Below are 144,179 nucleotides of genomic sequence, written 5' to 3' on the forward strand. Positions count from 1 at the left end.
AGGAAATCCCTCACATTTGTATTATACTGTATGGTTTACACCTGTTTCTTACAACTCTAGAGGTAGTATATTAATTAGGATTATATTGGTTTCGCGTGACAAACTCAATTAAATCTATCTTAAGCAAGAAGGAGCATTTGGTAGAACAGTATTTCTTAAAATGATTAATGTTCATTCTACCTTTTGATTTTATTCATCCTGTTTTACACAGAAGAAAACCTCCTCCTCAATGTTGACATGTTATTTTTATCAGAAGTTCAATGCATACATTATTTATAAGCTTCTTATATATGCTTATAGTGCTTTAAAAACAAAATCAGAATAAACTTCTAAATTAAATAACCATATATTCAAAACAGTTCACATTACTGAATGATGTTTGCTGAACTATAATCACCAATGTTGGAGAAAAGTAGAAAAATATGGCCTGGTTTAGGCTCTTTATTTAATCTTCTTGTGTGTGATTTAGTTTCAATAGTATTAACATATGCAGGGAGTGCCTGTTCATATAAGCTTACCACACCAAAAATACAAAATGATATTAATAGTTTCAAGGTTTTGTTTATTTGTTTGGGATGAGACTTAATACTTGACAAATCTTTGCCAGAGAGCATTCTCCTGAAGTCAATTTAATGAGATGTCACTTGGGCGCCTGGGTGGCGCAGTCGGTTAAGCCTCCGACTTCAGCTCAGGTCACGATCTCGCAGTCCGTGAGTTCGAGCCCCGCGTCGGGCTCTGGGCTGATGGCTCGGAGCCTGGAGCCTGCTTCCGATTCTGTGTCTCCTTCTCTCTCTGCCCCTCCCCCCTTCATGCTCTGTTTCTCTCTGTCTCAAAAATAAATAAACGTTAAAAAAAAAAAAAAATGAGATGTCACTTAATATCTTCATAAAATTATCTTGTTCCTTTGCAGTTAAGTTAGTGTCACTTAAATCTGAATCAAATGAATATGTAAAACAATTATTACTGGAATTGGTAACAGTAAATCCTATCTGGACTTCAAGTTCAATATTTCAGATGTTGAAAAAACCGTCCAGGGGCACTGGGCTGGCTCATTCAGAAGAGTGTGCCACTCTTGATCTCAGGGTCATGAGTTTGAGTCCCACGTAGGGTATAGAGATTATTTAAATAAATAAATAACTTACAAAAAAAAAAGTCTGGTTTTAGCCCAGAACTTTCTATTAGATTACCGAAGTAAATAAGTAAATATCCAAATGACTCTACACATAACTTTAAAAACAATTGACCATTATTCAGTTTTCTGTAGAAACTTACATTTCTTATTGGACTTGGAACATTAGGAGCACTGTGAAACTCGCTTTTGGATTGCTTTCTGTGATGGCATGCAACCTTCAAATATACCATGAGCGTATTTTTTCATGTTATATGGCAGTCCTTGTCGCCTTCTCATTAGCCTGCAACAGCTAAAGTAATATGTTACTGCATCTCATTATGTCATTTTTCTGATGTCAAGTGTAAAAGTAAATTTATCAAAAGACAATAAACTAGTTTAATTCTGTTTCAGTCTTTCAGTTATAAAGCACCGCTACAAGAGTGTTATTTTTTTTTAGGTTTATTTATTTATTTCTACTTTTTTTTTTTTTTTAGTTTATTTATTTTGAGAGGGAGAGAGAAAGTGCATGAATGAGTGGTGGAGGCAGAGAGAGGGAGAGAGAGAATTCTAAGCAGGCTCCATGTGCTATGAAGCACAAAGCCCGATGTGAGGCTCGAACCCATGAACCATGAGATCATGACCTGAGCTGAAATCAGGAGTCCGATGCTTAACCCACTGAACCATCCAGGCGCTCCAAATGTTTTTTTTTTTTTTAATGTTTGTTTACTTTTGAGAGAGGGAGAGAGGGAGAGGGAGGGAGGGAGACAGAGGATACAAAGCAGGCTCTGTGCTGACAGCAGAGAGCCTGATGTGGAGCTTGAACTCACAAACTGTGAGATCATGACCTGAGCTGATGTTTAACTGACTGAGCCTCCCAGGCACTCCTATTTATACTTTTTAATGTACAGGTTCCAATGTAGAACTTGAACTCACGACCCCAAGATCAAGAGTTTACTGAGGTAGCCAGGTGCAAGAGCATTGTCTTTATAATTGATGATTGATTATAAGACTACATGGCTTAGTGCTAGAGCAATATTGCATTTAAGTCATAGCCTAAACAAGTATTCCAATCTTTTGTGATACTGCTCAAAAATATGCATGTGAGAATAGATTTTTTTTTTTAAGTTTATTTATTTTGAGAGAGAGCACAAGCAAGGGAAGGGCAGAGAGAGAGGGAGAGAGAAAATCCCAAGCAGTCTCCGCACTGTCAGTGCAGAGCCCCACTTGGGGCAAGGCCCCGGTTCCATGAACCGTGAGATCATGACCTGAGCCAAAATCCAGAGTTGGACGCTTAATGGACTGAGCCACCCTGGTGCCCCAACATGATAGATCCTTAGTGTGGCCAGGAGAAGATATTTGGGAGCAGAGGTCTTTTCCCTGAGGGTGCTGCCTATAGGCAGGTTCACCCACGGCAATGGACAGCCTCCCATATAAATCCTCAACCCAGTTCTCTGGAGTGATCTTTGAAAACTAATCTGATCATGTCACCTCTTTTCTTAAAGACTTCAATGACTCCTCACTCCATTGGGATTCAGCCTAAGCTCCTTAATGAGATTTGTCTTTCCGGTGTCATCTTAAGCAGAACTGTTTAATACCTTCCCTATCCAAAATGAAATCTTGGTTTTACCTTTACAAAGTCCAAGGCCTTTTTTCCACCTATCAAAGGCAAACTCAGGCTTTTATGTTTAAAGCTACTCAAAGAAACATGGAAGCTTTGAAACAGTGGGATATTTGTGTGTGTGTGTGTGTGTGTGTGTGTGTGTGTGTGTGTGTGTGTGTTTTAAGTGGGGGTGGGATAAGGGCAAAGAGTTGCATTCAAAATTTCCATATAAGTTTTTTAGACAGGGCTGAAGTTACTGGGCTTCTGGGAACCTAAAACTTTGGTAAACACATTGGTTGCTTACCCTTTTGCTGATCAAATGCCTGCCTAAACATTGTGAGAGGGGAGCTTAAGGTTTCTATAACCCTTCAGAGGAGGCCCTTCCAACTTGAATACCTAGAGGCAAGGTGTTTCAAGACCTTCCTGAACCACTTTGTCCCCCCACCCCTTTATTTTCTTGCACTCTTACAGTTTCATTCTTCTTTTTAGGAAATACTGGTCATGTTCCATTGAATTGATTTCATGACTTAATGTTTCAAGAATGCTATGGTAGGTAATCTGCCTATTAAAAAACATAATATACATAAAAGTGCCTAGTTCACAACAGGTGAATCAATAAATGTGAGCCTTCTTCCTTCTTTTCTCTGGGCAGCCAGACCTAACCTTAGCTACAATTTATACTTTGCGTTTTGACGACATCTGTATGTGTGATGCTTATGTGTGTAATGTTTATGAGTAGATGGTTATAATTTTTGTAATTAAGTAAACTACAGACTCATTAGTTTGGGCTTCTCAGTATCAATGCTGATTTGATCTGGGCTGATGACAAACAGTTAGTCACCTTTGACTATTCACCAAGGAATTTGTAGGATTCTGGGTCATGTTTAATCTATGACAAACTAACCAACAATCCAAGAAGTAAACGTTTTTATTTTTTCTTTAAAAAAATTTTTTTTAATGTTTATTTATTTTTGAGACAGAGAGAGACAGAGCATGAACGGGGGAGGGCCAGAGAGAGAGGGAGACACAGAACCGGAAGCAGGCTCCAGGCTCTGAGCCATCAGCCCAGAGCCCGATGCGGGGCTGGAACTCATGGACCGCGAGATCGTGACCTGAGCTGAAGTCGGATGCTTAACCGACTGAGCCACCCAGGCGCCCCTATTTTTAAAGGATTGCTATACATTGATTGATTGCTAACATGAGAATATGACCTTACATTTATATAAAACATACTTTTCCATGTACTTTCACATGTACTGTTTTTTATATCCTGTAAACGGATAGAGTTACACGTTTGACTTTATTCAGATTCAGTTTTTTGGCAAGAATAGTTAATCATAGGGGCCACTGGGTGGCTCAGTCGGTTGAGCATCCGACTTGAGCTCAGGCCATGACCTCATGGCTCATGGGTTCATGCCTCACGTCAGGCTCTGTGCTGACAGCTCAGAGCCTGGAGCCTGCTTCGGATTCTGTGTCTCCCCCTCTCTCTGCCCCTCCTGTGCTCATGCTCATGCTCTCTCTCAATAATAAATAAACGTTAAAAAAATTTTTTTTAAAAAGAATAGTTCACCATCAATGATTATACTTTTGTTAGCACACACGTAATGTCTGCTTGTTCCTTTTTGTTATGCTAGCAGCCATTGATTGTCATTGCCTACCTCTATTATTTCGTTAGGGGTCACCACCTTCCCATTTTGTTTTTGTGTTATTTCATTTTGTTTTTCATTACATTGACTTATTGATGAAACCAGGCTAGATATAGTGAAGATTGTCTCTTTGGATTTAGTTGTTTCACATGTTATTTAACTTGTTCCTTTGTGCCCTGAAAGTTTCTGTAAACTGGATGTTAGAGGTTAAATCTTGAATAGATTCAAGTGAATATTTTTGATATGATGACTTCGTAGGTGGTATCATGTACTTCATGTTATGTTATGTTAGCAGGTACATATTGTCTGCATGCACTTAACTTTATTAACTTTTTAAGTAATCTCTACATTTAACATGAGGTTCAAACTCATGGCCCAAAGATCGAGAGTTGCATGAGTACTGACTGAGCCAGCCATGTGCCTCTGCATGCACTTCTTTTGAAGGCCCCTGTCCAAATCATGTCAATGCCCATCAAAGTGTACCTATATTCCACATTAAAAAGTTTTGATGGCAACCTAATTTTTAGAAGGTTTTCAAAATAATTTAATAATTTTGGGGCACCTGGGTGGCTCAGTTGGTTGAATGTCCGACTTTGGCTCAGGTCACCATCTCAGGGTGTGAGAGTTTGAGCCCCATATTGGGCCCTCTGTCGTTGGCACAGGGCCCACTTCGGATCCTCTGTCTTCCTCTTTCTGGCCCTCCCCCATGTGCTCTCTCTCTCAAAAATAAATAAGCATTAAAAAAATAATAATTTAATATTTTAAATTTAGTTAAGAACAAAAGTTTCATTTTTTTTTTTTATTTTTTTTTTTTCAACTTTTTAAATTTATTTTGGGACAGAGAGAGACAGAGCATGAACGGGGGAGGGGCAGAGAGAGAGGGAGACACAGAATCGGAAACAGGCTCCAGGCTCCGAGCCATCAGCCCAGAGCCCGATGCGGGGCTCGAACTCACGGACCGCAAGATCGTGACCTGGCTGAAGTCGGACGCTTAACCGACTGCGCCACCCAGGCGCCCCCAAAAGTTTCATTTTGTTTCTGGAATTAAAACTGATTATCATATATATTACATACAAATTATATGTGTATTATATATACTACATAATATATAATAACTACATGAGATAGTTTTCAGTTGATTCGTTAATATAATCTTGTTTTTGTAGACCTTTTTTTTTCCTTTTTATTATGAAGAATTTCTAACATATACAAAGGTAGGCACAACAGTATAATGAACAGTTCTTCTGTCCTTCTTCACCACCCAGCTTCAGCTTATGGTTAATGTGTTTCATCTAGCTCCACATCCATTCCTCCCTTCCCATATTATTTAAAATTTTTAATTCAGATATAATCCACATAAAATCCACCATAAAATTTACCCTTTCAAGTGTACAATGCAGTGGTTTTTAATATAATAACAAAGTTGTGCAACCATTACTATTCAGTGATTCTTAGTATATTCACAATTATACCACTATCACTGGTCTCTTATCATATAGATTTTTCCTTCCAAATCTCTCATTTTCCTTTGTAATTTATTTGTTGAAAAATTTGATTATTCTGTAGAATTTCCATAGTCTGGATTTTGCGATTTGTGTCTCTGTAGTTTTGTTTTGTTTTTTATATTCCTCTATCCTCGGTATTTCCTATAAATTGATAGATATAGATATCTGATGAGATTCAAGTTCAATTTTTCTACAAGACTACTTCATACTTATGTTTATGTTCTAGAGGCATATATATCTCATCTTTAATTTTGTGATGCTAGCAGTGGGTAATATTCAATAGGTTGATCTCTGAGTGTATTAAGGGTTGAAAAATGGTGATATTGTATTCTTTATTTAGGGAATACTCCTATAAAAAGAAAATTTCCTTCATCTACTATTTGGTTGTACTAAATGGTACAATTGTACTAAATGGTACAATTTCTTTAGAAAAATTAACATTTATTAATTTTGACTTTCATATTTTAGAGCCATAAACTTTTTTTTTTTCAAGTCTCAAACATTTTCATAAGCAGTGCCTTATAGTGCTTACAAGGTAAAACACCTACCTTGAGGGACTAAAAGTAGGAAAATAAGGAGGCAGGACCACTGGTGACATGAGATTTGACCAAAAGCATATGTAGGCAGCCTCAGCTACAGCAGATTTTCTCTTTTTTCCTTGCATCACATAAGGTTCTCCTATGTAAAGGTTTACAGAAAAAAAAGAAAAGCCACCGTACCTAAGAACCTTGAAAAGTTGTTTTCTCTGAAGAGTATATATGCTTTTCCCTTATTCATAAACATCTTTAATAATCTGTATTTTCCCACTTTGCACTGCCCCCCCCCCGTAAGTTCATAGCCAAGTTTTCTGTTTAATTTTGGAACAATAATTTGACAGTAATAATTTGACAATTATTTAACAATAAGAATTTCTGAACTGTACATCCGCAGTTTTCCTCAATCTTCATCTTCCGTACCTATTTCTGTGTTTCAGGTGATTCAGATTTTCTACTAGCAAAAAAGGGTTTGATTGGACAAAAACATTTTCATAGCCATCAGTCATCCATGAAATTACCTTTTTCCTGGTACTCTTCTTACTGATAGGTGTTATTTTTAAAATCTTTACTAACCTAATAAGCCAGAAATGGTTTCTCATTGGAGTCTTAATTTGTATTTCCAGGATTACTGGTTAGCTTCAACACTTCTTTATGTTTATTAACCAAGTTTAAAATTGCTTGCTTGGTAGGTGGCTGGTGTTTAATTGAGGAGCTCAGCCACTCAATTCAAAGACGAGACAAATGAAACCCAGACTACCTCACTTTTATATTTAAGCTATGACTCCGCCTCTGTTTTTTTCCTCCTCCAACAGAGCCCTTTGTGTGTGTTAACAGTCAGGGAAAGGGGTCTCAGTCTGCACAGCCGGCGAAACACTGTATTGCCCCCAAACATTTGTATTATGTTCACAGCCTAGTTCTGATTTGAGTACTTATGGGAAGAGTTCCTGAACCCTAACCGCGGCTGGAGGACCGACTATCGCCGGGACTCTTTCTGCAGGCGTGGCCTCTCTTGCTCGGCCTTCGATTGGCCCTCCTGATCCCGCAGGACTCGCGACGCGGGCTTGCTTAGCGCGGTTGATGCGTGTGTTGAGTGGCTGCTTCTGCCTTTCTCTCTCTCCACTTTTTTTTTTTAGCCATAGCTATGGTTACCACGTCTCTCCCCGCCTCCCTCCACCTGCCAAGAAGGCGACTGGCCATTGGCTGCCTGTCACCAAGTAAGCCAGTCATTGGTCGCTGGTGAGGACAGGGCGCTCCCCCTACCCCAGTCTCCCGGGTCTCTTGAGGAACCCAGCAAGGAGGCTCCGCTAGTGCCGCCGGGCCAGGGGCTGCCGGGACCCGGCTGCCGCAATCGTTAGCGGGTCATGTCGGCCGCCCAGGGCTGGGACAGGAACCGCCGGCGGGGAGGAGGCGCCGCAGGCAGTGGCGGCGGCGGCGGAGGTAGCGGGGCCGGCGGGGGCAGCGGGGGCAGCGGGGGTCGGGGGACTGGCCAGCTCAACAGATTCGTGCAACTCTCCGGGCGGCCGCACCTGCCAGGTGAGTCGTGGGACAGGGTCCTGCCAGCTTGCGGGCGCGAAGGGAAGGCGACTGCTACCTTTTCTTTTCTCCCTGGCTTTCTTTTCCTTGGGAGGAGCAAAGGCAGGCCCCACGCATAGCAGAGGAACTGGGGCTTAGAGAAAAGGAAAGGTGTCTTTGAGGTCAGGGACGGAGCAGGAACACAACGAAAAGAAGCATTTTTGCTTTGTTGAAAGCTCTGTGCTGAGAGTTGTGTTTTCTTTTCAAAGGAGAGGCCGATGTTTCATTGACATTCCCAAATGTTTCGGTGACTCTGTTCCCAGTCTCATCCTCTTCCGCAGTTTGATCCTGTAAAAGGAGGGTATTGGCGCCTAGCTGTGGGACATTATTTTTTAAAGGGTGCTAAGTTGAGAGAAGAGGGAGGAACATTCCAAAGAGTGTTTTTGTAAAAACCACCTCGAGTGTTTAAGAGTGAGGCATTCTGAGACTAGAAAGGAGGAGGAAAGGCGCGGGGAGGTGGGTAGAGGGTGTTGGGATGTGGATGGGGAACAGAACCAAGAGAATTAGGAAAAACTAGTTAAATTATTAATATTTTGCAATGTCCAGAGACAGAATCGATAACGTGGTCTAGATTTTAAGGGGAGAAAAATGAAGATCAAGAATATACTTGGTGACAAAATTATGATAAAAGCAGCTGATTGAGAATTGGAAAAATGTATCCAATGTGATTATTTTACGTTTTGGCCTACAATTTCCTATCCTGGAGTTCAGATGCTTTAAAAAACAAATCAAATCGATGTGTGTGTGCAGAGAATTTTAAAGAGGTACATTTGTAAGTGAAGTGTAGTAGAGGGAAGGTAGGGAAGTAAATATTGCACAGAATGTCAAATATTATATTGGGCAAGCGTATTTTTTTTTACCTTGAAGAGAACGATCAGGAATGATGTGTTAATCATTCACCATATTGTTTGTGAATAATGTTGATTTTATCAGTGATATATTTGCTTAGCCGGTGAGTTTTGAGAACATGATGGTTTTTGAATTCATTTTAGTACCATGCCTGTGGTTCTAAGTAGTCAAAAATTATTTGATTAATTTGGAGACAACAAAGGGAATTTTGCACGTTCAATGAGACAGTTGCTTGCTGGTGATGAGGCTATTGATGTGTGTTAGAAATGCACATTAACCATTTATATGTGCCATTAAAATTCACATTGAAGCAGTTGTAAATAGTCAAATATATAATATACTAGGAGTTGAGTTTGAGGTGGTAGTATCAGACTGGGTATTTTAGAACTGCTATATATGTGATCTTTAACATGAAAAAGAAAAAAGGAGAAATCCTTTTACCTACCTCAAAGTAACAGCAAACACTTCTATTTTTGTGTATTGACAGATTAGAAGATAAATCTCTTACCAAAGACTTTTACCGGTTTTCCCTCTACCACTGCGATCTTTAGGTCTTTGATCTCAGATTAATTATACCATGGACTTCATATAGGCATTCCCAGGCTCCAAGAACCTAGTTGGTGCACTTCCTCACTGCCACCACCAGATGGCAGTGGAAGCCATGCTTTCTGATGTGGGGCTTAGGTGTGGAGCTATTTCTGCGTTTCCTTAGCACACAAGGCCACGAACAGCCATTTGTCCAGAGGGAAAGATAAAACGTGAAAAATTTAAACTGTGAGAATTCATGCAATGGGATGATCAGCCTCTTCTCTCTTTCTTTTCCTTTTGATTGGTGCATCATTCTTCCTTCCCCAAGTAGGCAGCTTCTGTCATTTCTTTACTATCAGAATTGGGAACATCTGCCATCTCAATATATTTCAAATTCTTTTACACCAATTAATTATTTTCCCCAACATTGCATTTTGACCGTCCCCTCCCCCCACACTCATCGAAAGGTTGTGTATTGAGGTGTTTAAGAAGATTTTAGGTGCTGGTGAGGCATAGAAATATCTACGCCTGTTTTATGGCTGACCCTGGAGGTTAAAAAAGGATTCTTTTTTTTAAGTTTTTGTAGCTAACTTTCTCTCTCCATTGACATCTAATCCCATTTTCCACTTTTTGTCCGGCTCTACCAAGACTGCCAGATACTAAGCACCCAGAACCCTTTCTTGCTTTTTGCACGCAGACCCTCCATCTAGTCCCTGATGAAACAAAACACAACACTCTGGTCTTCCTGGAGTGTTCTTGCGCTCTCCTTCAGTGGTGGCATCTTTATGCACGCAGTTACGCAACCTGAAACTTGGGCATCCTCCTGAAATTTGCTTCTCCCTTGTATTTCAGGTATAATTAGTCACCAAGTTCCATCTATTTTATTTCTGCTCTATAACTCCAGCTCATGCTGCCATCATCCCTCACTTAGGTCTCCTGCAGTTTTCTAAGCAGTCTTCCTGCTTCTCCTCTTGCCCTGCAATACATATAGCACACTCACCTTTGCAAGCGCAAATCTGTTCTCATCTCTGCTTACAGCCCTTCACTAGCTTTTCATTGCTTTTAGCGTAAGGCAGAAATCCTTAACATGACCTAAAAGGCACTGCATTGTGTAACTCTTGAGTTAATTTTACGTCATACGGTCTTGCTCTTAGATCGTTTTCTGCTACCTTAGACATATCATGCTCTTTCTGCCACGAGGCCATTTCACATGCTATCCCATCATCCAAGAACTGTCTAACTCCACTTCTGTTTTTTGGCTTTTAGGGTTTTTTGTTTTTGTTTTTTAGCTTCTCTTCCATTAGAACTTAACTCAATCACACTGTGTTTTCAGGGATGCCTTCTTTGACCTTCTGATTTATTCTCTTCTCTCTATACACACTTATAGTGCCGTGTGGTTCTCCTTGGGCATACTTATCATTTATGGGTGATTCCTTGATTTGCATGATTTGACACTCTTCGTATATGCACACACACTAATTGTGTATATACGTCTGTACATATGTACATGTACTTAAATTCTAGATGGATGCATTGGCATTATATGTAAGCAATTAGTTTCTTGTGAATTTGATTGATTAGTGTGGTTCAATCCTCTACAGCCCCATTGACTCTGGACAAATGGATAAAATCAAGTTCTTACACTTAAAAGTAGACCACACTCTGCATTCATGGTGACAGCACAAATGATAATTTTGTGAAACCTTGTTTGAGCAGCTTCTTGCCTTTTTGCTGTCTCCTAAAATGCAGTCGTGAGTTTGTGTTTGTCCCATAGGCCAAGACATTCATAGCTTGTTGGTCCTGGATTTCTAATTCATAATCTCTATACACATGGTAAAGAAAGAACAGGGAACATTTTTGTAGAATAGGTATGCAGAGGTAGAGCTCAGGGGCACCCAGATCATGGAGATAATAGAGTGCAAGTTACTATTGTGATTTCACGGTGTCAGTTTGATTAAATGTATTACCTGCGATGACAGTTAGACATTGCTGCTAATGAAAGAACTGAAAAACTGACAAAGAGAAGGAAATATGTAACAACTGGTAAAGCTGGGCAAAAACAGTACTGATAACTTAAAAATGTGAAATGTGATATATGTTGCTGATATAAAATCCAAATGGTACAAAAGAGCATATGATAAAAGGCAAATTTTCCTTCTACCTTTGACCCCAGCTAATTGGCTTCTTTCCCTAGAAGCAAGCAATGATAAATTTTGAGTGCACGTGCGTGTGTGTGTGTGTGTGTGTGTGTGTGCACATGCACGTGGAAAGAAATGGTAGCATTTCTTTGTTTGGATGGGCATTTAAAATGTTTACAGTCTTGCTAATATAAATGATGATATGATGAATATCTGTCTATATATTTTTGCACATGAGTGAGTCTGTCTTTAGAATAAATTCCTAGAAGTGCAATTGCTGGGTCAAAGGATATGTACTATTTAGATTTTCATAGATATTGTGAAATTGCCTTCCATAAAGATTGTACCAGTTTTGTTTTCACTGTTGGTGTTGGAGTGCTTGCATCCCAGACCCTTGATAATAGAGTGGGTTATCAAACTTTCTAAAATTGCCTATTTAATAGGTGTATTTTTCTTCATCTTTTCAATAGGTATGAGAACCATATTTGTTAACTTTATTTATAACATCTGCTTATAGGTTTTATTCATCTGGTTATATTTTTTGTTCATTTTCTATCAGGATGTTTAATATTGTTTATAGGAACTCTGTGTTTTAAGGAAATTAGTTGTCTTTGCTGTGTGTTGAAGGTATTTTTCATAGCTCATCATTTGGCTTTTGACCTTGTTTATGGTACAGTTTTTCAGCAGAAATTAAAATTATTTTGTAGTTGTAATTATCATTCTTTTTTGGATTTTAGATTTTGTATCATAAGAAAGGCCTTTCCTATTTAACTATTATTTCTGATTAAAATGAAAATTCTTGTTTTTTCTAGGTACTTTTATAATTTTACTTTAAGTTAAATGTACTTATCTATATAAAATATAAATTATGTAAAGTGTTAAGGTAAGAATCCGACTTTTTTCTAGGTGGCTACAAGTTATTGCAGTATTAAAATACTGTCTATAGGTGTACTTGATTCCTACATATAATTTGAGGTTCTTACTGGGCTTTTATCCTGTTTCATTGATCAGTTCACCTATTTATACCTTAATGACCCCATTCTTTGATTATAGTCTGCTCTTACTCTACTTGCCAGGGTTTTCCTGGATAGTCTTGCTTGTATAGCTCCTCTCCCCCATGCTGTTGATATTTTTATTGATAGAACATTATAGATTGATTTAGAGATATTTGATGTCTTTTTGCGGTTCATTCTTCTGTTCCAAGAGCAGGGAATATATTCATTTCTTGTTCAAGTCTTCTTTTGCATCTCTCAATAACATTTAAACATTTTTTCATAAAGACCTTTCACATTTCTTATGTTTAGCCCTTGGTATTTTATCTTTTTTGTTGCTATTGTAAATGGAGTTTATAGTTTCATTATATCTTTTATCTTGTTTGAATGTGGGAATGCTGTTAATTTCTGATGTTAATTTTGTATCTAGCCACTTTTAGAATTCTAATACTAGCTAGTTTCCCAGTTGTCTTTTTAGAGTTGTGGGGTTAAATAATCCTATCATTACCAAATAAAGATAATTTTATCTGCTTCTTTCCAGTTTTTGTACTTCTTTCTTTCTTTTGTCACATTATTTTGGCAAGTACTTTCCAAAAAATATGAAACAGTAAGACGGTGGATCTTTGTCTTATTCCTAAGTTCATTGGGTGTTTTTGGTGCTTTCCTGTTGGAATGTGAGCTGACTTCAGATTGAAGTGTACGTATTTAATCATGTTAAAGTAGTCCACTATTACCATTTTATTAAGATTTTTTAATACAGAAGTAAATTTCATCTAAAGCCTTCATCTATAGCTTCTTTGAAAATTACATAATTCTTATCCTTTGATCTACTTTTGTGGTGAATTGTACTACTGGACCATCCTTGCATTCCTGAATCAATTCACTTTGTCACAATGTATTACTATTTTAAATGTGCTGTTGGGTTCTGTTTGCTAAACTTTATTTAGAAATTTTGTATCACTCCTCATAAGCTAAATTGCTCCGTAGTTTTTGGTTTATCTTTGTTGGATTATGCCACTTTCATAAAAGTTATTTCAAAGTTTTGGTTTTTTGTGCTTTTAAATTTGTGTTCTTTCTATCTCTGGCTAAATGGCATTGAAGTTAAAGGTTTGATTCAATTGCCTGTGAAATCTTTGGACCTTGAGTATTTGAGGGGAAGAAAAACTATTTGACAAATAATGTCTACTTTTATGATAATTTGGCTGCTTACAATATACATCTTTTAGGGGAAGCTTTGATAATTTTATTATCCTAGAAAATAACCCATTTCATCTAAGTTTTTAAAATTATTTTGTGTGATGTTGAACAGATACTCTTTTATGATTAAAAAAAATTTTCCTGTGTTTTTTTCTTGGTTCTTGGATTTTAGAACCAGCTCTTGGATTTATTTAAGTTAGTTCTACTATTTTCTTATTTATTACTTTTGTCTTTCATTGCTTTAAATCCTTCCTTTAGCTTTTCTTAGGTTTTATTTTGTGGTTGTATTTCTGTCTTTTTATGTTGGATGCTTAATGCTCTTTTCATTCTAAGTGTTTAAATCATAAGAATGCCTCTAAATACTGCTTTAGTTGTGTTCTGTAGGTTATAGGCTTCCTGTTGTAGTTATTTTCTAAATATCTTGCAATTCCATCAATTCCATTTTTACTTATTTTCTTTAGTACAAGAGTAGTTAATCCCTTTATTATTATTTTTTTTTTAGCCCCCAACTCCCTAGTTAATCCTTTTAAACTCTTTCTTAACATTTCCATTTCTGTTTTCAATAGCTTGAGATACACTTCACATGTCAAACAAACAATTCACCATTTAAATACCAGGGTTTTTAAATATAGCCAGATATGTGCAGTTATTATCACAGTTGATTTTAGAGCGTTTTCATCACCTCAAGAAGAAACCTCATATTTTTTAGCTGCACCTCCCTTATCCTCTTGCTTCCATTCCCCACCCCACCCCCACCCTAAGCAACCGCTACTCTACCTTTTGTCTCTATAGATTTCCCTACTGTAGACTGTCTCATATGAATGGAATCATATAATATGTGGTCTTTTGTGACTGCCTTTTTTTACTTTGCATAATTTTTTCAAAGTTCATCCATGTTAAAGTGGTGGATATCAGTACTCCATTCCTTTTTATGGATAAATAATATTCCATTGTATGGATAAACCACATTTTGTCTATCCATTTATCCACTCATGAGCATTTAGGCTATTTCTACTTTTTGGCTGTTAAGAATAAGACTGCTATATTGTGTAGAGATGTCTGAGTGAACATATGTTTTCATTCTCCTGGGTATATACCTAGGAGTGAAATTGTTAGGTCGTATAGTAGCTCTGTGCTCTATGTTTAATATTTTGATTAACTGCCAAACTTTTCCAAAGTGGCTGGAATTTTACATTCCTACTAGTAGCGTATGAGGGTTCCAATTGCGTCCACATGCTCTCATCAACACTTGTTGTTATCTGACTTTTTATTTGTATTTATTTATTTTTATTTTTTTAAGTGTATTTATTTATTTTGAGAGAGAAAGAGTGAGGAGAGGTGGAGAGAGAGGGAGACAGAATCCCAAGTAGGCTCTGCACTATCAGCACAGAGCCTGATATGGGGCTCGAACCCAACTGCGAGATCATGACCTAAGGCAAAATCAAGAGCTGGACGCTTAACCGACTCACCCACCCAGGCGCCCCCCACCAAATTTTTAAAAATTTATTTTTAGAGAGAAAGAAAGAGTGCACACATGTGAACAGGGGAGTGGGGCAAAGGGAGAGAGGGAGAATCCAAAGCAAGCTTCACACTCATCATGGAGCCCGACAGGGGCTTGATCCCATGACTCTGAGATCACGACCTGAGCCTAAATCAAGAGTTGATGCTCAACTCACAGAGCTACCCAGGTGGCCCCTGCCTTTTCACTTTTTTAATTGTGTTATTTGAAGTGCAAAAGCTTTAAATTTTGGTGAAGTCCAAAAATAAATAAATAAATTTTAATGAAGTCCAGTTTATCATATCTAAAACTCTTGCCAAATCCAGGGTCATGAAAACTTATCCCTATGTTTTTTCTAAGAGTTTTATATAGCTTCACTTTTACATTTATGTTTGATTCTTTTTGCATAAGTTTTCATGTTTGGTGTAGGGTAGAGATTGTCTCAGTTGGCTGCCCTGTTGTCCCAGCACCATTTGTTGGAAAGACTGCTCTTTGCCCATGGAATAGCCTTGGCATTTCTGTCAAAAATCAGTTGACCGTAAACATTCAGGTTTATTTCTGGACACTTGATTCTATTCTATTGATCTATATGTCTGTCCATGTGCTGTTACCTCACTGCCTCCCATGCTTTTGCTCTGTAGCAAGTTTTGAAATCAGAAAGTATGAGTCCTCTTACTTTATTCTTTTCCAAGATTGTTTTGACTATTCTAGGTACCTTGCAATTCCATATAAATTTGAGAATCAGCTTGTCAGTTTATATGAACTCAACTGAGATTCTTATAGAGATTTGTGTTGAATCTGCATATCAGTTTGAGGAGTATTACCATATTAATAACATTAAGTCTTCCAATCTCGAACATGGGATGTTTTTAATTTATTTAGATCTTCTTTAATTCTTTCAACAATGTTTTATGGTTTTCAGAGTTCACTTATATCTTGCTTGCCTTTCTCAGTCCTCTTGTCCGTGTCCTTTACTATGTTTTCAGCAGTGTTTGTACTCCTTTGTGTTATATTCAATGAAGATTTCATTTCTGTGTCGGTTTTATTTTTTCCTTCCATTTCTTTCCTGCTTTCAACCTGCTTATGTTTCATCTCTTCTATGGTCTATCTTCTTTGAGTTAGAATCTCTTAAATTTTTTCTGCCTTTGAAACATCATTAATTTTGGTTCAGTATGGTTTATTGCCTTCCACTTCTTACCACCACAATTATAAAAGGAATAGAAGCTCATTAGTAAAATTTGGTAAGTATTGAGTGAGAACTTGAAAATCATCCATTGTAATTCTGCTTAAAAACCACTATATCAACATTTTGATATTTGCTTTCCTTTTAGTTATCAGTGAATTGTTTTTTCTTTAATACTATGTAAGTAATTACATATCACTAGCAGCAACGTGGATTCTGTTAAAACTGTTGTGTATTTAGGGGCGCCTTGGTGGTCCCGTTGGTTGAGTGTCCAACTCTTGGTTTCGACTCAGGTCATGATCTCGCAATTCACAAGGTCAAGCCCTGTGCTGGGCTCTGTGCTGACAGCATGGAGCCTGCTTAGAATTCTCTCTTTCCCTCTCTCTGTGCCCCTCCCCTGCATGTATGCACTCTCTCTCAAAATAAATAAATAAACTTTAAAAAAACAACAACAAAAAAATAACCCAAAAGCTGTCGTATGTTTAAATATTTTACTCATAAACACTCATTTATATTTTCTATTATTAGGAAGAATTTGTTTCTCAATTTATTATATGAATAACTTTTAGGTTTTCTTCTAGCTGATGTCCTATTTTATTTCTTTTCTTTTTTTAAAAAAATTTTTAGTGCTTATTTTTTGAGAGAGAGAGACAGAGACAGAGAAAACACATGAACAGGGGAGGGGTAGAGAGAGAGGGAGAGAAAGAATCTGAAACACGCTCCAGGCTCCGAGTTGTCAGCACAGAGCCCGATGCAGGGCTCGAACTCACAAACTGCGAGATCGTGACCTGAGCCAAAGTCAGATGCTTAACTGACTGAGCCACCAGGCACCCCATGTCCTGTTTTATTTCTCTCAGTTACAGCCAAGCTTTCAAAAAGAATAGACTCTGTTATTTATTTTAATTTCTTTTTTTTCTCTTCAATCTGTTGCAGTCTTGCTTCTGCCTCCTTCATTCCACTCAAGTGCTCTTGTTAAGGTAATAACTTCCTAATTGTTCAACCCATTGGATACCTCTTAGTCTTCATCCTACCCAACTTCTCTAGATTTTTATTTTGACTACCTCCTGTACTAGAGCCTAGGAATCCATAATTAGACAAAGTCTCTATTCCTGAAAAGCTCTTAGTTATCCTTTTAGCTCTTGAACTTCTCATTAGTTTTCCTTTATCTGCCCCTTAATATTAGTATCCAAGAATATATCTGTCTGTTTATTTGTTTTCCCTTCCTACTCTTGTATTCTCCCTGGGTGATGTTATTAATTTCCTGACAATGCCTAAATCTGTCTCCAACCCAGACCTACTTTCCTGTTGGACTGTTTGCCTGTGGCTACCAGACATTACCACCCAAGTTACTGAAGAGTACCTTAAATTCAGTGTCTAAAAATAATTTCATCATCTTCCTGCCAAACCTGTTCTTTCTTCTTTGCTCCTTATCCTAACTAGTTTCATGGCTAATTCATCCATTTAGTGACCCAAGCCAGAAACCTGGGAATCACGGTAGATTCCTTCCTTTTGCTCACCTCTTACCCAATTGGTCACAGTCTTCTCATTTTCTCCTCCTTACCCTAACTCTTCAGTTTGTCCCTTTCTATCTCTCTAACCTCACCACTGATGTCTTTGATTTTATATTTCAGCTGTATAGAAGTATTTGTAGTTAGTTGCCTTACATTCTTGGCAAAAGGTAGGTTGGAGAGAGAGATTTTAAAAAATGTGTAATTTACTGTAATACTACAGTACATTTTATTTCTTCTTTCTAGAGTGCCATTCTCCTAATTGTCTTCTAAGACCCATTCAAGTGTACTTTATACAACTTTTTAAAATTCTCTCTTTTTTTTAAATCTCTTTTTTAATACAAATAGGTTGTTTGTAATGAGTAGGTACTATGTGTCTGGCCCTGTTCAAGGTGTTTTATACCATTAACTTATTTAATCCTCATAACCTTGTGAGGAAAATAACTTTTGCATCTTCTTCTCTGATGAGGAACTGAGGCTTAGAGAGAAGCTACATAACTTGCCCAAAGGTATATAGCTAATAAATGTCAGAGTTCAGATTCAGACCAGTCTGTTGGACTTCAAAGCCCATGCTGTTGTGCCCCTTCTTTGTGTCACCACCTTCCTTTGTATATATATACAAAGTGTGTATCACAGTACTGATGTATACTGAATTGCAATTCTCAACTTACCTGCTTGCTAACTATGGGTTCCTTAAAGGCAAAAGGAATGTCTTACTCTTTACCGTATTCTGCAGAGATTAGAACACTGTCCAGCTCATTACTATGCTTTTAGTAAATGTTTATTGAATGAGTTGGTCATTGTCAATGTCTGCAGGTATTGATGCGAGAGAGTTATTTTACATTACATGGTCTAAAATAGATTTTCTTTACTGAGGCATTTAGCACATACAAGAGTTGTATGGCTTTTCTAAATATTCTTTTTTTCCGAGTACACTTTTATGTTGAACGTTATCATAAATAGTTGTACCACGCTTCCATCTGTACCTTGATTCTGTCCCCTCCTGCCTTTCCAGAAAATGTACATTATGTCCTGTGTCGTCAACCTTTTTCTCTCCGTCAAATCATTCCTATAGCGTTATAGCTTTAAGTTTTATGTCTTCTAATCTCTCCTTTTCCTTTTTTGTTTTTAAGTTTATTTATTTATTTAGAGAGAAACAGAGAGTGTGAGCAGGAGAGGGGCAGAGAGAGAGAGGGGGAGAGAGAATCTCAAGCAGGCTCTGTGCTGTGAGCCCAGAGCCCAATGTGGGTCTCGAACCCACGAGCTGTGAGGTGATGACTTGAGCCAAAATCAAGAGTCAGACACTTAACCCACAGAGCCACTCAGGTGCCCCTCTCCTTCTCCTTTGATGGCCAAGTTTGTGAAAGCATTGACTAGAGTTGCTGTCTTAATCGCCATACCTCCCCATCACGTCTTTGAAGTAGGTCTCGTTAAAGTCACAGAATGACTAATGTGTTATCAAATCAAACGAATGTTTTTCAATCTCCATTTTATCTGATCTCTCTTCATTTTAAAACATCCTTTTCCGTCAGCTTTCTAGGTGTCGGATCTGCTCTTCTTATTATGAGTCTGGCCTCTCATACCCAGTCTTAATTTTGTCAACTCTTCCTTTTCGACCAGGCCTTAATGTGAGTTCTCAAGTCATGATCCTATGCCTCCACCCTTTTTTTTTTTTTCCAAACTTAATTTTAAGTATTCTCTTCCAAATCCATGGTTTTCAATTTCTATCCATATGCCAATAAGTAAGGCCACTTTCTAACCTCTGCCCAAATCTCTCTTGAGGGCCGTATACTTACTGTCTTCACGTCTTCACTTACCTGCCTTATATCCTTCAAGTTCTGCCTGTCTGAAACTGAATTTGTGACCTTTCCTTATTCTAAAGGTGAAGGGAAGCTATTGGGCAGTTTTAAGCAAGGGATTGATAAGATGTGATTTACATTTTTTTAATGTTTTTTATTTAAATTCCAGTTAACATACAGTATAATATTAGTTTCAGGTATACAATATAGTGATTCAACGCTACCATATAATACCTGATGCTCATTACAAGTGTGCTCCTTAAACCTCATCACCTATTTAACCCATCCCCCCACCTACCTCCATTCTGGTAACCATCGGGTTGTTCTCTATAGTTAAGAATCTGTTCTTGGTTTGTCTCTCCCTCTCTTTTTTCCCCTTTGCTCATTTGTTTTGTTTCTTAAATGCCACATATGAGTGAAATCATATGGTATTTGTCTTTCTCTGACTGGCTTAACAGTCCAAGTGTCTGTTGACTGATGAATGGATAAAGATGTGGTATGTATATGTGTACACACACACACACACACACACACACACACACACACACACACTGGAATATTACTCAGTCATAAAAAAGAATGAAATTTTGCCATTGGAAATGACGTGGAGCTAGAGAATAGTATGCTAAGCGAAATAAGTCAGTCAGCAATTTACATCTAAAAAAATTTTTTTAAGTTTATTTTTCAGAGATGGAGATAGAACATGAGCAGGGGAGGGACAGAGAGAGGGGGAGACACAGAATGCGAAGCAGGCTCCAGACTCTGAGCTGTCAGCACAGAGCCCGACACGGGGCTCAAACTCACGAACTGTGAGATCGTGACCTTCAGCCGAAGTTGGAGGCTCAACTGACTGAGCCACCCAGGTGCCCCAGCAATTTATATTTTTTAAAACTCCCTCTAGCTGCTGGATGGAGAATGGAGTGTGGGAATTGGCTAAAGTGAAGCATAAAAGCCATGTAGAAGACTTGTAGTTGTCTCCTCAAAGGATTATGGTGGCTTGGACTAGGGTATAGTGGTATAGGTGGTGAGAAGTGATTGAATATGAGATGTATTTTGAAAGTAGCATTTTTTTAAAGTTTATTAATTTTGTGAGAGAGACCACACGTGTGTGTGTGTGTGTGTGTGTGTGTGTGTGTGTGTGTAAGCAGGGGAAGGGTAGAGGAGGGAGAGAAAGAATCCTAAGCAGGCTCCGTGCTTTCAGTGCAGAGCCCGACTCAGGGCTTGATCTCACGAACCATGAAATCATGACCCGAGCCAAAATCAAGAGTCGGATGCTTAACCTACCGAGTCACCAGGTGCCCCTTGAAAATAGCATTAACGGGATTTACTGTGAGGTATGAAGAGAGGAATCATATGTTTCTGTCTTGAGCAACTGGATGGATGATGGTGTCATTAAATGAGATGGAACAGACGGGAAGGAGCAGGATTGTGGGGGTAAGTCAAGAATTTTGTTTTGGCTATGTTAAGCATGTGATGCCTATATGACCTCCACGTGGAGAATATGGGGTAGGCAATTTTCATATATAAATCAAACTTAAGGGAGAGGTAGAGGGTCAATATATAAATTTTGGAATTATTAGCATATAGATGGTATTTTAAAGCTGCTGGGCTGGATGAGATCACCAAGGAAGAGTAAATAGAAATAAGGACAGAGGACTAACTTGAAGGTGGGAAGGAAAGGAGAAGCAAGCAAAGAAGGTCCGTAAAATAAGAGGAAAACTGGGACTACTTGATTTCACACAAGCCAAGAGAAGAAAGCCTTTCAAGAAGGAGGGAGAGGTCATCTCGTTCAAGGCTCTAAAATGATGGACTCTAATACTACGGTGCTCTAGTTACCATTGTCGGTGTGGTAGGCTTTGGTGGGCTGGCCTACGGACCTATGAACTGTTTATAACACAGTTCATATCACAAACCGAGATATAAATTTAGAATTTTGAAGCACAGCCTAATTTTTAATAGCCTCTATACTTTTTAAGGTTCACTTTGTTTTTCCTTCCTGAACTATTTTTAAGACCTTTTTCAAAGCAGTTTCTTAGTGGTTTTGAACCCTAAGATCACTAGACCAGATTACCAGTTGTCTATACTGAGCAAACTTGTAGAATGAATAAAAGTTATGCTCAGGCTAAAATATGTAAATATGATTTCCTGTTGTTGGACTCATCCTAGCCTATCCCCTAATATCTTTTCATAACTTTTTTAACTAAAAAGCACTACATAAATATGGTAAAATCAAATAGTATACAAAGGAGACAAAATTTCCCTTCTGCCCTAGATCCCTAGTTCTCTAGACTGTCTCCAGGGGAATCATCTGTTAAGAGTTTCTGGTGTACCTTTCCAGAAATAGAATTTGCATATGTATGCATATAGATACATTGTATCTTCATTTTTAAGCAATTAGAGTACAATATAAAGTATTCTTTATGAACCTATCCTTTTTTTTAACTAAAAAAATATTTTGGGGGTAGTTCTATATTACTATTTAGATTTTGATTGATCTGATTGATCTGAGTCTTCTTCGTGGCTGAAAGTATTGTGTTATATGGATGTACAGTAATTTACCATTCATGCAATAGATACTTATTTAAACTGTTCCTCATCTACAATTTGAAAATATTGCTGGGGCGCCTGGACGGCTTGGTTGGTTGAGTGACTTTGGCTCAGATTGTGATTTCACGGTTCATGAGTTCAAGCCCTGCATCGGGCTCTGTGCTGACAGCTCGGAGCCTGGAGCCTGCTTTGGATTCTGTGTGTGTGTCTCTCTCTCTGCCCCTCCCCCACTCATGCTCTGTCTCTCAAAAATAAATATTAAAAAAAATTTAAAGAGAGAGAAAACATTCCTGCAATGGATAGTGATAAATATTACCAACTTACCCATATAATGTCTGTTTTTAAAGTTTTCTTCAAGTTATGGAACTAAAAACTCATGCTTCTATTTATCCCTTTATTTTATTCAACTTTCCCATCCATTTTGTCTGGGAGTGTTTAGGTTTAATCCTCATAATAATAACACTAGGAACTTTTATAAACATAACCCAGTGAGGAGTAGGTACTGTTATTGTTCCCTTTTCACAGAGAAGGAAGCTGAGACCCAGCATTTCTTGTCTAAGGCCATTAGCTAACTAGAGACAGACCCAGAATTTGGAACAATCAATGTGGTTCTAAAGTCCATGCTCTTAACTCTGTGCTGTATTCTCTGCTGCCTGTCCTTCCCACTTCTTTCTCTTACTAATGTAATTCAGGCCTTCACTGCCTTATAACTGGATTATACTAATTAATGTTTCTGTCATTTCCTGTCTTCTTCTCGTATTCTATTCTATATACTGAAACAGGATTAATCTTCCTAAAGCAAAACTATGGTTTTTAGGATGTGCTTCCCAGACCAAAATCCTTCAGTTGCTTCCTGCTACATTTAGAATCCAACCTGATATCATGTTCTTACTATATTTGCTATACGGTCAGTGAATTTACTTCAAGCTTTATCTAAGATAGCATTGATTTGTCTATAAGATTAGACAGTGAAATTAGGGGTGTCTGGTTGGCTCAGTCAGTTACGCATCTGACTCTTGATTCGGCTCACGTCATGAGATCGGGCTCTGCACTAGGCATGGAACCTGCTTAAGGTTCTCTCTTTCCCTCTCCCTCTACCCCTTCCCTGTTATTCTGGCTCACGTGTGCACGTTCTCCCTCACTTACCAAAAAAAAAAAAAGGAATAAATAGTCTTTGGTGTTGAATAGTGCTTTTTCTTTATTTCCCTTTTTACCCACAGTAGCTCCTACCATATGGTTTTATCAACAAACTCTCAACTCAGTTAATTTGAATCAGATGTGTAATTGATCAAAAACTGCTAACCACAAACATCTTGGTGTCACATAAAACAAATTCCTCAAAATACAAACATGCAAACCTCATGCAAGAACATGGAATTTCTTTTTCTTTTTTTTTAAGATAAAAAAAATTTTTTTTTAATGTTTATTTAGTTTTGAGAGAGACAGAGTGAGTGAGTCCAAGAGGGGGAGGTGCAGAGAGGGAGGGGGAGACACAGAATCTCAAAGCAGGCTCCAGGCTCTGAGCTGTCAGCACAGAGCCCCGCACAGGGTTCAAAACCACGAATGACCTGAGCTGAAGTTGGACGCTTCACCAAATGAGCCACCCACGTGCACCTTTTTTTTTTTTTTTAAAGATTTTATTTTTAAGTAATCTCTACAGCCATCATGGGGGGCTCGAACTTACAATCTCAAGATCAAGAGTTGCATGCTCTACCAACTGAGCCAGCCAGGCACCCCAGGATACGGAATTTCTAATGTGCGTTCCAAACTGGGTACTTTAGAAAGAGGTAACATATTTAGCATTAAATGCACATGCATATACTAAACCAAACATTGAGAAAACCATTTCGGAAGAAAAATAACTTTTTAAAGCTACATCAGATTTTTTTCTGCTCAGTTATAATTTTAAGTACAAAACTTCACTCTGCATTTATGGAAAAAGTACTGCAATGCAAATGTTCTTGTGAAATGTATCTTTTGAAATTTTTATTTTTAAGGAAGGAATAGCTATTATTTTATTTTTTAGAATAGCTCTTCTTTTTTAATATGATGCTTCATGCAAGTATCTTACTAGAAGTCATGTCTGCTTTAGCAGTATTCAATCTGACATTTTTTAGTTTTGCATTTAAGTTCTTATTGGCTTTCTGCTTGTTACATGACAGGATTGTCACCAATTTTTCAAAATAGCTTCATTTTAAATATTGAACTTTTAAAAACAGTTTTGTATAAGATAGCAAACATTTATTATTTGGTGACTGTTTTGTTGCTTTTTTTGCCAGGTTTGGTCCAAGACAACTTTTATTGCTTTTGGTCAAGTGTAGATATTTTCTTTGAAGACATTGCATTTGCCAACAGAAAATGGTGACTTGAGAGAAGGGAAAGTGAATTCATAAAGAACAGCCGTGTCTTAGGGTGCCTGGGTGGTTCAGTCGGTTAAGCGTTCAACTTCGGCTCCGGTCATGATCTTACGGTTTGTGAGTTCAAGCCTGCATCAGGCTGTGTGCTCTCAGCACAGAGCCTGCTTCAGATCCTCTTGTCCCCCTCTCTCTCTGCTCTCCCCTACTCTGTCTCTCGCTCTCTCAAAAATAACAAAAAATAATTGTGTCTTCACTTCAAAATTGATTACTTTTCTAATTTTAATCAAGGAACAGAATGAGTAGCAAAGTATTAAATGACATTTCTGGATACAATCATTTAATAGAATTTGTGAATTTCCTTCTACTTGATTTCTCAGTTTTACTTGCAGAAATAGGGAGTGTTCTGTGTCTCTGAAGAGCTAACTGCCTTTGGTGCCTCTTAAAGGAGGGAGTTTGCAAAATTTTAGTTCATCAGGCACTGTCAAAATGTATTGATTGAAAGATCTGTTTTTCCTATTCAGTCTCTTATATCTACACTCACTGAGTACATAGTGTTTCTATCTCTCCCTCAAGGATGTTTTTGGGGAGAAAGTTTATTCTCTGGATACTCATCAGAGTGCAGGAAATCCAGGAATATGAAAAGACCAAATCATGTAGTTTGACTCCTGAGTAGGTTATTACTATACATTTTTATTTCAGTATATTAGGATTCACATACATAGTTGTTAGTAAAGAAACTGGCTAAGTTATTTTCTAGGGTAGTAGGATGTATACCATACTCATTTTTTTAAACTATTTTTTTAAGTGTATATTTATTTTGAGAAAGACACAGTGTGAGTAGGGGGAGAGGTAGAGAGAGAGGGAGAGAGAGAGAGAATCCCAGCCAGCCTCCATGCTGCTAGTGCAGAGCCCGATGCAGTCCCCAAACTCACAGAGTCCAGAGGTCATGACCTGGGCTGAAACCAAGAATCAGATGCTTAACTGACTGAGCCACCCAGGTGGCCCTCTTTTTTTTTTTAAACAAAGTTTTGCTGGAGATACAAAAGGAGATAATATTAAATTAAGAAAAACAGACTCTTGGGGTTCCTGGGTGACTCAGTTGGTTGAACGTCCAACTCTTGGTATTGGCTCATGATCCCAGGGTTGTGGGATTGAGCCCCGCATTGGGCTCTGAGCTGAGCGTGGAACCTGCTTGGGATTCTCTCTCTCTCTCTCTCTCTCTCTCTCTCTCTCTCATCCCCTCCATCTCTAAAAAGAAAAATAAAAGAAAGAAGGAAAGCAGACTCTCTGGCTATGGTTTACATTTCAGGATGGTCACATTAACACAGATACTCCTAGAATACAAATGCAGGCAGTTTTATTTATATTGATTAATTAATTAATTAATTTATTTATTTATTTTTAATATGAAATTTGTTATCAAATTGGTTTCCATACAACATCCCAACAGGTGCCCTCCTCAATACCCATCACCCACCCACCCGTCCCTCCCACCCCCCATAAACCCTCAGTTTGTTCTCAGTTTTTAGAAGTCCCTTATGTTTTGGCTCCCTCCCTCTCTAACCATTTTTTTTTCCTTCTCCTCCCCCATGGTCTTCTGTTAAGTTTCTCAGGATCCTCATAGGGGTGAAAATATATGGAATCTGTCCTTCTCTGTATGACTTATTTCACTTAGCATAACACTCTCCAGATCCATCCACGTTGCTACAAAGGGCCATATTTCATTCTTTCTCATTGCCACATAGTATTCCATTGTGTATATAAACCACAGTTTCTTTATCCATTCATCAGTTGATGGACATTTAGGCTCTTGTTTATTTTTTTAAATCTTAAACACAGAAAATATAAGTAGTAAAAAAAAAAAGTTTTAAAATTAACTTTTTATCTTTTTCCTTTGTCCTCTCTTCTAAAACTCTTTAGAGCCATAAAATGTTAAAATTGAAAAAGACCTTAGAAATTAATTATCTTCCCCTAGCTTCTACACAACATGAGAATCCATTCCACAATAGTTCTAATCTTTTTATAAAATCTCTATTTTAATATTGTTGTTTTTTGTTTTTTTGTTTTTTTGTTTTTTTTATGTAAGCTCTATGCACAATGTGGGGCTTGAACTCATGACCCCAAGATCAAGAGTCACATGCTCTACTAACTGAGCCAGCCTGGTGTTCCTAAATCTCTATTTTAAAGATGTCTCCTTATTTTGACCTCTTAGACTAGTGGACTACCTATTACATTGTGGAGAAAGCTGTCAAATTATGTGTTGGCTCTAATTATTACAAAGACTTGCCTTAAGTGCAGCTACAAATTCTATGACTTTCTCCCAGTTGTATCTTCTTACAGGTTATAGAATGAATCTGTTCTTTCTTCCATTTAACCACCCTTTGGAAAACATTGATAACATTCTGGGTCTGAATTCTGTTTTACTTTTTAACCTGGGGGCCATCAGTTCATGAGTCTGTCTTCAGGGGATGGGTCTTCAGGGGATTATATCATATGTAAAATTGTATATGTGCATTTTTCTGGGAAGGGAGCCAGTAATTTTTATTAGCCTCAATAGAACCTGATTCCCCGCCAAAATTAATATGCCAGACCTACCGGGGTAGACCTGGTAATCTGCTTTTTGGTTTTGTTTTTATTTTTATTATTTTTAGTAAGTTTGCAATGAGCGGCTAGTCTAGCATCTCAGGAACTATCGCACTAGGTGATTTCTGAGATGCTTAGAGCATTTCCAACTCCATTGAGAATTGTAGAATTTTTAGAGCTTTAGAGACCATTTAGTTTATATATAGTTTATGGTATATTTATAGTTAATTCTTTCTATCAAAAGATTAAGCTGATCCAAAGGAGTAAGGTTTTTATTTAAAAATTTATTTGAAAACCTTGGCAGCCATTCATAAACATTAAGAATGTGGTAGCGCTATTTTAAATCAGGAGTGTTCCCAAGATTTTTTTTGTTAGACTTAATATTTTAATCTAACACAGGTTTATGAGTTACACTTTTTTATTAATTTTTAATCTGTAAAGATGTTAGCCTATTTTATTCTTACTATTCCGAAGGAAGGACAGTATAGCTTAGGATTCACTTAGGGGCACTAGTTTCAAATATTCCATGTACCTTTTAGAACAGTTTGAGCCTAGTACAACTCCTCCTGTGCCTACCTCCCTTTCCCAAAGACAAAACTCAACCAACGAGGCTTTTTTCTTTTCTCCAGTAAAGTAATACTTGAATAACTAATAATGTAAACCGAATGACAAAAAGCATCTTAAGATTTGAAGATGTCTTTCAGTGTGCTATGATTACTTCGCTTTTCTAGAAGTCTGTGCATGATAGGCCTACTTTTTGCAACAAATGTCAGAGGAGTAAAGTCAGAAGAGACAAGAGACTAATGTGAAAGAAAACAGAAAAATGCAGCACAGCAGGGGAAATGAACATGTTTTAATAAACAGCAATGACAAGCAACAGAGATGGCAAGAACCAGCAATTTTCATTCATTTACCATTTATCCCTCTCTTAGTGTCAAAAGTACCTGAGTTAGCTTATAAACAGAGATATATCTGAAAATAGAATGTTTTTTATAAGTAGGTAAATAAGTAAATGGTGTAGTTGAAGACAGATGATATATCATATCTGGTATCTGGGGGGTAGACAGCTGCTTTTGCCTCAATATTGTAACTCCCTAAAGATACATTTCCTGTGTATGTATTAGGGAAGGCGAGTAAGTAGTCAATAGCTGCTTACCCCTAGCTCGAAGGCCCTTGAACCAGAGTGCATGCTTCTTGTTTCCTAAAAGCCTAAGGGATGAGAAACACTACATTGTTTCATTCATTACGATGACTTACTATGGCTTTTATTTTAATAAGGGTGGCAATATGATGGTATATGGTGGGGGGGGGGTGCGGGTAACACCAGACTCTTGGGAGAGGAGAACAACTTCTTTGGAGGGGTTGGGAGAATGTACCTTTAGTTGAGAGTCCTTGCCTTAATGTTCTTTCATTTGTTCATTCGTTTGTTCAACAAGTATTTAGCAAATGCCTCTATTAGACACATTTCTTAGGTGCTGAATTGAATTGTGACTAAGAGCATTATCATAGAGTCGTTAAGAGTGGTTTGGATCTAAACTGCATGGGTTTGAATCCCAGATTTTTCATTTGCCTGCCCAAGTGACCTTGGGAAAATTACTTAATTTCTCTGTCTTGGTTTCCTCCTCTGTAAGTTGGGAATCATAATAGTATCTGTCTCATACAGATGTGGTGAGGATTAAATGAGTCCTGGAACAGTATTGTTATTAAAGGGAATTCAGTTGTTTTTATACACACACACACACACACACACACACACACAAACACACACAAACATGTATATGTAAAATGCTGCCATGACTAAGCCATACACAGTACAATATAGCACTCCAATTTATATTTTAGTTTGTGTTGATTTACATACCTCTTTGTCTCCAAAAGGATTTGAGACCGATCCAAAGCCTCCAAAAGAATACCCTGTATTCAACTAACACAACAGAATTAAGATTATGGGTTCAGATCTTCTTGCTTTGAGAGGCAAAAGACAGAAACTTAAAAATGAGTGTATTTAACTGCTAGGAGTAGAGTAGACACTGGATAAATGTTAATTCTAAGTGTAAAAGAAAGTCATTTACTTAAAAAAGTGGTCACTGCCAGCCCAAAGTGTGCTGTTATGCAAATTACTTAAAAATGCCTCTTCCAGGGGTACCTGGCTGGCTTAGTCGGTTGACCATGTGAGTCTTGATCTTGGGGTTGTGAGTTCAAGTCCCACGTTGAGTGTATACTTAAAAAAAATAGGGGTTCCTGGGTGGCTTATTTAGTTGCGAGTCTTGATTTTGGCTCGGGTCATGATCCCAGGATCATGGGATTGAGCCCCGCATCGGCCTCTAGGCTGAGCATGGAGCTTGCTTGAATTCTCTCTCTCTCTCTCTCTCTCTCTCTCTCTCTCTCTCTCTCACCCCTCCCCCTCTCTCCGTCTCTCCCTCTGTCTCCCCCTCCGTCTCCCCCTCTCCTCTACTCATGCACTTTCTCTCTCTCTCTCAAAATATCTTAAAAGAAAGAAAGAAAGAAAGAAAGCCTTTTCCAGGTAAGCATAGTCCTGTTAGTACACTGGGGAGTAGAGAGTGTTGGCTGGATTTTAGCCTCACTTAGCCACTTGGCCTGGAGCTCTTGTGCAGTGTGCAACCTACACAACTGTGCAGTGATTCTGAATACAGTATTAATTTGCTTCTCTTCTGAAATTCTTTATAGACACTGAATTGTATAAAGCAATAGGATCATGCCACATGGCATAGCCACCTAAATCAGAATTCTTAGATCATGTTAAATAGTTTGGTTTATTAAAATATTTATAATTGTTTCAGACATAGCATTTTGAATGCAGTCTGCCCCATATCAACGTAATCAGTTTTTGTCATGTTTTTAATACTTTTCCTTTGAGATATTGTAGATTTACATGCAACTGTAAGAAAGAATGTGGAATGCTCCATACACCCTTCGTTTAGTTTCCCCAAATGATAACATTGTGTTACTATTGTGTAATAACACAACCAGGAAGTCAGCGTTGATACTGCTTGTTTGACCTTACTTCGATTTCATTAGTTTTGCATGCGTTCATTTGTGTGTGTGTTTGTATTGAGTTCTAGGCAGTTTTATCCCATGTGTAGATTTGTGTGACCACCTAGTCAAGATATAGAACAGATCCATCACAGTGACTCCTCATGTTACCCTTGTATAGTCACAGCCATCTCCCCTGGTAAGCCCCTGACAACCACTAATCTGTCTCCATCTCTATAATTTTGTCACTTTAAGAACGTTATATAAATGGAGTCCTACAGTTTTGGCATTGACTTTTTGGCATTGACTTTTGGCATTGGCTTTTTTCATTCAGCACAATTCCCTTGGGAGCCATCTAAGTTGTTACACATATCAGTAGTTCATTAATACTGAGCCTTATGCCATGGTATGGATGTACCACAGTTAAATTACTCATTCATTGGAAGGTTGTTTCCAGGTTTTGGCTATTATTGATGGAGCTACTATGAACATTTGTGTACAGGTTTTTGTGTGAGCTTAAGTTTCTTTTTTTTTGCAGTTTGGTATTTTATCCAAAGGTTTTTTTGCACCGATTGAAATGATGTTGTGGTTTTTCTCCTTATTTTGTTAATATAGTGAATTATACTGATTTTTTAATGTTAAATCATTCTTACATTCTTGGAAGAAATTTTACTTGATCATCATGTATTATCCTTTTATATAGCTTGATTTTATTTGCTAATATTTTGTTTGGAATTTTTGTGCCTGTTTATAAGGGATTGTGACCTGTAATTACTTTTAATGTTTTTATCAGATTTTGATATCAAGGTTCTATTAGTCTCCTAAGTGAGTTTCTCTATTCTCTGACAGCATTTGTGTAAGATGGGTGTTATATATCTTCCTTAAATGTTCGAAGTGAAGCCATCTAGTACTCCTACTAATTTTTTTGCACAATACCTAAATTTGTGTTTTTCTGTCAATATCTGTATTAATCACTTTCTGCATCTTTCTTCTAAACAAGGCAAAGACTTTATTCTTCTGCTTTCCCTCCTCTCAACCCCCTTCTTACCCTCACAGTGATTCCTGTCAATATCATCTAAGATTGGAGTTTTGAATGTTAGTAAACTTTTGTGTTTTGTTCTTTTCCCAATCAGCACTTAACTTCAAGATCTTACTGGTTTCCCCCCTTACTCTTTTCTTGTACCTTGTTTGTTGTTTTTGGATTAATTTTTTTTAGCTCCAAGTAAAGTTTTTAAGTTTATTTATTTGAGAGAGGGAGAATCCCAAGTAGGCTTCGTACTACATGCTAAGCCCAACACAGGGCTCAGTCTCATGGAGCGTGAGATCATGACCTTGAACCGAAATCAAGAGTCGGACACTTAACCAACTGAGCTGCCCAGGTGCCCCAAGTATATAGCTTTGAGTAATTCTTTTGCCAGAAGTCTGAAAGAAGCAAAATTTTTGTTTCCTAGTACATTAAAAAATGTCTTAATTTCACTCTCACAATTGAGAGTTTGAGTAGATATAGAATTCTGGACCATCTGTTGAAAAGACTGTTCTTCCCCATTGAGTGGTCTTGTCACCTTCGTCAAAAGTCAGTTGACCATAGATGTACGGGTTTAATTGTGGACTTTCAATTCTATTCCACTGATCTCTATGTCCATCCTATGCTAGTACTAAGTTGTTTTGAATACGGTATTTTTGTAGTAAGTTTTGAAGTCAGGAAGTGTGAGTCTTCTAATTTAGTTCTTTCTCAAGATTGCTTTGGTTTTCTCGGTTTCTTACATTTCAATATGAAGTTTACAGTTAGCTTGTCCATTTCTGGAAAAAGGGCAGTTGGAATTTTGGTAGAGATTGCTCAGTTCTCTTTTATATCTTAACTTTTGAAAATACTTTCTACTTCTTTTTCCTTCTATACTATATTCTGGTGAATTTCTTGGCCCCATCTTTCATTGTAGTAATTTAGTTTGCTGTTTAACTGTGTCTTTTCAGTTCCTAGGTTTTTTAGTTTGGTGATCAAAATTTAATTTCTGAGAGTTCCAATTGATTTTTTTTAATAAATGTATTATTACTTTGCATATCTCTGAGGATATTAATTATACTTGATATAAGGTCTTACTCTATTTAACTTGTTAACTCTCTTTAGTCTGAGTTCCTCTGTTTGTCGCATTCATGCCTGAGTCTTTTTCATGTCTGAGTCTTGGTTTTTTGCTTATTCATCTTTATTTGAGAGTCCTAGTTAGCCTTCCTGTGAATATTACATCTGTTGCTGCAGCAGATCTTTAATGGTTGTGGGGAGAGATGAAATGTTAAGTAGGATGGAGCCACCATTGCCAGGGTCTTCTTTAGTGTGAGCGTCCCCTCTTCTACCTGGGAGTTAGTATCCACCCAGGGCTCTGTCCTGTCTGTCTGACCCGGTGTTTATAGTCATTGTTCCTACCCGGGGAGGGGAGGGACACCTCTCCTTTGATGCCACCGTTTCCCTCTGGAGCAAATACCTCTGTTCTGTAATGGTTGACTCAAAGAGGTAAATGAGCGGGAGAGGCTGATCTGCTTTGTAACTTCTGTGCTGGCCCCCAACCTGTAAATTCTGTAAATTGTGTCAGTTCTTCCTGCTGTTTTCCACCTCTGGGCTTCATTTACTGCGAGGTCTGCTCTGACCACTTGCAGTAGCCCTCTCCTCTGGGTGTATCGGACTATGTTTTTCACGTTGCAGTGATTCCTGATAGTGTTAGTCCACCGAAGACATTTCTTGCTTTCTTTTGATTATGGATTTGTAAAAAATTCAAAAATTAAAAAAGATTTAAAATGGCTTTTGTGTTATTTGCTGGGCTTTGGAGAAAGGAGAATGTGCTTGGCCTAATAGCCTATTTCAGTCAATGACTATGTCATTTTTATAATGAAATAAATTTAATAAAAAAAAACATTTAAAAGCAAAAAATAAGGGTGCCTGGCTAGCTCAGTCGGTAGAGCATGTGACTCTTGATCTTGGGGTGGTGAGTTTGAGCTCCATGTTGGGTGAAGAGATTACTTTAAAAAAATAACAAAAATCAGCAAAAATAAAATATTGATGAAATCATTGAAGAAATTATCCTTTTTGTTTTTGTTTTGAAGAGTAGAAGCAATCACGAAGGAAGATTGGCAGTTTGAATTTATACAAATGAAAGCTTTAACGAGCAAAACTTCAGACCAGGAACATATCTATATGAATTTGGAACGGCATATATTTGCTCTATTGCTGGTTTCTCTCTTTTTCTGATCTTTGAGTGAAGGAAGAAAACGTGGGTTCTGAAGTCAGTGCCTACCTTGTGTGAATAACCTCAACATTAGCTTATGCCTATGACAGACTTCATGTTGGCGGCTGAGTGAGGCCAAAGATGTTTGGCAGAGCTCTGAGAAAACATCAAAAGCATTTTTTATTATAACTTTGATTCAGTCATTTTCAATGTTATTCCCTCAGTGTCATTCTAAATTTGCTTGTGTTTTTCCATTATAAAATATGTCCTAGAAATTTGGATAATATAAAAGAGATGATAACCCTCAACCCTAATCATAACCACTGTTAACGCTTTGGTATGTTTCTTTACAGTATTTTTTTAACATAGCATAAATAAATTAAAGTAATATGGTATTATTTTTCTTCCAGTCCAAAAGTAATGCCTACTCAATGGGAAAGCTTGGAAAATAAAGACCAGCATTAAGGAGAAAAATCCAAAAATCATTCATAATAACCACCCAAAGTTAACCACAATTAAAATTTGATGTACATCCTTCCTGTATTTTTCGTGAATCTACACAAGCACTTTTTTCTTTACTAATGTGGTATCAGACTCTAGTACTATTTTGTACTTGCATTTTTTTGTTTGCAATATATTGTGAATGTTTTCCCATGTTAGTAAATATTCTTGTATATACTTTTTAGTGGTGTGTGAAATATGAACATATTTAAGTATGTTTATTTAGCATACTTACTTAACCATCCCCCTATCATTGGACATTGAAAGTGTTTCTAATTTTTTGCCATTATGAATAATATCATAGTGAGTATCTTTGTCCACACATCTTTCCATGCATCTGTGATTGTTTCTTTAGGAATAAATTCCTAGAAGTGGAATAGCTGGGTCAAAGGGTATGTACATTTTAACACTTTTGATACATAAAAATGTCAAATTTTAAGCTAATCACTTGTTATATTCTGTCTTGTATTGCTATCTAATTGTTTTATGTGTCTGTCTTGTCTCCCTAATTAGAATATAAGCTTCTTGAGGTCAAGGGAAGTTTCTTATACATCTTATGTATCCTTTGACAGTGTGGTTTATAATGTTGGACTTCTGAGTCATCAACAAAAATTGTATTGATTTAACCTGTGATTCTCCAGACTTTTGGATGTCATAAATTTGTAATTAAAAAAATATATATATACATATATATATGTATATACACATACATACATATATATGTATATATATGTATATGTATATTTTGGGGATACACATAGACTTGAAAATTTTCTGTTTTTCTAAGAAAGAATAATTCAACCAAAACCAACTAACCATTTCCTCTAACCTTCACCTCATAAAATGAAGCATATTTGATCAAAAAAAATTTCTAATCTCTGAAAAAAGGACAGGCCATTTACTTAAATGGAACATTTTCCTTTTTAAAAAAAAAAAATCACTACCTTGTCCGCTTTTTTCTCATTTTGTTTTGGACTGGTGAATCTTCACCTTAGCCTAGCAGTGGTCTGTAGACCAAGATTTGGGCATTGCTGATTTAAAAGACTTAGACAATTAAAAGATAACCCCTTTTGCAAAACAAAGAATTCTTCCCCTTGCCAAGGAGTCTGTCTACTCCACAGTATGAAGTGCGTAACGCATGCACCAGTAATGCCTTTTCATCGCACAGGATTTGTGTACCAGAACCTTGCTGACGACCATCTAAGTATATTTGCAACTGCCAAACCCAAAACCTATACGCTTTCTAATGAATATGAGACAGGGAAGTGTGGTGTAGTGGAAAGAAGGCAGGTTTTAAAGTCAGGCTGAGCTTGGATCCTGGGTGAGGCGTTAAGTCGCTTTGCTACCTGGCTTGTAAAATTAAGATGATAACATCTTTCTCAAAATGTCTTTATGGCCACTGTTATGGCAGTTACTTCACTGTAATGTAATTGTTTGTTTAGACATCTGCCTTCCTCATAAGACCAAGAGCTGTTGAGGGTAGGGGACATATCCTTGCGCTACGCTAGAGCCTGGCCGAGGGCTCAAGGCATAGCAGATGCCTCATGAAATAACTGTTGAAGCCGTACAGGATTGTTGTGAGGATCAAATGAGGTAACATGCGTGGAAGCTCTTTAGAAACTTTAAACTCTATACAAATGTTAACTTTTTGTATTGCCAGTAAAAGCCATCTTTGGGAGCTATCAAAACTTTGGAAAGAGACAAAATTATTCCTTTAACAGTTCAATAATGCTTTGTATTTCTCTACTATATTACAAGAAAACAAGCTTTAATTGGGGTTAATATGGAACTGGTTTGCTTCCTTGGAAGGCAGATGAATTTCCTTTTTTCTCTCTCCCAGTGGAAGTGCCAAGATATTAAATGTTTGCTTTATTTGGTTGTCACCATGACATTTTAATTATAGCAAGATCTGCTTATTTCATATTCAAAGAATGGTGCCCATTGCTTTATTAACTCTTAACCATATAACCGATAAAAGAATACCAAACCCGGAAGAGAACAGGAGCCTGCATTATGCCGAATTAATTTTAGTCAGTGCTCCTTTTTTGACATTCACTGATTTTTTAAAATGTCATAATTTCTAATTTGTTTGTAAAGCTACTGGTGAATTTTTGCCACAAGATGGCATTGGTGATTATTGAATGCATGTTCTGTTGAACCAGAATTCTGAAAAATGGTGCACATATTGTTTGTATTCTTTGGGGGTGAGTTGAATACCTTCATCACTGCTTGTATATTAATTTAATTTTGTTTTGACTTCCAAAACAGGGTTAAATGCTACTTTACATCACTTCTTTCTGTATTCAAGTATTGTTTTGTTTCCTGTTTTTCTGTCTTTATAGCTACAGTAACTATGTATTATTTGCCATGTGTTGTATGTGTCTGACTTATTGCTGATGATTGTGGTAACAGGTAAGAAGAAAATACGATGGGACCCAGTTAGGAGGCGCTTCATTCAGTCCTGTCCCATCATAAGGATCCCTAACAGGTTTTTGAGAGGTGGGTGATAACTAGCAAGAGATCTGTGCTTCATATGGGTTAAAGGGAACTTTGAATTTTCTAAAGTCAAAACTCTGGTTTTTAAAAATTGTCTAAACAGCTAAAATTGCAGTAAGAAAAGTCTAGAACTTAATTTTAAACCTGTGTCTCATATTGACCACTGTTGGAGTTGGAATTGTAAGTTTTAGGGAGTTAGAAACACTTAATGTGTACTAGGTGGTAGAAATAAATCATCTAACTGATATCAGTATTATTCCACTGTAGCCATATGAGAGAGAACTTTGAGTGAATAATCTATAAAATATGGGCGTGGGAAAGAACTTTCTAAATATCATCTGAGGAATAAATAAAGATTAACTTATGTGACAGTATAAAAATTAAAAACCTCTATGTCAAAAACCATAAATAACAAGATAGATTGAAAGGGGGAAATATTTGTAACAAATGGTTACTACCATGAATATATAAAGAGCTCTTATAAATCAATAGTTTAAAAGCAAATGCCCGCTAGAAAAATAGATAAAAGAACATGAATAATCAATTCAGAAAAAGGAAGCATCAGTAAATATGAACAAATACTTATTTTCACTATTGTTACATAAACATGATAATTAAAATAATAAGATCTCATTTTCACGTATGAGGTTGGCTAAAGGCTAAAAATAAGAATGCCCAGTGTTGGCAAAAGTATGGGGACGTGAAGCTCATATATTGAGGGAAGTGTAAAGTTAACACAGCCTATCTGGATTCAGTTTGGCTATATGATATAAAAAACCTTAAAAATGTTGACATCCTTTGACCTAGTAATTCTTACTTTTAGAAGTGTTGCATTCCTTCTATTTCTTATTTTTTCTACCAGAACATACTCCATACTGAAAAAGCATCTCAGAAGAGGGTTGAAAACTGGTTCACACTGTTTTTCTAGGTATAGCAAATTGTCAGACAAGCATACTTAATGTGATGATTTAGACTTTATTAAATTATTTATAAGCCAGTATATCTAATTTTGACTGAAGATTATTACAAAAAAAAAAAAAATCCTGCAGCTGCTATAGATGTTTCTATATCTAGTACCTAATCTATTTTTAGCAGCCATGTTCCACAGCATGGAAAGAATGAAATCTGGACTTAATGGTCAAAATAAGATACTTAGGGTGTTATGCTCCCTTTTAGAATGAATAATGATTTTATTGATACAGACTAAGAGATAATTTTAATATTATATGACAAAACCATTTTTGCATATGTGGCCAAACAAGTGGCACATCTAATTCTATAACATTTTTTTCTTTTTTCTATTTATAAATTAAAATGCCAATTTATTGATTTACAATGAGAAGGCTAACTTGGGCTGACTAAATTTAAGCACAATTAAGAAATTGTTTAATTAGGATATAGAATTTAATATAATACAGTTTTGTACAAATGTAAACATAAAAAAAAAAAAACAAAGGAAACTGAACCAACATTATATCTGGAGGGTGAGATTTTATTTCCTTTTGAATATTCTGTTTTTCCATTCTTCAGTCATGGAAAAAAGAGATTAGTACAGGTAAGTTGCATATCTTCGGTTCTTTTGTAAGCCCTAAATTGCCTCCAACAATGAATGGCCTAGGAAGATGGCCTCTGCCTGTGCTGAGAGGGAGGTGGGAGTAAAACCAGCATCACCATCATCAGTCACCAGTGACTGCCTCTAAATCAGTGGTCTTGTCTTAGTTCTCGCTTTCTTTGACCTGTTTGTAGTGTTTGATGCTGTTGACCACCTGCACCTTCTTAAATATTTCTCTTCTTTTGGGTTACTTTCCTGTACAATCCTAGATGTTTTCTTCTTCTCTTTGATTGTTCATTCTGTTTCCTTCACTAGCTTCTTTCTTCCTACCCACTACAGGTGGGCATTTCTCCAGCGTTCTGTCCTTCTCTCCATTATCTCCTTTGGTTCTCTCATCAGCTTTCACAGACTTAACTCTCTCCGTTCGTTCGTTCATTCTTTCATTCTTTTAGTATTTCTTGATTGCCTCCTGTGTAGCAGGCAGTGTATCAGCTCAGTATCTAAATAACAGAGAATCAGATAAACAATTACAGAAAATAATTTGAGTGTAATTCTTTGTGATAAGTGTCCTGGTGAGGTAGCATGGTATGGGATTGCACAGAAGAGGCTCCTGACTCAGCTTGTGGGGAGCACAGACAGAGGAGTGGCCATCAGGATGACTTTTCAGAAGAGATGTACTTAAACGCTGAGTAGGTGTTAGTTAGCAAGGGAGGGTTAGCAAGGGAGAACATCTCAAACCATGGGGACCACATAGCGTAAGGAAAGGCAGTTAGGCAAAACAGAGCATAGTCTCCAGAGAACCGTAGGGGGCTCAGCATAGGGGGAAGGAGTAAGGAGAGAAGAAGCTGGAGAAGGTCCAGATCAAGTGGGGCACAACCCAAGGGAAGTTTTCAGAATCATTTTGTGTTTTTAACCAGTGAAGATATTTAATTGAAAGATTAATTACAAGGTTATTACAGTTATTGGGGTGAGAAACGATGGAGACTGCAGTGAAGGTAGTTGTACTAGGAGTGGAGAGTAGGGAGTTGATTTGAAATATAAGGAAGTAGAATTTGATGACACTTGATTCGACTAATATTGAAGAGGAGGAGCTTTCTGTGTGGACCTTTGTGCTCTTTACCCATGTTAAATGGGTGGAGAGTGGGGCAGATTTGAAGAGAGCATGATACATTCAGTTTAATCTCCCCAAGCCAATAATAACGTATCCTTGAGCCCTCAGGTTAAGAGTTATTTCCAGGGAAGTTCCTGGGAAGGCCTGGCTCTGCCCCGATGGCACCCTCGGTGTACCTGCCTGTGTCATAGCACTTATCACACTGAATTACAGTCATCAGTTTCCTTGTCCGTGCCTGCCGTTAGACTGTAAGCTCTGCAAGGGCAGGGATGGTGGGACAGTGCCTGACATTTCTCTGTCTCCAGTTTGTAGCACAGTGCAAGTGGTAGGCATATCATATGTATTTCAGTTGAATTGAATTATTAAGGTCACTGTCAGGGAATAAATAGGATGGGACTAAAATTTTCGTATGTTCTCAACTTCTCTCTGGTGATGTGGCAGTAAACTAGAGTTGTTGAGAACACAAAAATGCTGTCATTTATCGTTTTCTTAGATTAAAAAAAAATCTATGCTTTTGAAGTTGCCACCTTTAAGTCTTTCATTTTGGGAATCCTATGCATTACCTCTGTTGATTCTGATTTAACAGTTTCAAAGGGCTCGTTTTCTGTCACTGGATTCCTTCTCTAGAACCTGCATTTTCTCTGAAAGATATTTCTACCAATTAAAGTGTGGTGTGAAAACAATATTGGTGTAATAAAAACAATGGGTTTCCATTACAAAATGATGGCCTAAACATACCCATTTATCTTTCTATACTTCTTAGATATCATTGCAAAAGACAAAACAGACATAAGAAAACTAATAAATCGTGATTGTAGAAAAGAAAGGCTTTGAATCCAAATTATCTATGTCTGAATCCAGGCTCCACCATTTACCAACTGTGTGCCTTTGGGCAAGTTCCTTACTCTTTTTTTTTTTTGTCCTCAATTTCCTCATCTGTAAAATAAGGATGATGATAGCAGTGCCTACCTTCTAGAGTTATTGTGAGGACCGAGAGAGGTAATGTGTGCCAAGTACTTGGAGTTTTTATATTTAGCCAATGTCGAATTAATGTTAGCTGCTTTCATTATTATTTGATGATACCAGAAAGTCTAAGGAATTTCGAGGTAATAGAAAGCAGTTGGAATTTTATTGATCGAGAAACCAAAACAGTAACATGGAACTCAAAATAGGTGCTCCGGCTGCATGCTGAAGTCAGAGAATTCTCCATAGGGCCTCTTTACTGAAACTCCAAGCCTAGAGTCTGCAAGTGTGGCAGTAGGGAGCAGGTTTAGGAAAAATGGAACATCAAGGCAAATAATTAAGGGACTTCCTCCAAAACAGTCACTTCCCTTCTTCCGTCTCTCTATAGACAGAGCTCTGGCAACAGCTTTAGTTCCTAGGATAAAGCTACGAGAACAGCTCTTCAGGTGGAGTTAGGGGATTTGCTTTGGGGATGGTTGAGCAGGCCCTGTTCCCATGGACTTGGACTGGAGAGAGAGTGGGAGCACAAAGCAGAGCTTTAGGTAGTGTGCCTCCACAATAGATGGGTGAGGAGGGTGGAACAGGAGCAGGAAAAGAAAGGGAACTCAATCCGGGATTGACGTACATTGAAGGACCCTACCGTCAAAATACGGCCTTATTCTGGCAATCCTAAGGCAAAACTGCTTACCTTTTCTCAGCTTCTTTCGAAAGGGAAACCTGTCTGTCAGTGTACCTCCACTGCACCACTTACCTGCAGAGACCCACAGTGAAAGAGACCTCTCATTTGGAGTCTTGGAGACAGAGTAATACAACTGTTGAGGAAACCCATGCCTCTTACAGTTACTAACCCATGTGGTCCTTCACTTACTAATATAAATAGGTGATCCAGGCCCATCAGACATTTGCAGGAGACTAACCTTGAAAGAGGATGACTAAGATGAACAAATAGCTGACGTGGGAAAAACAGAGATAATGAGGAAGCGGAATGGAACTTTAGGAAGTTCTGATCATAGGAGGTTTCCTCAGAATCAAGAGTGAATTGGGCCCATAAATTAAAAACCAACTGCCGTGAGAAAAAGGAATGATTAAAGAATTAGTTCTGTGTTGAAGTCTTTTAAAAAAATGTTTATATTTATTTATTTTGAGAGAGAGAGAGAGAGAGAGAGAGAGAGAGAGAGCAAGCACATGCAAGCATGGGGCAGAAAGAGGGAGAAAGAAAATCCCAAGCAGGCTGTACTCTCTGTCAGCACAGAGCCTGACATGAGGCTCGATCTCACGAACCATGAGATCATGACCTGAGCTGAAATCAAGAGTTGGCCACTTACCTGACTGAGCCACTCAGGCACCTCTGTGTTGAAGTCTCGATTGCTGAAATAAAAATGCAGTTGGAGTGGTCAATAATAGTCTTAAGACCAATTTTTACAAAAATAAAAGAGGAAATGTGGAGACCATAAGGCAAGAAGACCGAAAGAGAAAATACATGAGAGAAACTCATACTGTCGGGACAAATCTAAGTGGTCAATATTCATTTTGTAGAGTTACAGAAGAAAAGAGCAGACAATGGAAGGGAGAAAATAAAGAAATGGAGAATATTTCCCTAAAATGAAGAGGCTATGAAGGGGCCACCAAGGAACAAGCAGGAAGAACACAAACGAAAGCTTCTATCTGTACATGGGTGGACTCCTTATGATTCCAGAGACAGAAAATAGTTTACATGGAAAGACTGGTGTTGCATTTCTCACCTGCAACATGATTTGCTTGAAGAGAAGTAGCTTCAGTGTTCTAAGAGAAAATTATTTTGAACAGAAACTCTGCACCCAGCCTCACTAATGTTTATGTGGGGGTCAAAATAAATGAGAATTCTGAAAGTTTACCATACACACCCTTTTTGGAAAATTACTTTGAAGAGATACTCCCAGTAAAATGAAAACAAATCCAAGAAAGAGGGAGATTTGGATATAGAAAGCAACAGTGTGCAAAGAAACCAGTAAAACTTAAAGTTGTGTCCAGATAAAGGGGCTATGAAGCCTAGTTTGATTTTTAAGAAAAGATTTATAAAAATGTAGAAGTATAATATAAATGCGTGTATGTGTATGTATGTGTGTGTATATATGTTACATATACAACATTCTGTAACTAAAAACAGGATAATATAAATATGTGTATGTGTGCATGTTTATGTGTGTGTGTGTGGATAGATAGATAGATATACCTGTAAATAACATTCTGTGGCATTTCAGGTGATTTAAACAAATTGGGGGTAAGGAGAAAGTGAAACTGCTTAAGATCATCTGATTTTTTGTTTTAGAATTTACAGGTGTAATATGGGTTTATTAAAACTCAAATAATACGGAAGTACATAGGAGGGTGAAAAGTGAACGTCCTTATCTCAAGCATATATAACAAACTTAACAGATTAGTAAGAAGAAAATAGACATCTCAATAGAAGAATGTATTAAAAGCTTGAGCAGGCATTTCCCAAAGAAAAATCCAGTTGGTCAATAAATAAAAAAAGGTAATGAGACAAATGCATATTTTTTCAATGTTTAGTTTTGAGAAAGAGAGTGTAAGCGGGGAGGGGCATAGAGAGAGGGAGACACAGAATCCAAAGCAGGCTCCAGGCTCAGAGCTGTCAGCACAGAGTCTGACGCGGGGCTCGAACTTATAGACTGCGAGATCATGACCTGAGCCGAGGTCAGATGCTTGATCCACTGAGCCACCTAGGCACCGCAGACACAAATGCATATTAAAACCATGATGAAAAGAGGTCTACAAACCTTTAGGAATTGCTAAATTAAAAAGACTGACAATACCAACTATTTTGTAAACAGTTAGGCCTTATCTAGTAAAGGTAAAGATTTACACTGTGACTCAGAAATTACATTTCTAGATTTATAGCCTACAAACTGACCCCTGTGCACCTGAAAACTTGTACAAAAATGTTTATAGCAGCATTAAGAACCACTAATTTGAAACAACCCAAATCACCATTCACACAACATAGAGTGGATAAATCATGGTATATATTCACACAAAGTAATACTATTTGGCAATGGAGATGAACAGACTAATTCACCCCAACAACATGCATGAATCTCAGAAACTTAGTTATGAAAGAAAGAGCCCAGAAAGAATACATACTATATATCATTCTATTAAAATACAATTCAGGGGCACCTGGGTGGCTCAGTCGGTTAGGCGTCCAACCTCGGCTCAGGTCATGATCTCACGGTCTGTGGGTTTGAGCCCCACATCAGGCTCTGTGCTGACAGCTCGGAGCCTGGAGCCTGCTTCGCATTCTGTGTCTCCCTCTCTCTCTGCCCCTCCCCTCCTTACTCTCTGTCTCAAAAATAACATTAAAAAAAATTTTTTTTTTAAATACAATTCAAATTTAGGCCAAAATAAACAATACTGTTTAGGAATGCAAACTTAGGTATGATAAAGCCTTTAAAAGAAAGCAAGTTTAATAGTTGCCATAAAAATCGGGAAATATATTTCCTCTAGAAGTGAAGGAGGTGGGATGGATGGAGTTGTGACCAAAAGAAGCAGGTAAGGGGTGTCTCAGCGCTGCCAGTATTCAGTAGTTTGACCTGGGTGATGATTACATATTGCCTTTTTGATAATTTGTTAAGCTACACATTTATAGTTTTATGTGTTCTGTACATGTGTTATATTTCACAGTGAAAGAGATTAAATTAAAAAAGCAAAGGTCCTACTTTATATCTTTATTCTCCACTTTATTCCCCTCTGCAGAAGTAAACGCTGTTAATAGCCAGCTTCCTTTCCACATGTGGTTTATTCTTAATATTGTTAGAAAAACCAAAGTTTGTGGGTTTTAAAAATTATTAGAGGTTATAGGATGAAGATCTGCCTAGGAAAAAAGGAAAGGAAAATAAGAAAGCTTAACTATTTCAATAAAATCAGAAAAGTGGGAAAACAAGCTTTTCTTGATATCAAAAAAAGCATTTTATAAACTTTGATTCTCAGTGTGTTCATTTTGTTAAATGTTAAATGCACCAAGCTGTACTCTCCTATGCAATTTTCTCTATGTTACATTTCAGTAAAAATTTTATTTAAAAAAATCATACCCATTCCTGGCAGGGAACATTTGCAGGCATCCAAGAAAAAAGGAAAATTTATTTTATTGATAGGCTATCTATAAGAACCCAGTTAATTGTAGGGGCACCTTGGGTGGCCCACTCAGTCAGTTAAGCATCAGACTTCGTTCAGCTCAGGTCATCATCTTGCAGTTTGCAAGTTCGAGCCCCACATCAGGCTCTCTGCTGCCAGTGCAGAGCCTACTTTGGATCCTCTGTCTCCCTCTCTCTCTGCTCCTCCCCCACTCATGCTCTCTCAAAAAAATTGTTAAAAAAGAAACCAGCCGCAAGTATACATAATGGTGAAACATTACCAATATCTTCATTAAAGTAAAAATAATGGAAACCAATTTGACAATAAACTTCATATACTGAAAAAAAAAAAGTAAAAATAAGACAAAAATGCTTACTATCATCCTCACTCTTCAACCTTATTCTGGAGGTTTCAGCCAATACAATAGAAGACAAGGAAAAAAATAAAAGGTACATATATTGGAAAGAAAGCAGAAAGTTGTCATTAATAACATATATATCATTGTCTACTGTAAAATTCAAGATAATGATAACTAATACTAGAGTTCAGACAGTTGGCTGGATAAAATTTAAACTTGCAAAGATAAATTACTTTCCTATATAGTAACAGCAACAAATTAGAAAATAAAAGATATCTAGTCACAATTATATGGAAATTTGTAAAGTACTTAGAAATAAAAACAATGAAACTACTGATGACTATCAAAAAAGATGAGGATAAAAGGCTAGAGATTATGTTCCTTCATGACATAATTTCAGATTCAACAGAGAAGCTACAAGAATGGTAAAAAATTCTATCCCTTTTGCCCAGATTCTCCAAATGTTAATATTTGATCACATTTGCTTTATCCTATTCCCTCTCTTCTCTCTCTCTCCTCTCCTCGCCCATTCCCCCCCCCTTTCTATATGTATAACACATGTATACATATACATACATATTGTTTGTTTGAACCGTTTTTGAGGGTAAGCTACAGACATCATGCCCCTTTGCCCCTAAATACTTGTGTCTTTTCCTAAAAAACAAGTAGTCTCTTTGCAGACTCGTACACAAAATAGGAAACTATAAGTAATGGATAAAATTAACACTAGTATCTAATTTACAGACCTTATTTTCAGATTTTGCCAATTATTCCGATGATATCCTTTTTAGTAAAAGAAAATCCCAGATCACGTGTTGCGTTCAGTTCTCATCTTCAGCCTTGATGTTGATATTTTTGAACAGTAAACACTAGTTATATTGTGCAGTGTCCCTTACATTCAGCTTAATGCATTTTTGGTAGGAATACTCTGAAGTCATGCTGTGCTCGTCTCATTGCACATGGTGTTGATTTGTCCCATTATGACCCCGTTAACTTTGATCATCTGTATAAGATGGTGTCTTATACCAAAGAACTTCTTATAGGTTTTTAACAAACTGATTTCAAAATTCATTACATGAGTAATGGAGAAGAACAGCCAAGAGGTTTATGAAAAAGTAACACAAAAGGGAATTTCCTACTAGATGTCGATTGATACTTCAAAGCTAACATAATTAAGACAGTGTGATAATGGTATAGGAATAGACAGTGGAATTGAACAGATCCCAGAAGCCCATGGCCACTGATCCCTAGAACAGTGTGACTGCTGTCTCAAGTATGCTGTGCTCAGCACTTGAAACTAACTCATGATAACACCAGAACCTGTCAAAGCGAATTTATTTTATTGCTGCCATCTTAGACGCTAAAGATTACTCTGCCCTGAGAAGCCAAATATTTACATACACATCTCGTATAGGGCATAGAGTCTCTTTGGTAGGAAATGCTTACACAACTAAGTGATATTGCATGCTGATATGAATGGGTTGCTTTTGCCTGAGCAGCTTGGACTCTGGGAGTAGTAAAAAGGTCTGGTTGCTGGTCAGGGGCGGGAGCTAGCTGGCTCAGTCTTCCTTGGATTTCCTGTCAGGTTTCCAGGTGTACAACAGAAGACCTGTCTTCTCCGGCAGAGGTAATGGAAAGCTTCACATTTGGAAAAAAGTGACCAGTTAAACAATTTATCCTTTAGCTATTTGATATTTATAACCAGCTAATACTTTTAGCGGTAAAAGTTCTTATTTTTTTAATGGCCTCCCCACACATATTTGATAGAACATTTAGAGGTGGCTACATCTTGTAAGTAATAGACTTATTAAGCAATAAATGTTAATATGCTATTTTATTTGCAAGCTTTTGCCATTAAGATTTTGTGGTTTTGCTTTGTATTGATTGTGTGCATTCTTAAAGAGTAATCGATTTTGTGTCTAAATTTGTGATTAGACCTGGATAATTGGGATTTTCCTGATTCTACTCTAGAACATGTCAATTTCGTGTCTGATAAAGGTGATATTTCGATTCAGTATAGAAGAGGTGGCTTTCCATAAATGGTTTGGGGGCAACAGCCTATCCATTTGAGAGGAACAGTTAGAGCCCTACCTCATATAATACACAAAAATAAGTTCTGGATGTATTCAGGTTCTGAATATAAAAAGCCAAAACTATAAAATTACTAGAAGTAAGTGGGAATTTTTTATAATTTTATAATGATTTAGAAATAAATGAGATACAGAGCAGCCTTGTTTCTTTTTGCAAAGAAACCTTAGAAGAAAAGATTGAAAGATTCAGACGAAAACTTCCATCTGTTAAAAGATACCATAAACAAAATTGAGACAAGTAGCAGGCTGGAAGAAAGAAATATAATAATCTCTATAAACCTGTGAGAAGAAAACTCAGTAGATGGAAAAGTAGGCAAGGGATGTGATCAGGCAGTTCCCCAAAGAAGAAATAAAATGGGCTGATAAACATGTGAACTAGTAAAAATCAGGGAAATACAAATTACCTGACACCAATTTGCACCATTCTGATGGGCACAAATGAAAGAGGTTGAAGACAGCATGAATAGGCACTTCCAGAAATCATTGCTGGAGTGTAAATTGTTCCAGTCTTTTTGGAGAGCAGTATGGCTCTATGACAACATTGCATCTGTAACAGATCAAAGCATATATTCCTTTGACCCAGAAATACTGGGACATTTGCATCTCAATATACATAACGGAAGCTTTGTTACAATATTGTAATGGTGAAAACAGCAGCAACCTAATCATCTATCCCCTCATGGGGGACAGCTAGCTTCTTCCTTCCTCTAGGCTGGAAACTAAAGCCCATTTCCCTGGTTACCATAAGCTCCTGCTTAGTCCCTGGGGTAAACAGCAAGTTGTTGTGACAGGGTGAGCACACAGAAGAGAAGATGGCTCGGACATCGTAGGTGCACACTGCCTTAGCTGGAGGTTGCCTTCTGGATATTAGAAGTTCACCTCTGCACACAAGTTCACGTTGGAGTTTTTTACATTTTCTAGTGGAAGTTCCTGAATCAGGTAACCTAGTTCTCTGGGTGATTTTAATAGTAGCAGGTCATTTTTAGGAAGGTGGGATTTACACGTGGAGAATTTGGGGGAGGATTCAGAGAACTATTTAACAATCTAAAACCTGATTTTATTTCGGTCAAGTTGATGAGCCTATGCTATATCCCACATAATGAAAATCAATGCTTAGTCTCCATGACATTATCCCTGACAAACTCCCATGATTTATTCAAAATAAAATTTGACTTTCTGATATGTTAGTCACTCTTGGGCTATAAATATGTACAAAGAAATCTCTAGTTACTGACCAAAGAGAAAGAAGAGTAACCTCTTCACTCCCGGCTATCAGACTTCTTGACAGGATGTTTAATATTTATCAAAAATTGATCAGATGCTCTTTACCCAACAGTTTAATTTGCATAGATAATGAAATTACTTACAAAAGCCAGCAATTGAGTTAGACCAGCCCTGTTCAATAGAAATGTTACGTGAACCACAACATTTAAAAATTTCTAGTAGCCACATTAAAAATGTAAAAGGCCATTTGTGCTCTTTTTTTTTAATTTTTTTTTAATTTTTTTTTTATGGTGCTTGAAGTAAAACAGCCCATCCTCTGCAAGTCCATCGATGTTGTTCCTTAGGCCCTCTCTCTCTGCTCAAATTGTTGAAGGATGGTGGTTTGTTTCATGGTTTTTGTATTTGAGTCTAATGCACGTTCTAACATGATAGAGGCAATGCATTATTGTGTAGCCACGGTTTTCTGGAGAAGTTGATATTTTAGGAATTGTATTTCAGATCTTAAATAAAATTTGTTTCTAAATTTCAAAGCAAAAAAAAAATGTAAAAGGCAGGCAACATTAATTTTAATAATACTTTTATTTAACTCAGGATATAAAAAATTTTTCAACATGTATTCAATACGAAAATTTGTAATTTTACATTCATTTATGGGTATTAAGTCTTTGAAATCCAGTGGGCATTTTACATTTAGAACATATCTCAGTTTGGACCATCCTCATTTCAACATTAATGTTGATTGATTAATTAATTGATTGATTGATTGATTTAATTAATGCTCAACATTAATATATGACTAGTGGCTACTGCATTGGACAGTGTAGGACTAGCCTTTACAAGCTCTAAAGGACAGAAATGGTTATGGTGTCTCCATTCTCTATCACTGTATCCCCAGCATCTTACACAGTACCTGGTACATAGCAAGTATCTGATAATATTTTTGGCTTAATGAACGAGTGGATAAATCTAAAACTGTCTTTTCACTAACTCCTCAACCTTTCATACATTTGAGTTATAGTTGTCACAAAAATAGTTGCCAATAAACTTATAATGGAGTATCTGCTGTACAGCCATTTAGAGAAAATCCTAGAATAGACTGTATGTCCTTTCTGTCCAAAAGCAGTTTTAAAAAATTGTCTGTTGACTGCAGGTAATAAAGTGAGTGACGTTATAGAGATTCTTAGAGTTCCCATCTGCTGACCACGGCAATTCTGTTTTTTCTTTAAATTTGCCTCACTAATTTTTATTTATTTATATATTTTTAAAATATACATATTTTCAATAAATATTTATTTTTAATAAATACTATTTATTTTTGAGACAGAGAGAGAGAACAAGCAGGGGGGGGGCAGAGACAGAAGGGAACAGAGGACCTGAGGCTGGCTCTGTGCCGACAGCTGTGAGCCCAGTGTGGGGCTTGAACTCATGAACTGTGAGATCACGATCTGAGCCGAAGTCGGACTTCGGGCGACTGAGCCACCCAGGTGCCCCTAAATTTGTCTCACTAATTTTTAGAAACATTTATATTTTGAGAAGACCGTTGTGTAACCCAACTCCTGCCCCCCAAATCGTATATCTCTTAAGTATAATTATATCAAAGTCCACTGAGAGCTGGACTGTTTTGAGCGTCCCTGTCATTGTTTACTCTGACTTAAAATCAGTGAAACTTCTAGTACCTTAAATATCTCCAGCTGTTTTAGGTGTTGGAGGTAGTACGGAATAATTGTTACACATGACCTTTCCCCTTGAGGAGCTTATAACCTATTTGGAGGAGAAAAACCATTAACAAAATGAGTAGAGAAGAATTAAATTTGTAAGTTTTTGTTTAGTGTTTTCTGTGTGCCTTAGGCTTGGTGCTAGAAAGATGAATACAAGTACATTTCTCTCTCTTCAAATAGCTTGCAGATACGTTGAAGATTCATATCTAAACCAATAAACATTTTAGGGGCGCCGGGGTGGCTCAGTCAGTTGTGCCCGACTTCAGGTCATGATTTCACAGTTCATGAGTTCGAGCCCCACGTCAAGCTCTGTGCTGACAGCTCGGAGCCTGGAGCCTGCTTCAGGTTCCGTGTCTCCCTCTCTCTCTGCCCCTCCCCTGCTCGTGTGCGTTCTGTCTCTCTCTCTCAAAAATAAATAAACATTAAAATAAAACTTTATTAATAAACATTTTAATAGCAGTATGAAAAATCTGTGAGGTACAAGAATAATACCCCCTTATGCAGATGAGGAAGCTGAGACTCAGTGAGGGTCAGTGACTTGCTCAAGGTAGCAGTTAGAAAAAAACCTGGATTCAAATCTAGATATTTGTAGGAGCCTTTGCTGTTTCTTCCACACCACACTTTCTGTATTTCAAGATTCCTAGAAAGAGAAATTGAGTTCTTCACTTGAGGTAAATCACGGCTCATGAGTCAATTTTCTAACTGATTCTAGATTGCCTAATATATTCATGTGTTTACATAATCTTGTAGAAAGTGCATATCCTATCATTTGAATTGAAGGGTGCTGAACTGTAAGGGCCCTAGGGTTTTATTGGTGAGAAAGCTGTAAGGGCTGGACTTGGAGGCATTTCCACAAGGAGGCATTGAAGGGTAGGAGGCCAGGCCAAGGTCTAAGGGAAGCACTCGCCTTTCCAAGCAGGGAGACAAACTTAAACAGGCAGGAGTGTGAGAGATCAGGACAAAGTGAGGTCATCAGAGGCCCTAAATCACTAGTTGAACACTCCGTACTTGAACAGGAAGGAACCATCAAAGATTCTCAAGCAGGACTAACAGGTCGGAGTTGAGTGATTCGGTGATTCATGGTTCATTAGTTTTTTAGTTTCTCTTAGATCTGTGCAATTTCTTTTCAGTTCTTATTTAAAACTATACCTTAGGAAGTGGGATTTTGATTAAGAATATATATATATAAGGCTTATGTTAGGTTGATAATAAATGTTTTTTTATATGACAGAAGTTTGTTAGGTGCCTAGCATCGTCCTAAATATTAATTAACATTATACTAGTGCCTGTTCCTAATATAAGAAATTAGATAAGTCCTTAAGGTAACAGACAACTATAGTAGCTTCTTATTCTATCCAATATGTTATTTAAGCGTCTTTGGTTCTATAGCTATGTAAGGGTTTGTGTAGACTTGTATAAACAATTGTAAGGATAATAGAAACCATATAAAATTTTAGGGTTTTTTTACTCTAAAATAATTGTGAAGTCGTTTTTAGTGAACTAGGTGATATAATTTCAGAAATTACAGAAAGCTTCAGAAAGCTTTCAAATATCAATTGTAGAAATAGCTTTCCTTAGTAAAGCTCTTAATAGGGTGAAAGATGCTCTTTGAGATAAGTATAAGGATATTTTTTGTTGACTGCCATAATGTCTGGAGTGGGATTTAAATTCTAAATTTTGCTATAACTCTTTGAAAGCCAGTTTTCTTTTTAAGTGTGTAATTATATACTGTGGACAAATCATAGGTTTTATGTGTGTGTATTTTTATTTATACATGACTCATTCACATTTGTGATTATATTTATGTAGTTCTCTAATATTTTCAGTTTAATTTAGTTGGCCTGTGTTTTTGTTCTCCTCTAAGGCAATAAGAAAATTTGTCCTGTTAGCTTTTGGATTATTAAACCCCTCCTCCTTCTCTTGCAAATTTCAAGTTGTCAGCCATTTTCTTGAGTTTATAATGCTATTTTTCCTCCCTTGGAAAAAAATTTTTTTACAGTTTCCAAAATCTGAAAGTAGTTGTATGAAATAGAAATGGAGACTAGCTCCTTAAAATTATCTTAAGTAGTATGTGCGAATGTCTAAAATAACCTAAGCAAATAAAAAGTAAATCCACGTTATAAATCTTCCCCATCCCCTCTTAAAGCTAAAATGATTATGACCAAATTTTGTTTGTGTTTTTAATCTGCTTGGCCATCTGTGGAAGACTGTCCTCTTCTTTCCTAGGCCACAGACCTCCACCAGCACGAAGTGGACATCGTTGTGTGGCAGATAATACCAACCTCTATGTGTTTGGAGGTTATAACCCAGATTACGATGAATCTGGAGGGCCAGATAATGAAGACTATCCTCTCTTCAGGGAGCTTTGGAGGTATCATTTTGCTACAGGAGTCTGGCACCAGATGGGCACAGATGGCTACATGCCCCGGGAATTGGCATCTATGTCACGTGAGTGCAAGCCGTCCTGAACTTTTGACTCTTTCATAATTAAGCAATGTCTGTGAGAACAGGTTCAGTGCCGCGTGTTTTTTGTTCATAATTTATAATAATACTGTAATATGATTAAACCCTGTTAATGGGTAGACTTTTCACTATGGTAATACTATAGCATGGTGATTCAGAATCACTTGGCAGTTGGATAGTCCTGAGTTTAAATCTAGCTGTGTACCATTTGCTTGCTTGATGAGTTTTAGCGTCAAGTTCCTTACCTGTAAACTGGGATTAGTAATATCTCAGAGGGTTCACTATAAAGTTTCATATATATGTATGTATGCTAAGCACAATGTAGTAGAAGATCAACAGATGGGGCTTATAATGGCAATGATAGCTTCTGAACAAAGTACTTCACGTGTAGTATCTGTTTACCTAACGACGTCTACGTAATGCACAAACTAGAATTACTGCCATTGTACAAATGAGAAACTGAGTGGAAAGAGCCCAGGTATGTCCATCGACTGATAAATGGGTAAACAAGATGTGGTATATACACACACACACACACACACACACACACACACACACACACACACTGGAATATCACTCAGCCATCAAAAAGAATGAAATCTTGTCATTTGCAATGACGTGGATGGAGCTAGAGTATATTATACTAAATGAAATAAGTCAGAGAAAGACAGATACCATATGATTTCACTCATGTAGAATTTAGGAAGCAAAACAGATGAACATATGGCAAGTGGGGGAAAAGAGGGAAGTAAATCACAAGAGACTCCTAATGATAGAAAACAAACAGGGTTGATGGAGGGAGGTGAGTGGGGGGGTGGACTAGATGGGTGATGGGTACTAAGGAGGGCACTTGTTGAGATGAGCACTGGGTGTTATATGTGAGTGATGAACCACTAAATCCTATTCCAAAACCAGTATTATACTATATGTTAACTAACTAGAATTTAAATCAAAATTTGGAAGGGAAAAAAAAAAGAGAAACTGAGGCTACAGAGATGCCCTAAGGAAATGGCTAAGAGTGCAGGCTCTGGAGTTAGATTGCCTGGAATTGAATCCTAGCTTGGCAAGATTCTTTTTGGGAAACGTTCAACAAGGTTAAACCACTCTCCACTTGTTTCATCAGCTATAAAAATGGAGAAGATAAGATTAGTTCCCACCTCATAGGGCTGTTGTGAGGATTAATTTGGAGATTAAATAACTTTCCTGAGGTCACATGAGAATTGAAACCTAGCTCTAGCTGGCTTCAGAGCCCATGCTGATTCTTATTCTATATTAACTGAATAATTGATTTTAGAAAAGAAATGCCATTGAAATAATACAGTAGCACTATTTTGGGAGCATTTGTCATCAGAGAGAAAGAGTGTGTGTGTGTGTGTGTGTGTGTGTGTGTGTGTGTGTGTGTGTGTGTGTGTGTGGCGGCGGCAGGAACAGAAGAGATATAGAGAAGAACACCAAAGTTACCAGCAGGATATTGGTGTTTCTTTTTATCTGGTGGAGGATTAAGGTGACAGAAACCATAATTTAAAATGTAGAGATCGTTCATTCCCCTGGCAAAAACAGAATGATCATTTTATCCCTTCATCCAGAGCCCTGCTGGGCCTTTGCTAAGACAAAGATAATACTTCATGTTCCTCTGCTTTGCTGCGTACTTGAACCGCCTTGAGCCGCAGTGGTTCATGTCATTTAGTATTATTATCCACAGTGTTTCATGAACTCCACAAATACGCATTGAATACGTGTCACACACCTAACAATGAGCTGGCTACATGACACAGTCCATAGAGTGTGAATTAAACCTTTTTCTGCAGTACTTTGTATTAGTTAGATGTCAGTGGTTTGGACTATCTTCTGAGAGCATTAAAGCAGGCTTTTTTTTTTTTTTTCCCCCCAGTTTCTCAGCGATTCTGGGTTTATGTGGGAACATACTACAGGTAGCCAGTACGTAAATGGAATTTGTGCTTCTTCCCCAGTTGTGCTGCATGGAAACAACCTGTTGGTATTCGGAGGTACAGGCATCCCATTTGGCGAGAGCAACGGCAATGATGTCCACGTGTGTAACGTGAAGTATAAGAGATGGGCTTTACTTAGCTGTCGTGGGAAGAAACCCAGTCGTATATATGGACAGGTACCAATCTGTGGCCAGTCACGGTGGATGTATTTCTGCAGATTTTTCTAGTTTGGGGGACAATGTCAGAATAATTATTTCCATGTTTTTAACAGAGAATAAATTCACTGGGGTTAATACTTGATTTTTCAGTTGTGATACGAAGTTGTAATTTATAAATCTGGTTGCTCGCCTTCTCCCTTCCTTTTTTTCCCTCACTCTTTGTTTTTAGTCCAATTGGGCATCGTGATCTAGATCTATACGGAAGTATTTTTCAGTGTCAGGACCCACCACATCCCCACCCCCACCTCCAGTGAGAGATTGGGCTCTACGTATGGTCTGCACGCTGCCACCTTTAGAACAATGCGATTCTGTGGAGAGCTTTCTAACCTAAGTTAGTAGAGGAGGTGATCTCCGCACTTTGGTACAAGACTTTTATAAGACTAATCTGAGCTAAAACACAGATTATGTGGAGATGAGTTTCTAGTTACATTGCCGTGCTTCAAATCCTAGGTTTGAAAAGTTATATCCAAAAAGATAGGGTGCGACCTACCAGCATCAGAGACCCTTTGAAAGTAATGGACTAAGCTTAAAACAGCTAAGCTTTGGCTTCTTGTTTAGCTGGCCAGCTTTCGTACTGGTAAATACCTTCCTTCTGAGCTATGTGTAGAGGCACACCCTAGATAACTCTGTCCCACCACAGGAGGCATTTAAACTCTGATAACATGATCATAACAAAAGCTGAGCTTATGCTAAAGAAGAATCTGGTGGAAAATGTGAAGTTTTATGACTGCTAACTCTAGACATTTTACTTAAGGAGTTCTGGTGGCTTATTTTCATATCTGCTTCTTCTTCTTAGAGCAGTTTTCTTCATACTGCTTAGAAAGAGAAGCAGCTTTGCATGGAAATGCTAATGCCCCCGATGTATACATTCTTGGGTTGGCTAAGACCCGTAAGGAACATCTAGTCCTCTTGCCTATCTAGGTAGGACTGCTTTCCAGTTGAGCAAAGCTCTACCTTTCTAAAAGTAATCTCTGGGTTCTCTAAAATCTTTAATCCTTTAAACGTCTGATATTCTAGAAGGTTAAAAAGTACAAAAGAATTTCATAAAGTCTGATTTTGGGGTATTTAGTAAGTTTACATTCTTTAACAAAGTGTTCATGAGTCAGTGGTGTTCACATTTCCTTGTTTTCCAGGCCATGGCGATCATCAATGGCTCCCTTTATGTTTTTGGAGGGACAACTGGCTATATTTATAGCACAGATCTGCACAAATTAGATCTCAATACCAGAGAGTGGACACAACTGAAACCAAACAACCTATCCTGTGATCTGCCAGAAGAGAGGTAAGGTTCTAGGATTAAAGCATATTTATTCTTTCTTGCTAAGATTTGACTTTATTCAGAATATTGGTAATATATGGTTTAAAGAAAATTCTTAAAGCCTGGTTAAAATAGCTAACTGGCTGGTAGATCCCAGTTCAGCATTAAAGAAAGGTCTTCTGGTTAAGGAGTGCTATTTCTCCATTAACTATAGATTTTTTCCTCATGTTATTTTCTTTTATACCTCAGTTTTTCTGCATTAAGAAGATAGTAACACTTTGAAGAAGAAACCAATGGTAGCAATTGTAATTAAATACCATATTACACACAAAACAATTACTTTCTAGTTACTTTTTTGATTTCCCTTCTTAACTTGCATATTAGGGTTCTTTGGCTCATTTGCTCGCAGCTGTATACCCAGAAGAAGGCGCGGTGCCCGTGGCATCAGTTCCCATAGTAATACTCAATGAATATTGATCGGATGGATGGGTGGAAAGGAGGAGGGAGGCCACTGATTTTAAGTGCCCTGTTAAGCACGCAAACATCACATGGTGCTCCTAGTTGCCTTCTAGGAACAGGTGTAGGCCTTTCACTTTTCTTTCCTGATAGGAGTTGCCTCTTAGCAGTAAGCTCTATGAAAAACTTAATTTCTTCCCCTCCTGTTTAAAAGTAAAGACAGGGGCGCCTGGGTGGCTTAGTCGACTAAGCGTCCGACTTCAGCCAGGTCACGATCTCGCGGTCCGTGAGTTCGAGCCCCGCATCAGGCTCTGGGCTGATGGCTCAGAGCCTGGAGCCTGTTTCCGATTCTGTGTCTCCCTCTCTCTCTGCCCCTCCCCCGTTCATGCTCTGTCTCTCTCTGTGCCAAAAATAAATAAAAAATGTTGAAAAAAAAAAAATTAAAAAAAAAAATAAAAAAAAAAAAATAAAAAAAGTAAAGACAGTGGGGGCACGTGGCTGGCTCAGAAGAGCACACAAGTCTTGGTCTTAGGGCTGTGCGTACAAGCCCCATGTTGGGTGTAGTGATTACTTACATGAATAAACTTAAAAAAATACATATTAAATGCAAAGACAGTAAACATTTTTTTATTCACTCTGTTCAGATGAATGCAGTTAACTCTGTTTCCTTTAAACAAAATAGCATAGAGGTGCTAAGGAAGACTTTATTGCAGTATGTCAGTGGGCTGATGACTGTAGAACTACCGTGTGAGGACTTGGGAGGTGGACCGCTACTGGAATAATTTTGATGTAATTTATTTTATCAGCACCAGGGCCTTCAGGGAAAGGAGGAAATAGATTAAGTTTTCAAAGCATTTTCACATGGTTGCCTTCTTGAATCATTTTATGGACATATTATAAATTGTTTCAGCTTCTAGCTAGACTGCTTGGATGAAAGTTCTGGTAGGTGTTTCACATCATATTCACAGTTCTGAGTAGCGTAATTTTTCTGATATCTTTGTATCTATTAAATAAGTATCTTCATTTAAAAGCGCATAGTCTAGGGTTTCTAATGAAATGTAGACAGATCACTTTTTAGAAAATCTGGAAAATACAGATAAGCAAAATGAAGAAAATAAAAAAGCAAAACCTAAATCTAGGGATAACCAGGGTTAACATTTTGGATGTATCTCTGTAGTCCTTTTCTGTGCGTATTTGTGTAACTATAAATTTTTAATGAGATTATAGCCTATCTGCTCTTACATGAGAGCATTTTTTTTTTAGTTAATGACACGAAAAGAAGTTTCCAATATATTAACCATCGTCTACACCTACTTTCTTATTGGAGCATACTAATCCATTGTATATATATTCTATAATTTACTGTGAATAATTATCCAATAAAAATATCCTGTAGCTAAATCTTAGGTAGATAATTTTTCACTTTATTATAAATGGATTTTATTGTGTATTTTCAGATACAGACATGAAATTGCACATGATGGGCAGAGGATTTACATCTTGGGAGGTGGTACTTCCTGGACAGCTTATTCCTTAAACAAGGTATATTTAAAAATAATAATAATGAGAGACAGAGAGAGAAGGATAGGAAGAGGCATGTTTCATACCAAGCAAGATAATTCTGTTACTGTAGATATTTAGATTTCTGGACAGGTTCTTCATTAACACCTGTTGTGTGTTACCTGCTCGTCGTTAACAGAAGGCCGAACTATGCCTCTGTTACACTTTCCAGTCGACAGTTGTAGTGATCACACACTAAAAACACATGAAAATGAATCCTGGCACAAACTGGATGAGGAAAGAGACCAAAAGGAGGACACAGTAGCTTAAATGGAGAAACCGATGAGAACTGGAGCCACGTTGCTCAGAATGTCCCACAGAATGTCTCTCATCATCAGTGAGATGTCTAAAAAGAACAGTATTTTTAGGGCTCTGCATCACTCACTTTAGAAAGCTGTACTCTGAAGGTTTTTATTCATCCATTCCTATGGCATTTCTAAATGCACATCTCCCAGGGAAGATCTAGATTAGGCTACAGAGCTCCTGCTCTGCTTTGGAACCTTATTGATCTTTTTCAAGTTTTGTCAAAACTGCATTCTCATATTTTCTTATGAACAGTTGCTTTTTTCTGGTATAAAAAAATGATACACACGTTCGTTGTGAAAAATGTGGTAGTTGTAGAATTCCAACTTTTTTACTTCGTTTTTTTTCTGTGATTTTAAAAAATTGGAGTCCTATATCTGCTAGTTTTCAACTGCTTCATTTAATGTTTTTTGCCTTAATATTAGGGAAAATCAGAGAAAAGCAAAAGAAACGAAGACTTTTCAACCAAGAATACATGTTTATTACAGGTTGTTGTTAAAAATTCAGTTTTCAGGGGTGCCTGGGTGGCTCAGTTGGTTAAGTGTCTGACTCTTCATTTCAGCTCAGGTCATGATCCCAGGATCGAGCCCCACATCAGGCTCTGCGCTTAGCACAGAGCCTTCTTAAGATTCTCGCTCTCTCCCTTTGCCCCTCTCCTCCGCTTATACACTCTTTCTCTAAAAAAATAAAAAATAAATGTAAAAAATTGCAGTTTTCAGGCTAGCTAAAGTTATTTATGTGTGTGTATCTTCTCTTTTTCTCCCCAAGATCCATGCATACAACCTTGAAACGAATGCGTGGGAGGAAATTGCCACAAAACCCCACGAAAAAATAGGTAAATTTAAATTATTGATTCATTCTTCTTTAATAACTATGCTTTATATTTTTACTTATTTTAGAAGAGAAAAAGTGCTTTTATTGAGTTATATGACAAGTATAATATCTGTTGTACTGGTATTATAACTTATTTTATTCCTTAGCCCAATTATGCTTCCTCCGCAACTGTGCAGAGACTTTTAATGGGGATTGTTGAGTTCTGTGGAAATAGGGAAATGTGGATGGGTTAGGAAGCAGGCACTTTGAATCAAGGTCCGCTTGTTTTTTGTGGGCATAAGGGCTTGGGAAGGCCATTAGTAACCCCGTTTTGTTCCCCTGGCACCTGAGCATTGTAGTTATGATGGGACTCCGATGGCTTTAATTTAATGTGAAAAAAGGAAGGGTTGGAAGGACTAATCAATGATTGCTTAATGCAACAAAGGGGTTGTTTTAAGTAAGTGACTCATAGGATGTCTTTCACCGTGGCACATCACCGTTATTCTATTCTTTCTGTGGATAATGGGTTATTTGTGTTCATGTGTTTGGCAGGTTTTCCTGCAGCCCGAAGATGTCACAGTTGCGTTCAAATAAAAAATGGTAAGTGTTCTAAAGAACATTCTAGTTTCATTTTTGTAATCGTATATGCCAAGAACGTCTTCTTTTTTTTATGTTTATTTATTTTGAGAGGGTGAGTGAGAGTGCGTGAGTGGGGGAGGGGCAGAGAGAAATGATGAGAGACAGAGAAGAATCCCAAGCAAGCTCCATGCTGTCAGCACAGAGCCCGATGTGGGGCTCAATCTCCTGAACCGTGAGATCGTGACCCCAGCCAGAATCAATGTGCTCAACTGACTGAGCCACCCAGGTGCTCTGAGAATGTCTTATTTCTTAATAATAGCTCCTTAAAGGGGGCATAACTTTGAGAAGAGTCTACTTCTTATAGTTTAAACTTAAAGGGAAACCCATAAAATTATGGTTCTCTCAGCAGTTTTCATCCAGTAACCTAGTGGGGTGTTTGGGTTCCCTCAGTTACCAGAGAACTCAAAAATTGGTGATAAGTAAGCTTCTATTACACCACCTGACCTTTCAGCACCTCCCCCCAACCAGTGTCTGTGGCTGTGGTGGGTAATACTAACAATCTTGACATACAAAATGGACACCTTGGTGGGCAAAGTATTAAAATTACAATGAGTCCTTCAGAGTGGTATTTTCTAAAGTTTATTCTGTGTTCTGTCAGATGCCAAATAGGACTCTTGGCTCATTCTTTGGCCGTATTACAACAGAGGCATTGTGTGGCTTCAGAAAGCAGTTGAGGCTACTTCATCCGAGTGTGATAAATGACTCCTCTTTGGACAACCCTCCTGTCTTTTAATTTACAACTTACTTTATCGTTTGGTATACCCCCTTCCATTTTCCCTGGGAGGAAGGTGTGTGTAAATGAATTTGATAGCCTGTATCCTTTCGGCAGTTTTGTTTGGATTTCACTAGGATCATGCTGCCATCTCTAATACAGAGGTACATTTTATTATGCTCCTGCTTTCTCGGTAGGATTTATAGATAGTGGCATCGTTCGGCTTTGCCTCTGGAAGAAGCAAAGCTGTACCTTGCTTTGGAGCTGAACTTTTCTTGAATCTTAGGCCAAAAAGTTTCCGGTGTATTTTGTAGTTTAATTAAGTATTGGCTTAAACCTGATCTAGACCTGAATTAAGACATCTATTCATTTGATTCGTTGAGGCCAGGCAGTATACTAGTGGAGTTCAGCCTTAGTTTGGGGCATTTAGTATGAATGTTTATGTAGACTTTGTTACAAGTCGTCCAGTTATAACTGTCTAATTTTACAAAAACAAAGCAATGACGACGGTAAAAAAAAAAAAAAAAAAAAAAGAAAGACCTTTGATTTTGGAGAAGGTTTAAAGAACTTAAAAAACTGTTTAGATCCAATGGGGCTTCAAACTATCCTCTTTTGGCTAAAGAAAATTTGTAAGAACTACTTTTTCTGCCCCAAACTGAACATTGCAGCGAATGTTTCTCCTCAGGTTAAATGTCTACATAGAAGACATCTGTCTCTATGGGCAGATAGGTGTCCATCCTTTCCAGAGCATTATTTAAAAGAAGAATTTGTAAACTGGTGACCTGCAGTTATGTTTTGTCTGGCTCACATGTGTATGCAATTTTTTTGGATTAGAATCGAAGTGTTTCACTTAAAAAAAAAATCCAGATTTCTAGCTTCTCTTATAAAAACAGATCTGGCAGTTGCTGACCTTAAGCTCTACATGGTGTCAGTCAGCTGGTGCAGGGCATGTGCACTCTTCTTATTTGTTTCCCTGGATCTCCTGTTTGTGTATTTTCCCTGGACCTTCTCATTCATTCACTTCCTGTGCCTACAGGTATTTGAATTTGAGGACCCAGACACGAGGCCTGCATAGAGGCTTGCTGCATCCTTAGCCTTAGCAAAGATCCCAGCATAGTATCCATACTTTAGCAAGGGACAAGACAGCAGCAGGGGAGGACCACCCGGCTAGAGCCGTCTGTAGTAGGGGGGAATCCACTGAACTTGTCCCCTGTCAGCCTGCCAGGTGATCTACAAAACACGCTGTGGCCGTGACTCTTTTCTTTGGTGTGATCATGGGTCTCTCTCTCTTCTTGATAGACGTGTTTATTTGTGGGGGCTATAATGGAGAAGTGATCCTGGGAGACATCTGGAAGCTGAATCTGCAGACTTTTCAATGGGTGAAGCTCCCAGCTACCATGCCAGAGCCAGTTTATTTTCACTGTGCAGCTGTTACACCAGTAAGTTCTTGTTTTCATATCTTCCTTACATAGTTGCAGATGATAAGTCTTTACAGTGATATTAGCGAGAAAAAAAGATTCTGATGTTACCAACCTTGGATAAAGAATGTGTTTCTAAAACTTTCTTCAAGACAAAGCCAGCCCTTCTTCTGAGAAGAGGGGAGAAAAGCCGTCATACACAGTTTAAAAGAGCAGCATAAATATAAAAGAAATGCTGTGCATGGCATTTAGGCCCCTGCAGTGACATAAAAGGTGTTTTCTGGAAGGGCAGGATAGCTCTATCCCCCCGATGCCTTGTTCTTAAAGATCCCACCAGTTTCTCAAGGCAAAGACCTTTATTTTCATCTTTGTGTTCCTAGTATTTGGCACAATGAATACTTAATATAATGTTACTTTAATGTTCGTTGAAGTAAAAAAAAAAAACAAAGAAAAAAGCTACAGTTTTCCCCTAGTAAACTCATTTATTATTTAAACGCCTCTTGATCTCTGCACTATGTTGGGATCAGTGAGAAATTCTTTTTGTTTTGCCCCGTCTCCATTTGGCCTACTGTGCATTTTGTCGCTGACTCTTCAGCCTAAGTTATCTGCTTCTCTCCCATTTGAATTTGTCCTCTTTTGACTGCCGTCTGTTCATAGGCTGGTTGCATGTACATTCATGGAGGAGTGGTGAACATCCATGAAAACAAACGGACTGGGTCACTGTTTAAGATCTGGCTGGTGGTGCCGAGCCTGCTGGAACTGGCATGGGAGAAGCTGCTTGCAGCCTTCCCCAACCTAGCAAACCTCTCCCGCACACAGCTTCTGCACCTTGGACTCACACAGGGACTCATCGAGCGCTTGAAATGAGGATTTCTGGACTGTTCATTGATACTGGAAATGTTAATTTAAAGAGACTCCTTTATTTATGGGCAGTGTAGAATTGGTTACCCTGATCAAGGCCTTATTCAGAAAATACATCAGATGCCTTTCTGTAAATTGGTTTTAAGTTTATGGCAATCTCACTTTCCCTCGTGCTTCTTTCTTTGCTTCTCTCCCTCCTGCCTCAACACACACACATACTCCCATACTCCCTCTTCCTGGATGGACTTGAGGGAAAGTCTGAAAGTACCTTAACAATGTTATGAATCATGATCAGATAAAGAATTTTTTAAAGGATCTCTGAAACTATGACCATGTCAGCCAGTGCTCCACAAATTAAAGCAGCATCATTGACAAAAACAAATAAAATTTTTAAAAATGTAAATCCAGCAACAACAATAACAACAACAAGAAGGCTGACCTTGAGAATTGTGCAGGTTACATGCCAACCTAGATGTCAACCTTACTGTTTTCCAAGACGCCTCTAATTGCGTGGCTGGATCTGATGGCAGCACCGGTTGACATCTTGCTGCATCGATACCCAAACCCATCCTTTGACTTTGGAGGAAAGTCAGGCGGCTCAGCAACTCTTGATCAGTGATTTCTTTCCACATTCTTCTGGTGCCAGCAATGGTTAGATTTGGCCGTCAAAAAGCTTGTGTGTGTGTGTTGTAGTTGTGCTGTTTATTGTTGCTCTTAGAAATTATGGCACCAAGAACGTTTCAAATCAAGGAATTGATGGTGGTCAAAGTTCTTTGTTCTGGGCAGTTTTGAAATTCCCTTGTGCTTATAACTGGTTTCAAGTATCTCTGACTTCTTCGTGGGGGGACTTGTAGACCCTAAATATGTGGCATAAATGCCATGGGGCGTAAAAGTAAGCTTGTGAGAGGCCAGAAAAGAGCAAGGCGGGGAGGGCTTCAGCTCCAGGCTGTGAGCTTTGACCATCATATTGGCCGTTTCCTTTTCAGAACTTGAACACTGGGCCATGCACCTGCCATTTTCTCAGGCAGTGGGTTTTATCTCTAGAAAGCCAACTGGCCCTTGATTTTTCCCTTAGCTTATTGCCTCTTTTTTGTCTGCTTTAATGTGCATGGTGCTGTGAGTAATTGTCTAGTTATTGGATAAAAGGTCTTGGGGGAAAAGCCACAGGCCATCCTTCCCAAAGAACTATTGTTTTCAAAACTAGCATGAGGAAGGAATGAAGCTGAAGATCATTAGCTTTTTGGTGTGACATTTTAGTTCTGGTTTGTTTTGTATTTTAACTCTAAAAAAAGGAGTGACCTGAATTTTCACTTCTTTGCCATCAGGCTGCTAGAGTAGTTGAGCAAGTCACTGAGACGTGAACATTTGGAAGTCCTCAGGTGTACGAAAGGTGCGGAAGGCATGCAAGAAGGCACAGTGCTGATCATCCCGTTGGTCACCTCACAACAGGAGACTCAGACGGGAGATTTGGGACACATTTTTCCTTTAAGTGCCTCTTTTTCACTTAGCTTTTAAAGTTACTCTTCTTTTTTCCTTCATCCCAGAAGGGATCTCTTTAGCTCACGTGTGGATTTAAAATCACCTTTGAGTTATGGCTAAAAAGTCACCCTCCAGTGTTGAGTTCTGGGGAAGAGAAAACTGTGGTCTCTAGACTTGGACTCTTAACTTCCATGCCTTATTAGAACATCCCATCCATGTTGGGTTGAGTTCATGGAGCCCAAATTCTGCAAGGTCTTATGATACCACTCACCTGTGAGTTTGGGTCCTTTTGGGGGAATGATGGGTGTGGGGCAGAGGCAGGACAAGGAGCAACTCCTCTAGAGGTCCCACCCCCATCTTGCCATGACCAAGTCTGTTTGACATTTAACCTCTTACCGCCCACTGCTAAGCTTACTCCAGTGAGGAGCTCTCTCCGGAGCAAGTCAGGTCGAACAGCCCCATGAGTTCAAAACAAAGCTTTACCGCACGACTCCAGCCTGGTCTCTGGATATTCGGTGGACTATATCCAGTTAAATAAGCTGTGCGGTCTAGGGTGGTGAAAGGGTATTTGGTCATGGATTTACGTAGGGACCAAAGCCTCAGTGCTCAGCCTCTGTGCTTACCCTTCCGTGCTCCTTGGGAAATAAGCAGGTCTCTAGCTTTGCTACACTGGAGAGCTAGAAAGAGCGTCTAGTTCAGTCCACACTTGCTAGCAAAAAGGATTTAAGCCTTCTGAGGGCAGTCTTCTTTGAGGTAGACTTTGGAGGCCCGACATCCAAGACCTTGTGTGTGACATTTTTATAAAAGTACATATCCTTGGTCTAAAGTGTCTTCTTTTCATATAACACTAGTGAAAGCGATGTAGCATGACCAGCTCTGAGTGCTATAGAACCACACATATGCACATGTTCTGGATGCCAAATGAGACTGTGTGTATGATGACTTAAATGTAGATGAGCAGAATTTTATACAGGGGGTCCCCGACCATTTAGTATCCCTATAACCAGCACCCTGAATTCCCGACACTGTTACTTGGTTTAGGAAAGTTTATGCCTGCTGCTTCTCTGCCTCTTTGAGGTACTCCCTGCCATCTTACTGCAGTCCTGTAAATTCAAGTGCAATATATAGAAACACATATGGATATATACAGATTATATATAGGGTGTAACTATAAAGCAGGTAGACTACTTTTTTTTTTTTTTTTTTTTTTTTGAAATCTGCCTTGGGGAAAGCCAGCTCATTCCTTTAGAGTCAGCTTATACCAAGAATTTGAGATGTGACCAGCTAGCGTAAGCCAACTCTTGGTCAATCTGGATTTTCAAATCCTTGTCTTCTTCCCCCAGTTCTTAAAGACTTCTTATTCCTTGGGTTTGTTAGAGTTGAGACTTTCCCCCAGTCATCTTTTGTACTATCTCACGCTTGCCTATCTTACTACGTTTCTTGCCCACGAAAAAAGGAAGTCTACCTGTAAGGAATTTCTAAATGGAGAATTAAAATCTAATATTTAATACTGTCAGCTTTCCCATGTACATACTAATTTATCTGTGAATATAAGACTTTGTTAAACGAAGAAAATGATGCTTTCTTCATTTAATAAAATATTTTCCACATTCTGGAAAATCTTATTAACCAATATAGAATAGAATGAAATTTTCACTGTTCTTCAGGGGCCAAACTGAAATCCTTTCCACTGGCAGAATCTGTTTTCAGGGCCCTCGTGACATGGTGTAAAAATTTGCTCTAAATTATTCATGTCCATCACATAGCTAGATTTAAACATATGATGATAAACATTAACATTTCTAAGCAAAAGGTTTATTAACGGTGACCTTCGGTTACCCAGAGTAGCAAGAGTAAAGCACAGATAATTGAAACTCATAGATAATCAGCGTTTCAACTTTTCTATCAAACAATTGATCCATTTATATTCTTCCTCCTCCTTACCCCTTTCCCACAAGCACCTCCTTTTCAGTGGAGCAGGGCTAATAAGTAGTTAGAAATGAAAACGAAGAGTCACGGAGGGCTAGAAACCAGCAAGCATATAGGCAGCCCTATTAGCTGTAATTGTCAATTTGACGACAGCTGTTGAATGCTGAAATTAGGACCCACGGGTGGTAATCCTGAGTTGAGATGTTAACTCTTCACTCCTCTGCTTCGGCACGGTTTTCCTGCCCCGAGTTCTAGGCTGTCTCTCCTGTAACCACCAAAGAACTCTTAGCACCTAGAGGAAGAAAAAGCTGCTGTGTGTGATGCAGAAGGAATCCCATCGTTTGAACACATTTCTTTGGCTCTTGACAAATACTTGCTTTTCCTCTGTTCTTGCAGGAGCCTTATTTTTTCCTTTGGGAGTACCTTTTCCAGCCATATAGCTTGGCATGTGGGAAAAGGTTGAATTACCCTGTAAGTCCGTGTTGGTCTTAATTCTGTAAAACCAGTTTGTTTTTATGTGGTCTTACAGATGTTTAGCAGGTGGCACCGTTACTATAAATCGTCTACCTGCCAGCACTCTGATGTAGCACAAGAAGCCGTTTTCCTTACTCTTCATTGTTCTGGCATTGAGCTCCAGGACGGATGAGGGCTTACGGTCCCGTGATCACGAGCTCCAAAAACTGGTCACTATTAGCTTAAAGTGCTTTGGTTCCCCAAATTCCTCGGGACTCTAGGGACGTTGGCAGGGCCCGAGGTCGGCTTCGTAGAGCTCTGTACCTCCCGTGTGTGCCGCCGCGGGTCGTGCCCAGTGATGCGGTTTCCCTTCTGAGGTCGCTGGGTTTGGTGGGAAGCGACCTCTTCTCTTACCTGGTGTTACAAAAAGAAGTTCTGAGTTGTGCTTCAAAAGCGGTACCATCTTTTTCGTTGTAATTTTCATGATTTTATTTTTTTTTCACTTTATAGAAGTTTTTGAAAGGCCCTGCTTAGTCAGTGCGCAGCGTGAGTCAGAGGCAGTCTCGCCGAGCTGTAGTGATTGCTGTTTTACTAGTTGCACATTTAGAATACAAAGGAGGCATCAGAAACACACTTTCTCTGAAGCCACTTCCTTGTACACAGAGTCTGAGCAGGGACAGCGCCAGGCATTTCCCTGTAAAGGCACCTGCCGGTGAGGATCTGACTGGAAGAACCTAGGCAAGAAAGGGGAACCTCTCACGCAGTCTCTGAGGGCAGGCCTGGGCTTGGCTCTTTGTACAGGGTGTGCTTAGGCCACACACGATGCTTGCCTTACTGTAAAGCTATTTGCCACAGTCCTGTTAAATAGTGTGGAAGTCCTTTTGCAGTCTGGTGTGCATGCCATATGATCAGGACAGCTTTTCCACCTTATTTGGTCTCCTACGAGCAAGTAGGAAAAATAGTGAATTTACCCTAAAATGTCCAATCTGTATTTATGTACCTTGTCAGTGTTTTGCTGTTGGTTTTCTAAAACAATCTGATCAATAAATCTTATCCAAATCTATTTGGCTCAAGGCGACCTTGATTGTGGGGCGGTGATTTGCGTGTACGCGAGCTCACCTCTATGACGTAAGCATCAGTCTGCCCGCCTCCGCCACCCCTTTCCCACCCACCAGGGTGCACTTTTCTCTGTAATTAATATCTGTGAGTCATCTGCCTTCCACCGCCGCCTGCCGTGGGTCCCTCTCTCTGTTCACCATCCGGGACTCCTGGACCTACAACCGTCCCCTCAACAGAACGCTCTTCCCCTCAGGACACCAGCAAGGGAGCGAGTGACTGTGGGGCAGACCACACTCCCTTTTCCTGTCCCGTTCTGTATATTCCCCAAACTCCCACTAGCCGAGTCTGTACGGATGTCTCAAGGCTTTTCTGAAGAGTTGGAGGAGCTACAGGGAATTCAAAGGGAAGATGTGAATCTTTACATACAGAGTCACAACTGTCTCTGAGTCAAGGAAAAAACCCCAGGAGGAGCTGAGCCCTTCCCAGGGGGTCCTTTGGGGATGAAACCACAGTTCCTGGTTCTTGCCTCGGTCTTCCAGATGCTTCTTTCTCCAAAACCTCTGCTTTGTATCGCTTCACCCTCTGCTAGGATCCCTCTCCCAGCAGTGCTTTTCTTCAGGCTCTGAAGTCCGGTGTAGGTGTGGACACTCCCAAGTCTGGTCACTTTTAAGGTCTCTCATCCAGAATCGCACATATGCCTCTTAGTTTTCAGTGTTTCCATCGACAAACTGTTGGATCAAATATACCTTCCTGGGACAAGTAATCTTCGATATTCTGCCATAAATCGACCAGAGGAAAACATGACAATTTCTACCCCCTGATTTATAGGGCTTCCCAGCCCACGTTACAGTTAGTACGCAGAGCAGTCTCGTTTCCTTTGCTTTATTTCTCCTACGTCTTCTGAAGTATACTCCGCTGAGGCCCATCAGGGGCAAGAAATGGACCCTGTGCCTTTTAGACTTTAGACCAGCCAGAGCTTTGAAATGAACTCTTGTTGGTATCTAATTCGGTTCTTAGTTAAGCCCCGTCTCAGCTTGGGTGGGAAGAGGTTTCAGTGGCTTAGTTGGTTTGGGTGGTTTTGTTCTTCCAGTTACACGTGTAAGATTCTAGTTTGTCAAAATGCTATTACGAAGCTCTGATAACTGAACAGTAGGACCACAGTTCTCTTGCAGTTAATCTTTGGTAGTAACTGCTTGATGGGAGACGACTTTGGTAAAACCATCCAGTTTCCATACTTACCTTCAGATAAAAGGCCCAGCTTCCAGACCAGCGCAAAACCAATGGTTTCCTGCGGTGATGGAAATGTTCTATATTTGCGCTGTCCAGTATGTGGTAGCCACTGGCTATTCAGCACTTCAGATGTGGTTAGTGTGACCGAAGAACTACAATTTTCATTCCATTTAATTTTCATTTCTGTAAGTATAAGCTGTTACGCGTAGCTAGCGGCTACCTCAATACAGTGCTGGAAGGAGATGGCCTGGAGAGCTGGAGAACCAAGGCTTGGTTAGCTCTTGGCTCTCGGCTCTCGGCTCAGTCCTTGTTATCGTGTGGCTGCGATAATGTGTGAGGTGCTTTGAAGCATGCCTGGCACATAGTAAGCAGGATCTAGGTATTTACCGTTCTCGCTCTCTACAGTTGATGGCACAGGGAATGAAGACGAAGTATTTACCAAAAGTTACAAAATTAACCAATAAAGAAACTAAGAGGACGAGACAAGGGAAGTGGGGTGACATAGGTGAGAGCTAAATCCTCATGTTCCATGGCAGGAAGGTAATATACAGAATGTCTCAAATTAAGCACTAACCAGGAAAGCATATTGACTAGAGGCATAAAGGAAGGTATCAGAAAACACAAACAAAAACAGCCAGAAGAGCTAACAGTGGTCAGGTGGCCCGGGAGGTGTAGAGGGCCACAGCAGGGACTGCTGGCTTTTTTAAGTATGTTCACGGTTTTTGTTCATTTTTTCCCCCTTTTCTCTCCTTTATAAATCAGAACCCTTCATGACTCTTTCGATTTAGCCCTTTTTCAGGATACTGTGAATCTGGGTCCGTTCTGACCAAATCAGGCTGTAAAAAATTGGGTGATTCAAAGGGTAGGGCTGGAGTATTAGTATTTTTAAGTTCTTCATTGATTAAGAGGTAGCCTGACTGGTATTTGGAAATCTTCGATTTAAAAGCCCATCTTGGAAGCCGGTAGGAGAAAAAAAAATCCAGGAGAGGGAGAGGAAAAAAAAAAAAAAAGTCTCAAGATTTAATTGTTGCCCGAAGACCATTCCTCACCATCCTGTCCCTTCATAAAATCAAGCAAGATAATACATTATTTTAGAGGCTTTTTCTGTCATCCACTCCACAGTGAGGGGAGGGGAGGTGGAAGGCTTCTGAGCGATACACAAAGCAGACCCGGCAAACCCACCCATCCTGCACAGGCCTTGGGGTCTGGCCTCGAAGTCTCCGGTGGAAGAGGGAGACACTTTTCTCAAATCCTCAAACACACGAGTGTGTCTGAGTTCCTTTCCAATGGTCCGCCTAACAGGAGGGCCTCCGCAGCGCTCCTAGGAAGGAAGGCACCGAGCTCAGCTCAGGCAGACGGGGCAGTGACCAGCCCAGCCCAGCCCAGGGCTGTGAAGGAGAGAAGGACAGAGACAGCTGGGAGCTCCGGCCACTTGCTATTTCAGGAGCCCGCACCCGGCCTGGAGCTGTAGGGTGGCTGTGCCCATGGCAACTGTGCAAAGAGAAAGCCGCTGTTAGTCCTCGTCACCTTAGACCACACCGGTCAGTTCGTCCCTCTTGCACCTTCCACCGAAAGCTGCCTGGCTACCGGAGCCGAGGTGGCTCTCCCTGCGACGGCCAAGGATGTCTACAAGAGCTCCTCCACTTGAAGTGAGCGAACTTGCTCCGGCCTCCGCCAGGCATCTGGGGTCTCATTTACTCCCTGAGCCTCACCCTGGAGGAAAAGGTAGCGTGCACTGCAACAGCCAAGGTCAGATCGTGGCTCAGGATGCTAGCAACTGCCCTTGCCCCCTCCCCCCCCAAAGGAAGAGGCCCACTTGCCACCCACAGAGAGGTGATCCGTAAGAACGGTAACGCGGACGTTGCACGGAGTGACATGTACCTAGGGGTGCACCGGGGCGCCCAGGACTGGAACTCCAGCCCTGCTCCCCCACCGCCAACCTCACCACCTCGGAGCCCACCCAGCCTGTGCCTCCTTCAAGCGCCAGCCGCGCCTTTCCCTGCTTCGTTTCTCCCCGCCAAAGCGGTACTGGAATGTTAAGCCTGGAGGGCTGACCCCCACTTGGTGGCAAGCCAAGCGCAGTGACGTGCCTGCAGAGAGAGTTACCCAGATCCGCAAAGCCCGGAGAAGGGGTGGCCTTGCCTGCAATCCCCCGCCCCACAACGGTCGCCCTCCGGGGCCCTGGAGCCCTGGGCCGGCGGCGAGGGCGGCCCGGCCGCCGCCGCCTCCCCCGCGCGAGCGAGGCCCGCAGCCGGTTTCTCCCCCTGCGGCGCGCCGGCCTCGGGCCGGCGACCTCGGGTCCCGGGGCTTCTCTGCCTCCCCCTGGCGGGCAGCGGCAGCCGGCGGAGCTCGGCCGGGAGGGGGCGCCCGACCCCCGGCCCGAAGGCGGGAGCGCGCGGTGCGCAGGCCGGGGTCGGCGCCGGCGCGCGCCCGCTCGGACCGCTCACTAACTGAGCACCTAGTACGCGCCCGCGCGGGGCCGGGAGCCGGCCGGGCCAGGCGGCGGGGAGCACGCCTGCCTTCAGGGAGCTTCCACGGGAGGCGGGGAGCAGGGAGACAGCTGCTGTGAAGAAGCACGAGCGGCCGGACGCGGACAAGTTAGGGAGAGCCTCCCCGAGGATGCAATGACTGCGCGCCAGGAGCTAGAAAGCACATGAGGGAGAATGCCACTACATCAAGGGGCCAGAGCTTTCCAAAGACAAAAACCCGGCCCCTGGCGTCTTCTGGAAGGGGAAGAAGCCGCGTAGCCCGAGGACGGGAACCCGGGAGGGGAGGCCAGGGAAGCAAGGAGAGGCAGGCTGGGCAGATGATGGAAGAGCCGGGCAAATCGTGTGGTTTTCATTCTAAGATCAACTGGAAGCTGGAAGGCAGAGAGAGGACGAACCGGTCCCCCCCCGCTGCCGAGGGAGGGTGCCAGAGGAAGCGGGGCCCTCGGTCGGGAGGCCACGGCAGTGGTGCGGGCAGGGTGAGGGTGCTTTGGGCCAGGTCACAGAGCGGGGCTGGACGTCGGCTCCCGTCGCTCCCCCACCCTCCGCCGGGCGCCCTGGTGTCGTGACCGACCGACCACCGCCGAGCAGAGGCCGGCGAGCCCGGGCGGCACGACAAAGGCTCCGCCAACCCCCCGCACCGGCGGGGAGGAACCCGGGGCAGGCAGAGCGCAGGCGGACGGGGAGCCCGGGGCGGGGGGTGCGGAGTAGCCTCCAGACCCTCTCCACTGATCTCAGGGCGCGGAGCCGCCGTCCGTGGCCCACGCCTAGTTGGAGAGCCTCTCGGGGGTAGAGCGGGGAACCGCTCCGAACCGGATTGATCTGGTTTAGAGCGGCTGCCTTCCCCTCCTCCCTCCCTCTCCCCCAGCCGCCCTCCCTCCCCTTACAGCGACTGGCTGGTTTTTGCCGCAGTCCCTGACCAAGGTAAACAGAAGAGGGAAGTGGGAAGAATGCTTCGTTTCCATGGCAACCCAGAGGGCAGTCGGTGCGGCTCTCTTGGATGTGCTTCAGGGGAAGAAAAGGCTCACTGGAAAAGCAACAGGGAGACCGGCCCCTTCCCCGCACGGTGGGGGATTGTTCTGGAACGCGGTGTGGGCCTGGATGGAGGGAGGAGCGGGGGAGAGGAGTCAGGCACCATCCGTGCAGTGGCAGATGAGCGGGGAGGGCCAGGGACACACCAAAAAAGCAACCACACATGCTACTGTGACAGCTGTCGGTCAGTGGCTCCATCCCCACACCTAGGGGGCAGAAAACAGGGATGGCGGAGATCTCAGAGCCTCCCCAAGTGTGCACCTGGCTGTCCCTTTCCAGAAAAATCCTTCCGTGGGGCAGCTCAGCCGGAGGGCAGCCACAGAGGCTGGATCCAGAGCCTCAAGGCCATAGATAGGTTTTGTCTGAAACAGAGAAGCCCACAGTTCTCCTGCTGCGGAGTGAGCTGGAGGTGCCCACCCTCCCCCCTCCAGGGGACAGGTGCTTTCCATTTGTCCCCACGTCACTCCAGCTGCTGACCACAACTCCTGCACGCTGAGGGCATCAGAAACCTCTTCTGGTTTCCAGGCTTCATAAGAGATTCATCAGAAACTGGCTCCACCTCAGGCATGGGCCTTCCTGGCTGGGGGCGGGGTCGGGGGTGGGGTGGGGGGGTTCACTGTTCGGCTCTCACCTGTGTAGGCAGAAATGGGAGAAAACCTGGGACAGAAGGAGGTGGGAGGCAGTAAGCTTCCTGCCCCCGCAAAGCAGAAAGAAGGTGGATGCTTTGTGGGAAGCTGGAGGGAGGTGCCTCAGTTTCCCGGGGCAGATGCATCGAGAACCCTGGCGGCGGGACTACAGGCCTGGGAAGTGCTCACCTACACGTCGTGCAGTTCACACCCTTCTTGAGTGGGCCCTTAGACGCTGGGGTCTGCCTGGAAGACGCCTTCAGGACAGGACCCAGGGCTGGGAGGGAACACCTGCAGAGAACAGGATCGACAGACTTGCTTTTCCCTTGCGAAACACCCCAGAGTGCCAGGTTTACTCAGCTCTTTCCATGGCTCATGGATTCCAAATTTCTGTGACCTTAACTCCTGCCACTGCCCCTTTGCTCGTTCTATTCCAGCTCCCCTTTGCTGTTCCTTGACCAGTCAGGTTTCCATGCCAGGTCCATGGCACTGGCTGTGCCCTGGAAAGCTCTTTCTCCAGCATCCACATGGCCAATCTCTCTCCTTCAGTTCTTTATTCAAATGTCATCTCAACGAGGCAGGGCCAGGGTGAGGTAAATGAGGCAACACGGTCTTCCCTGACCCTTGGTTTAAAATTGTATGTTTCCGGGGGCTCCTGAGTGGCTCAGTCACTTAAACGTCCAACTTCAGCTCAGGTCATGATCTCGCAGTTCATGGGTTCGAGCCCCGCGTTGGGCTCTGTGCTGACAGCTCAGAGCCTGGAGCCTGCTTCAGATTCTGTGTCTCCCTCTCTCTCTGCCTCTCCCCTGCTGGCCCTCTGTCTCTCGCTCTCAAAAATAAATAAAACATGAAAAAAAATCTTGTAAAAAGTGTGTATTTCCACCCCCGCTAGGTCTCCCTTATCCTCTTCACACCCTGTCACTTGTCATTTATCTTGTTGATTGCCTGACTGCCTCTGTTAGAATGGAAGCACCAGGAGGGCAGGCATTGTCTCTGTCATGCACCAAGAGGTCTCCACCACTGCAGGAGGTGCATTGGGAGGGGACGTAGGGATGGTGGTGCAGAGAAGCGGGGAAGGGACCACCGCTTAGAACCACACTGGCTCTTGTGTCGAGGAGCCTCGACACCTGCGACCAGGGGCTCCTGTCCCTCTGCCTCAGGAGGCTACCGCTGTGCCTCTCCTCGGCGCAAAGTCTCCTGTAGCCAACTGGCAACAGCAGGTTCTACCAATCCGTCAGGCAAACCCCCCACTTGCAGTGTGTCACCTTCAATTTCCTGCCTGCCTGCCTCTTTCCTGATTGACCTGATAAAATTCGGGACAGCTTTTATTGCTTTTGGCAAAAAACCGCCGTTAAGATTTACAGAGCCAAAAGCCGGTACAATGTAATCTTCAGGGTAATTTACACAGTGAGTTTCAAAAGATGAAAAGTTAGCATTTCAGAGGTAATTTCATAAAAGGGATTATCAGATTAATCACCGTGTCAATTTCATAGTGGTGTCTCCAATAATTAATTAGCTTTCTCGGGAGTCAGCAATGCAAAAAGGGACTCTAAGAGGAATAGAAATGGCTGTGTCAGACAGTAAGTGTGTTTTGGGCGATAGATCTTGAGACACTTCGCCTCGGAATTGCCTCCGCGGAATGTCTGGCATATGGGTTCTGCGGCTCAGAGACGTCGTAAGAGAAGAAAAGCGCTGGGAGCGCCCAAGTCTCCGGGACACCTTTTGGATGTGCCGGGCTGAGGCTTGGCTGCACCTGCCGAGTGAAGGCCACCCTGCCACGTGTTGCATCGTCCCGTGACACCTGGAAAATGTGTCTAACCCCGCCGTGCGTTGACAGGCTGCTCTAGATGGGGAGAGCCAGGTGTGAGTTGCAGCCTGCTTGTGAAATCACCCGTGAGAATTCCGAGCCGGAATACCGCCAGGGACACACGCAGTCCGAACAGCGACACAGCCATGTGGCGCTCACTCGGCCGCCACAGGTCAGGGCAAGGCTGTGTCTTCAGTGGGTGTTAATGGGTCCCCCCCGCCCCCCGCCACCTCCTAAAACGTAGGTTGCAGTCCTAACCCCCTGGTATCTCAGAATGTGATCATGTTCAGAGACGGGGTCTTTTCAGAGGTAATCGAGTTAAAATGAGGTCATGAGGACGGGTCCCCATCCAGTATGACTGGTGTCCCTATAACAAGAGGGTATCTGAGAACAGACACACACGTGTAGGGAGGACAGCACGTGAGCACGGAGGCGGAGAATGGGGTGATGCGTCTGTAAGACCAGAGATTGCCAGCCAACCACCGGAGCTGGGGGAGAAGCAGGGAATGGAACACGCCTCCCCCCCCCCCCCCCCCCCCCCCGCCCCCAGAAGGAACCGATCCTGCGGACGCCTTGACCTCGGACTTCGAGCCTCCACCACTGTGTGAGAATACGTTCCCCGTGGTTGAAGCGTCTCAGTTTGTGGTACTTTGTTGAGGCTGAATTGGGAAACTAGCTCCGGGGGTGGGGGGGGGGGCTATCGTGGAGACTTGGGTGTCATCGTTCTTAATAATTGTATTTCTGTGTGTTTTTAAGAGACTTCATTTTTTTTTTTTAGCAGTTTTAGGTTCATAGCAAAATTGAGAAGGTCCAGAGATTTTCCCATGTGCCTCCCCTCCCCCACCCCAGCCTTCCCCTCCAACAACATCCAGCATCAGAGCTGTACCTTGGTGGCGACTGATGAACCCACACGGACACGTGGTTATCACCCAGAGTCCGTGGTTTACCTCGGGGTCCACTCTCGGTGGGGCCCATTCTGTGGGTTTGGACTGATGATGAGTAATGACACGTATCCACCATTGTACGGTCTCATACACGGTGTTCTCACCGCCCTAAAAATGTTCCACCTATTCCCCTCCCCCCCCCCCCCCCCCCCCCCCCCCCCCGCCAACCCCTGGCAACACCTGATCTTTTTTACTGTCTCTGTAGTTTTGCCTTTTCCAGAACGTCACACAGTTGGAATCACACGTTATGTCACCCTGTCAGCTTGGCTTCTTTCACTTAATGATATGCATTCAGGTTTCTTCCATGTCTTTTGATGGTTTGAGAGCTCACTTCCTTTTAGTGCTGAATAATAGTCCATTGTCTGAAGGTACCACGATTTGTCCCTTTCCTGTATTTTCTTCTTTATTGTTATTTATTTATTTTTTAATTTTTTTTAACGTTTATTCATTTTTGAGACAGAGAGAGACAGAGCATGAACGGGGGAGGGTCAGAGAGAGAGAGAGACACAGAATCCGAAACAGGCTCCAGGCTCTGAGCTGTCAGCACAGAGCCCGACGCGGGGCTGGAACTCACGGACCGCGAGATCGTGACCTGAGCCGAAGTCGGCCGCTTAACCGACTGAGCCACCCAGGCGCCCCTGTATTTTCTTTTTTAAAAGATCATTTTTAAAACACCAGCTCAGGACAGAATATAAAGATACGACAAATCCAGGTAGTACGTATAAGAGTATTCTCAATACTTAAAGAATTAGAGACTCGGGGCCTTTCTCTTGGGGTTGCTGACCAGATAGGCTGCGAGCCTGAAGCTGTGGGGGCCAGCGGCCTCTGTTGGAGGAGAGCCTGCCCTGCAGAGAACAAGCCGGCAGACCCAGGGGGGCCCTGATGCCGCGGGTGCGCCTGGACCGGGGCACTGGCCGGGGCACTTTAGTTACATGAGCTTTAAACAGTACGTGGCTTTGGGTCTCAGTGATTCTACTTAGAATGTGATCTGGGCCTTGCCTTCCTCCTTTCTCAAATGAGGAAATCTAGGGCGCCTGGGTGGCCCAGTCGGTTAAGCACCGGACTTCAGCTCAGGTCATGATCTCACGGTTTGTGGGTTCGAGCCCCGCGTGGGACTCTGTGCTGACAGCTTGGAGCCTGGAGCCTGCTTCGGATTCTGTGCCTCCCTCTCTCTGCCCCTCCCCCGCTCACGCTCTGTCTCTCTCTCTCTCTCTCAAAAATAAACACTAAAAAAAGTTTTTTAAATGAGAAAACCTGGGGCGCCTGGGTGGCTCGGTCGGTTAAGCGTCCGACTTCGGCTCAGGTCTTGATCTCACGGTCCGTGGGTTCAAGCCCCGCGTCGGGCTCTGTGCTGACAGCTCAGAGCCTGGAGCCTGTTTCAGATTCTGTGTCTCCCTCTCTCTCTGCTCCTCCCCTGTTCATGCTCTGTCTCTCTCTGTCTCAAAAATGAATAAACATTAAAAAATAAAAATAAAAAAAAAATAAATGAGAAAACCTGCCCTCAAAAGTTGTGAAGATGAGACATAAGAAGAAACTCAGGGTGACCTGGAAAGTGCCAGAATATCCACAGCTCCATGGTTAGATGCTTCCTGAGCAACTGACACCACACTTAACAGCCTGGAAGCAGCTCTCGTCCCAGACTCAGGATCCCCCCATCCCCACCCAGGTGCCACTCACTGGCCCTGTTCACCCTGAAAGCCCCTTGTTGACCTTACGAGGGTGTCTCTCTGGGGTCTGACTTCAGAGGTCACCCTTCAGGGAGGTAGCTTCTTCCACTGCATTCGGGCCACACCAACCTTTGCGGTCTGGGGTGCTCCTGGGAGGATGATGGCCAGTTCTTTCAGAAAGGGCCCTAAAGACCAAGATGACAATGACCCCCCGGGGCCTGCTTGTGGTGCCTAACCCTTTGAACCGGGCAAAGCTTCCATGGCTATGAAAGAAGCTTCTATGGGCTTCCACAGGCTGTGGAAAAGGAGTCTGAGGAGGGGAGTGGGGTGAGAGGGGGAGCCAGCCAAGTGGCTCAAGGCTGAAAATATATCCTTCGATGGGGAGATTTACCTCAGACTGTTTCCTCTTCCTTGTCCCTCTTGGGGAGGAAGAGCCTGAGCCCCTTCCTCACGGCACTTCAGAGCACAGAGCCTGAGCCCCAGGCTCCAGGTTCAACCCTGCCTACTGTGGTGGAGTCCTTCCCGCTCCCCTTTGCCTCTTTTTCCCAGGGACACACCAGATGGGTTAAGGGCTAGTTGGCCATTGCCAGAGGAAGCTATGTGGGAATTTAAAGGCTGCCTCCCAGGTCTACACCCTGAAGCTCCCTCTCAGGGGCTCCTTGAAAAAGGGAGACCCAGCCTGAACCACCAGCACTCTTCTCTCTCAACTGTCACCTGCTGGGCACCTTGCCCACTCTGTCTTTCCTTCATAGATTTGAGTTTAGGTTCTCCCCATGAGAGCAAGATGGCCCCAGGAAGAGGTCTGGTAAGTCCTACACTTGGACCTGGAGGAGGAATTCAACCAATTTTCTTATCTTTTCAACCAGTGTAATTTATTTCCTGCTCTTAGACTTGTCCACGTTTCTTCACAGGGAGCCCTCTGTGGTGCCTTGAACTGTCAACCCTTCCCGAAGATGCCATGTTGGAATTCTGGGCCTGGAATAGGGAAGAGAGGAGGGCTGGTTTGGGGTGGGGGCAGTGGGATGCAGGAAGCAGATGATATATTAGATACAAGCTGTTTGGGGGGCACACATTTTCTTATTTGGGGAAATAAATTTTTTGTAAACTTGGATCCTAAAATGGCATAATTGCTCACTCTTCCCCAGGAGGGAAGTCAAGCCCAGATGGTGTGATCCATTTCCCAGGCACTCTGGCAAGGTCACTGGAAGGGCCAGCTGGCGGCTTTCTTGTTATTGTAGAGTTATTTTATTCTTTAACATTTTACTGATTAAAGTCCTTGAGTCTCAAGAGACCAGATGGAAGCCAAATAATATAGCTCTTTTGGTTTCCTTTTAATGAGATCAGGGTTGGGAGAGGACTTGGGCACGACAGAGATGGAGAAGCCGTCTGCTGGGTGCCCCGGGACTGGTTGCCCAGAGGGCTTGGTGAGCTGTGATTTCTTTCATCCTCTTCCCTGCAGGGATTCTTGTCAGTCTCTATTTTCCAGAAGACTCTCCTAATGGTTTCTGTAGGACTTTGTGCTTCGCAGGCTTCAATTAAAATTTGACTCCAGCTTGGGAGGTGGGGAGACGAAGAAGCCTGCCAAGACTTTGGACCCTTAAAGCCCCCAAATCCTCTTGCTCCCTGGGGGGTTGGGGGCCACTTGGCCTACGAGTATGGTGGGGGCTCTGAGGATGTGCTGCTCCTTCCCCTCGATCCTGCTGCCTGGGAGCTAAGGTGCAGACTCAGGTCTGGCGTCCTCCGGATAAGCTTTGAGCAGCCCAACAGCAGTGCCCCCCGTTCTGTGGGGATGGAAGGGCCTGAGCCCATCCAACCTAGCTCTCAAGCACGCAGATGCAAGATGGCCGCCGTCTGGGCTGCCTCAGCTGCACCCAGCTCTGCTGTGGGTCTGCCAGGAGCTGGCCCACCCTCACATTCATGTCGTGAAGGGGGTGAGGGAGGGCGGGCGGCCCAGGCAGGTCACCTCAGCCAGGTGTGGGTGCTGAGGAGACAGGGCCTTGCAGAGAGGGGCACACTACATCTCCAGTAACCGCCACGGGCCTCTTAAGAGTCTCTCTGTTAGTACAGAGCCTGATGCGGGGCTCGAGCTCACAGACTGTGAGATCATGACCTGAGCTGAAGTCGGACGCTCAACCAACTGAGTCTCTCTGGACCGTCTCTAAGCTGTCACCATTTTATTTAGCAAGCAGTTCAGCACCGGCTGTGTACAGAACCCCACGGTAGACCCTGGTGAGCAAAAAGGAAACAAAAGAAACAGGAACTGTGTTCTGTTTCTCAAGGATATTCTAAAAAGGTCAGGAAACACAAATATACCGACAAAATGGCCCGAGGACTAAACCACCCCAGCGGCTGTGCATACGTATTTATGGTACATAAACCATGAGGTTTCAAACGCTGAGGCAGAGGGGGCTAATCAGAGGTGACGTGAAAAGTTCTATACCACTCGGGGCACCTGGGTGGCTCAGTTGGTTAAGCGTCTGGCTCCTGGTTTTGGCTCAGGTTACGTACGATCTCACGGTTTGTGAGTTCGAGCCCCGCATCGGGCTCTGTGCTGACGGCGCGGGGCCTGTTTGGGATGCTCTCTCTCCCTCTCTCTCTGCCCCTCCCACTGTCAAAATCCATAAATAAACTTTAAAAAAGTAAAATTACAATTTTTTTAAGTTCAAAAACACGCGCACGCAGGGGATGACTGTGACCCAGGGAGGCATCTGCTACCAAGCGTGAAGATGGGCCAACCTTCACACGTCCCCGCACCTCAGCGGGTGTGAAGGAAGCCTGCCCACGCCGTGCTCCCTCCAGGTGGGGGATTCCTGTGCACTCCTCAGTCATTGCCTCACGCTGGTCGGGCTGCGCGGGAAGGTGAAGGCCTCTGGCTATTGTTCCTTTACCAGCTCTGCCGTGAAAGAACCTCTTACGTCTCAGCTGAGATGTATTGATCTCATTTTTGCAGAGAAAATGGATACAGGGAAGGGCAGCGATCAGCCGCAGGTGAGAGCGGCGAGGCCCTGAGCATATTAAGAGCTCAATAAATTTGCTGACTGACGTTGAAGGCGGGGAAATGACACCGAAGTCTTGTAGCCAGATCCCTTCTTCCGAGGCCTTGTGTGGCGGTCAGGCAGTGGCGACAGAGGCCAGGGCGAGACCGGCCTGGCCCGTCCCTCTCTTAGGTCTGGCCAAGCAGGGCAGTGACCTTCAGCTTTCCGGACACACGCCAGTGCCCCCCCACTCTTCTCCCCAACCAGGGCAGAGGAGCGTCTCAGGAGAGGAGCCAACTCACGTGACCACGCGGGTGTAAGAGACCCCCTCCTCCTCAGCAGCCACAGGTACAGTTTTGGAAAGGCCGACATCCGGCCTGTGACACCCCCCGAGTAACCCCGTGGATACAGAGAGAAGCCAGTGGAGCTGGTGCCTGAATAGCCACAGGGACCTTCAGGAGGAGAGGCCGTTGTTTCCCTACCTCCCTCTCCCGGGCAGCAGCCTAGTTAGAGGGCAGAGGTTAGGAACAGAAGCTCCTTCCAGGCCTGCAGCTGGGGCTGCTGCAGCTTCCTGGAGAAGGGGGGCTTCCTAGTGCCCTTTCTTGCTTAATGTTTGTTTATTTTTGAGGGAGAGGGAGACACAGAATCTGAAGCAGGCTCCAGGCTCTGAGCTGTCAGCACAGCCCGAGGTGGGGCTCGAACTCCCCGACCGCCACATCATGACCTGAGCAGAAGCCGGAAGCTTAACTGACTGAGCCACCCAGGCCTCCCTTCCTAGTGCCTTTTCTGAGGCAGGCTCCCTCGGACCCACGGCCACCCCTCTCAGGGCCCACGTCGGGGAGGGAGAAGCGGTCGACTCTGAACAGAGCCTTCTAGAAACTCGGGCCACAGTGGGGACCCAGGTGCCTTCAGGATGAAGGCCTGAGCCACTGGCAGCCCTGCGGCCTACTGGCGGGGATGAAAACCACTTGATTTCTTTGGCCCTCGGCCCCGCACGGCACAGGGAAGCTGGTGGTCACCGGCCTGGGCGTCCCGGCCTGGCAGGGAGGCAGGGACAGCATCTGTCCTGGCCGGGAGGGCCTCCGCCGGCACAGGCAGGGCGCCCTTCCCTCCTGCGGTGCGGGGCCCGCCGCGTGCGACCGTCGGGCGGCCCCGCTTTGTCCTCCCGCCGCGGGGGGTGGGGGGCGCGACGGGATGGGGGTGGTGGCGGCGCCGGGACGGCAGGGCCCCGCAGGCACGGATACCAGCGCCCTCTGGATTCACGCCAGGAGCAGGTGGCCATCAGATCCCCGGCTCCGGCCCCCACCCCGCGAGGCCCCCGCAGGAAAGCTGGCACCTTTCCCGGCGCCAGCTGCGCCGCCTGGCACCGAGTCCGCACCCAGGGGAGCCCGCGGCGCGCGCCGCTGCCCGGGGACTGGATGCGTGACTCACGCCCGCTCGCTAATCGCTCCCCTCTCCTCCGCCTCGCGTCTCGCGCAGCCTTCTTCCCCCCCCCCCCCCCCCCGGAGACAAGCGTGCCCATCTGACACCCCGCCCGCCCCGCTCCCCGTGACACATTCATCTGCCCTTGCGCCTGCCCCGGCTCGGCGCGACTCCCACACGGCCGCCCTCCCCGGCCCGCGGCCTCCCGCTCCCGCTTCCACCAGGAGGGCGTGCCTGGCCTCTACCCCGGCCAGTGCCCTCGGGGCGAGCCCTCAGCACCTACCTGGCAGGTGCGCCGCGTCCCGCCCTTACCTCTGTGCCCACCTCCACACCAAGGCCGCGGATGCCCAGCCCGGAGGCATCTGTGGAGAGGAAGTAAGTATCAGAGCGCAGTGGCCAAGCTCTTCAAGCCACCATTCAGCTCCCGAGGACTCGTGGCACATCCCCTAGAAGGAGCCAAGGACAGAGAGCCTCCTGGTTTTGTCTGCTTTGACCATACAGGCTGGAGGAAGAATCTAGCCCAAGTGGGCGCTGGGAGGTCCCAGGAGTGTCAACGATGCCTTGTGGCCTGGCACCACAGAGCCGGCCTGATGGGGACAAACGACTACCTCCTGCGGCACCACGGAGTCTGAAGGCCGGACTTCTAGAGTGGCCCAAGCAGGACCCTGGGCAGGGGCAGCCCCTCTTTGGGCTTCTGGGTCTTCTGTACAATGAGACGGTCCAGCTGCTTGATCCCCAAGGCCACTTCCAGGCTTTCTAAGCTATGACAAGGAAAAACATCTCACCCCAAAACTGAAGCGGCCCCCAAAGCCAACACTGCTTGCCTGTGGTGTTTCACACAATCTAAAGAGCTCCTTGGGGCGCCCGGGTGGCTCAGTCAGTTGATCTGACTCTTGATTTCGCCTCAGGTCACGATCTCACGGTTCACGGGATTGAGCCCCACATCAGGCTCTTTGCCGGCAGTGCGGCCTCTGCTTGGGATTCTCTCTCCCTCCCCGCTCACACACTCTCTTTCAAAATAAACAAACTTAAAAAAGATACACACACACACACACACACACACACACACACACACATCCTTTCTTTTACTAGGCTAAACACAGAACTGGTGTCAAAGGACTGCCACCTGGACAGCCACCCAGGACCCCACACTTAGAAGGGCCTTGTGATTGGTTTAATGCTCTGTTGTGGCTGTCTTGAAATTCTTGGTAATTTTTAACAAGAGACCCCACATTTTCATTTTTTTTTTTAATTTATTTTGAGAGAGACAGAGACAGAGAGCACTTGGGCAGGGGAGGGGCAGAGAGAGAGAATCCCAAGCAGGCTCCATGATGTCAGCGCAGAGCCCATCGCGGGGCTTGAACCTGTGAACCTTGAGATCACGCCAGAATCAAGAGTCAGGCCAACTGATCCACCCAGGCGTGTCCCCCACCCCCCCCACCACCAATTTTAATTTTGCACTGGGTCCCACAAATTACGTAGCTGGTGCTGGCTAAAAATACTTAGAGTGTTAAGCAGAAGCATTGTAGACGTCCCTGCAATGTTTTGCTCTACAGATCTTGGCATCCGGAACACAGAAATGTTGAACATTTCCTTATCTTCGGTGCCTGGGGACCGGGAGAGGGTTAGGAAACCCTTGGTGAGTTAACACCGTTCCAGGGGACAATGGACTCTGTACCATGTTCATGGCCCTTGGAGGCAGGCACAGCCAAGGCTCTGTGGGTTTGTATAGACATCTCCTCAGTGACTGCTGCTGCTGTCCAACATCCAACCCCTCCCCTTCGTCTGTAGTGCTAGGATTATTAGCTGGCCATGGCCATGATCATGGCAGACAGAACCTACTTTCCTCAGATTCCCCTGCAGCTTGATGTGTCCCTGTGATTAAGGGCTGGCCAATGGGATAGGCCTGGAAGTACCTGCCGCTATGCAGGAGACATTCTTAAAAACCAGTTGGTGGGTGTCCTTTCTTCTAAGTTGTATTTTTGAGCAGAGAAGTTTTCAATCTTTAGACTGAGCTCTGGAGTCAGAAGAATATATGCCATGTGTTATTATCATTTCATAACGGAAATTCACATAAGAGAGAATCGGCGCCCCGTTGCCCATTAACGTGCAGTTCTTAACACAGGACGATGACGCAGGCGTCCCATCTCTAAAGGGGGGCGCTGGTGGGGGTAAGTAAAGTCTCACGTATGTGCAATGAAGAAGAGCTGAGCGGGGTAAGGGAGATGGTGACAGCAGTGCCATTTTAGGGTGGCAAGAAAGCGTCCAAGGAGGGTGGCATTTGAGCAGAGCTCTTCCTGAAGACAGGAAGCAGATGTTACACACAGCTGGGGGAAGAGCCTTCTGGGCCGAGTGGGAGGTTCAGGCTATTTTGCCAAAAAGGGGATCTCTTCCCTAAGATTCAGACTTCATGTTTCCAGCTATCTGTTGTCATCCCATCTGGATGTCCCAGTTAACAGCTCGAACTCAGCGTGTTGAAAATCTCTCTTCTGCCAACCGGTTCTTCTTCCTCCAATTTCCGAGATTAGCCCTGCAATCGTCATAACCACGCAGGCCGAAGTCTCGGGGGCTGTGTCTACCAAGGTACCACGTTGTGACCGTTCCTGCTTTCACAAACGCTCTCCAAGCTTTCCTGCCCCACCTGGACTTCGGCAGCAGCCTCCCCCCAGGCCTCCCTGCCTGCTTCTGTCATCCTCGGGACAGCGGGCAGGGGCATCTTCCTTGGGCACACCTTTGACTTCAATCTCTGCTCAGAAAGTGGCGGAGTCTCTCCAGTCAACTCTGCAGCCTTAGGTGAACCTTTCCTTCGAGCCCCAACTTCCCAGGCTCTGGTAAACACGGCTCGGGTGGGATGCTTTGCAGTTTTCCAAAGTCAGCTCCCCTGCTCCTGTCTTCATGGCTAGATTCCTGCTGCTTTCTCCTGCTGAAGCCACCTGTCCCACCTCACCTTCTCACTCAGCAGAGCCTTCTCTTCCTTTGACCTGTAAAATTCTATTTTGCACCACTTTCCCCCACCCCACCCCCCTTTCTGGACTTTTTTTTTTTTTTTTTTTATTGTAAAAGCGACATACCATTGAGAGGGAATTGAAAATGGAAAAACAATCATCCACGTTCCCGTTTCAACAAGTGAGTTCACATTTGGATATTCTGTTGTAGTTGGCGATCCGCATGCATATTTTTACATAATTGTAACCACAGTAGACGTACGACTTCGATTTGCTTTCACTTCTACCCGACATTTCCCCCATCTTTTTACATAGTCTTGTTAGAGTTGTAGGAATTTTAGAAAGAGGTCAAGATAAGTCTGTAAGTATCTCATTCAAGGATAGATCTCACAGAATTGAGGTACAATAATTGATTAAACCGTTCTATCACTAGACATTTGGATGGATTTTGTTTTTAGCTATTATAGACTAGAAACCATGGGAGGGGAGAACGGGTATATTAAGTCTCCTCTGTATTCCTAGCACCTAGCAAAAGAATTTAAACAATATTTACTGGGGGGATGGATAAATCAATAGGCAAATGCTCACAATGAATATCTTTAGGCATAACTTATTTTTTTCCTGTTGAATATTTTCCTAGGACACATTTTCCTGGGATCGATGAGCCAAAGAGTATTAATATCGCAGGAGGTGGGCATTGCACTTTGTGGTAGATCGTATTTTTCAAAAACGGCCACATCAACATATGACCCATCCCACATACTCTCTCCACTGAGAGGTGGGGTCTAGGCTCCCTCCCTTTGAAAATGGTCCGTTCTTTGTAGCCGCCTCGATCGACAGGATGCAGTGGAAGAAACGTGCAACTTTCGAGTCTAGGTTATAAAAAGTAATATGCTTCTGTCCCCATCTCCCCCCTCCTTTCTCAAGATACTTGCTCTTGGAATTAGGAGGTGGCTCAGGCCGCATGTGGAAGCCCTGTGTGGGCAGTCCGCCCACATTCCCAGTTAGGCCCCCGGCCAATAGCCAGCGTCGACCACGAGCCATGTGAATGAACGAGCCTTAAAGACGAGTCAGTCTTCCAGCTCCCCGGGGAAAAGTGACACTGAATGATGCTTTGGGGGAATAGTTTGTTATGCAGCAGGAGTGACGGAGATATACGTGCAGCCCCGTGTTATGTTCCGAAAAGGCCGTACTAATTTCCAGGGCCACCAGCAGTGGAGGAGTGTGGCCGATCCTGGTGTGGCCGGTGGGGGGGGCACAGACTCTAACTGTGGAACGGACGGGCGCTATCCTCGGAGAAAGCATGTTCCAGAGAAGCAGCTCAGGAAGTACATCTTCTGGGCCAATGAGACACATACTTGGAGAAAACTCTGCAGTGTGCCAGGGAACGGGCTGATGGTATCCCGGGACCGGATCACGGGGTTCCCAGCTCTCACACCTCGCACCTATCCTAACACAGCTCCGGCTGTGTCAGCTTGCAGGATGCCACCAATTTTGCACCCAATTGAGAAACTGCTGGTAGGTGTGCATCTAGATGGCTCCACCCACTCCCAGGCGTATACGTACTCCTTACTATTGAATTAATTTCCATAGAGCCCAATAAGGAAGGATGCATGGAAATGTAGAGTGGGTCCTCTGACCTTCTTCTCTACAAGTTTACAGCCAACTGCCAATTCCTAGCTTTTTTTTTTCCTCTCTGCCACCCTTCTACTCACCAGCCAGAGAGCTCTCTACGGTCTTCAGCATGGAAAGCACACTGAAAATTCCAGTCCAGAACAAGAAAAGGATTGCTTTTCAAGTGAATTTCTGCTCAATCCACTTGGTAATCCAACAAATAGTTCCTGAGTATCTCACATGCACCTGCCCTCAAGGACCTGAAGGAAGCCAGAGTCTCACAGAAGCTCCAGCGTTTACAGGAGTTCCACTGCCTGCAGGGTCTCTAGTTTTCCTCGGTATTTGTTCTAGCACTGCCCCATTGTTGCACCTGCCGGGACAGGGTCAGAAGGGCAAGCCGGTGAGAGCTGCAAATCCCTCACCAGCAGAAAACTACTGCGGGTAGGTGAGAGGGGAGGGCGTATGTGTGGGGAAACAGAGTCTTGAGGTGGGAAAAAGTAGCAACTTACTCAGAGATAGTTTCAATGAAAGATCATTTCTCTGGCTGCGTAGAAAATACGTTGTGTCTCATTTAAGAGAATCCATAATTCTGGGATGTGGACGTTAGCTCCGAGTTCTAAGTACAGTCTAACCACAACTTTAAGGTAGTTAGCTCCAGGAATTTTCAAGATGGCTTAAAAAAGACTTTAAAGAACTCATGCAGAACTTTGAACTGGAAGCAGAACATCGTACCGAATTTACTTTTTTTTTCAAAAAAAATTTTTTTCCATTTATTTATTGTTGAGAGACAGAGAGAGACAGAGCACAAGTCGGGGAGGGGCAGAGAGCGAAGGAGACACAGAATCCGAAGCAGGCTCCAGGCTCTGAACTGTCAGCGCAGAGCCCGACGTGGGGCTCGAACCCACAAACCGCGACATCATGACCTGAGCCGAACGCTCAACCGACTGAGCCACCCAGGCGCCCCTTACTGAATTTACTTTTAAGAGTGGTTAACTAACTTGAGATGGATGCCACGTTAACACCTTTTCAAACCACCAGGTTTGGGGGCTGAGGGCTTTAGATCTTTCTTCTGCCAAGTCTTCCTTCCACGAGTTAGCCGGACTGCTCTGCCCCACAGGCTGTCCAGTGGATGATGCCCCTCCCCATTAGGAGCACAAGGGGCCTTTCTGTGGAGCTGGAGCTCAGGACGCTGATGCCTGTAGTCTGGGCCAAAACTATCACAGAGCTGCCCGGTTCCAGTCTACACACCATGTGTCTGAGGAAGAATCGTGCCTGGCCGCTGCCTGAGAAAACAAGTCTTGCCCCCAACGGAGCAGATCACCACCTTCTGACTTTCCCCCTATGGGATGCAGTTCATGAAAGCAGAGTCTGATTCAGGGTTGTTATTTTTTCCTTCTAGTTTAGAAATGGGAAAGGAAGGAGACGGTGTTTTCTTGGTAGACCAGAAAGCCCAGCCTTCAAGGTACAAAGGTAGCTCTGTCTATGCTGGGGAAGGGCCAGATCTGGGGTGGGGGGAGGAAGGAGGGAGCAGGGGGCAGATCCAGCTGGGCAAGAGCAGTTGGGGTGGGGCAAGGGCCTGTCAAGGCCATGAAGATCTCCTGGTCCATGAAGGAGATAGTGGCTTCACAATGCCAAAGGGGCCATTTCTTACATTTATGCTAATAGGCTGTTTGGGGACTTTGCAAAGCCAGTTTTTTCCCTACCTAAAAGCACTGTCATCCGTTATTTTAGCTTGTAGCTTCTCAGTGATCTCTGAATCAGAATCAGCGTAAAAAGTGATTACCCTGCACCAGTCAGGGAAAAGAGCTCAGTCCTCCCAAGCCTCAGCCCATTCAGGCCAGTGGCTCTTCTAGCCAGACTGGTTTTGGAGTATTCATTTTGCTTTGGGGACATGAAAGGATGTAACTATAGCTTTATTGTATTAAAAAATTTTTTTTAATGTTTATTATTTATTTTTGAAAGAGAGAGCGAGCGGGAGAGGGGCAGAGAGGGAGACACAGAATCCAAAGCAGGCTCCAGGCTCTGAACTGTCATTACGGCACCCACGGCAGCAGCTGGGGACTGCCTGCAGGGGACATTGCGGCGAAACATCCCTGGGTGGATGGGGTCCTGCTTCCTCTGCAGCCCCATTCTGCTGTATCGGACTCCTCTTCCTAACCCTGACTGTGGAACCCACGACCTGTCCCCGAGGTGAGTACAGCTCAGTCAGTGTGGAAATGGAATCCTGGATGACCTTCCAGGGCTCGAATTAAAGATGTGGCTCAGAAGCAACACCTAACAACCCTCTAGACTCAGCAGAAAGCCACTGGCACACCCAGTGAGATGTGGCAACGTCACCAGGCACCAGGAAGCACAGGTGCTCGTTGTGCAAACCCCTCTCATTTTAAGTGTGCAGACAAGGCCCCCCCCAGATCCTTCTCAGAAGCTTTCCCGCCAGAGAGCCCAGCCCCCTGTTGCTCACAGTCACGCGTTTTTGCCTTCGGCCACTACCCACGGTCTGGAGGCGGCCGGGACCGGAGTCACCGAGGGATGGGTGCACCCTGCGCCCCTTCCGTGGACGCTGTGGCATTTGGGACAGCGTGCTAAGGCGCAGGGCCTCACCCAGCTCACTGAGGAAGACCTTTGGGGTGCAGGGACCCGGTTGTGGCATTTTCCTCACACCTCACTCGGGCAGCCCCCCTGTTGCTGTCCGGTCCCGGGGCTGCTTCCTTCTCCTCAGGCCTAACACAGAGGGGAGGCCAGGGTGCCTGGCTGCTCGAGAGGCGTCCTTCAAAGAGGAGAATGCAAGCCTTTCCCAGAAGGTGGCTTTAGCCATTGTCAAGTCGTCCCGAACAGCAGGACAGCTCAGACTAGTAAAAAACTCCATTCTTTTCGGCAGATGAGAAAAGATACGAGGACGCACCGTTAGACCAAAAGTCACTTCTGAATCTATTCATATGGCTGCTGAGTGCCAGAAAAGGGGCACGGATCCAATCACCCTGGGGGGAGAAATGACTGCCAGCTGGAGTGGCCAGGACTAGCTCCAAAAAATAGCAGGTTTAATCAGAGTGAAGTCTCAAGGCAGGGGCAGGCTGCTCTGGGGGTTCCCCAGAGAGTGAGGGGGACAAGCGGGAGGAAGCGCACAGAGAGCCCAGCGAGCGGCAGCCCGCCCTGGCTGGGCCCGAGGATCTGGGAGGAGAAGGCTCGCTTGGGGCCAGATTGTGGAGGGCTTTAAATGTCAGGCTAAGGAAGTGATCAGGGGAATGAAATGATCAAACAGGTGTTTCAGGAAGATGAATTTGAAGAGAACGTGCGGGATGAACTGGAAAGTCTGGAAGCGCGGCGACAATTAGGAAGCTGCGAGATGAATTAGGCTGTTGCAGTGGTCCTATGTGAGTTGATAAGGGTGCAAATGAGCACAGGGGCAGCAGAAACGGAAAGGGCCAGCTGCAAGAGGCACTGTTAAGAAAGAATGGATGAGGTTCGCTGCCTAATTGGACTGGGGACCCAGGGAGCGAAGGAATCAAAGAGGACACCGGAGGTTTGAGCGTGGGCGACTGGTAGTACAACGAACAGAAAAAGGGAGGTTAGAAGAGCGAGCGGGTTTTGGCAGATGTGAATTCAGTTCCGGTCGCAGAGTCCACAGGACACGCGAATGGAAATGTCGGACGCCAGAGCTCAGGCGGGAGAGACGTTACGGTTGGTGGTAAACATGGGAATCAGATGCAGAGAGGTGATAAACGAAGTTGTGGAGGGAATGAGATCTCTAAGGAAAAGCAGAGACAGGGAAACACAGGACCAAGACTGACCTTTGAGGAAAGGTCCACATTTAGAAGATGGATATTCTAAAAAAATAAAGGACTTCTGTTCCAAAGCCGGGTTTAGAAGTGCCAGCCATATGCTACATGTCTTCACCACGGAAACATCAGTTTAAAGCGTACCATATATCAGTTCGAGAAAGCCAAGCAACACAGCATTTTTATGTCTTCGTGGGAACTAAATTATGAACACCTAGATACGCCCCTAAAACAAATTTGGCTGAAGTAAAGGCTGATATTCATAGCGGGGGGGAAAAAAGGATAAATGATACAGAGAACATAATCTAAAATCAACATAATTGGTGGATCTGATCCCACAAGGATGAGTCAAGCAATGAAAAGAAAAACTCGTGAAAAATACCCTATAAATAACATTTAATTAAAGTAGGTATTTACTCATCTTAACGCAAAGACCCAAAAAATTTTACCACATTTGCAGTGCACTGTCTTCCTGACGTGTGAATGCCAACTAATTTATCAAAGTATTTTTAATAAAGGCTACATTAAAGTATAAGTTGGCTCAAACACTTGTGGAGACTAGTCAGTATAGGAAAACTACCGAGAATATAGTAACCCACGCTAGACTCACAGTATGCAAACAAAAGAGCTTTTCTTTCTTAGCATGTCTCTCTAGTCTTTTTACATGTATATTTCCCACATACTATATTTTCTTGATAGTCACAAAATAAAAATATTATAGCTTTGAATTTTTGGACTAAAAGCTGCCATAAGTCCTATAAAGAAAAAAAACCTTTGTCTTAACGTGTTAAAATTTTTCCCTTATTCCCTTTAATAAAGAATGTTAACCATGTAACAACTGTTATTCCGTGACACCTTCAATAAGTTTTGAAACAGTACTTAGATTTTCACATGTTCTCGTATTTAACATGTTTAATTGACATTTTCTTCTAAAATACCACAGCAAACATGTTCAACATACATCAAAAGCAGTGAAAAGAAACCTCCTTTCCTCTGGACATAGGACCTTCAAAACACAGGAACGACTTGTTGAAAAACAGAATTTACAAATTATTAAAAACGGGATGCACATATAGGACCAAAATGCAGTTACTCAGAAGATTCTAGTTTTGTTTCCAGGTTTCCGTAAGGTGACAGAAGTGGTCTCTAACAGGACGTCAATCCGGAAAACAAACACACTTGCTAGCTAGCCTTCAAGGTCCTATACATAGATACGTAAGAAAATAGAGTCAAGCAAAACTCAGTCACTTCTTACTCTCGATATTTTGAACATATCTAAAAAAATTTAAACAGATATTGTATGATCTTAAAAGAGAACTCTTAAAATAACACAGTCAGATTGAATTATTAAAAAAGCAAGAGTTTCTTAATGTCTTCAGCCTTTTAACCTAAGACCCAGATAGTTTAACTCTGTGAGTTAATCTGAGAGCTGACTTCTAAACATGCCAACACTGTCAAACCTCTTTCAATATTATTTAAAGATGCACATGGACTAATACAAGTTGATCTCATCTCTTTACATGTGGGCCTTGGGCTGATCTATAGAACAACAGGGAAGTAAAGAGATAAAAAAGGTGAATTAGCAATTTCCTTGTTTCTTTTTAAGTATTTACACCAAATAATGCGATTGAAAAAAATAATTTTTTTGTGGGGAAAAATCAGGTGGATGATTCTCATTTGTAGGTTACAATGAAAAAGGACTCAAATTTCTTAATTAAGGGGAAATTGCAGTTTTGGGTCAACAAATATGTGAAGGTTTGCAGTTTCACAGACAACTGAAAAATCTGAAAGGTAATAAAAAAAGTGAAGGTAATGTCTTTTGGTGTAGAGAACACAGGAAATACTTTAACAAGAAGTTTCAAAATAGCTAATTTTTCGTTAAATCTAAAAGAGTCTGTTAACACACACATATGTATCTTATTTCAAAAGACACAGTGACTCAGAGATGCTTAGATTCAACTCCTGGTTCCATCAAATAAAAGTCCTAATGTTTGGAATTAAAAACGACCCACATTACTCGCCAAAAATCCACAAAATATTCACACCGGATAGACCAAGATTAACTCTCCTATAAAAAGAAAAAAAAAAACTTTTTAGTTGAATTGATTTCCAAACATAAAGGAATACATATTTAACTGATAACATTTATGCCTTTCTGTAATGAGTTATGTTACCTGTGACTTATCAGGTGGACCCTAGCAATAGTAATTGCTTTCTTCACTGGGCTTAAAACCCCAATTTAGGACAAATGCGTTTACAGGGTGTGGAAAACTCAAGGAATATTACAGAATAATTTTAGCAAGATTAAAGTAGAGGTAGCAATTAAATTTTTGACATGGAGGATATGATATAGAGCTACTAGGTTTCTTAGAGAATTTTAACCTATTAAACCCGAATTAAGAATTTACTAATTATTATGGATGCTTTAGTGAATTTGTACATGGGAATTCTTAATATAGCTTAAACTAAACCCTACTTATATATAAACAAAAAGAAAAATCTACTTCTACTCTAGAGAGTACTATACAGTATTCAAAGTACAAAGGAGAGGACTATAAGAGAAAGAGATTTTCATCTGACAAAGTAAGAAATCAACCTCCGATGTCCCAAACTGAAGAATCAAAAGACAGCTGCATGCCTCTATTATTTGGAACTATAATAATATCAGAAGAAAAAGGCTAAGAGAGTTTCAAGTGGCTGTCTTTAGTGGGCTTGGGGAACAGGGAACTGGTTATTTCTGTCATGAACTTCTAGCACCACAGGACTTGTAAAATTATGAGTAGTTATTGCTTTTGACAAAAATTTCAAAAATATATATACATATTACAAAAATGCCCTTCAAAAAAGGTCATTTATATATTAAATGGCTTTTCCCATTTCTTCAAGGAACTCTTCACCAAAACTGCAAATGAGAGGGGCACCTGGCTGGCTCAATCAGTAGTGCATGCAAATCTTGGTATCAGGGTTGTGATGTTGGGTGTAGAGTCCCATGTTGGTATATTTAAAAAAAAAAGAATCTCAAAAAAAAAAAAAAACAAAAAACCCCTGCAAATGCTAAATGTCAATCTGATAGAAAAAAAAGTTTTAATTTTGGCTTGTTTTATATGAGGCTAACCAGCATCTTTTTGTGATTGTTAGCCATAGGCACAAAGCTTTTTTGGGTAAGTTTTTCATGTCTATGACCATTTTCTATATATTTTCTTTCTAATGAATTTATATATGCTCTTTACATATGATGGATATTAGCTTGGACTTGCTATATCTGTTGCAACTATAAAATTTTGTTTCAGTTTGTCATTTAGTTGTAGCTTTAAACTTTATTTATGGTTTATTTGCTGAACAGAACACTTAAATTGTTGTGCAGTTAATTCTGTCTAGATTTTGTCCCCCTTTTGGAAGTAAACCAGTCATCTCATTCCAGGAACTGCACAAATATCTGGCATTGACTGGATAATGTATTTGGATCAATCTGCTGCTGCTTTATGGGCATGATTCCAAATGGACTCTATTTGAGCCACTTGCTTATTTCCTTTAAGTTATAGGATAGTTTTTAAGCATTTGATTGTTTTAGAATGTATCAAGTAGATTAATCAATCATTTAAAAAGTTAATAATTTCAAAGTTTTTCCCTTGGTTAAGAAAAAAAAAAATCTCAAATAAATAAAAGATGTATTAGTTTTAGTTTGAAATGTTTCTTTTCCACATTTAAGTTGCTCAATAAGATACGCACTTTAAAAATTGTATGAATTCTTCTTGGCCTCTAAGTAAGTCATTACCCCACTAAATATTTCTATCTTATTTTACTTTATTTTTTAAGTAAGCTCTATACCTAACACGTGGCTTGAACTAATAACCCAGATCAAGAGTTGCATGCTCTACAGATTGAGCCAGCCTCCTAAATACTTCTGAAAATTTTCCATTTTTATGTGGACAAAGCATACCTAGCACTCAACACAAACTTCAAGCTATCATGACAAATCATTAATGCATCAAAATGTCAATTTGGATCTAGAGAGGACAAGATAAACTTTCAATTAAAACCAAACATTCGAGGGGTGCCTGGGTGGCTCGGTCAGTTAAGCGTCTGACTTGGGCTCAGGTCATGGTCTTGCAGTTCATGGGTTCTAGCCCTGTGTCCGGCTCTATGCTGACAGTTCAGAGCCTGGAGCCTGCTTTGGATTCTGTGTCTCCCTCTCTCTCTGTTCCTCCCCAGCTCACACTTTGTCTCTCTCTCTCTCTCAAAAATAAGTAAACATTAAGCAAACACTTGCTGTTGATTTAAAATATCTTTTTTTTTATAAAAAAAAATATTTTTTTAACATTTATTCATTTTTTTTTATTTTTTATTTTTTAACATTTATTCATTTTTGAGAGACAGAGACAGAGCGTGAGCAGGGGAGGGGCAGAGAGAGAGAGGGAGACACAGAATCCAAAGCAGGCTGCAGGCTCCGAGCTGTCAGCCCTGGGGCTCGAACCCACAAGCTTTGAGATCATGACCTGGGCCGAAGTCGGACACTTAATCGACTGAGCCATCCAGGCGCCCCTAAAGTATTTTTCAATTAATTCTTGGCTTCAAAATAGCCCTTCTGAAGCATTAAGTGAGGAATAATTATAAAACATTATATTTATAACATATTCCATATTTCTAATACATATTCATGCACATATTTATAATTAAATACTGCTAGAAATTTTAGGAAAAAGGTCTGTATTTACTGACATGGAAGAATGTCTAAGACAAACTGTGAGATTAAAAAGCAGAGCACAGGGGCGCCTGGGTGGCTCAGTCGGTTAAGCGTCTGACTTCGGCTCAGGTCATGATCTCTCACGGTTCCTGGGTTCGAGTCCCACATCGGGCTCTGTGCTGACAGCTCAGAGCCTGGAGCCTGCTTTGGATTCTGTGTCTCCCTCTCTCTCTCTGCCCCTCCCCTGCTCATGCTCTGTCTCTCAAAAATGAATAAATGTCAAAAAAAAAAAAAAAAGATTAAAAAAAAAAGCATAGGATAATATGTTTAGGCACAATACATGTTTAAACAAAATGAAAAATAAAACCCAGATCAACTTATTCCCAGAAAGTAGTCTATAAACATACACTTTTAACTGCTAACATTGGGTACTCAGAGGCAGTGGGATTGAGAGGCTGACCAGACGGGAATTTTCAATTTCTAGTCTATACACTGCTGTAGCATTTAAGTATTCGCATATTGGGCATGTATTAAAAATTAATTAAAAAATAAGGAAAAAAGAATATTAAAAAATAAGGAAATTAAAATTTTGTAATTAAAAAATAAGGAAAAAAGAATATTTAGTTTAGATGCTTCACAAAAGTGAGTTTCCTATTTAATCTTTCTTACGTTAGAACATATATGACAATGGGACACATGGATGGCTCAGTCAGTTAAGCGTCAGACTTCGGCTTGGGTCATGATCTCACAGTCCGTGGGTTCGAGCCCCGCTGTTGGGCTTTGTGCTGTCATAACAGCTCGGAGCCTGGACACTGTTTCAGATGGTCTTCCTCTCTCTGCCCCTCCCCTGCTCGTTCTCTCTCTCTCTCAAAAATAAACATTAAAGAAAAAAATATATACATACATATATATATACATATATATATATATGTATATATGTATGTATATATATGATAAAAGGGGATCCTGCGTAGCTGGGTCGGTTAAGCATCTGACTTCAACTCAGGTCATGATCTCATGGCTCAGGAGTTCGAGCCCTACACTGGGCTCTGTGCTGACAGCTCAGAGGCTGGAGCCTGCTTCAGATTCTGTGTCTCTTTCTCTCTGCCCACCATCCCCAAAATAAATAAATATTAAAAAAAAATTTTTATATATGCTAACTAATTTGGATGTAAATTAAAAAAAATAAAATTAAGAAGAGAACTAAAAAAAAACTTGCTAGGATTTTGATAGGAATCACATTAAAACCATACACTGATTTGGTGAAAAAAAATTTTTTTGGACTGTTTATGTCTTTTAAAAATCTTTGAATCTAATATGTTTAAGGACAAGAACTTGGCTTTCTCTAGAGCAGTACTGTCCAGTAGAAATATAATGTGATGTCAGTGAAATGCAAACCACATACATCATTTAAAATTTTTTTCTAAATATATTTTTATTTTTGTTACTTCTTAAATTTTATTTATATTTAATTTTATTTATATTTAATTTATTAAATTTATTTGTTTACATTTAATCTTATTTATATTAAAAAAAATTTTATTTTAAGTGGGTTCTATGCCCAACCTGGGACTTGAACTCACGACCCTGAGAGATTGAGTCGTGAGCTCTACTGACTGAGCTAGCCAGATGCCCCCATAATTTTAAATTTTCTAGTAGACATCTTAAAATTTAAAAAAAATTTTTTAAAAAAATTTTTTTTTTTTTCAACGTTTTTAATTTATTTTTGGGACAGAGAGAGACAGAGCATGAACGGGGGAGGGGCAGAGAGAGAGGGAGACACAGAATCGGAGACAGGCTCCAGGCTCCGAGCCATCAGCCCAGAGCCTGACGGGGCTCGAACTCACGGACCGCGAGATCGTGACCTGGCTGAAGTCGGACGCTTAACCGACTGGGCCACCCAGGCGCCCCCCCCTTTTTTTTTTTTTTAAACATTTATTTATTTTTGAGACAGAGAGAGACAGAGCATGAGTGGGGGAGGGTCAGAGAGAGGGAGACACAGAATCTGAAACAGGCTCCAGCCCGACGCGGGGCTCGAACTCAGACCGTGAGATAACGACCCGAGCCGAAGTCGGACGCTCAACCGACCGAGCCACCCAGGCGCCCCTTAAAATTTTTATAAAAAGTAAAAAGAAACAGGTTTAATTAATTTCAGTAATATGTTTCATTTAATCCAATATATCCAATGTATTAATTCAACAGGTAATCAATGCACAAAAGTATTAATGAGATCTTTTGTACCCCCCTTTTTCTTGGGTCTTCAAATTCTGGTCTATATATATACATTACACTTACAGAACATCTCAATTCAGATTAGTCCTGTTTCAAAGGCTCATTGTCACATGTGATGGATGGCTGCTCTATCAGACAATGTAGTTCTAAAACACATATAAAACAGGACGCCTAAGCTAAACTGAAAAGAGGCATGCATATCGGAACTGGAATGGACCCCAGACGTTCTCCACTCCAAGCCTTTCCCTTCACATTTTCTTAACCTCAGGTTTTGAGAGTTCTAGACCTTGCATTACGAGATTTCCCCAGCCTTAACCAGTCCTCCTGCTTCAAAATATTATTTGATACGCTAATATTTCGTATCACCAAAATGACCATATGACAATTCTGAATTTATTGAAACAGGACGTGAGCTTCATTCTAAATATTTAGAACAACAAAGTAAACAATTTCAACTGACCATTTTTCCGTCCCAGTTAATAATATTATGGAGTGGGTGCTGACTCAGTCTCTCTAGAAGTATAAACATTTTGCAGAAGGCTGTGTCTGAAATGGGATGGCTTTTGTTTTGTTCTGCTGATAAATTTTAAATTGGCAAGAGCTTGATATACATCCTCAGAGTTGCTTCTTGAGGGACACAACCGTAAAGCCAGTGAGGGAAACCAGTAGGGAAATGGAGGTTGGTGAGGAATCAATGGATTTGCCCGAGAGAATAGAACTGGTTAGTGACAGGGCTGAGCCAGTGCCAAAAGCCACATCTCTTGTTCGGGCCACAATCTTTTCAATATATGATGCTGCTTCTGCAGAATCTTAACATGGGAAGAAAAACAGTAAATGTTAAGTACTTGCATTTTTAAAGCATCAATACCTACCCAAGCATTCCTGACTCTTTGGTTTTTATGATGTAGAGAAACATTAACAATGTATGAAACATATTATTTCGGCCCTGGAACAAAGACAAAAAAAGACAGCAAGATTTAAACCAAGCCAAGCCAAAGATTATACAAACCAAACAAAAAGATAAATGCAGATCCTATCAATTCACATTCTACTAACTCAGAATTCCGTGTAATTCAGACTTTCATTTGCATGGATTTGTACAGAAACTTCAATGGCCCAAAATATTAACACTTATAAAGCTGGAATATTAAATTTGAAAAAAATGCAATTAATACTCTCTTCTAGGAAATCTGATGGAGAACACGATTTATGATTATAGTCAATATAAAATTTTTTTGTAAAGAAGCTGGTAACAACAATAACTACAAAGCTCATCAATAGAACTGAAGTCTGCAGTTAAGAGTAAGATACCTGAATAGAAATGTAAACTGGTACATAACCTTTTGTATAAAAGTAGTTTGATAATATATTTTAAAAGCTTTGAAAATATTCTGTAACCTAGAATTCCACTTTTGGACTTTAACGAAATTACCCAAAATGTAGACCGCTATATCCATAAAGATGAATATTCAGCAGTATTTCTAAAACAAAGATTTAGAACATCCAAAATGTTCAATGGTAGGGGAACGGTTGAATAAATTATGTTACAATTTTATAATAAACTTAAAACAATTCAGAAAAAAAATTTTTTTAATGTTTTTATTTATTTTTGACACACAGAGAGAGACACAGCATGAGTAGGGGAGGGGCAGAGAGAGAGGGAAACAGAATTTGAAGCAGGCTCCAGGCTCCGAGCTGTCAGCACAGAACCTGATGCGGGGCTTGAACTCACAGACTGTGAGATCGTGACCTGAGCCAAAGTCGAACGCTCGACCGACTGAGCCACCCAGGTGCCGCCCTCCCCCCCCCCCCCAATTTTTTTAACACTTATTTATTTTTTGAGAGACAGAGTGTGAGCAGGGGAGGGGCAGAGAGAGAGGGAGACACAGATTCTGAAGTAGGCTCCAGGCTCCAAGCTGTCTGTACAGAGCCCGATGCAGGGCTTGAACTCACGAACCGCAAGATCATGACCTGAGCCGGAGTCGGATGCTTAACCGACTGAGCCACCCAGGCACCCCATATAATGATAACTTTTTTTTTTTTTTTTTTTTTTATTTTAACATTTTTTATTTATTTTTGGGACAGAGAGAGACAGAGCATGAACGGGGGAGGGGCAGAGAGAGAGGGAGACACAGAATCGGAAACAGGCTCCAGGCTCCGAGCCATCAGCCCAGAGCCTGACGCGGGGCTCGAACTCACGGACCGCGAGATCGTGACCTGGCTGAAGTCGGACGCTTAACCGACTGCGCCACCCAGGCGCCCCAATGATAACTTTTTTATAGCCATTAAAAAGTATTTCTATGAAATATTTTTATAGGATGGAAAATTATATTTAAGTTAATTAAATTAAGAAAGATTTTTTTTTTCTACCATTCACTTTAAAAAAAAAATTTAAATCCAAGTTAGTTACATAGAGTGTAATAATGATTTCAGGAATAGAATTTAGTGATTCATCACTTACATATAACACCCAGTGTTCATCCCAACCAGTGTCCTCCTTAGGGCCCATCGCCCATTTAGCCCATCCCCCTACCCAACGCCCAGCCAGCAACCCTCAGTTTGTTCTCTGTAAGAGTCTCTTACGATGTGTCTCCCTCTCTGTTTTTATCTTATTTTTGCTTCCCTTCCCCTATGTTCAACTGTTGTGTTTCTTAAATTCCACATATGAGTGAAATCATGTGATATCTTTCTCTGACTTATTTCGCTTAGCATAATACACTCTAGTTCCATCCATGTTGTTGCAAATGGCAAGATTTCATTCTTTTTGATTGCTAGGTAATATTCCATTGTATTCATATACCACATCTTCTTTATACGTTCATCTGTCGATGGACATTTGGGCTCTTTCCATACTTTGGCTATTGTTGATTGCCCTGCTATAAACATTGGGGTGCATGTGCCCCGCCAAAACAGCATTTCTGTATCCTCTGGATAAATACCTAGTAGTGCAATTACTGGGTCATAGGATAGTTCTATTTTTGATTTTTTTGAGGAACCTCCATACTGTCTTCCAGAGTGGCTGCACCAGTTTGCATTCCCAGTGCAAAAGAGTTCTTTAAGGAAGTTAATTTTTAAAAGGAAATAAAACTACATAAATAATACGATTTCAACCCATAAAATAGCACAGAGAAAAGGCCAAAATGAAATTTACCAAAGGCAATACAACAAAAATGTTAACAATAGCTGCCTTTAAGTAATGGAATGAGTGATCTTTCTTTTCAGAATTTATTTATTATGAGACAAAGTGTGAGTGGGGGAGGGACAGAGAGTGAGGAGAGAGCACGGATCCCAAGCAGGCTCCGCACTGCCAATGCCGAGCCCGACGTGGGGCTCAAACCCGTGAGCTATAAGATCATGAACTGAGCCGAAGTCGCATCCTTAACCGACTGAGGCACCCAGGTGCCCCTGCTCTTTCTTCTTTATGCTTTCCCAAATTAAGCATATATTACTTTTATAGTTTAAAAAAGGGACATTTAAGAAACTCATTTTCCCTAATTTAAACAGTTTACCTGTTCCTTAGACAAGAGACTTTAATTTAAAAAATATCATCAAAGCAAGTCACCATGACCTTCCTCAATAGCCATTTCTACATTTAGAAGTAACTTTAGGGGCGCCTGGGGGGCTCCGTCGGTTAAGTGTCCGACTTTGGCTCCGCCATGATCTCACGGTTCATGAGTTCAAGCCCTGCGTCTGGCTCTGTCCTGACAGGTCAGAGCCTGGAGCCTGCTTCAGATTCTGTGTCTCCCTCTCTCTCTGCCCCCTCCAGCTCGTACTCTGTCTCTCTCTCTCAAAAATAAATAAACACTAAAATTTTTTTTAAAAAGAAGTACCTTTGGAAGATTGTACACATGACGTTGGTAGATTAGCTCATAATGAGGAGGGTTGATAGCACTCTGATAGATGCAAAAAACATTCTCATTTGTCACATCTGTAAAGGAAATATGCTACATTAAAAAACAAGCTAAACCTCTAGATATATCTCATGTGAAAATCTCAACTCATTCTGTTAGGAGGTTTATACCTGGTTTATTTGGTGTCTGAACAAAGTGCTGAGAAGTAAATGTCTTCCCGTCAGGGTACTTAGGATGGGGAGGCAATCTGGAATCAAGGTAGGTGCAAAATACATGCATGATGATCTGAAGATGAGGAAACAATTTTTTTAAATCAGCATGAAAATCTATCATAGATATAAGCCCTTTAAAAACACTGCTGTTTATGATGACTCCAATCTTTAAATGTTTCTCTAAAGAGAGAACTAGCAAAATGCTTTCAAGTAGTTATATTTGTAAGATGAAATCTATAAAATGAAAAGACAAAGCAAGACATTCCAAGTCTTCTGTTAAGTGGATCATTCATACTCATATAGTTAATAACAAAAAACCAAGATAAAAATAGACATACATTCTCAATTTGAATATCATCATTTGAAGCTTTGTTTTCCACACTGACAGTCACTATTAAAAAATAAAAAACATGATCTTGAAACTCTTAAATGTTCAAAAACTTTACACTCTTTCATAAGAGTGTAACTGATTTCATAAATCTTAATTCTAGGAATCTTTCTTAAAGCCATAATCCCCAAGAATAAACATGAACCATGATATTCCTTACAATATTATTTAATTTTTTTTTTAATGTTTACTTATTTTTTTTAATTTTTTTTAACGTTTATTTATTTTTGAGACAGAGAGAGACACAGCATGAACGGGGGAGGGGCAGAGAGAGAGGGAGACACAGAATCAGAAGCAGGCTCCAGGCTCTGAGTCATCAGCCCAGAGCCCGACGCGGGGCTCAAACTCACGGACCGCGAGATCGTGACCTGAGCCGAAGTCAGACGCTTAACCGACTGAGCCACCCAGGTGCCCCAATGTTTACTTATTTTTGAGAGAGAAAGAGAGAGACAGAGAGAGACAGAGCGTGTTGTTTTTTTCACAACAAAAGTGAAAAAAAAAAAAGGATACAAAATTTTATGTATGGGATAATAACAACTATGATAAAAACATTAAAAAATAGCACAATCTTGGGGCACCTGGGTGACTCAGTCAGTTGAGCATATGACTCTTGATTTTGGCTCAGGTCATGATCTTAGGGTTGTGAGATCAAGCCCTGCATTAGGCTCCGTACTGAGTGTGGAGCCTGCTTAAAAGATTTTCTCTCTCCAGGGGGTGCCTGGGTGGCTCATCAGTTAAGCCTCCAACTTTGGCTCAGGTCATGATCTCACTGCTCGTGGGTTTGAACCCTGCGTCGGGCTCTGTGCTGACAGCTCAGAGCCTGGAGCCTGTTTCAGATTCTGTGTCTCCCTCTTTCTGTCCCGCCCCCACTTACACTCTGTGTCTCTCTCTCTCACAAATAAACATTAAAAAAAATTAAAAAAACAACAACAACAACCAAAAAACCCCACCAAACTATTAAGTGGTTTGAGATAGATGGCAGTGGTTAAGACAGATGCTGGTACAATTTTAAACTTTTATTTCTTAGTTTCTAAGTTCTTTTTAATATTTATTTTTATAATGGAAAATAAAAGCACATAAATCCAATTAACATGGGAAAATGGTAAACCAAGAAAACAGAAGTAGTGACTTACAGCTGAGTCAGTGGGCAGGTCTGTATCCCACTTCCGTCCTTTGAAGTCTCCACCTCTATTCCACCTAAAGGAACTCATACAGCCTCCCTGAGAAAGTTCTGAAGCAACAAAGATGAAATTTAAGAAGCCAAAAATATGCAAAAAAAAGAAAAAAAAAAAAAAAGAAGAAGAAGAAGAAGAACAAGAAAAGGCTAAGGGGTTACAATAAGGGAAGCATAACACCTTCAAAACCTGATGAAAACACCCTAACATAAACACAAGATATAAAATAGTAACTCACACATCACCATGAAAAAAAAAAACCAGACAATTCCAAAACACAGAATAAAACTACCATTCGGGATTCTTAAAAAAGTCTATGTCATGTGGGGAGAAAAGGGGGACAGAACTGTTCCAGAGAAAGAGACCAAAGAAAGATAAAACACCATAAGGTAATGTGTGAAACCAGACTCTATTCTGGTTAGGAAAAAAAAAGAGTAACATTCTTTGGACAATTGGGAAACTTGAATATGAATTATATATTAGATGATTTTAGAAATATTGGTAATTTTAAAGGTCTGTTAAATGTACTAGGTTTATGTAGGAGAATGTTCTCATTTTTAGGAATTATCATACTAACAAGTAATGATGTCTGTAATGAATTTCAAGTGGTAGAGTAAAAAAAAAAGTGTGTGTGTACATACGTAGACAAAGAGAATCAACTATAGCAAAATGTTGCTGTTTAATCTAGAAGGCCTCTATCTGTTCACTGTACTTTTTTAAGTACAATTTTTTTAAGCTTTTTTGTATATTTGATCTAGAATATAACAATACTTTATATGTACTTTGTATATATGTGTGCACACACATTTCTTTCTGGATATACAAACACCTTGCTATCTATCAGGCAATCTTGCCAAAATATTGCAACCTGAATTTACACGAAATACAGAGGACAGAGGATCGTGTAAAACCATACCCCATGGGCATGCATTCAGTAAAATCCACAACGTGGACAACTCTACAGGACAAACAATCCAGTTTTTTCAACAAATAAGTTGTAAATGAAAAAAAGGATGGACAGGAAACCTATAGCTTAAAAGGAACTAAAATGCTGTATCAACTAGTCACAATATATGATAATATCTGAATCCCAATTCAAGCAATACCAAACAAAGTAATTACACATTTTATGAGATGGATGGATGGATGGAAATCCGTACATACATAGGCTATATATTTCATGATATAGAGAAATTGTTTTAAAAATAATAGGTGTGGGGGTGCCTGGGTGGCTCAGTCGGTTAAACGTCCAACTTCAACTCAGGTCACGATCTCACGGTCCGTGAGTTCGAGCCCCGCGTCGGGCTCTGGGCTGACGGCTCAGAGCCTGGAGCCTGCTTCCGATTCTGTGTCTCCCTCTCTCTCTGCCCCTCCCCCGTTCATGCTCTGTCTCTCTCTGTCTCAAAAATAAATAAACATTAAAAAAAAATTTTTTTTTAAATAATAGGTGTGATAATTGTACTGAGGTTATGTTTTTAAAAGGCCTTATCTTTGAGACACATACAAAGCTGTTTACAGATGAAGTGACAACAGCACATAGAACTATATATAACACAGGAGGGGAGCAGGTAGATGGGGATATAGATAGGGCCAGGGGTGCCGAGAGGCTAAAGGCTGCCAGGCCCAGGGGCTGTGTACAGGAGGCTTGAGCACACTGTTGTGTTTAGTGTTAGGAATATCTGAATTCTCCTGATAATAAAGAGTTTTTTTAAAAGTCATGAAAAATGCTTATTTCTGAACCCCAGTCCAAACCTGGGGGAGAGAGGGTACCATAATGTTTTCAAGTTAAGATTTATGATAAATCTGACGAGTGAAATACTATTTCTAAAGCTTTTTTTACTGATGAGAAATTTTTACAGTTTATCCAAATAAAAGCAGGGAAGCATAAAGAGAGTTTGGGAGTATCAGGGAGGCTAACTTTCCTGATTCTCAAGTCCGTCTCCTCAGAAGATCACATTTCCCTCCAAATAATCCGAATATAACAGAAATTCAAAGTAGCAACACATTAAATATACATTACAAGAATTGAAAGAAAGAAGGACCAACATGCTAAAATGATAAGGAATGTCACAGTGGCACCCGTTCTTAGTGGTTTAAGGGTAGAAAATAGGTGAAATATTTACTGCAGCCCATGTAGCTCACATTTAAGTTTCCCTCTACAGAATGCAATTAATGAGCACATTTAAGGCTAACTACATCATTTTGACAATTCTTAGGCAATATGAAATATAAAACCCAAACGTTATTCAAGTATAATAAGCCTTAATTAAGCCCTAATTAAATATATGTTCATAAAACAAAAAAAAAAGTGATACTTAAAATTTTTTTCCCCTTGTTACTTTTATTTACAAAATCTCAAAGTAGTGAAATTTTTTTCCTCTTCAAATTACTAATTACCTTTAATCCTTTCGAACAAGTATTCCTGATTGGGTGTAAGGTCTAGATACTGCACAATCGTGTTCAAAGTCGGGATGAGAGGAGCTTTGACCAGAGCAGCTTGCTTCAAGCTAGTAATGCTAGCCTCTGTTAAAAACAAAACACATAGGACACAGATTATTCTTCATGTGGCGTTCTTCAATAGGCGTTGAAGGAATAAGTGAGAGTAAGAATAGAATAGTTTATTTTCACCATGAGCATTATCTCCTTTACCTACAATTTATTTTATTTCTGGCATGGTGGCCAGATTTATAAACATACACACCACATGCACACACATGCCAAAAGCAGCAGCCAGATCCATTCTGGTAAATCTATAAACAACTAATACAAAATTTTTTGTAGGGTTATGTATAAAAAGATACACGATAGCTTTCAAAATCAGGTTGAGCTGGGGTGCTTGGGTGACTCAGTCGGTTAAGTGACCAACTCTGATTTCGGCTCAGGTCACGATCTTTCAGTTGGTACGTTTGAGCCCCCAGTGGGGCTCTGCGTGTAGGGCTCATCGCTGACAGTTTAGCCTGCTTGGGATTCTCTCTCTGCCCCACCCCTACTCAGCTTGTGAGAGCTCTCTCAAAATAAATACACTTAAAAAAAAAAAAACGTTGAGGGGCGCCTGGGTGGCTCAGTCGGTTAATCGGCCGACTTCAGCTCAGGTCACGATCTCGTGGTCCATGAGTTCGAGCCCCGCGTCGGGCTCTGTGCTGACAGCTCAGAGCCTGGAGCCTGTTTCAGATCCTGTGTCTCCCTCTCTCTCTGACCCTCCCCCGTTCATGCTCTGTCTCTCTCTCTCTCTCTCTCAAAAATGAATAAACGTTAAAAAAAAAATTAAAAAAAAAACAAAACATTGAGGGGTGTCTGGGTGGCTCAGTTGGTTATGTGTCTAACTCGATTTTGGCTCAGGTCATGATCTCACAGTTAGTGGGTTCGAGCCCCACGTCGGGCTCTGCACCGACAGTGCCTGCTTGGGATTCTCTCCCTCTCTCTCCCTCCCCTGCTCTCTGTTCCTCTCCCGCTTGTGCTTGCTCGCTCGCTCGCTCTCAAAATAAATAAATAAACTTAAAAAAAAAAATCACATTGAGTTAAAAGTTGCCCCTTGGGGCACCTGGGTGGCTCAGTCAGCTAAGTGTCCAACTCTTGATTTTGGCTCAGGTCATGATCTCACAGCCATGAGACAGAGTCTAGTGTTGGACTTCCTGCTGAGCATGGAGCCTAATATTCTCATTCTTGGGGCGCCTGGGTGGCTCAGTCGGTTGAGCGTCCGACTTCAGCTCAGGTCATGATCTCACAGTCCGTGAGTTCAAGCCCCACGTCAGGCTCTGTACTGACAGCTCGGAGCCTGGAGCCTGCTTCGGATTCTGTGTCTCCCTCTCTCTCTGCCCTTCCCCCGCTCATGCTCGCTCTCTCTCTCTCTCTCTCTCTCTCTCTGCCAAAAATAAAAAAAAACTTAAAAAAAGATTCTCATTCCCTCTCTTTCCCTCTGCCCCTCCCTCTCTCAAGTGCTCTCTCTCTCTCTCAAAAAAAAAAAAAAGTTGCCTCTTAAGCCACTGACAAGCAGAGACTTTTTATGACACTGATTTCTCTTATCATATCAGGAAACACAACTATACAAAGAAATTAATAAGCAAAAATTTTCAGAACGTCCAACCTTCCTAGTAATATCCAGTGTTAGGGAAAAAGGCATTCTTCTATGTGACATGGTTGCTAGAGTATAAACTGGTATAAGCTTTTCAAAGGGTTAGGTACATCATCAAAGCTTTGATGTATTTATTCCTACTGAACTAACCACTTCTTTTTTTTTTTAATGTTTATTTATTTTTGAGAGAGAGAGAATGTGTGTGTGCCCACTAGTGAGGGAGGGGCAGAGAGACAGGGAGAGAATCTGAAGCAGGCTCCACGCTGACAGCAGAGAGCCCGATGCGGGGCTCTAACTCACAAGTCCTGAGATCATGACCTGAGCCAAGACCAGACGCTTAAACAAGTGAGCCACCCAGGTGCCCCAACTCCACTTCCAAGAAATTATCCCCAAGAAATCATTACAAATGTACACAAAGATTTAGGCAAAATGGTATTTACTCACAGCATTATTAATAACAACAAAGGGAAAAAGCCCTACATTTTAGATAATCAAGATCAGTTAAATACAATGTATTACACATACAAAAAAAAATACAATCTAGCCACAAAACCAGTACTGGAGAATATTTAACAAATAGAAAAATTGGGGGAAAAAGCAGTCAACAAAATTGTATGACCCTAATTTTTTTTTTTTTTAATTTACATCCAAATTAGTTAGCATATAGTGCAACAATGATTTCAGGAGTAGATTCCTTAGTTCCCCTTACCCATGTAGCCCATCCCCCCCTCCCACAACCCCTCCAGTAACCCTGTTTGTTCTCCATATTTATGAGTCTCTTATGCTTTGTCCCTCATCCCTGTTTTTATATTATTTTTGTTTCCCTTCCATTATGTTCATCTGTTTTGTCTCTTAAAGTCCTCATGAGCGAAGTCATATGATATTTGTCTTTCTCTGACTAATTTCACTTAGCATAATACGCTCCAGTTCCAACCACGTAGTTGCAAATGGCAAGATTTCATTCTTCTTGATTGCTGAGTAAAACTCCATTGTGTATATATACCACATCTTCTTTATCCATTCATGTATGACCCTAATTTAAAGTGGCTCAGTTGGTTGAGCGTGTGACTTCAGCTCAGGTCATGATATTGCGGTTTATGAGTTCAAGCCCCACACTGGGCCCTCTGCTGTCAGCACAGAGCTGATTCAGATCCTCTGTCCCCCTTCCTCTGCCCCTCCCCCACTTGCACACACAAGCGCTCTCTCTCAAAAATAAACATAAAAAAAAAATGTACAGCTAGGAATTTACCCAAGGGATACAGGAATGCTGATGCATAGGGGCACTTGTACCCCAATGTTTATAGCAGCACTCTCAACAATAGCCAAATTGTGGAAAGAGCCTAAATGTCCATCAACTGACAAATGGATAAAGAAATTATGGTTTATATACACACTGGAGTACTATGTGGCCATGAGAAAGAACGAAATATGGCCCTTTGTAGCAACGTGGATGGAACTGGAGAGTGTGATGCTAAGTGAAATAAGCCATACAGAGAAAGACAGATACCATATGTTTTCACTCTTATGTGGATCCTGAGAAAGTTAACAGAAACCCATGGAGGAGGGGAAGGAAAAAAAAAAAAAGAGGTTAGAGTGGGAGAGAGCCAAAGCATAAGAGACTCTTAAAAACTGAGAACAAACTGAGGGTTGATGGGGGGTGGGAGGGAGGGGAGGGTGGGCGATGGGTATTGAGGAGGGCACCTTTTGGGATGAGCACTGGGTGTTGTATGGAAACCAATTTGACAATAAATTTCATATATTGAAAAAAGAAATGTACATGTGTGATATACGTCCTCGGCTCCTAAATATACAGTTTTTAAATTTTAATGTTATATTATGGTATAACTTACAATTGATATACATATATGTAGTTAGTATCATAGTCAAAAATAATAATTGTGACTTAAAATTGATAGTTGTTATCTCTGGAAGCAGAATTATGGGTAATATTCTTGTGTATTTCTGTCTCTACTTTCCAGCCTTTCTACAATGAACATCACATACACTGCATTTTGTAGTCACAAAGCAATGTTGTCCTTTTTTATTTTAAAGTTTTTATTTATTTTTGAGAGAGAGTATGAACGGGTGGATGGGCAGGGATAGAGGGAGACACAGAATCTGAAGCAGGCTCTAGGCTCCAAGCTGCCAGCACAGAGTCTGATGTGGGGCTTGAACCCACGAACCGTGAGATCAAGACCTGAGTTGAAGTCAGACGCTTAACCGACTGAACCACCCAGGCGCCGCCCCAGCAATGTTGTTCTTTTTAAAAAGCACATCACACTGGTAAAATGTTGTAGAAAATAACATTTTTATAGCTTTTAAAGAAAGCTCAAAGAGAACAAGCACAGGTTCAAATAACATTACCAAGATCTAGAAAGTAACTATTCTGGGCTTTGCAGTCTAACAGCTCTGGCCTCAAAACACTGTTCTGTGTTGACACTGGGCAAGATACTTAATTTGTGTCTTAGCAGCCTCATCCATAAAATGGGACACTGACAGCTAGCTTTCAAGGTTGATGTGAGGGTTATACAAATTACACAAAACATTTAGATACTCAATAGACACCTTTGGGATATACAATTCTATTCTTAGTCTCCAGAGAATAAAGGCTGATCAAAAGACACCCAAAGTAAAAAAATAAATAAATAAAAGACATGCAAACTAAGTAGAAAGTACTAATGTGCAATCCAAAGCACTTAAATATTTCAAGGAAAAATTTATTCTCTACAAAGAGGTGGTTGAGGGGCGCCTGGGTGACTCAGTCGGTTAAGCATTCGACCTTGGCTCAAGTCATAATCTCACAGATCGTGGGTTTGAGCCCTGTGTCAGGCTCTGTGCTGACTGCTCAGAGTGTGGAGCCTGCTTCAGATTCTGTCTCCGTTTCTCTCTGCCCCATCCCTGCTCATGCTCTGTCTCTCTCTCTCTCAAATATACAACAATACAAACATTAAAAAAAATTTTTTAATAAAAAAATTTTTTTAATAAAAAAAATAAGAAAGAGGCGCTTGACTAAGATATTCCTTTTTATTTTGAAACCTAATTACTTAACCCTAAATAAGTTATGGTAAATATATTTTTGGCAAATTATATGGAACCTTAATAGTTTCATTTTTTGCAGGTAAAAGAGTTGAAAATAGGTGATTTTCAATTAGCACTGTTACACATTCTTTATGCTTTGTACAACTTTGGAATTAATATCTGACAAGGGACTTGTATCTAGAACATAAAAAACACCTCAATGATAAAAAGACAAATAACCCAGGGACACCTGGGTGGCTCAGTCAGTTTAGCGTCCTTCTCTTGATTTTGGCTCAGGTGATGATCTCTTGGTTCATGAGTTTGAGCCCCATGTTGGGCTCTGTGCTGACAGTGTGGGACCTGCTTGGGATTCTCTCTCTCCCTCTTTCTCTATCCCTCCCCTGCTCGTTCTCTCTCTCTCTGCCTCTCTCTCTCTCTCATAATAAACAAACTTAAAAAGGAAGACAAATAATTGAATTTAAAAATGGTAAAGGACCGGAAAAGGTATTTTCTCCTATGAAAATGTATGAATGGCCAATGAGCACAAGAAAAGATGCTCAACATCAGTAGACATCAGGAAAATGCAAATCAAAACCACAATGAGGAACCATTTCACACCCATTAGGATAACTATAATAAAAAGGATAGACAAGTGTTGGTGAAGATGTGAGGAACTGAAATCCTCATACGCTGCTGGTGGGAATGTAAAACAGCACAGCTACTTTAGAAAACAGCCTGGCTGTTCCTCAAAAGAATAAACATGGAGTTACCACATGGCTCAGTCATTCTAGCCTAGAGAAATTAAAACCTATGTCCACACAAACACCTGCATGCAACTCTTTACAGCGGCATTATTCATGATAGCCCAAAAGTGAAAACTCAAATGTCAACCAACTGATAAATGGGTAAACAAAATGTTGTAGATCAATATAACAGGATATTGTCTGGCAATAAAATGAAACGAAGCAATGATAAATGTCACAACACGCATGGATGAACCTTGAAAACATATTAAGTGAAAGAGCCAGTCATAAATGACAACATGCTATACGATTCCATTCATATGAAATATCTAGAACACACTTATCTATAGAGATAGAAAGTAGATTCGTGGGGGGCGCCTAAGTAGCTACGTAGGTGGCTAAGTTGGTTAAGCATCCGACTTTGGCTCGGGTCATGATCTCGCAGTTTGTGGGTTTGAGCCCCACATCAGGCTCTGTGCTGACAGCTCAGAGCCTGGAGCCTGCTTCAGATTCTGTGTCTCCCTCTCTCTCTATCCCTCCCACACTCACACTCTCTCTCTCTCAAAAACAAATAAACATTAAAAAAAAATTTAAGAAAGTAGATTGGTAGTTGCCTTGGGCTGGGGAATGCGTTACTGGGAAAACAGGGTGACTGCTAAAGGTTATGTGGGGTTTCCTTTTTGGTGATGAGATATTCTAAACTTGATTCTGTTTGCACAACTCAAATCTCTGAATTGTAGACTTTAAAGGGGTGAACTGTACGGCAAGTAAATTCTAACATATATCATAAACATTTAGTTTTGTCCTCACCTCAAGATAACAAAGGAAGTTGTTAAACAGCCCAATAAAAAAAGAAAATTTCTACTTGGCAGATTCACTGAAGGAAAATCAAATGTTGCTCTCTATTTTCACATACCTCCTATCTGAAGCTCGGGACAGCCCATTCGTCTCATCTGTGTGCTGACAGACTCAATCTCTTGTACCAGTGGCACTAATATTGTCTCATTGATCCACTAGGGAAGAAACAAGGCAAAGATTTCACACACATAATTCTAAAGTATTTCTCAAATAATGATATTCATGAAACACTAAGAATATTTTTACTGTCTTGTACTTGAATATTCTGTCAAACAGAATATAGTGAAAGAAAATGAAGTAGCAGCTACCTGAAGTCTAGACAGTGAAGTAAGCAAGCCAGCAGAGTGTAAAAAGTTATACTCTTAAAGCACATATGCCTGCTTTTTGCTGACGAAAATATAAAAATTTTAGTTAAGTTTTTCTCAAAATTTCCTGTGGTTATTATACTTAGCTAAAAAAGGATAATCTCCGATTTACATTTCTACAGCAATTATCATACATTTATCCATGTCGTGTTTATATTGGTTTGTAATTAATAAGATAGTTTTTCAAACTAACATAATTAACTCAGCAGGCTTACTCAATTTGCTAACTACGTGGAAAACAGATCTATTTGATACTGGTTTATGCATATTAAAATATTCCTTTAGGATTAGAACTTCAAATGCCACTTTGGATGGCTAACATCAATCCAATTCCGGATGTGAAAAGACTGTCCAAGGAAACACCCCATTTGAGTTGTTCGTGTGTTATGTGTTTCGCGTAGGTGTTCGTGGCAACTTTAACTGCTACTTTAGTTCTGTTTCCATGCTTCTGTTTAACTATAAAATGGAAGGGTGAAAAAGTTTCCGATGAAATACAAGTCTACAATTCCTTATACAAATTTGTGAATTAAGAAATCTATAAAAACAAAACTTTTCAGTAATCCATTTAGCAAGCAAATCAGATACACCGCAAGGCCTGAACTAAATTCCAATGAGGCTATTTACACACTTAGTGTGACTATTCACATGTTTTGCTACAAATATTGATGTCTTTGATCACCGAGTGCTAACCAGACTCTGCTAGTAAGTAGTATTACACAATATTATATGCTATATGCACACTGCTTTTTAAAAAATATCCAAAAAACTTGAAACTTTCAAGACTGTAATTAGAAATAAAAGAGAGTACAGTACTAGGACATCATTTTACTCATTCATTCTTCCAACATTTACTCAATGCATTCTACTCGCGAGCCACCCTTGGGCTGCAACAAAATTACCCAAGGGGTTCAGGGCTATATTCCCTATGTTGTACCTTTCATCCTCGTGAGGGAATTTTTATGTTTAGAAAGCCATCCAGTGCTTCTGGTTCAAGAAAACAGGCTGCTATTTTCACTACTCCCTCCTGATACCTAATTAAAATTATAGTAAAAGAATAAAAAAGTAGACAAGTGATTTCAACGTATTTCTCGAAGATGTAGAGTGAGTGGATGAGTGTTGAAGGGTGAAATAGTGGAAGAAGTGGCAGCCTCCGTGGAATCCAAGCGGAACTACCTGCAGTGGAGGGGGGCCAGCGTGTCCAACAGAACTTGGGACATACAGAGACTACAGAGGGGCAGAAAGAGGCAGGGCTGAAACAAGGGAACTCACTTATTCTGTATGAATTGGCCAAAGAGAAGAGGGTTCTTCTCTAAAACAACTGAAGAAACTGAAATATTCTGAAGGAGCTTATAATATATATTACCTTCTCTCTCTAACTTAAAAGTTCCCTGAGGGCAAGGACCTCATTTTTGTTTCCCTCATATTTCCAGACATATAAAAGGTTCTGCCAGAAAAGCTCTTTGAAAAATAAAATTGAAAAAAAATTTTTGAAAAAAAAATAAATAAAACTGCGCTGTTGGGAAGATCTTAATAACTAGATATGTTATTTCTTTATCCACTCCAAAGAAACTGATTTACTAAATATGGAGAGAAAAACAATCTGATGAAAACAGACACCATAAGGTAAATGTCATGTTTATCCTTACATGTGTGCCATCCATATTGCATTTTTCATAATAATTAATTCTGATACTCTAATTAGTAATTAACACCTCTAAATAATATTCTAATAACACACTTCGCATAGTAAGAGGCAACAGTATTGTCTGAAGAGTAATGTCAGAACTTACATTTCTGAACTTAGCTGTCCACGAATCCATATGATCGAGAAGTTGTCTATTCATAGTCACTCTTGCCCAAACCTATTAAAAATATGTTTCAAATGAACAATCAGTGAGGAAAAATCTTGTCAGAAATTGGTCACTTTCCTCAACTCTCAAAAATATGTGGAAAAAAAATCTGAAAAACAACTTCATCAACACTGATATTCATCTAATTAATATGCAAGAATTTTCTTACTACCCACTTGGTTGCTATTCATGCACAGATAGATCTTTAAAATTCCTTACGTTGGTATGTTTAAAAAACATTCCTGCTTTAACAAAACAAAAATCTTATTTTTGGTATTAAACTGATAAAGTTCAAATGTTCTAATCCAAATGTATTTTATTTTTTTTTTTTTCAACGTTTTTTATTTTATTTTTGGGACAGAGAGAGACAGAGCATGAAGGGGGGAGGGGCAGAGAGAGAGGGAGACACAGAATCGGAAACAGGCTCCAGGCTCCGAGCCATCAGCCCAGAGCCTGACGCGGGGCTCGAACTCACGGACCGCGAGATCGTGACCTGGCTGAAGTCGGACGCTTAACCGACTGCGCCACCCAGGCGCCCCCCAAATGTATTTTAAAAGCAGGAGTCTTGTATATACAAAGTACAAACAGATACTTGAGATACCTTTTTATAAATGAATGCAGAAAAATGTTTTAGGCAGGATACTAATGTCAACTGTATGCAAGGAAGAATAAAACGTACAATACAATTCAGTTTTAGATACACGAAGTCACATAGGAGTCTCTCCAGTGTTTAATGTGTGCCAGATTTATGTTTCCGGCCAGTGAAAGTGAAGACTACAGACAAAAAATGTTCCAGAAGTAGAAGAGACTTTCTAACAATCTGCCATCAGAAATATTAAGTCATTTTTATTTTCCATTTACCTCCTCTGCAGCTTGTTTAGAACTGAGATCAGCCTCATCTTTGTTAGCACATGGGGCCTGAGACCTACAGGCAAGCTGATACTGAAACTTCTTCAAAGTCTGTGCATAATCTCCCATGGAACGATTGTAGTTCCAGAAGGTAGGACTGGTGGAAGGCGAGGTAGAATCTGGACTCCCTACAATAATGAATTTAAAGAGCATCAGTGTGTGCTGTAGTAACTGTGACACTTAGAGTTAGCACACGAACACTGGGTATCTGGGCACCTAGGCGATGGCAATCAAGGAAGACAAAGCCCCAAGGGACTCTTCTCTCCCCTCCTCCCTGACATTACCTCTTCTTTAGAGAACACAGACTGCCTGTGCTAAAAATTAAAAAGAACATTTTCTGAGCAATATCAATCAAGTGGTTGAAAGTATCTGTTTATTTTTGTTGTAAAATTAAGCTTGTTTCATTCTCTAAGACTTTCAAATGACTCAGCAAGAAACAAACAAAAGACAAATTTCCTCAGGAAATAAATAGGCTAAGGAAGTTCCTTGCCTGAATTTTTAGTAGCTCTTTCTGAATGGTACGACTACAGCTTCCTATTAATAAACTACTCTGTGGGCCAGCAGCTCCACTCACTCTTCCCTGTACTACACTGCATTCTCTTTATAGCCTGTAATAATTCCTGCGTTGCATTCAAAGAGACTGCCGATTACACTTTTAAATTTATAAATTTACTTTTAGGAAATGTTAATAGTTAATATGGGGACTTAATCCTCTAGAGGATTCTACCAGAGCAGTTATTACACTTTAAGGCTACAGTCTGTCTTTTTACCCAAACAGAATTTGAGTTCCTTGAGGGCAGGAAATATTATTTTTCCCCAGCATCCCTGTGAGCTGATGCTGTGGCTGCTCTGGAGAATTCAGTAGGCTTTGGGAAACCTATCAGCTTGGATTTCACTGCCCAAGTGGGAAATGGTAATGAGGCAAAGGAGAGGTAGGGTTGGACTCAGACCCTTTTCTCCTACCTCTATCCCCTGTAGCCAGCACAGGGCCAAGAACCTCAAATGGCCACATTCTTGTAGATAAGAAAAAAATCTGTCCACTGGCACCAGGAGATAATAAGGAAACTCATCTAAGTTGTATGGGGATTTAAAAATTATCCGTTTACATATGGGTTTAGAACACCCATTTATACTACCTGTGAAATCCAGGAACCTCCTAGCCCAGAAATTACCTAAGTTAGTTCAAGGTCATAATACTCCTTAGATACTTGGCAGAGGCAAATACAAAACTGCTAGGAGACAAGGCTTGTATCCAGCCTGCCCAGGATAGAAAAGCACAGATAGAACTGTACTGCAGATAAACTTACCAAAAACAAACAAGAAATACATAAATCACAAGAGGAAACAGGGTTCCAAGCAAAGGAATCAACAAGACAAAAATGTGAGTATTTAATCTTCGAGAACTTTAGATAACTGAACTACAGGACAGAGACTTTTAGAAAGTCATGTTTAAAGTGACTGAGATAGGAAAAAATTGAAAACATAAGAACAAAACAAGATACACTAAAATAAATCATGCATATATGAAAGAGAACCAAGTAAAACCTTGAAAACTGGAGGAAAAAAAAGAACCCACCCACAACAAATGAAAAAACTCAGTGAGTTAAACAGCAGGTTAGATACTGCTAATGGAAGAACCAACCAGCAGCACAAACTGTGGGGTGAGGGGGACAACAGAAGAATGCCAAACTACTAAATGCAGAAGAAATGAAAGTATTAGAAAGTCTCCATTTTGCAACCACCACTGCGTTAACTCATTCATATGCTAAAACCACCAGGTAAAAGGCTGTTGGGGAACAGGACTCACAAGTCTCAAAGTATCGCACTATAGATTATTTATTAATTACAAAAGGGAAAGGCCAAGGTTGCCATCATCTTGACCAACTGATCCAATTTAATCTCACCAATAAAGGGACAAAATGGTATCATGAGTCTCCTGATGTGATATGCTGAAAGGAGCACACTGCCACCTAAGTTGTAGTCTTGCCAAAAAATCGTATTTAAACTGATTCTTATCTAATCCAATAATGAAAAATGATCACACAAATCCAAATTTGCAAAACAACTAGGCTGACTTCTTCAAATGTAAATGTCATAAAAAAACAAAACAAAGAAGCACAAATGTTCTAGATTAAAAAGGACAACAGAAGCATGGCAGCTAAATATGGAAAAATGATCCTTGATCAGATACTGCACCAGTAAAAGAAAAAAAGCTACAAAGGCCATTATTGGGTCAATTGGAAGAAATGTGAATATGAATAACACTAGTATCTCAAGTATGGTAATTACGCTATAGTCAGAAAGGAAAATGTTCACATTCTTGGGAGATGCATTCGAAATAGTTAAGGATGAAGTGACCAGGCAGCAAAAAAAGTGTGTGAGAAAGAGTAAATGTGAGTGTCTGGTTTCTTACTATTGGAGAAAGGAGTTACAAATATGAAAAGGGAGGAGGCTAGAATAAACCCTGCATAGTTGGACTGCAATTGGAGGTATCAGTATGTACTCATGGTTTTTAATATATAGATGGATGGATATGGAAACCCATATAGGTGTATTTGTGTGTGTATATATACATATATATTCCTGGCTGTCTGTTGAGAGGACCTAGAGTAATGATACCCCATCAACAATGACATATCCAGTGCCCAGACATTAATTTCTCAACATCATTCTCCGCTAAAAGCAATCATGGTCCCCTTGGAGAAATGGACTGACTCCAGAGCTAGTTAATCAGGAAAGTACAAGAGAAGCCTGGACTATCTTGTGGTGCTAGACAGTAAAACAAAACAACAAACAAAAACCAGAAACCAGAGGATCCCACTACCCAAACCTGAAACAATCTAACCACTAAAATAAATGACATAATTGGGGAGAAGAAAAAGTTCTTACCTTGCAATAGAATGCCAACAAATGAACGTAAAAGGTGGTTGCACAACAATGTGAATACCACTGAATTATACTCTTAAGAATGGTTCAAATGGTAAACCTTATGCATATTTTAAACAAAATATTTAAATTTAAGCAAATTTTAAACAAAACCTTATGCATGTTTTAAACAAAACATGTTTAAAAATGTAAAAGGGAATAATATAGAAGGAATGATGGAATGAGATAGCCACTACAACACAGTAATAATTTTGAAAAGAAACTTAAAAGGATGTTAAAGCCAGTAAGTCAAATTTGATGAGGAAGAAGATACTTATATAGTCTCAAAGTAGCTCCTCACAAAAATACTTACTATTTAATTTATATAAATACTGAATTACCTAAAACCTACAGGCACAGAGAGTTCAAAGTATAAGGATGGACACAGATACACCAGGCAAATACTAACAAAAGAAAATCAGTACAGCTGTGTTAATATCAGAGAAAACAGATTTCAAGGCAAAAAGCTTAAGATAAAAATAAAAGAAATAACTGACCAGAATGATATTAACAATCACGAATTTATATGCACTTAACATAATTTCATATACATTTAGCAAATTTAACAGAATTACGAGGACACATTTAATGTAAAACAATCAGTGGGAGCTTTTAACCGACTTTCTTACTAATAGAGCAAGTGGATGAAGATTAAGAAGATAAAGAATTTAAGAACACGTTCAGGAAGTTTGGTTCAATGAGCAAATATGGAGCCAAGTATGTAGAGACTACGCCATCCTTTTCAACATACCAAAAACCATTTATAAAAAGTGATCACACAACAGGCCTAAATGCAAGTCTTAAAAAATACCAAAGAATTAACAGGGTAGAGGTCACAATCTCTAGTGTAGCACAATTAACTTAGGAGGAAAAATAAAAGATAATCAAGCCTTCATTTCAATGTTTGGAAATTAAAAGCAACACCAATCACTAATATTACTTTTAAACAATAATAATACTTTTAAGTAAGTCCTATGGATCAAAGAGGAAATAAAAATGGAAGCCAGAAAATATCTCAATAAGACAAAGATAGGGAGAGGGAATGACCTAGGTTGTTCTTTGCATCATACTCTATGTAATTTTCAGAAAACTTGAAATAGTTCAAAATTTCACAAGAAGAAAAAAAGCATGCATCGACAAATAACAAGATAATATTGATTTGTTTCTTTGACATTTCTGGCACTTTCAGGCAAAATTAAATTAAAAATCAATGGAGAGATTTCAAGTGACACAAAGAGCCATGGTCCAATAACGGACTTCCTCATTGTGGCCATGCTTTAGCACCTAATGTGCTTTCTGTGAAAGTTCCTGAGGGGGAAAAATCATTACGTGGCTCAATAACCTAATTTGGTTTCAAATAATTGACTTTGTTATAATCAAATCCACCCCAAATGGATTAAGATTTGCTAACACTGTTTCTCAAAGTAAACTAAAGAGAAGTTCGAAAATGTTCTGAAAAACAGCAGCACTTCTGGAGTAAATATGTTCTCCCTCCTTTATCCCTCCCTGTCATGCCAATCTTCCCAAGGACCAAAAAGAGACAACTATCACTTCAATAAGCTTTGCTCTGCACCGCTTCAAAAACATTTTATAGCCTCAATTTTTGAATAGAAAGTATAACTTATATATAGAAAAAGCTTTCAATCTCAATGTAGATAAAAGGTTCAAGAATTCTCAGTTCAACTGCATTTTACTTCTTAAATTTGGTGCACTTAAAATTCTAACTCTATAAAATATAAGAACAAAATGTACTTCTCTCTTAAGCTACACATATTAGTAAAAAAGAAGTATTTATGTACAGTTATCAAAATAATGAAAACAATAGGGTAAGGATAACATAAAAGCAACACCAAAAATGAGAGTTGGATCTGAATAAAAATATACATACCCAGCTTAACTCTATGCTGTTTCTCTTCTTCACTTCTAAGAAAAGTATCCAAAGTTCGTAGGTCTGTCATGTAGTCTTCTTTGTCAGTAGGCGAGTTATAGACGGTGGGTGAAGAACGGTAGCGAGATCTCAACCCACTGCCCTCCACTGGTCCGACAGTTGTAGGGTATGGAGAAGAAGGAGAAGGACTATAGCTTGCCAACTACACAAAATAAAAGAACTTTTTCTTATTGAAATTTACTTTTGTGTTGGTTTTTGACTTTCAGAAGGTAACGCGCCCATTTGAACGGCCAAAATCCAGAACAGTGACAACACCAGAAGTCGCTAAGGATGTGGAGCAACAGGAACTCTCATTCACTGCTGGTGGGAATGCAAGATGGTACAGCCACCTTGGAAGACAGTTTGGAGGTTTCTTGCAAAACTAAACTACACTTATCATCTGATTAGCAATCGTGCTCCTTGGGACTTAGCCAAAGGAGTTGAAAACTTAGGTCTGTACAAAAACCTGCCTACAGGTATTTATGGCAGCTTTATTCCGTAATTGCCAAAACTTGGAAGCAACCAAGACATCCTTTAGTAGGTGGACGGGTAAATAAGCTGCGGTACATCTGCATAATGGAATATTATTTGGCATTGAAAAGAAATGAGCTATCAGGCCATGAAAAGACATGGAGGAACCTTAAATGCACATGACTGACTAAAAGAAGCCAATCTGAAAATGCTACACTGTATTATTCCAATTATATGATGTTCTGAAAAAGACAAAACTATGGAAAAAGCAAAAGGATCAGTAGTTGCCAGGGATCGGGGTCAGGAGTGGGACAGGATGAATAGGTGGAGCATGAGGGACTTTTAAGGCAATGAAATTACCCTATATGATACTGTACCATAATGGTGGGTATACAGAATTATATAGTTATCTAAACCCACAGAATGTACACAACCAAGAATGAATCCTAAAGTAAACTGTGGACTCTGGGTGATAATGATGTACCAATGCAGGTTCATCAACTGGAACAGATGTACCACTCTGGTGGGGGATTTTGATATTGGGAAGGCTGTGCCCGTGGGGGGCAAAAGGTATAGGACAGGTCTCTGTACCTTCCTCTCAGTTTTGCCGTGAAACTGTTTTGTTTTGTTTTTTTGAGAGAGTGAGCGAGCGAGCGCAGTGGGGAGAGAGGCAGAGAATCCCAAGCAGGTTCCACATCAGGGCAGAGCCCCAAAGCAGAGCTTGATCCCACCACCTTTGGGTCGTGACCCAAGCCGAAATCAAAAGTCAGTCGCTCAACTGACTGAGCCACCCAGGTGCCCAAACCTAAAACTGTTCTAAAATATAAAGTCTATTTTTTTTAAAAAGCACTATGTGCACGTCTTAAAACATGGAAAGTTTGAAGACAATAAGTCATACTTAGAACTACAACCTAGAGGTAATATAATCCCTTTTCATATTTTATGTATTTTCAAAATTTAAGTGCATATAGCTATATCAATATATCGTTTTTACATTTTTAAACAATTGTTTTTTAAACCTCATTTTTAACTTTTTTTCTACGAGAGAGAGAGAGAGAGAGAGACAGAGACAGCACGTATGTGTGCGCACACAAGTGGCAGAGAGGCAGAGGGAGAATCCCAGCCCCGTGTGGAGCTTGAACTCACAAAGTGTAAAATCATAACCTGAGCCCAAATCAAGAGTCGGACGCTTAACCGAGTCACCTAGGTGTCCCTAAACCTCATTGTGTTTTTAAAGGTAACCAAGGATTTTCCTATAAAAATCCTCTGTAATATTATTCTTACTAGCTATACAATATTTCATTATACATACGTACCGTTATTTATTTTTACATTCAATACATTTGAATTATCTACAAGATTTGGCCACTGTAAATAATGCTAACATCTCTGTACATAAATCTTTTCTTTTCTTTTTTTTTTTTTTAGTAAGTTCCACACCCAACGTGAGGCTTGAGCTCACGACCCTGAGATCAAGAGCCACATGCCCTACCGACTGGCCAGCCAGGTGCCCCTACATAAATCTTTTCTTAATTTCTGAGAAATGTCCTTCAGGAGATTCTTAGAACAGAAATGATCTGATCAAAGCATATGAACATTTAATACATATTCCGATTCTATTAAATGAAAATGTTGTGCTAAGTACTATTCAGAAAAAAGTTGATAGGCGGACCTATTTTGGTATATGTCCATTTCACTATTTTAAAATGTTTATTGGATATAGAAGAATTTTAAAAAATTTACATTTAACTTGTGTTTCCTTATGAAGTTAAACACTTTAAAAATATGGAGGCATGTGGCTGCCTCAGTCAGAAGAGCATCCAACTCTTGATCTCAGGGTTGTGAGTTCGAGCCCCAAGTCTGGTGTAGAGACTACCTAAATAAATAAAACTTAAAAAAAATACAACTACTGGTCACTGGTACTACCTATTTTATTAACTACTTACTCCAGTATAGTGGCAAAAGAAATAAAGTTGAAAAAAAAAGAAAAATGTTACTCCTCTTCCACATTGATTTCTTTCTTTTTTTTGAGAGTGAAAGAGAGAGTGAGTGTGTGAGCAAGGGAGAGAGGCAGAGGGAGAGTGAGGAAGAGAATCTTAAGCAGGCTCCATGGTCAGCACAGAGCCCAACACAGGGCTCAATCTCATGACCCTGAGATCGTGACCTGAACCGAAATCAAGATTTGATGCTTAACTGACTGAGCTACCCAGGCGCCCTGCTTTCTCTTATTTATTTTTTTATTAAAAAAAAAAAAAAAAAAAAAAGTTTTATTTGAGAAAGAGAGCATAAACAGGGAGAGGGGCAGAGGGAAAGAGACAATCCCAAGCAGGCTTCGTGCTCAGCACGGAGCCCGACCCAATCCCACAACCCTGGGATCTGACTCAAGCTGAAATCAAGAGTTGGCCACTGAACCGACTGAGCCACCCAGATGCCCCCTTCTCTAAGATCCTTCTATATGCCATGATGATATCTGCGCTATTCACTAATTGGTTTATTTTTGCTGAGGGGCACATCTTATGCATAATGTACATTATTTTATTTTATCCTCTCGATAATAAGTAAATATTACTACCATACTAATTTCAGATATGAGAGATTAGGTAATTCACTCACGATTGTCCCAGGATTTCAATCCAGTTTTCTGACTCTAGAAATGCACTGTACTAGTCCCTTCGTTTTTGTCTATGTTTCAACATTTCCATAATCAAAAGTTGAAAAGTTTCTTGAAAACTTAAAAGAACTCAATGACAAAACTTCGGAACCCTAATATATTCTGCAGATATATTTGATTAAAGTTCAAATTTTTTCTTATTTATTTAGGTTTTCTACCTGTCAATCTCGGCATTTTTTCCCTAGAAAAATTACTATTCCATTTCATTAACTTTTCCATGGTATTAACTTGGTTCAACAAATATGTATATATAGCATCGATATTTCATATACTATGCTAAGAAAACAAACAAGAATAAAAACACACAATCCTGTACTCAAGAAGGTTACAGTCTAGGAGAAAAAAGATAATTAATGTTACCAAGTTTATACAGAGCTATTTAGTACAGATTAATAGTTTTTAAGAAATAAAAATAACCTACATATTCAAGAGTAAACTATGGTGTTTCCATTAGATGAGTATTAAGTAGCCATTAAACAGAAATTATGTTTGGTTGGTAAAACTATGAGTGATTTTTTTTCTCATGAAAACAAAAACTGTAAGTCATATTTGCCTATGGGTTATTAATTATCACTACACATACATTTCCTCATAAAATTTAACTTATACAAAATTTTCTAAATGTTATTATTTGCCAAAATTGTTATTGGGTAACCAGTAGTATGCAATTTCATTACAAAGAAATATTACGTAACAGGTAAGGGCAGTGTGTTGATTTCACTTCCAGACATTCCTCATTTAACTAGCAGCTGTAGGGATGTAGTTCTAACTAGTGAGAGCATCTGAAAACGTGACCATGCCCCCTTTAACACTCCTTTTATATTCTTACACTTCAGGCAGGAGTCACAATTTCAAATTTGTCAATTTTGCTTCTATCAAACCCACTTTGTGGAAGTTGGAATGGAGGTTTCTAGTCATCCCATGAAGGGTGGTGCCCATCACGAAGAGTCAAACTACACAACAATCCCAGTTTTTAGCTTAGGAGATATTCCACATGATGAAAAGCATTAAGATTCTGTAAGGATATACAAAAGTTTCATATAAACAAGCAAAGAAAGAGGGCAAACATAGATTTAAAAAACTAAAGTAAAAAAATTATCATAGTCTCAACTTGTTTGAAAGACCCTGCAGAAAGATCCTAGAGGGTGACTCTCAGTCCATTATCTTTCCAAAAGCTGATTTTTTTCTTTCATTTTAGGGTGTGGTATACATAACGTCTGACTAGGTATCAGGATCTGGGTTCTGTTCTTGGCTCTTAAATGGGCAATTTGGGCAAGCCAATTACCCACTGTTTCTCAGTCCTGTCAGTGAGAAAATGAGGAGTTTTGATTCATTTGGTGATTTTCAAGGTAGCTCCCAATTCTAAAATAATGTGACTGGCCAGGAAAAAAGATTCATTACCTTATTATAACCACTGATGGGAGAGTAAGTCACTCCAGGGCTATAGGAACTGCTGCCACCTGATGACAGACCTTGCAGCTGAGGGCTGTATCCGGTTATACAGCTGGTGGTGAACTTGGGGCTGGTACTGGGTGAACGAGATGGGCTATAGCTCAACACGCTCTGACCCTGAATTGAAGGAGAAGGTGGCGAGGGAGGGATTTGGGTTGCTGCCAGATCGTGTGGAGGAGTAGTCTGTACAACTAGAAGGAAGGAAGGAAGGAAGGAAAGAATGAATGAATGAATGAATAAATAAGTAAATAAATAAATAAATAATATGTGCATGCATGTGTAAGTAAAATTTCTATAAAAACAGACTTAATGAAATGAATCTTTTTCTTCAGGAAAAGAGAAAGTAATAGAATAACTTGGCTGTTAAATTACATATTATTACCTAAGGACACAAAATAGTGGTTTACCATTTCCATACAGTTTAAAGTAAGAGATTAGCTTCAATCCATAAGGGTTAGTCATTTAATTTTAACTGTGATTAAACAATGGAACAGACTTTCATGAGGTTGTTGAATAGTATTTCCATTCAGTTTATACAAATAGGAATGATAATCATTGGTCTTAAGACAATTTATTATAGACTTGTTTAATATAGTTGAACCAGATGGCTTTAGAAGTCCCTTCCAGCTGAGTCTATAAAAAGGGCAAATTAAATTGAGAAAGATTTATTGCCAACCTTTCCCCCACCTTTGCAAAAGATATAAAACACTTACCAGCTGTTTTCAACCCTAAAAGTGTTTGCTGTCCAGGGCTAACAACCAGACTTGTTGGTGCCACAGTATATTTGAAATACCTCCAAAAATCAAATAAGGCGTTTAGGCTGAAGAGGGACGCAAGGGCAAGCTCTGAAAGAGAACAGTTTATTTTTTTTAAGGGGGAGGATGGAAGGGATAACATTTAAAGGTGAGTGGAAAACAAAACCCTTCATACTTTAGCAATTTAACAACAAAACTGAAAACTATCTTCTTAGTCCTCATAACAGTTACCATTTAATGAATGTCTATTAGGTATAATGTCTATGGCATTTACTAGTAAATTTCAAAATATTATCAGGCACCTGGCTGGCTCAGTTGGTGGAGCATGCGACTTGATCTCAGGGTTGAGTTGGAGCCCCACGTTGGGTGCAGAGATTGCTTAAAAATAAAAAAATCTTAAAAAAAAAAATCACTAACCCTCACAACCTTGTACAATAAACATTTTCACCTTCAGTTGACTAGAGGAGTCAAGTGACTTTTGCAAGAGCACACAGCTAGTTACTGAAGTCATGATTATACACTCAGGTAGGCAGATCCCAAAACTCTTGCTTATTAAATTTTTTAATGTTTATTTATTTTTTGAGAGACACAGAGAGATAGAGCACGAGCAGGGAAGGAAGGGGCAGTGAGAGAGAGGGAGACACAGACTCCGAAGCAGGCTCCAGGCTCTGAGCTGTCAGCAGAGCCCAACGTGGGGTTCGAACCCACGGGCTGTGAGATCATCACCTGAGCCGAAGTCGGACGCTTATACGACTGGGCCACCCAGGTGCTCCCAAAACTCTTGCTTATTCACTTGCCACACCATGGACTCCACATTAACATGTGTATTAGACTACAAATTCACTTTAATGGCCATAAAGACTCTTTATACCCTCTTTATACTGAAGAGCAGAGAGAAGTAGAGAGGAGGACAGAACGAGGAACCTGAGGAAGGCATTAATGGAATAGAAATCTGATTGTTCTTGAAAGGAGACATGGTAGGGATTTAGGGAAGGCATTTCAGAGAAAATAAATGCGAATCACCACCACCAACAGTTATTTTTCATCAGAGAACTCTAATGATTACCTGGAACTATACTGTTTAATTACTAGAATGTTCCTTCCATGAGGGCAAGGATCTTGTTCCCTGCCTGCTATATTCCCAGTTTTTGGAACACACTACACACTTGAATATTTATGGAGTGAAGGAATGAATACTAAGCTGAATTAAACATGAATGCAGTTTTTCATTGGTAGCAAACCTAAATCACAGTAAAAATTAATTACTTACCAATATACCAAAGGGGCCAGTATGTCACATTATAATATGAACTAATCAACTTTCCAGTCCTGAAAAAATTAAGAAGGCTTTTCAAAATCTTAAAAAACAAACAAACAAACACAAAAACCAAACAACAGAAAACACCTAAAATCAAAAAAACACAAAAACCTGTGGAACCAACCACTGTCCTCTTTAAGTTTCACTTTTTTTGATTAATTAACTTACATTTCAGTATATATCATTCCAGCCACAGATACATTTAGGAGTCCCCAGGCTAAAACCACTTTCTTAGCTTCTGTTTCTTTTCTCATCTTGATGGTTCTGTCAATAAGGGAAGCACTAGGATTTGCCTCCCCTTGCATCTATCCAAAAACAAAAAAGCACAGGAATTAACGAAGAGAAACCACTTCCCCATTTAAGAAATCCAACTTGTGTCCTTTATAATTGGAACTAAAAACTGCACATATTTTCCCTTATCTTTAATGTCTTTCCAAAAAATTTTATTATTGTATGAAAAGGAAGCCCTAAATTATAACTTTATAGGCACCATATTGTAATCAATAGGGAACTTGCTCATCACTTCAGAGAACACTTCCAATGAATAAAAATGTCTTATTTTGTAATTTAAAAGGGTGGTGATTTTATGTGCAATTATTCCGTATTGTTTTGGAATGTCACAAAGACTAGCCCCTCAAAATACCAAGCTCTGAGAGAAAATATTCCATATTAGCTACAAGCCATTAAAAACTCTCCTCTTGGGGCGCCTGGGTGGCTCAGACGGTTGAGCCTCCGACTTCAGCTCAGGTCATGAGCTCATGGTTTGTAGGTTCGAGCCCCAAGTCGGGCTCTGTGCTGATAGCTCAGTGCCTGGAGCCTGCTTCGGATTCTGTGTCTCCCTCTCTCTCTCTCTCTGCCCCTCCCCCGCTCATGCTCTGTCTCTGTCTCAAAAATAAATATAAATATTAAAAAAAAATTTTAAGGCTCTCCTCTTAACATCTTCACGCATAAGATCGTAAACAACTCTGCACTCGGACCGCTGGGCGCCAAAGATCCCAATTTTGTGTTGCCGCCGGTAAAGTGTGAGGACTGAAGTTTTATAAGGGTGAACGCTCCTGTTGTGAAGGGGATGAGAGCGACTGGGGAGTGTGCAGTTTGGGTCCACGTGGGATTTATATTTCCTTTGTTTCGCTAGGCCTCATCTCCGGCAGAAAAACATTAAGACTTCCATATCTGGAGTCGTTGCCCAGAAAGTACAGAGCAGCGCTCTTCCCGCCACCCAGTCCGCGAGTCAAAACTTCCCCAGTCCCGAGAGCTTCCCTCCCTGGGTCTCCCAGCACAAACTTCAGCAACCCCTATCATTTCTTTCTTCCTTTCCTTTACAGGTGAAGGGACGCCTGGCCACACCCCCTTTGGCTGAACCCTCTGCAGATCCGCAGTCGTGGAAACCCCACAGCACGCGTGGACTCCGCGTCCACTAAGCACAAAAATAACCCCGAAAACCCACCATGTTCTTCGGCCGGAAGCTGCTGGCTCGCGCCACTCTCTACTGCACATGCGCGAAGCCAAGCGCTAAGGCGTAGGCAACCAGTTTGCCGGACGACAGTTACCGGAAGAACGGACCTTCTCGCGAGAAGAGGAGGTTGGGGAGGGCGGCTGGGAGCCCCAGGGCTAGGAACGTTACCAGGGAAACAGCTTTAGGGTTTGTGCCTCCCGCTCAGCTGCGGGGAGAAGGTTGGGCAGCAAAAGTTCAGACCAAGCTCTGAACCCGCAGTAAAAAGAAATAACTGTAACAAGCTGAATTTCTATATACTAATATAACTTTAGCTTCCTTAGAGCATTTATGGACTCACTTTTTAAAGCAGATTTTATTAAGCAGGGTAGCTAATTGTAGGGTAAAGAATGTGGTAATGTGTCCAGACGCCCATCAGCCTCAGCGAAGCATTTCTCACAAAAAAAGTGTTCTGACCCAGTGTAAATTCTTAAATATCCCTGTGATGAGGTTGCAGCAGTGAGAGGAAACCCCCAAACGTGTCAAAGTTGCTAGTGGTTTTGAGGTTTAAAAAAAATCCCGAGGGGGAAAAGAGGTTCATCGGGGAGTTCAGTTTGGTTTCATCGAACGAATCCAAACGCCTACTTTGTGCCACTGAGCCGCGCCGGGATGCGAAAGTGGAGCTCCCTGGTTAGTGTCTGGAAGAGCTCAGCCAGCTGGTGACCTAGGTGGGCAGGAGAGGTGGGGGCAGGTGAGCCCAGAGGCGTGCCACGGATGGGCTCCCGGAAGGAGAGCTTCCTGGAAGAGGCGACGCCGGCCTAAAGCACAGGGCCAACAGCCAGGAAGAGCGGGGCGCTGGGACCCGCCGTTGGGGCTGTGGAGAAATGTTACCCTAATGAAAACATCACACCTTTCCACAAGAAGCTAGTGGATTGTTACGTCATGTACGTCTCAATGACCCAAAGGTTTCCTAAAATGCATCTAAAGTCAAATAGAAGAAAATTGGTTCCTTAATAGATAATAATTATTATTTATTTACTGCGTATCATTAATATGCAATGGAATCTGCAGGTATGCTATGCTCTTAAAAGATCTAACGGATTTTTTTTTAAACTGCGATTTTAATAATTTTTGGACTGCCTTAGCAGCAGTAGTGTTTTGCTCTAGTTTTAGATTGAGACGGACTAACTCAAAAATGGTTCGCAGTGAAAGGGTTCAATGTACAGTCAAAATTAGAATACTAGGTTCCTCCCCACCCCATGTCTCTCTCCTAGGAAATTGTATACATTTGATGTCATTTACAACAGACTCCTCGTTCCTCTCTTGATGTCCTTAAGTTACCGTGCATTTGTTGAAGGCTTAAAAAGGAACGGTACTACTATCCAAATTTGATATATAGCTGGCATTATGTATTAGTTTGCTAGGGTTACTGTAAAAAGTACCCTGGACTGGGTGGCTTAAACAACAAAAATTAAATTTTTTCACAGTTTTCCAGGTTGGAACTGTTTTCTCCTGAGGCCTCTTTCCTTGGCTTACTGACTTCTGTGTCCTCACAGGGCCTTTTTTTTCTGTGTCCACATACCCCTGGGGCGTCTCTTACTCTTCTTATAAGGACATCAGTCATATTGGATTAGGGCCCTATCTTTATGACCTCACTTAACCTTAATTATCTCTTGTTAAAAATTAATTTATTTATTCTTGAGAGCTCGTGAGCAGGGAAGGGGCAGAGAGAGGGAGAGAGAATCCCAAGCAGGCTCTGCATTGTCAGTGCAAAGCCCTATGTGGGGCTCGAACTCATGAACCTGTGAGATCATGATCTGAGTCGAAATTAAGAGTCCAATGCTTGGGGCGCCTGGGTGACTCAGTCGATAGGGCTTCCGACTTCAGCTCAGGTCATGGTCTCACAGTTTGTGAGTTCAAGCCCTGCATCAGGCTCTGTGCTGACAGCTCGGAGCCTGGGAGCCTGCTTTGGATTCTGTGTCTCCCTCTCTCTCTGCCCCTACCCTGCTTGTGCTCTCTCTCTCAAATAAATAAACATTAAAAAAAAAAAGAGTCCGACGCTTAACTCATGGAGCCACCCAGCTGCCCCTCACCTTAATTGTCTCCTTAAAGCCCTATCTGTGATTATAGTCAAATTGGGGGTTATTCATTCAACGTATGAATTTGGGGGAACACAATCCAGTCTATAACACATTAGACCCACGTATGTTAATCTACATATGGTATGTGATACGATACGTGTAAAAGACACTGAAAAAAATGAACGAATACCTCAGAGACTTAGATTTTATAGGCGTTAAAATTTAAGGAAAATACAGTGTATACAAATTTCAGGAAAATAAAAAAAAAAAGATTAGGGCAGAATGCACCCTATTGACACAGGGGGTAAATACCATAACCTTTCGTAGAAATAATTTACGTAAATCTTCCAAAAGCTTAGAAATCCAAGAAGTGTTTGCCGGTTCCTGTCACAGTTACTGAAGTGTATGTCATAATAGGTTGCCAAGGAAATTGTCATACACATGGAGTGAAGTACCTCTCAGTCATCTTCATTCTTTCGAGCATGCTTTATTTCCAAAGCGAGAAGCCATCATGGGAGACCTTTTTTCCTTATTTTGGGAGGTGGATCCTCCTCCCCTACCTTTAAGTTTTCCTATTCCAAGTCAGGATTATGAATGCCAGAAGGATGACTCTTGCGGGGCAATAGGGAGCTTCCTGCTTTGGTATTTTGTCATTATATTGGTCCTGATGTTCTTTTCGCGGGCTTCTGTCTGGGTAGGCTATCCGATTTCATTTTATATAATATGTTTACTGTAGAATAGGGGATTTTCCATAAAATAAATTCACTTTACTTCGATCCAACTACTTTTTAAAAGTTATTTTAAAGGGGCGCCTGGGTGGCGCAGTCGGTTGGGCGTCCGACTTCAGCCAGGTCACGAGCTCGCACTCCGTGAGTTCGAGCCCCGCGTCAGGCTCTGGGCTGATGGCTCAGAGCCTGGAGCCTGTTTCCGATTCTGTGTCTCCCTCTCTCTCTGCCCCTCCCCCGTTCATGCTCTGTCTCTCTCTGTCCCAAAAATAAATAAATGTTGAAAAAAAAAAAATTAAAAAAAAAAGTTATTTTAAAAATAATGCAATCTCGCTCTAGAGCATCCAAGAATATGGAAAAGGATGAAGAAGAAAATTTAAGCTAATGTAATCCTATTCTCTAGAGATAACCGTTGTTAACATTTTGGAGTATATTCTAGGTTTTTTTTTCTTTTTCTCTATCTCAATATATTTCTCTCCATTTCTCCTTGATCTTACATCGTCGGCATTGTATTGTACATATTTTTGTATCCTGCTTTTTCAAAACTTAGTATTATATTGCAACACTTCCTCAAATCGTATTCACACAGCAGCACTCCTCATGACTGCATGACTGTCTTGTGGTTGCACCAGAACAAATCTGTGATTCTGAGACGTTTAGGTTTGCAGTTTGTCCATAGGCTATGTAACGCTGGGATGAACTTCCCTACTGGTGAATGACCTCCACATTCCTTTTGTAGCCACGTAATTCTAATCAAAGATACTAAAGTTGTCGTATTTATAGAAGACGTGTTGTAGGATTTGGGAGTTTGTAGAATGAGGCACTATACTCTCCCGACAGATAAGATGTAGAAATAAACTAAACAGAACGAAGGTCGGCATTCTAGACCACCTACTAGCAGAAGAAAATACCATCCTCTGAGGAAGGAGATAGCCCAAATTTTCAGGACTGTGAATCTCCAACATATTATGAGCAACCGAGCTCTTATAAATTGCTGACATGGAGTCCTTGCTGGCCATTCATACAGGTTGATGATTACTCAAACCTCCATCATTTGGCATTACAGTCAGAACACAGGGCTGGCAATGGGCAGCTAGACCGAGTGCTGCATCAGCTCTAGAAGGAGAGCAGGAGGGTTGGTCTATCTATGCCAGCTGGATTCCATTATGATAATCAGAGACTCTTCCCCTCACCACCTCTTCCCCCTGAGAAGTTTCATCTAAAGTCTAAATGCTTCTTCAAGTAGATACTTTGCCAAAAGGAGATTTAGAATAGTGATCGCTGATATGCGTCCTAAACTCCCTAGCTAAGTATATTGAATTTGTCTGGATGGGCCAGAAAAGATACTTTAGAAAATTAACAAAAAATTGAAATTGATTCCTGGCAATTTCCTCATGAAGACCACTTACGAGGTCTAAGCTATTCTTCTGCTCCTTTGCTTGCGTCAGCTCTTTGGAGTCCCAGAGTCCTGAGCTTCAAGGACCTGAAGAGAGCACGTTGTCCTGCTTCCTTTCTGTAGGCGAGTAAGGTATCAGTATCCCTCCTTTTTTTTTTTTTTAATTGATAAACCCCAAGGAAATCAAGTGACTTGTCCAATGTCACACAAGTGGTTAGTGACAGAGGAGATGTAGACCATGGTTTCCTGCCATATACTTCGTTTGCTTCAAAGCATAGCTGAAATGTTGAATTAAATCTATTCAGTGCTGATTAAAACCTTAATTATCTTAGAGGTTTCGTCTTTCGCTTTGTATCCTTATGGCAGTTACAATTGGTTGAACTGCTTCTTCTGAAGGGTCCCAGATTTGAAATCTGAGAACCATATGAGAGCTAGTCAAGGAGGATGGAATTTTTCTTTCACTTTGAACTTCATTTTCTCTGCTAACCTATGAGCCTTTATTTACAAACCTTGAAGTAATGGTAAAAGTGTGATGGAAATGTGGTGGTAATTATCCTCCACTGCGAAGCACAGGGATTTCCTCTGGATTTGCCACTCTTCAGGATGCATGTACTTTTTTGCTTTCAGAGACTATGAATACTATATTTAGTTTACACATTTGTTTAGTGTTTATTCAGACTGCTGGTGCCGGTATTTTTCCCAACAATGCCAGTCCAAAGCTTCTTGTTTTGCATATGTGGAAACTGAGTTTAAGAGGTGTTAAGTGAATCGGAGAAATTGCAGAGTTGTCCCCTGGTAGCCTTAGCCTAGATCTCTCCTCTGTTCTACCCTACTCCTCAGGGCAGGCTCTGCTGCTGTTTTCACTCACGGAGTCACACACAGATAGTTAATAAAATGCTTTTGATAACCACAGTTCGTATGATTCCACTTAGCTTGATGCAAAATCTTTCTCAGGATTTTGTGATTATGTTTTAATGTGACATTAAGTCAAATATAGAGGCTTTCTGTGAAAATGATATAAACCTAATAAATGTTTTTAAACATTCCCCCTTCCTCATCCATTACAAAAGTATGCATTATAGAAAACGTAGAAATTATAGAAAAGTGCAAGCAATGAAATAAAAATCACTCCAGATTACATGGAAATAGCCAACTACTATAATTTTTAGGCTTATAAACTGCTAATCATTTAATAATTATCTCTATACATATTCAATTTAAAATAAGCCCCCCCCATCATTTCTAAAAGAGTCGTTTCTTTTATATATATATGTATATGTATGGATATGTATGTGTATATATGTACATATATGTATGTATATATGTATTATATATTAAATATACATTAAAATATATATTAAATTAAATATATATTATATATAAATTAATATGTATTATACTTATAAATATATATAATATATATAAATTTCTATATAATATATAAATTTATAAATATATATTTATATATATTATATAAAATATATAGGTTAATATATATTAAAATAAATATATATTAAATACACATACATATATACATATATATACATATATATACATATACATATATGTATATATTTAATTTAAATCCAAGTTAGTTAACATATAGTGTAATAATGATTTCAGGAATAGAATTTAATGATTCATGACTTACATATAACACCCAGTGCTCATCCCAACAAGTGCCCTCCTTAATGCCCATTGCATCTTTTGTTCAAAAGAGTGGTTTCTTAAAAGAAGATTCCATTCTTAAGGTTTTCAGAGAATGGTTGCCGTAACCCAAAAAGGAGAGAGGCACCTTGTTAAAGACACTTGCCTGCTATTGCAGAGATCAGATATTAAGAAAGGAATGGGCCAAGGGTCCTGGATTGTAGTTATGAATACCCAAGGAAGCACTTTCTACCCGAAGGAAGTTGGACTTTCTACAAAAATTCATTTTTTTCCTAACTGGAGACAACTTAAAAAGTTATAAGGAAAACTATCACTCTTTCACTCAAACTCAACCATTGCTAACACTTGTGGACATTGCTTAGTCTTTTTTCATATTTTTAGTGAACTTGTGATTATGCTGCATATACAAATTTGCATCTTGATTTTTTTAATTTTATTTTTAATTTTTTAAAATTTACATCCAAATTAGTTAGCATATAGTGCAACAGTGATTTCAGGAGTAGATTCCTTAGTGCCCCTTCCCATTTAGCCCATCCCCCCTCCCACAACCCCTCCAGTAACCCTCAGTTTGTTCTCCATATTTATGAGTCTCTTCTGTTTTGTCCTCCTCCGTTTTTATATTATTTTTGTTTCCCTTCTTTTATGTTCATCTGTTTTGTCTCTTGGATTCCTCCTATGAGTGAAGTCATAGGATTTTTGTCTTTCTCTGACTAATTTCACTTAACATAATACCCTCCAGTTCCATCCATGTAGTTGCAAATGGCAAGATTTCATTCTTTTTGATTCCCGAGTAATACTCCATTGTGTGTGTATATATATATAATATATATATATATATATATATATATATATAATATATATATATATATACACATCTTCTTTATCCATTCATCCATCGATGGACATTTGGGCTCTTTCAATACTTTGGCTATTGTTGATAGTGCTGCTATAAACATGGGGGTGCATGTGTCCCTTCGAAACAATACACCTGTATCCCTTGGATAAATGCCTAGTAGTGCAATTGCTGGGTCGTAGGGTATTTCTATTTTTAATTTTTTGAGGAAGCTCCATACTGTTTTCCAGAGTGGCTGTACCAGCTTGCATTCCCATGCATCTTGATATTTAACTTAATATTATAACATGCATTTTCTTATGTTGTGACATGCCTTCATTATAATAGTTTTTACAACTATATATGATGATTGTACCATAATTTATGTAACCATTGCCTCCTTTTGAATTTTGCGTTTTATATTATCTTAATTACTTTCTGATTATTTTTGTGCATAGTCTTCTCTCTTTGGGGGATTATTCCCTGGATTATTAGATTCCTAGTGAGAATTATTGTGTGTCAAAAGTGTTACCAGTATTTCTAAAATTTTGATACATTCTGAAAGAGTTGCTTTATATTTATATCTTTTGGCAAAATCACGTTCAGCATCAAAAAATGGGGCATGGATCTGAACAATGGAACAGACTTATTTATGGAATATTGGGCTAGAATATTTGAAATTGGAACTCTTCAAAGAAATCCATTTCTTTTTTGCTGCAAGATTCACAGATAATGCGTCATGGTTGCCTTTTGGAGGAAAGTTCCTGAAGGATTTAGGAGATATTAAGTTTATGAACTTTGGTAAAGATCTTCAAAGATAATAGAAAAGGAGACCTGATGAAATGTCCTTTACAAAGTAATTTAAGGAGTGCCGGGGTGGCTCACAGTCTGTTAAGCGTCTGACTTCGGCTCAGGTCATGATCTCACAGTTCACGAGTTCGAGCTGTACTGACAGCTCAGAGCCTGGAGACTGCTTCACATTCTGTGCTCCCTCTCTCTCTGCCCCTTCCCCACTCACACTGTCTGTCTCTCTCTCTCTTTCAAAACTAAATAAACATTAAAAAAAATTTTTTTTAAGTAATTTAAAATCAATCCCAGTACCATCAAATCTGTTTTTAAATGATATTTAGGGGCACCTGGGTGGATCAGTCGGTTCAGTATCCGACTCCTGATTTCTGCTTGGGTCATGATCCCAGGTTCAGGGGAATCAACACTGAGCATAGAGCCTGTTTGAGATTCTCTCCCTCCCTCTGTCCCTGCCCCTCTCCCCCACTCAAGTTCTCTCTCTCTCTCTCAAAAAAAAAAAAAAAAAAGATGTTTAAATAACATGTCTTTGTAGTGTGAATACAGGAAAACTTTATAACCTACAGATCCTTATCAGTATTGTTTTCTCTCAAGTCTTTGTTCCATTTGGTTTGGTTCAGAACACATTGGCAGATTTGGCATCAAAGCCTGATCTTCAGTGGGCAGCAGAAGGATCACTGTAATGGAAACTCAGTAAGAATTTATTGAATCGTACTGAATGTTTAAAATTAGACATTGTCCAAGAGTCTAGGGCAGCAGTGGAATTTTTTTAAAATTTTTAATGTTTATTTATTATTATTGAGAGACAGAGAGAGACAGAGCATGAGCAGGGGAGGGGCAGAGAGAGGGGGAGAGACACAAAATCTGAAGCGGGGTCCAGGCTCTGAGCCGTCAGCACAGAGACCGACACGGGGCTCGAACTCACAAACCGTGAGATCATGACCTGCACTGAAGTCGGACGCTTAACCGACTGAGCCTTCCAAGTGCCCCTAGGGCAGCAGTGTTTTACAAGTAAATGTAAGCGAAAACCAACCGAGATTGCTATTACTAATCTGTATTTCTGAAGCAGATGTCAGAGAAGAAAAAGGAGGAAGACAGTGGGACCAGCACCTCGGTCAGTAAAGGTGAGCGTGGGTACATATTTGGTATTGGACTGTGATGAGAGAAATATGTGCTGAATGTGGAAAGCAAAGTACAGAGGAGAACAGCCCAGAATGGCTATAGGGCCTCCCCAGACCTGTGGTGGCCCCTTGCGGGAGCTCCTTGCTTTAGCCCAGGACAGCTTACCTGCTTTTGCAGAGCCGCTAGAGGCTATAAATTACTGGTAGGTAGAGCTCAAGCTCTCGCTTCATTCCTCAACATTCTCCCTTCACATAGCTCCCTTTTCATATACCTTTATTGTTCGGGTTGCTACAGCACTGTGAGCTTTGTATGACATCTTTTTAATTTTTTTTTAACATTTATTTATTTTTGAGACAGAGAGAGACAGAGCATGAGCAGGGGAGGGGCAGAGAGAGAGGGAGACACAGAATCCGAAACAGACTCCAGGCTCTGAGCTGTCAGCCCAGAGCCCGACGCAGGGCTCGAACTCACGGACCGTGAGATCATGACCTGAGCCGAAGTCGGACACCCAACCGACTGAGCCACCCAGGCGCCCCATGTATGACATCTTTTTAAATAACCTAGAAGTTGTGGTGTGCTGTTAAGTGTTTTAACAACTGACTCCCCAAAAATGTGGATGTGTGTCTACGTGGGGTTTTTTTAAATGTCGCTGACATGAAGGATGTATGTCGCACAATTTACAAGTAACAAAACATGTAATACACTTTATAGTAAATTCCATATAGATCGCCAGTTGTAGCTAAATGCTTTCCTTGATTTTTGCCAGACCCTTGCATCCTTGGCCGGCCTGTGGCTGCAACGGACGAACAAGTGTAGCTCCAAAATGAATGTTCTTTTCCTTTAAATTAAGGAGTAAGATGAAAGAAACAAGATGTATGTTAGAACTTAACCTGGTTGTCAATGATGTGACTTCTTTGCTGAATTGGATAATAGTTTTAGAATACTCTGGAAGCATATTTCCCTTGTTTTTGGGTGCTATTCAGAATGTGGTGGCTACAGGATGACACTTTTTTTTTTTAAGTTTATTTGTTTATTTTGAGAGAGAGAGAGCACACATGTGTGAGCAGAGGAGGGACAGAGAGAAAACCCCAAGCAGGTTCCATGCCCAGCGCAGAGCCCAACATGGGGCTCAATCCCATGACCCGGGAGATCATCACCTGCCACAACCAAGAGTCGGACACGCAACCAATGAGCCACCCAGGCACCCCATGACACTTTTATTTTTTATTTTATTTCATTTTTTTTTAAGTTTATTTATTTGAGAGAGAGGGAGGGGGACGGGGAGAGGAGAGAGAGAATCCCAAGCAGACCTTGCACTGTCAGTGAGGACCCCAATGCAGGACTTGAATTCAAGAACCAGAGATTATGACCTGAGCTGAAGTCAAGAGCCACCCAGGCGCCCTGCCCATGACACTTCGAAATGTGACCTATGTTAGTAACCTGTTTTTCATCACTTGAAGCCTAGACAATCCACAAAACCATAAACCGAGACCTGATTTTTAGTGCTTGTTGATTTCTACGCCATCCATCAAAACTGATTTCAAATTACCAGTGTGATGTTACAGGGGAGAGATGCAGGGTAGCACATGATTACGTGGTATTTCCAACCAGATAGGACAGAAATAGCTTTAAGAGCCTACCTCATAATAAAATGTAATAAAATAATTAGGAAGTGATTAGTTTTGAATATTTATCACATTTATGTAACCTAAATTGATTTAATGGCGCGTTTGTATAATTTCATTTTTACTAATGGCTGTGTTTTAACAGCTATCTTATTAAACTCCTGAAAGCTTCACGATCTGTTTTTGCCAGCCAGCTGGGCAAAAGACAACTCCAGCACACTCACTGTGTAGAGAAAAGATCCTTTTTAGTTTCCCGCTACCCAAATCACATTCACATACATACTGGAATCTTTAAGACTTCGAGGCAAGGTTAAAAAGGGTCCTTCTCGGGGCGCCTGGGTGGCTCAGTCGGTTAGGCGGCCGACTTCGGCTCAGGTCATGATCTCACGGTCCGTGAGTTCGAGCCCCACGTCGGGCTCTGGGCTGACCGCTCAGAGCCTGGAGCCTGCCTCGGATTCTGTGTCTCCCTCTCTCTCTGACCCTTCCCCGTTCATGCTCTGTCTCTCTCTGTCTCAAAAATAAATAAACGTTAAAAAAAAAAAAAGGGTCCTTCTCTGGAAAGGCTTAGAGGCCTTTCCCTTGGTCTTATACTGGGGGCCCACAAAACTTCAAAAGCCGTGTGTCAAGCTTCCATTTGACCCTTCTGGTCTTCAGGAGATTTGGTGTACAAGTGGTATAGATGCAGGGAGACGCCAACACTTGCAAGTGAGTGGAGAAAAGTGGTGGCTTGGCAAATGGCAACTGAGAGTGAGTCCACACGTGCCATAGGCTTCCTTAGGGAATATGAAGTTCCGGTGACCAATAATATGCCTAACATATTCATCTGTTTCCTTGGCTGTTAGCAAGCAAAGATACTTCCTTTAAGCGGCAAAGCAAAGATGGTGACTGGGCCTCTTTACAAATGATGAAAAAACCAAAGCAGAGCCAACTCACCCCTGTAACTGAGTCTGAACTGGCTTTGGTCAACGCCTCTCTGGAACAAAGACGAGCCAGGCTCCATTCTCAATTCAGCCGGGTGAATCAGACCCAACGTGATAGTGATTCTACCGAGTGTGACGGTGAAGAATCTAACTCGGGAGCCTCTTCGTGGAAGGAGAGTGAAAGTGAACATCACCCATCGCCAGCTAGTATTCAGAAGAGGAAAATAGCTCAGAGGCAAAGGAATGCGGGAAGCTACCAAACCAGGGAAAGGCCCTGCCTCCACTGCAAAGCCATGAGAACCAGTGAGTGGTTGACACGCCATTTCCTTCAAAACACTTCAGGAACAACCCACACGAAGGCAGATATTCAAGAGGAAAATCGTGTACCTGACATTAGCACAAAATACAGCAAAATTTGAATTTTATCAAGTCCTTACCTTACGCGAAGCCAAATGAAAGAGACGAATAAAACACAAAAAAATCACCAGAGCTCTAGGTAGGGAGGCTTTTACAATAGAGTCTCTCTACTAACAACAAAAACATACTTGGAACCCAAGAGGTAAAATTTCTGATAATCCTTTGTCCAAAAACAGGCCAGTGAATTTGTTTATGGCACCGTTAGAACATCAAAGGTCTGCATCTCCTATGGGTTTTTTTTTTTTTCAAAAGAGCCGAAGACATATATTATTCCTTGCGTATTTGTATTTTGTTTATGTCTGTACTACAAACAAGGAAGCTCTTTGAAAATATACTTATGTTCACAAACCATTTACATGTATTCGTATGTTTTGACGGTCTGACTGACTGAATGAATCCGGTGACATTGGTTGGCATGGAATGGACCACATTCTCCAGGTCCATATTTTCAGGTGACTCTATCTGAGCTGCATTGTTGCACATGCATCAGCTACAGTCGGTGAGGAGGAAGAAAGCCTGGAGAAAGACCCGAATAAGTTTTGGGCAATCTAATGTACAGCATAGGGACTCTGGTTAACAATACTCTTACAATGCCATCGTTGAAAGTTGCTAAGAGTAAATCTGAAAGGTTCTCACCACACACAGCAAAATGGTAATCATGCAAGGTGATGGAGTGCTAAATAATCTTATTGTGGTAATCTGTCACAATATATATGTGTATCAGATCATCATGTTATACACCTTAAACTATACATGTTATAGATTATGCATGTTATACGCCAGTAAAGTTGGAATTATATCTCAGCAAAGTTGAGATTAAAGAATTAAAAAAAAAACTATGCCACAAAGTGCTACCAAAAAAAAAAAAAATCTATCAACCATTGCTTGAAAAGAAAAAGACTATTGTAATAGGGGTTAAATCTGTTGCCATAGGGGAGAAAATCAAGCTCAGCTCCAAATACAGCAAGGAGGAGGGGTGATTTACAGCCAAGGAGCAGGATGGGGGGTGGTTAATGAATGGAAAATTACTAAGAGGAGACATCAAGGGTAGAGGATTCTCAACAAACTGACCTAACAGGATTCTTGCTAAAGATAGTCAAGGATTTAGGCATCAAAGATAGAAGAAGAGGATATTGGTCAGATATTAAGGGTAGGGAGCTCTCACTAAACTTACTTAAGCTGGATTCTTGCTAAAAGTGGGGCCAGGCACCAAAGTTGAGATCTGGGTGTGAAGAAGGCTCAGAGGAGCCTGACTAAAATTTGGTCAGGGAGAGTCTTTATGGAAAGTTAGCCACAATCCGGACGTATGTGAGGTTGGGCTTTTGAGTTAAGTGGGAACCCCAGCAGTGGGACATTCAGGCAGGTCTCAGTAGATGGGTGGCCATTCTGGAGACCATTCTCCAGATGGATAGCAGAACCCCAGCTGGGATATGAAAGGAGGCCCTGGATCCCAGAGAAGAAGGCTGGCAAGGACAAGAGAAACAGCAGGGACTGTAGTCCCTGGGCTAGAGTTCAAAGAAGGCCTTGAATCTTGGGGAAGGACTTAGATATTATATATGATAAAGACTGCAACCTGATTGATACTGGGGACTGAGCCCTTCATGACTCACAAGCTATGATCACAAGCTATGATTTTTGGCTCAGGGGTTACTCCTGCTAATTAATAGTAGCTTTAAAAAAAATTTTTTTTTTAACCTTTATTGTTGAGAGACAGAGAGAGACAGAGTGTGAGCAGGGGAGGGGCAGAGAGAGAGGGAAACACAGAATCCGAAGCAGGTTCCAGGCTCTGGGCTGTCAGCACAGAGCCTGATGTGGGGCTCAAACTCACGAACTCTGGGATCATGACCTGAGCCAAAGTCGGATGCTTAACCGACTGAGCCACCCAGGCGCCCCTGATGGTAGATTTCTTAACTGATGGCAACAAAGGGAACTGGGGGGCAATGTGGGAACCCCAACCACTGGAACTAGGTCACTAGAATCCAGGACATGGGTGAAATTTCTGAACTTATTTGCGGAGACTGTCTTGTTCAGATTGCCTGAGTTTTGGAACAGGTCTGGGGCCATGAGCGAAGAGCAGGACTTCAAGAGTCACCTGAAGCATCAACCTTTTCCATGAAAACTTCCCTAACTCCTTGACACCCTCTTCCACGTTGTTCCCTCAGGCAGAACTCACTGTGGACTCCCTTATCCCCTGGCGTACTTTGCAGCATTCTCTATCTCAGCATCCTTAACATTTTCATGAATGGATTTCTTTGCATGTCCCTCTGACCTCTATACATATCTGTCCACCTTTAAGGGAGAGTCCGTGATTTGTCATCTTAGTATCTCTATGACCCAGCACAGTGCCAGGCAACATGACAGATAAATAGTGCAGCTGAATGAATACAAAAAAGGATTCATGACTGCAAAAAGGAGGAGTTGGGGAAAGCCGAGACAGGACAGGACAGGGGCCAATATCCAAGACGTAGTGAATGATTCTGATGTTTCTAACTTGATATGATCAAGATGCTTGTTGTTTACCAAAATAGCACCAAACAAAAACCCAAACCCCCCAAAAACAACAAACACAAAAAACAAAGGAACAAGCTGAAAATATAGTAGCAGGTTGCAGGGACAAGATTTAGTCCCGCATTGTCTGGCTTCAGAGGTTGGGCTCTTTTTTTTTTTTTTTAATTTTTTTTGACGTTTATTCGTTTTTGAGAGACAGAGAGAGACAGGGCATGAACGGGGGAGGGGTAGAGAGAGAGGGAGACACAGAATCGGAAGCAGGCTCTGAGCCGTCAGCCCAGAGCCCGACATGGGGCTCGAACTCACGGACCGCAAGATCGTGACCTGAGCTGAAGTCGGACGCTTAACCGACTGAGCCACCCAGGCGCCCCTAAAAGATCTTGATTTCAAGGTAAGTCAATCACCACCTCTCACACAGCCAGAAGTGATGTCCAAGCGACATGATCTCACCAGGAAAAGGAATATGATGACTATTTTCTGGATAACAGAGTGAGGACCCATGCCTCAGATGTTTTGCTTGTGGGTTTAGAATTTAAATCACATTATATAATACAAACATTATAATCTGAAGAGTTCTATCAAAGACTGCTACTTTTCTTGGTCTTATCCACGGGGGCTAGAACAGATTAGAGTGGGGGATAGGAGATAGTGGGGGTAGAAGAAGGAATCAGGATTGAGTTAAACCAGGGGCCATAAAGATGAGATTAGGGTAAATTTGTGAATACATGAAACCAAAACAGAGGTCCAGCACAGCTGGGGGGACATCCCAAGCCAAGGAGAGAAATGCACAGAATCAATGGAACAAGGCAAAGATGGGGTAGGGGAGGATCCAAAGCATGGCCAGGCATGGTTGGAAGTGGATTAATGGGAGAGGAATAGAACCTGTGAGGTAGGAGATAATTCACGAAACCAGGGCTGCACGCACACACACACACACACACACACACACACACACACAGAATCCCTAGCAGGCTCTAGGCTCTGAGATGACAGCACAGAGCTCGACGTGGGGCTGGAACCCACGAACCCGGAGATCATGACCTGAGCCCAAGTCGGAAGCTTAACCAACTGAGTCACCCAGGCACCCTCATTTTATTTTACTTTTAAAGTTTATTGTTTTTTTTTGAGAGAGAGCCCAAGCAGGGAAGGGGCAGAGAGAGAGGGAGAGAGAAAATCCCAAGCAGGCTCAGAACTGTCAGCGCAGAGCCAAACGCGGGGCTCAAGCTCACGAACCGTGAGATTATGATCTGAGCCGAACTCAAGAGTGAGACACTCAGACGATTGAGCCACCCAGGTGCCCCCAGCATAAGCCCTTTTATAAGGATTCACAAGCCTGCAAAATAGGTGTTTTTCCCAATTTCACAGATAATGAAACTGAGGGTCAGGGAAATTGAACGACATACCCGAGGTCACGGAGGTGGTGAGTGTGGGGGAGCTGGGTCTTGGGTTTTGTCTGGCCATAAAGATTTTTGTTTTCACCGTGATGGTAATACATTATCCATGTCCTTAATGGAGAGCAATTAGATAAGAACTTGGGAGACCTAAATATCAAACCGAGCCCAGATACCAGAGGAAGACTGTTCATAGAAAATGGAGTCAAGAATCAGAGATGGGAGCAGTAGGGTAAAGCTGGGGAGGGTCCCCACCGTGGAGCGGAGAGACCTCACAGCGTCAGCTCGCCTCATCTGCCATTGGTGAGCGTGGCCAGCTTATTGATAGCTCAGGCAGAAACTCAGGGTGGCCTTTTGAAGAAAAGGAGGGAACTGGAAACTCGGCTGGGAGGGCTGGTGAGGATAGGAAACGAGCTTTGCACAGCACATCCAGGAACAAGAAGAGACAGTAGTGACTAGAGCAGTGAGGTTGATGGCCAAGGATTTGAGAGGAGAGCCAAGAAATCTGGGAGCAACCACAGCTCTTCCCCAGCACCAGCCCCTTTCTCTCAGGATGGAATGCTATCTCCCAACAGATCCTCGTGTTTTCAAAACAGCAACCCATTCATAGATTGTGAAATCAATTTTCGAGGGCTGTGACTAGCATTTAGGAAAAAATAAATAGAAAATAACAGTGTACTGCGCATAATAAGGGTAAGTACTGTTTTTGTTTCAGTGTGTGCGTACTGAGTTGCCATGCAAAATGTGTTTCTTACTCTGGCAAAATGAGAAATAAAAGCCGCGGCTCCGGAGTAGTGTTCTTTGTAGATTTTCTGTGTCAGGCAGCTTTTCCCCCAAGTTAGTGAAGGCGGTCGTCACTCTGCGTTCCCGATTGCTGTATGCTAGTACTTAGTAACTCTTCACCCACACTGTAGGATGGACCAACAGTCAAGATTAGTGAAAAGCTTGAATTAAACGATACTGCTTTAAAAGAGCTTCGGTTTATTATTTTCAAATAGAGTAGGTGGAAGCAAGCTAACCAACTGTTGCTTGGTAAGCAGGGGTGGGTTTTGCCTTGATGAATAAACAAGAGTAATTTGTAATTGACATTTCAAAGAAGGCTTAGAAACAGGCCAGCCTTTGTTTAAGTCATAATTACCCTGTTTGTATGTAAAAGGATACTTCTAAAGCTTTTCAAAACAACTGGTTCTTTTAAGTAGATAATTATTCCCCTTCCAATCTTGTTTACGCTATTCAGAACTTCAGCGAACTTTTTTTTTTTCTTCCATAGATAGTACAAAGGTTAACTTCAGCCAGCCCTTCCTCAAATGATCGCAAATTCCCAATTAGTACATTCTAAACAGGGTTTCCCTGTAACAATATACCAAAGACTTGTGTGATGTGTTCTTTATTGCTTTGAATAACATCTGACAAGTTTCCAAGTACCAGGCCACCTGGATCTTCTCTATCTGTCAGGAACATGTGGTCACAGAGGTGCACGGGAGGGTAAGAGGAAATACAAATTACGCACAAACATGCAGGAATGGTGAAGGAGACGAAAAGGAGAAGATACTTTTTTTTTTTTTTTTAAAGTATCTATTGCATGTGAACCGAACGGTAGGTTGATAGGCACTTTTTAGCGGAAAGAAGAGCTTCACTTTATACCTAAATTTCACGAAGCTACAGATAAAAACAGAAAACGGAGCTTTTTTTGGTATGGAGACTGGAAGTTATTAGAGAGACCTCGAGGAGTTGGCAGAGGAATGATGTATTATGAAAAAAAAAAATAGAATTGTCCTGTTTTGAA

General features: G+C 40.9%; 3 protein-coding genes across 11 annotated transcripts; 2 read left to right on the forward strand and 1 right to left on the reverse strand.

Annotated features, from left to right (window-relative positions):
* The first annotated feature begins 7,630 nt into the window (after window positions 1–7,630).
* Window positions 7,631–67,076, forward strand: KLHDC10 (kelch domain containing 10). Of its 4 annotated transcripts, none has more exons than XM_019452737.2 (10): window positions 7,631–7,931; window positions 36,272–36,358; window positions 51,729–51,950; window positions 53,936–54,090; window positions 55,266–55,414; window positions 57,304–57,388; window positions 58,478–58,544; window positions 59,075–59,122; window positions 61,173–61,312; window positions 61,949–67,076. In XM_019452737.2, the coding sequence occupies exons 1-10, from the start codon at window positions 7,760–7,762 to the stop codon at window positions 62,156–62,158; spliced, it is 1,335 nt and encodes a 444-aa protein (XP_019308282.1). In that variant the 5' UTR covers window positions 7,631–7,759; the 3' UTR covers window positions 62,159–67,076. The 4 variants fall into 4 exon arrangements, with proteins under 4 accessions (XP_019308282.1, XP_019308284.1, XP_053754246.1 ...); XM_053898271.1 differs by having other exon boundaries at window positions 7,634–7,835; XM_019452739.2 differs by lacking the exon at window positions 36,272–36,358 and having other exon boundaries at window positions 7,633–7,931.
* Window positions 67,077–90,475: 23,399 nt separating this feature from the next.
* On the reverse strand, window positions 90,476–127,012 carry TMEM209 (transmembrane protein 209). Of its 4 annotated transcripts, none has more exons than XM_019452741.2 (15): window positions 126,920–127,012; window positions 125,641–125,777; window positions 125,425–125,483; window positions 124,113–124,244; window positions 123,349–123,590; window positions 118,767–118,968; window positions 113,906–114,081; window positions 112,985–113,056; window positions 110,888–110,984; window positions 104,536–104,661; window positions 102,097–102,194; window positions 100,534–100,648; window positions 100,343–100,440; window positions 97,385–97,458; window positions 90,476–91,664 (listed from the first exon to the last, which is right to left on the reverse strand). In XM_019452741.2, exons 1-15 carry the CDS (start codon window positions 126,920–126,922, stop codon window positions 91,610–91,612), a joined length of 1,686 nt encoding a protein of 561 aa, XP_019308286.1. In that variant the 5' UTR covers window positions 126,923–127,012; the 3' UTR covers window positions 90,476–91,609. The 4 variants fall into 4 exon arrangements, with proteins under 4 accessions (XP_019308286.1, XP_019308285.1, XP_019308287.1 ...); XM_019452740.2 differs by lacking the exon at window positions 126,920–127,012 and adding an exon at window positions 126,410–126,913; XM_019452742.2 differs by lacking the exons at window positions 90,476–91,664; window positions 126,920–127,012 and adding exons at window positions 91,723–92,249; window positions 126,410–126,913.
* A 474-nt stretch (window positions 127,013–127,486) lies between these two features.
* Window positions 127,487–138,845, forward strand: SSMEM1 (serine rich single-pass membrane protein 1). Of its 3 annotated transcripts, none has more exons than XM_019452745.2 (3): window positions 127,487–127,975; window positions 135,480–135,534; window positions 138,000–138,845. In XM_019452745.2, the coding sequence occupies exons 1-3, from the start codon at window positions 127,958–127,960 to the stop codon at window positions 138,494–138,496; spliced, it is 570 nt and encodes a 189-aa protein (XP_019308290.1). In that variant the 5' UTR covers window positions 127,487–127,957; the 3' UTR covers window positions 138,497–138,845. The 3 variants fall into 3 exon arrangements, with proteins under 3 accessions (XP_019308290.1, XP_019308289.1, XP_019308288.1); XM_019452744.2 differs by having other exon boundaries at window positions 127,487–127,594; XM_019452743.2 differs by lacking the exon at window positions 127,487–127,975 and adding an exon at window positions 129,443–129,679.
* The last annotated feature ends 5,334 nt before the right edge of the window (window positions 138,846–144,179 follow it).

Source organism: Panthera pardus, unplaced genomic scaffold (assembly GCF_024362965.1).
Source record: "Panthera pardus isolate Hobbes unplaced genomic scaffold, ASM2436296v1 HiC_scaffold_8, whole genome shotgun sequence".
Lineage (NCBI taxonomy): Eukaryota > Metazoa > Chordata > Mammalia > Carnivora > Felidae > Panthera > Panthera pardus.

Coding starts and splice junctions, on each gene's coding strand:
- SSMEM1 (XM_019452743.2), top strand. CDS start 129,497: ATGGGAGACCTTTTTTCCTTATTTTGGGAGGTGGATCCTCCTCCCCTA. Junction 129,680..135,479: donor TTTCGCGGGCTTCTGTCTGG/GTAGGCTATCCG, acceptor TTTCTGAAGCAG/ATGTCAGAGAAGAAAAAGGA. Junction 135,535..137,999: donor CAGCACCTCGGTCAGTAAAG/GTGAGCGTGGGT, acceptor CTTGGCTGTTAG/CAAGCAAAGATACTTCCTTT.
- KLHDC10 (XM_019452737.2), top strand. CDS start 7,760: ATGTCGGCCGCCCAGGGCTGGGACAGGAACCGCCGGCGGGGAGGAGGC. Junction 7,932..36,271: donor CGGGCGGCCGCACCTGCCAG/GTGAGTCGTGGG, acceptor TTGTGGTAACAG/GTAAGAAGAAAATACGATGG. Junction 57,389..58,477: donor CAGCTTATTCCTTAAACAAG/GTATATTTAAAA, acceptor TTTCTCCCCAAG/ATCCATGCATACAACCTTGA.
- TMEM209 (XM_019452740.2), bottom strand. Junction 104,662..110,887: donor TCCCGAGCTTCAGATAGGAG/GTATGTGAAAAT, acceptor TGTTTTTAACAG/AGGCTAGCATTACTAGCTTG. Junction 91,665..97,384: donor AAAGAGTCAGGAATGCTTGG/GTAGGTATTGAT, acceptor TTCTTTTTATAG/GAGAGTTAATCTTGGTCTAT.